Source organism: Argopecten irradians, chromosome 7 (genome assembly GCF_041381155.1).
Source record: "Argopecten irradians isolate NY chromosome 7, Ai_NY, whole genome shotgun sequence".
Taxonomy (NCBI): Eukaryota; Metazoa; Mollusca; class Bivalvia; order Pectinida; family Pectinidae; genus Argopecten; species Argopecten irradians.
In genome coordinates, this window is record NC_091140.1 from 38,206,636 (window position 1) to 38,350,814 (window position 144,179).

Below are 144,179 nucleotides of genomic sequence, written 5' to 3' on the forward strand. Positions count from 1 at the left end.
CAAAGGACTTATATTATTACCATGGCAACCAATAATTTTTGAAGTGTTACCATGATATTCAGCATACATCATAACGTTTTTGTACCAATTTTCACTTCAATATGACATTAAAATTTCAGCAAATTAGAGGCCTCTATTTTGTTACCATGACAACCAATAGTTTTTCGTAAGTATAATCATTATGTAAAGCATCTAAATATTGCTACAAAAGACACTGGATATTAATAAATGATAATTAGACTACAATTGTGGACGTTGTTATTGAAATATATTTACATTCTGAGAGTTTCGTCGCTATATGAATCAACAAACTGACGAACACAAATATTTGCTTATGGAAACCAAGGACGTATATGAGACTTACAAATCCTTGTGAAAACACTATGAGTACACCATGAATACAACTATTTTCGTGCATCGATCAGCAGAATTCAAACATCACGCCAGTTTCATATCAATTGAAAAATATTCCCCAACAATATCTGAATGTAAACTGTTTAATGTGTTGTTTTTTTACTAAGGTTTACTGTAATACGTCAATCAAATATTATTTTAACATTATTTCTTGTTTATCGTTTGTCATTTGCAAAACAAGGTCAACCGGAAGGCGGAAGCTGGGAAACGCGACGTTGCGGAACGACTTTGCCATCCAGTTGTTCCATTAATCTCGTTTCTCGTCGTACATGGATGTCATAATTTCAAATATTTAATATATAAACCTTTCGATAGATATTCTTTTTATTTTCAAAAATTATTGTTGTGGAAATATATGGATTGATATTTTTTCTAATTTTCATAGCGGCTATGAATAGCAGAAGCTATCCACATAACTTCCGAGGAGCGCTAACGTCCTACACGGGATATGTAGATATAGCTTCTGCTACTCTTAGCCGCTATGAAAATTAAAAAATACGTTCATTCCCTATATGTATTTTGTGACTTTCTTTTCCATGCAAATAAAATTTTTCTTTTTCATACAAATAAAACCTTTCATATTCATGTAATGTTAGTGATATTATCATTAAAACAAATCTGCATTTGATGCGGTGTACTCATACTACTAGTATATTCACTCTAGCAAATAACAGAAAGATTTGATGCACGAATTAGAACGTTAATGACAACTTATCAACCCCAAACAAGGTAGATTAAATAATCATATCAGGCTTCATATCTTTAATCAAGTATTTATATTAAATTACAATATAAAAGTTACAATGCCTTTGTGTTAAGTTGTTTCTATTGAAGCCCGCCTTTGGGATACCTTATCTCCTCGTTAAGTTTCTTCTCCAGCATATTGTTAAGCTTGTGGACACTACGACGGAATCTATCCCCAAGTGTGTTACGTTAATCATCTATCTTGATCCTCGGAGAACTATCAGCCATCGATGTGACAACCCGGCAGATAAGAATGACAACTAGTACCGCTCTCATCGTGTTTCTGTAAAAAAGAAGAAGTATTTTTCTTGCGTTAAAATGTTACTTACTTAACACCGTTACCATAAATTGAAAAGTGTTAGCTTCTAATAATCTAAGATAAATTAAAAAAAAATATTTAATAGAGTCGCGAAAAAATGCCATGGCACTATGTCCTATATGGAATGAAATACTGATTGCGCATGCACCAAAAGCATAATGATTTTTTTTTTTTGCATTATTTTTGTGTTAATTAGACATATGTATATACACGATTAAACACCAATTATTGTTCAAATGATGAGTATCGTTTATGCTCTATCTGTCGTGGAGCATCTTTAAGCAATCTGTTAGAAATACAATGTCATGTATGCTAGGCTATCTAAACTGAACAAGGTATGATATAAAATTAATATTCATAAAAACTTGAATCAAATACTCAATATCAATAATAACATGAATACAATATAAATATTAACAATATTACCATAAATAAATATGATATTAATTAACTTTGTCTTGACAGATAATAATTTTGAGCCATGCAGCATCGTAAAGTGATGTTGAAAACAAGGCATTTTAAAGTATCAACATGGCTACAACATACGAGTCCTAACTCTAACAACTTACATATAAATTGCATATGCTACGTTTGTGTATGGAGTGAATCAGAAGCGCTAAAATAGCGGCTTCATCTGGCCGCTCTAATGGGAAACAATGACGAGGTTTCGCCCAACCAAATAAATATTTTTGGTAAACTCCGATAAACGGAAGAAAAGGTGAAAAAACATATAAAAAATACCTCAATGTAATTTCTTAATGCGTATGAGATTGAACAAATGTGTCTTGAATACAAAATTGAAGGAAATCCTTGAATTATTACGATCGTCAGTCTGACAGGATTGTATGCAAATGAAGCTGCGATGGATAGTGTTGCATGCGCATTGTTACGTACATGTACTTAAATTAAAAACAAAATGGCTGAACAAAAGCGTGTGAGAAAAAAAACATGTATCAGAATCGGCATCAAAGATTAGGAAATTAGAATGGAATCGGTAGCATCCTAGGATATCTCTAGGGAATGGAACTCAGAGATGGCATGTAGCAATAGAAGAAACAGAAGCCACATCTCAAGCGGATCTAGCCCGGATTCTGTTGGGTCGTGTTGCACGTGGTGAGTAAAATTTCAACACATATATATGCCAGCGCACATACAGCGGCAGACTATATATATCATTACCTACATATATGTTTGATGTACTAAGCTAGCGAGCGTATGTCAGTAACTTGAAGTGTTATAGATTATATGACATGTAGGGTATAAACAATCCATCGTACTTCGATTTTTTTAACTAAACATGCCGTGGCTAGACTGTCACTTCTATCTGACATTTTGTTGCTACCATTTGTTGATGCGGCCTCGTTTTGGAAAAATACGTCATGTTCTATGTAAAGCTTAACTTCGCTCTATTTTTAGAGGAGTATTTTCCTGGTCAAGCTAGGCAACTGACCACCTATATTGTTCGCTGTATGCATCGAAAATGTTCTGAAGATTATATATTGTATGCATCGAAAATGTTCTGAAGATTATATATATGTACAGAATAAATTTCAATTTCGTAAACTTTATATTTCATTGGGCGAAACCTACATTTGTACCTTTAAGATACAAGTAGGTATTATGCGATCAAAAACTGGACGATAGATGAATAAAGTCGGTATTTTTTATCAAGCAATTAATCGCCAAAAATCGCAGATTTACCACAGGAGTCTAACTATTCTTCTAGCATGTGCTTGTTACACGGATAACTTTACATCGACGGTATACACCTTCTTGTTATATTACATGATGGCGTCAACGTAAATGTTGAAAGCTAAACGAAGAATATCTGGACTACTACAGAATAAACAGCATCAAAAATTTATTGTATATTTTATAAAAGTTTGTCTTACCTTATTCGGTCTTTGTCGATAGATGTTGATAAATAAATATAGATAAAGTTGGGGTAATAGGCGGCAGACTCGTTGCATCTTTAAAACTTGACTATTAACCGCAGATAAACATGAACAACCCACAGATCGATGTTATGTCATATCTAATCAGTCATACAGGGTAGGCCGCTCAGTACATAACTGACAACCTAGGAAGCGCAATTCAGTTTATTTTTGAAATATGTTTGCGTTATCATGTATTGCATACTGCATTATTTTATGAAGATATAAAAGTTACAGAGATTTAAAAAACGCAATTGACATTTGAAATGTTCCCTTATAATAATGGAAAGAAAGCAATGGTTCCTTGTGAAGATAGATGTAAATGAAAAACAGATATCAGACTTTGCCGCAAGCTAGCCGTTGCTTTTCATATACACACACATATATATACATATAGTTTCGATTTGAAGAGAAGACGCGCTATCGCCATATCAATCATTTAGAGATTTTTTTAAAAGCGTCTTCCTTTTCCGTTTCTAAAAATACTTCTCTGTTATGTGTGTGGCTTCGTCCACCCACAGGGGTTTGTAATGATAAGCTTAGTTTTAGATCCTATTTTAACTGGTGATATTTTGTATGCCTATATATCACTTCTTAGGTATACTTGACCATTACTAAGTTGATATAAAAGAACATCAGGCCTAACTTTGGGTATTACTGTTGACCCGCAGATTATTACGTTGTTTGTAAATTTTGGCAAATATGCAAAAAATTGTACATTTACGTCCACCGGGTTCGGTATATATTTTTGTCACATAATAACTATTTCAGTACGAGTATGTTTACTAGCGCTTATTTGGCCGGATTCGACTGTACAAAAGCATGCATGCATATCGAGTCCTTTTAGCCTTGTCTTGCTAATGGCGGTTGTAGTCTTTGCTCCCTGACTCACATCGCCGCAAATTTTGAATTCCTGATTTCCTCATTCGTCTTTGTACTGTGTCATAATGCATTGGTATTTTCAGACTAAAATATAATCTGACAGCATGTCTTGGTAATAATATATGATAAGAGAATAATACCAAAACATACATCATGATTTCTTTCTTAAAAAACCAAAATGCGTGCATGTGTTCCATAATTCACCCTCTTCCTCTTGACGTTTTTCGTATCAAATGACTTTATCCAGCTGCATGCATGCTTGCTGTACCAACGACGTCTTTCTATTTAAGGTGGAACACATTTTCTCCCATACCTGACAGGGTTGTCCGGCGGTTGCTAGTGAAAAGATAACTCTGTCTTTTGCCGAGTAGGGAAAAGACAGCTGACACGCTCTTGACAATGACAATATCGATACATGTGGAGACTACTGTCGAGGACATCATTTTGTTCTCATGCTTTTTTCTTTACACTATGGGAGAAAAAATAATCAAACATAGGTCTGACAAGTGGACAGGGATATATCGGCAAACCTAGGAGTGACCAGTCAAAATCTTTCACTCAGGTCCACTTAACAGACCCATGTAAGATTCTATCAGTCTCTATAACACTGCTAGCACCGCTTCCTCTCTGTTCGTATTTCACTATCATTATTTACCCTATCCTCGCCGACGTTACATCCTAAACCAGTAATGGCGATTTGGGTTGAAGATCATCTATTAAAACCAACCTTTCTCTGGAACTTTGAAGAGGTCATGCTCACTGTGGACATATACCAGCATGATTTGCTCTTATTAGCCAGAAGGAAAACGTAAACAAACACATGTGCGCTTACTCTAGTTACCTGGCTCACCACGTGCAGGTCGTGTCGAACGTCAGTCATATGATACGATTCGGAATCCGACAAAACCCGAAGTCACTGAACATGGCGGTGTTTAAAGGCGCTTTATTCAAAACCAGGAATATATTATCCCTAGATTTCGGCTCTCTTATAGGCCGACATATGCTTTTTTGGAGCTAAATCATCAAGTTACATGTCAATGTTAAAATAGCAAATGTTTAAGTGACATATCGTTACAGTGAAATAAATAATTTTAAATACCAGCAATTATGATGGAAAGATTGACACGAACAATACACGTTGCAAATATTACTACCCACCAAAAAGCATTTAGAGAAAATGGCATTTTTTTTTAAATGGAAAACAGATAAGAAAGCATTTCTGAGAGGAAAACAAGACTAACTCCTCCCTTTTCTACATATTAATTAAACATGCTTGCTGGAAATGTGATGATATTGATATGCTTGTTCTTCAGTAAAACAATTATATTGTTTTGTAAAACACAACGCAACAAGTTGTTTACCTATTTTAAGAAATATTTTCTACGTTGAACTGTGCATTATAAGTGATATTTGTGCTGGAACGTTAATGAAACGGCAATCGAAAGGCAATGTAAAAGATTACGACATAACAGCTAACCACTATCAGTGATGATTGGACCATGGACATAGCCCACCAGATCTTACACCACATGATATCTCAAAGAGGTTTACAAAAGACACTGGATATTAATAAATGATAATTAGACTACAATTGTGGACGATGTTATTCAAATGTATTTACATTCTGAGAGTTTCGTCGCTATATGAATCAACAAACTGACGAAAACAAACATTTGCTTATGAAAACCAAGGACGTATATGAGAAGGATAAGTCACACTTGGTTTTGAGGAAGTACAAGGCAGGAGCTTTTGTGTTTGTGCACTGACCGTGACGTTGGGCGACGACTGATTTTCCTTTGATATCTTCCGGTGCAGCCTTTGATGTAGCTTGCGGGTGCGAGGGTTACCGTCTTACTTTCTGAAGCGGGCCGTCATTTCATGAGCTGTCGTATTTTTTTAACGAAAATTTAAGACATATCCTCTAAATATTCCGTTCTTAAAGCAAGTAATAAACGTTGTGAAATTTAATAAACTTTACGTTGGTGTTTCGTTTGACTCGATAAGATAAGTATTTGATGAGAAAGACTGGTCTTTGTTCCCGGTTCATAGGCGTCTGGTGTGGAGACAGTGATGAATCCTTCTCACTTATAAATCCTTGTGAAAACACTATGAGTACACCTTGAATACAACGATTTTCGTGCATCGATCAGCTGATTTCAAACATCACGCCAGTTTCATATAAATAAAAAATAGTCCCCCACAATATCTGAATGTAAAATGTTTAATGTGTTGTTTTTGACTAAGGTTTACTGTAATACGTCAGCCAAATCTTATTTTAACAATGTTTCTTGTTTATCGTTTGTCATTTGCAAAACAGGGTCGACCGGAAGGCGGAAGCTGGGAAACGCGACGTTGCGGAATGACTTTGCCATCCAGCTGTTCCATTAATCTCGTTTCTCGTCGTACATGAATGTCATAATTTCAAATATTTTATATATAAACCTTTCGATAATTTTTTTTATTTTCAAAAAATATTGTTGTGGAAATATATGGATTGATATTTTTTCTAATTTTCATAGCGGCTATGAATAGCAGAAGCTATCCACATAACTTCCGAGGAGCGCTAACGCCTTACACAGGATATATAGATACGAGTAGCTTCTGCTATTCGTAGCCGCTATGAAAATTAGAAAAATACGTTCATTCCCTATATGTATTTTGTGACTTTCTTTTCCATGCAAATAAAATCTTTCTTTTCATACAAATAAAACCTTTCATATTCATGTAATGGTTAGTGATATTATTATTGAAAAAATCTGCATCTGATGCGGTGTACTCATACTTCTAGTATTCACTCTAGCAAATAACAGAAAAAATTGACGCACGAATTAGACCGTTAATGACAACTTATCATCAACCCCAAACAAGATAGATTAAAAAGAATCGTATCAGGCTTCATATCTTTAATCAAGTATTTAAATGAAATTACCATATAAATGATACAATGCCTTTGTGTTAAGTTGTTTCTATTGAAGCCTGCCTACAGGGGGGGCCATAATACCTGGTGGACTCATTATCTCCTCATTAAGTTTCTTCTCCAGCATATTGTTAAGCTTGTGGACACTACGACGGAATCTATCCCCAAGTGTGTTACGTTTATCATCTCTCTTGATCCTCGGAGAACTATCAGCCATCGATGTGACGAAGAGGCAGAGAAGAATGACAACTAGTGCCGCTCTCATCGTGTTTCTGTAAAAAAAAATACGCTTTTCTCTCTGTATCTGTCATAGTCATTATACTTGTCTGTTAATAAAGGTCAATATATAATGTGAAATATATTTGACAGACGAGAATAATAACTATGATATATATAAAATTCTTATAGCTCTAAAGATGCATCATCGCTGCACAATTAGATTTTTTTCGCAATGACAAACCCAGAATCAGACGAATTAGTATTTTTATTCAATTATAAAGTTACTTATTTAACACCGTTACCACGATTGAAAACTTTTAGCTTCTGATTTTACTTTTATTTTTAAGTTAAAAAAAATCCTATGGCACTATGTCCTATATGGAATGCAGTCTGATCGCGCATGCACCAAAAGCAAAATGAATAATATTTATATTATTTTTGAGTAAATTAGACACATTTGTATGTTCACGATTAAACACCAATTATTGTTCAAATGGTGATAACCGTTTATGCTCTATCTGTCGTGCAGCATCCTTAAGCAATTTGTTAGAAATACAATTATGTAATATATAAGTATTCTATCTAAACTGAACAAGGTATGATACATAATTAATATTCATAAAAACCGAAATCAAACACTTGTGTTCAATATCAATAATAACAATAATATAATATTAATATCAACAATATTACTCTAAATAAATCAATGTTCAAAATAAGACATTTTAAAGTATCAACTTGGCTTCAACATGCTACCTCTAACAACTTACATATAAATTACATATGCTACTTTTGTGTATGGAGTGAATCAGAATCGCTAAAATAGTGGCTTCATCTATCCGCTCTAAACGGAGACAACGACGAGACAGATACTTAAGATACAAGTAAATATTATGCGATCAAAAACTGGACGATAGAGGAATAAAGTCAGTGTTTTTTTATCAACTAACCGGCAGAAATCACACATTTACCACAGGAGTCGAAATTAAACAACATCTAAACAGCCAGAATAAATCTTATTCCTTCATTTCTAGCATGTGTTTGGTACATGCATAACTTACATACAAATGTACTGTACACCGGTATACACCTTCTTGATGGCGTCAACGTCAATGTTAAAAGCTAAAACAAATTATCTCTACTACTTCAGAAGAGAAAATATCAAAAATCAATTGTATATTTTATAAATAAAGTTTGTCTTACCTTATTCGATATTTGTCGAAAGATGGAGATAAATAAATGTAGATTAAGTTGTGGGTAAGAGACGACAGAATCGTTGCATGTTTTATACTTGATTTTTAACCGCAGTTTATCATGATTTAACCGCAGATAGATGTCATATCTGTTCAATCATAGAGGGTGGGCCGTTCAGTACATAACTGACAACCAAGGACGCGTTTTTTTTATTTTGAAATATGTTTGCGTTTATCATGTATTACATACTGCATTATTTTATGAAGATATAAAAGTTACAAAGATTAAAAAAAAAACGCAATTGACATTGAAATGTTCCCTTATAATAATGGAAAGAATGCAATGGTTCCTCGTGAAGATAGATGTAATTGAAAAACAAATATCAGACTTTACCGCAAGGCATATATATAAATATATAGTTGGGATTTGAAGAGAAGACACTCTATGGCCATATCAATCATTTAAAGATTTTTATAACGCGTCTTCCTCTTCCGTTTCTAAAAATACTGCTCTCTTATTTGTGTGGTTTCGTCCACCCACAGAGGTTTTTAATGATAAACTTAAGGTTTAACACCCTGTTTAAACTAGTGATGCTTTATATGCCTATATATGAAAGAAATTTTATTTACAAATTGTGTGAATCGCGGATTCTCACAAAAGTTTGCAAACAAAATTTATTTCATAACCCGATGAAGTTATAAAAAAACAGTTACATCAATGCTTATAATTAATTTTTCAGACTACTTGATAGCACATGATACGCTTAAACGTACGATTCTATTGATTTTTCATAGGATTGAATTTTCTAAATTTAATAATTTTTTTACACAACGTCGACGTCAGGTTTTCGCGCCATATTATGAAGAAAAAATATCTGCCAATCAAAAAGTCGGATTCAGTATGAAAACAAGTAAAAATTGATTATAGTAGTATGAAAAAAAATTATCTGCCAATCAGGAAGTCGGAATAAGTATGAAAACAAATGAAAAGTAATTTATATTAATTAAGACATAAGATATATTATGATATCTTTCAAAACGCGTGCATGTGTTTCATAATTTACCGTTTTTCTTGACGTTTCTCGTATCAAATGACTTCATTCAGCCGTAAGCATGCTGTTTGTACCCATGACGTCTGTGTGTTTTAGGTGGATCTCTTTTGTCTATAACCTCACTGCTAGCACCGCTTAAAGTTATATGTGCTGTAACTGGGAAAATTTTAACATGTTACATGTTATTTTTTCTTCATTAATCTATTAAAAACCATAAAGTATGATGAATTAAGCTGTGGAAATCATTCAAATTGCTTCAGATGCCTGAGAAATGTTAGTTGCAAAACAGAAATTATATACTGTAATTTGTTTTGTTTTTATGCCTTATGTATGTTTATATGGAAATATACCTGCAGAAATCACTTTATAATTACTAAAAACACTCTAAAAATGGCAAAATGAATTGTATACCAAAATTTGTTCTCATTTCACTTGACTATATAGAATTAAATATAATTATTTTTGGCAGTAGTGCGCCAAAAATCACTTTTCGTCTCTTATTTGTACTTTTTAAAAAATAAAGCCTATGCATTGAAAATACTGTAATTCTCAAAATAGTAGTAACGTTTGGTAATAAATAACCTATTAAAAGCTCATCTCGATTCGTGAATATGAAAAATGCGACACATATAACTTTAAGCTTTTTCTTTGTTCTTAATTCATCACCATTAGTTATGACTCAACATCCTAAATCGAGGGATCATCTATTAAAATCAACTATTTTGAAACTATGAAGGGGTATTGTTCACATTCAAAGGAACTTGAGAAATTGATACACTCACTGCATAGCTACATATGTATGTTCATAATCGAAGATCTTGACTACGCCCGGAGTCTCTATGATCGATAGCGTTAGAGTTCGTACTGACTGGCATGGAACCATTCCACACTCTGATCTCTGATCTCTAGGTTTCAGGTCTAGGTCTCTCTTTATTGACAGACTTTCAAGAACGCGTATTGTGATAAATTTGTGGTTAAGCGTCTCTTGGGTGGAAGTTGAATCTTCCTTTTCACTACAAGCATGATTTCATATGTCCCCATTTGGTAGTCATTCTTTAAAATTCTTCCCTCTGCTCTCTGCTATTTATTTGGTGCATGTGTCTAACCTTTTCTCCAGATTTGACTTTGATGACTGCGGAGTCAATATGCTTTCTACTTTGGACACATTGTGGAGACTTTATATAAGGGTACACCAATAGATCTTAGGACAGTGCTGATGCGGTACAAGTCTATAAATAGCCACTTCCTTTAGAGCTGGCTTCTTTCCTATTCCGTGAGAATGACGTTTCCATATCAGAACAAACGAATCTGTATGTGATTCTCTCCAAATGATTTATGATACAAACATGTTTGCCTATTTATCATCAATAACATCATCTGTCTGTACCCATAGTCCATAAAAGTCTCCGCCATATCATTTGTTTTTAACTTTAAAGGATTACACAACGTTTGTTTGTATTTATTTTACTTTTACTATCCTAAAGAAGCTATCGTTAAAAATAATTTTAGAATTATAAATACCTTTTTGGTGGCAAAGAGAAGGTTTGTGGATTTTCATGGTTTTCAATTGAAAGATGTTGCACATTTATGGTAGAATGGAACATAGATTGTTAAAGTGTTTACGCTGGCGGACATACTGGATTTCGGAAAGGCCACCACTTTGGAATTCAATTAGAAAATTGATCTTTTTATCCAACACTACAAAATATTAATATTTACAGTAATAACTATATTAACAGATGCCAAAAGTTAGCTTTGTCTATTTAAGGAAGCGAAGCGGACTATGATGAGAGTACACTCAGATTTTTGTGTTATATCTCCATAACATCCTTACAATTCAATTTACTAAAGATAATCTCTTCAATATTCAAAATTCATTTTGGGACTCTTTTGTGTATGAAATCATTACGCCGTCATCTCAGCCAATCAGAAGCAACGTTACAAACGGCGACGACATTTTTTTCCTTTATGGGCTGATAAAGTAAATTTTCAAGCCAATGGAAATGCTCGTAACAATTAAATTATTACAAATGGTCGTTAATGTTGACGGTCATCTTAGAATACAAACAAGAGGCCCAGAGGGCCTGTATCGCTCACCTGGTTTGTAATGCCTAGTAAGGTTCATTGTTTCTTTTCTGAAGGAATTTGAATATTTACCTCTAATTCCCCTATTGGGCCCCACTCTTTCTGCTCAAGGGGGTGAAAGCCAAAAATTATAGGAATTCTGTTAACCCCAAGGATGTTTCTGGGCCAAATTTGGTTAAAATCCAAGCAGAACTCTAAGACTAGTAGCGATTTATAGGATTTACCTAAATTTCCCTATTGGGCCCCGCCCCTCCTGCCCCCAGGGGGTCAGATCCAAAATTTATACAAGTTCTATTCCCCTTCCCCCAAGGATGTTTCTGGCCAAATTTGGTTTCAATCCATGCAGAACTCTAGGACAAGTAGCGATTTATAGGATTTACCTCTATTTCCCCTATTGGGCCCGCCCCTCCTGCCCCCGGGGGGTCAGAGCCAAAATTTATATAAGTTCTGTTCCTATTCCCCTAAGAATGTTTCTGGCTAAATTTGGTTACAATCCATGCAGAATTCTAGGACAAGTAGCGATTTATAGGATTTACCTCTATTTCCCCTATTGGGCCCCACCCCTCCTGTCCCCAGGGGGTCAGAGCCTAACTTTATACAAGTTCTGTTCCCCTTCCCCCTAGGATGTTCCTGGCCAAATTTGGTTACAATCCATGCAGAACTCTAGAACAAGTAGCGATTTATAGGATTTACCTAAATTTCCACTATTGGGCCCCACCCCTCCTGTCCCCGGGGGGTCAGAGCCAAAATTTATACAAGTTCTGTTCCCCTTCCCCCAAGGATGTTTCTGGCCAAATTTGGTTACAATCCATGCAGAACTCTAGGACAAGTAGCGATTTATAGGATTTACCTCAATTTCCCCTATTGGGCCCCGCCCCTCCTGTCCCCGGGGGGGTCAGAGCCAAAATTTATACAAGTTCTGTTCCCCTTCCCCCAAGGATGTTTCTGGCCAAATTTGGTTACAATCCATGCAGAACTCTAGGACAAGTAGAGATTTATAGGATTTACCTCAATTTCCCCTATTGGGCCCCGCCCCTCCTGTCCCTGGGGGGTCAGAGCCAAAATTTATACAAGTTCTATTCCCCTTCCCCCAAGGATGTTTCTGGCCAAATTTGGTTTCAATCCATGCAGAACTCTAGGACAAGTAGCGATTTATAGGATTTACCTCAATTTCCCCTATTGGGCCCCGCCCCTCTTGTCCCCGGGGGGTCAGAGCCAAAATTTATACAAGTTCTGTTCCCCTCCCCCCAAGGATGTTTCTGGCCAAATTTGGTTAAAATCCATGCAGAACTCTATGACTAGTAGCGATTTAAAGGAAATGTTGACGGACAGACGGACGACGGACGGACGGACGGACGACGGACGCCGCGCCATGACATAAGCTCACCGGCCCTTCGGGCCAGGTGAGCTAAAAAGCAACCCTATTTTTTTTTTAATTTTGACACTATGTTATTCTATAATAGAAAGTGAAATATGGCTAAAAGGGTGAGTTTTGGTGATCAATATGGCGACCACCAGGGATTTTTGTTAATCCGTTTTTTCTGAAACCTTGTCATAAATTAAAGGTTTCAAAGTTTCGGCGCAACGTCTGTCCGTACAACTAATCTCTTAAATCGATACTAGTCATGAGTTGTGAATGGATTGTTACTAAATTTGGCCAGAAACATTCTTAGGGGATGGGACGTATGTATAAATTTTAGATCTGACCCCCTGGGTAGGAAGGCGGGGCACAAAAGGGGGAAATAAAGGTAAATTAATCCTTTAAATCTCTACTAGGCAAAGAGTAATGTAAAGGTTGGAACCACATTTTGCCAGAAACATCATCTGGGGAAGTTTACAGAACTACATGCTCTGACAACACCGACTTCCCCCTTCCCTGGGGACAGCAAAAATGGGGCCTGCTAGAGGGAAATTAGAGGAAAATTCTTTAAAATCATTGATGAAATAAAAATAACATTTAGCCTCTATAATTAAAACATTGGTTTGGGTTAACATACCAGGTGAGCGATACATGTCCTCTGAACCTCTTGTTATACTTATTAACTGCTCCACATGTGCATATACGTATAATATTGGAGTCCCCAGCTTCCATGGTAACTACAGAAAATATAAAGATCACAGGAACTGGCCGGCTCCGTCTATACACCTTATCATAGATATGTGTATATCTTTTAATAAATAAAGTTTGTTGACAGTCGATGATTTTGTTGCAATAGGATTTTCCACATTTTGCAATATCTTCTTTCATTTCATAAAGGGAACTCTTTGGTAGAAGGACAAAGTGCCAGTATCTAGCTTAAGACTTCAAAACAATTTCTACTGAATTAGCTTGGATGTCAGGAATTTGTGACTCAGATTACAAGGTAACCATTGGAATATTTTTGAAGTGTGTATTTAATTTACATTGTAGTGAATGGTGAATATAACTTGTACTTTTTGACATGAATTTATTTTATACGAGTACATTTCATATTTATTGCCATAAGCTTAGGTTTCTTTATCCAAACAAGACGTCAAAACGACCTATATAGCCCACGTGGTTAATTTAGTAAATTTGCAAAAAAAACCTCAGCCTGATAATTTGTAGAATTTTGAGTCCCCACTCTATAAGGATGCTACCAGTCTGTTGTTAAATTCAGACAAGTAGTTATGAAGTCTTATGTTGATGGACAAACAGATGCCCGACACCACAGCTTGACATACAGTAAGCTCACAAGTCCTTCAGACTAGGTAATAGCATTTATATAAATTCAATTTTAAATATAGAATTATGTATTTTACTGTCAACAATGGGAGGTTACTGTAGATGCTGCCAATCAGCTTAGAGGCCAGAGAAATAGAGCTTCTTTCTTTATCCTCTGTCACAAGGATACACAACAGAAGAAACATATTTAAGAAAATATTTTTATTTAAACATTAAAACAACACATAATGACTTTAAGCCATTTTAAACATCTTGTCAGAACAACAGTTTCTCAAATGAATAGTAACATGGTGATGAACAAATGAACGCATGAATACTTTGTCAGATTAACCCCCACCCCTGTGAGATGTTGATGAATAATTCATGAACATTCATGAATAATTGATAATTCATGAATAATTCATGAATTAGTCATGAATAAAATTCACAAGAAGACATAACAAGACTGCATACGAAATATATCATTACATTATCTTAATTAACATTACTGTATATTGCAGACTGATGCCATATCAGCTCTATTAAAAGAAATAATTTTGAATAACAAAAATTGTTTCTTTACCAGTGTAGTCAAAACAAATATAATTCAGAGTTCGACACCAATATATATCACTTACTAATCTTTAAAATCAAACAAAAGTTGAATTTTTTATTATCAATTTAAAAACAAAATCCATAAGAATATTGACAATAAAATCAGTTTCTTTTTTCCAAAATGTTTTGATGCCAAAACAAAATAAATTTACCTAGGGCAATAACCTATTGTGATTCTGGCAAGAACCTGCAAGATTATACAGTATATGTAATTGGTATTTTTATTGATTTCGAATTATGCATGTGTACTGTTTTCTGTCTGTATTCTATGAATAGCCTGGCGTTTTAAATGCACATACATTCAAGATCAAGCAAGTAACAAATGATGAAAACCTAGGACAAGCCATCAGAAGCCCTAGCTAGTGAAGATGAGGTCATCAAAGGTAAACAGGGTCAAATAAGGTCAACCAGGGTCAAATAAGCAAAATCCTGGTACAAATTATAAGATCATTCATTCTTGGTCTACATGAATAATTTTGAGAGAACCCGAATCAATTTATAGATCATGGTTAAGCAACATTGGTCAATCTCAGGTTAACTAAAGCAAAGTTTTATTTAGATAGGACTTCAGCTCACATACAAGTATATTCAGAGAAAAGATATCAACAGAATGAATAAATCATATATTGCCCGTATTATATAACACCTGTGTTCACTTCATATAGAATTAGAAACATGATAACCAACTATTGCTTCTTGGATTTAAACAAAATCTAATATAGCCAGTATTAGTTTAATTTTTTTTTATGTCCTTTTAGCAAACTGGAGAAAAATTAACTCATTCAGACGCAAGTCATGAACACAAAAAAGTCAAATTCTAAGAATGGAGCTTTCAATTACCTTAAGGATTAAATTTGGTCAATGTCTAAAGGAAATGCCAAATTTTGTTGATTGAGAAAGGCAGAGTTCCAAAGTAAAACCATCAACCTGGTGTGTGAAACTACTGTAAACCAGCAAGTTGTACTTGGTAACTGCCTCTACTCATGCCGACACTTTAGACATTTTTTGAATGAAGTACATTGTATGAAATGTTCGTTGTATTGTAGATAAACATTGGTTGTTTTGCATCTGTTAAAAATCTTTAAACTATTATTATTTAGTTTTACAGTAAAAAATGTTTATAACGAACAAATTCACAACAAAGTCATGGTTATAGCATCGTAATTTCCATTACCTTCAAATTTTCTAAAAGATTCTGTAATAAATGTATAGTAAACTATGTATGCTTACAACGAAATGATTTTGCTGGTCCTTCGACTCTAGGGATTCTAGGCTAGAGGTTTGTTACAACCATGATTTACTGTATAATGTTGATGTAACTTTTACATTTATATATGTAAACTAATTTCCTTCCACAAAAATCTTCATTTCAAAATTTCACATCAAACATTTCAAATTGGCTGACTGAAATTTCAGTCTACTTCCAATATATAATTTTTTTTACATATCAATACTTCCAATATATAATATTTTTACATATCAATCTGTACAGGTCTTTGGGGTCAGATCATATTGAAAAAGAAGAAAAGAAAAAGGTTTATACCACTACCGATATTTTTCTTTCTATACATGTATATATGTGTTATATTTTGTCAAGTTCTATAACACAACCAGCCATATAAGAAGTACCTGTAATTTCAAAAAAAGTTGTTTTTTTCTATAGGTAGTGCAATATGGCCGGTCTAGTTATATATATAGACCTTAACAAAGTATTCCTCATATACATAGAGAAAAATATGAATCTATTTGGTCAAAAGCCCGCATGTGGTTTGATCAGACTTCAAATTTTGATGAAAATGCAGTTTTGCAAGTGATTGGGTTATTTTTTTCTTCATAAATGCATTTATCATAATACAAATATACCCGACTACTATTATACTTCAACTCTTCATACACAACATTCACTAGCACAATGTCATTTACATTTTACAACACATGTACACATCTAGTTATCGACGCACCTCGGTCATACTCGGCCGCTGCACTCCTCACACTACCCACATATTCACTTCACTTCTTCACCACCACAGCACTTTTTAACTTCCTTTTACCAGCCATTTTTTTACGTAAAGTCTCTCGTTGAAATTCCTCCTCTTTCTGTTCTTTATCTTTAAAGTTTTTAAGAATTTTGTTTCGGAGTTCATGTTCTTGTCTTTCTAAACGGTCTTTCTTTCTCTTTCGTGCCTCTAACTTCCTCTTCAATTCCTGTTCCTTTTTAATCTGTTCTTCTTCGATTTCTTTCTTCCTCAGTTCTTCTGCCTCTCTCTCATGCTTTTCTAGATCTTCTTTCACCTTAATTTTCTAAAAGAAATGAATAAACATGTTAACATTTTTATGCAATATTTTTTAAAATACATGACAAGAAAGATGTATTTAAAAAGTATTTGAATTGATCAGTTTTAAATTCATTTTAATAGCATAAAGTGAATTAAAGTTGACATCCTGCCATTTGCCTAGATTGAGGCAATTTACTCAGTTTGACAATTACAGTCTCAGATTTTACTAGGTCAGCCTGTAATTAATTATAGATTTGATATATGTAACACTGAAAGGGACAATTCAGTGAGGCGAACACAAGACATCTGACCACAATGTGTAATGGCAGAGCACGAGCAAGTTAGAACATTTCACACACATTTCACCACAGTGGACATTTCTAGCATATTACAGTAAAACTAATGTGACTGCCATTAGAACTGGTTAGTTTCCAATGTATGAGCAAACTTTAATGTATACTCTTAGACTGAATTGTCCCTTTAACAGTATAGCATAGGAATATGCTATGATTTAACATTATTGAAATTTGGGGTATCAAAATGACAGATGTTTCCCAGATCAAGTGTCAGCTTGCAACTGTCCAATACATATAGGGATTACTTTTATGCAGCTACAATAGAAAATAATACAAAGGCAACTCTTTTGACAATACAATAAAGAGAAATTCTTACCTTGACAGCATTGAACAGCTCAGACATTAGACGTATTGACTCAAGTTTTCTTTGAGCCATCAGAAATTTTCTTTCCTCCAAAGCAATCTTTTGTTGTAATTTCCTCTCTTCTTCTCTTTTCCTCTTCTGTAAGGTTTTGAGTTTGCGTTTTTCTTCTCTACTTCTCCTCCTTTCTTCCTTTTTCTGTAGTTTTTCAAGACGTTTTTGTTCCTTTTCTTCCTCTTCTTCCTCCTTTTTTTTCCTGTATGGTAATATTACATAAAGACTTTGATAAATCATAGAAGTCATCGTACAGCTGAGTCCAGACATTTTAAAAAAGACCTACATGATTTTATATATAAGCAATTGCCAGGCTCAGGACCATTCCTTAACTTTACCATGTTCCTTAACTTTAGATTTCCCATAGGTTAACATTAAAGAAGCTATGAAATGATCCTTAAAACTTAGGATTTTTCCTTAACTTCTGTAATATTTTTCTATGGGGTATTTTAGGTTAAGGAATTCCCAATCTTACTATAATTAGACTTATAATTTCGTTACACGATGATGCTCTTCGATACACTCCAATACACACTTGTATTGGAGCATATAATGGAACATCATGGAGGAGCAGAATAACAAGTCTGATTTTAATTAAACAGAAGAATACCTTAAAGTTACAGAATGTTCATAAAACTGGCCCCAGTTCCTCTATTATCGATTTAAGTTGCATTTTGTGAACCACACAGTGCAGGGTTGATTTTAAACCAGGTGTTTCATTATCTTTCATAAGAGGCGGTACAATTGCAATTATAGGGGGTACTTATCGATACTATCTGTATACGGTATTTAATGTAATTTAGCTCAAATCAGGTGGTACCACAACCAGGTTTAACCGGCAAAAAGTACCGGGTATCGCCCGATAATGAAACCCCTCATGTTCTTAACTGAAAATATAATGAAAATATATGGAATTAGTTTTATTACATGTGCTTTCAGTCATTAAGATTAAAGGATCTGGATGTGATGTTGGAAATAAGAAAGACGTGAAATATTGTATACGCAAAAATAAAATGGAGTAAGGTAATCAGTTACTCATTCCAGCCGTGATATAAATTACCTTTCTTCTTCCTGTTTCCTTTCCTCCTCCTCTCTTTCTTTTCTAACTTTTTCCTCCCTCTGTTTTTCCAACTGCTCCAACTTCCACCTCTCTATACGTCGTTTTTTGATGGCTTTGTCAGAGAGATGCTTTGTTTTGTCAAAGTCGACCTGAAACATTATTTTCACTTTTAAACTGATAGTTTTTTATATAAACTGTAGGACAGTCCACACCAAACAGAAAATATTTCAAAGATGGCCTTATACTATAGGTCCGTAATTCATAATGCCAATCAATACTTTTGAGAATACCGGGTATGTACATAAATCACCGTATTCGACCCAATAAGCGCCCCCATTCCTATAAGCACCCCTCCCCCTTTTTAAGGCTTTGAAATTTCTTTGAAATAAATGCAAACTGAAAACATGACATCTGTGTTACTTTCCTTACCGATTTCTTTTGCAAATTGACTGATGGCTTACTTTGTTTCTATTAAGCGCCACCTTATTTACTTAAATGTTTGAAGTGTCCTGGGCGTTTATAGGGTTGAATATGGTTTATATAATGAAGGTTCAATTTACTACTTATCAAAATCATCTGTTTTTTGGTTTTATTATTTCATTGTTCTATCAACAGACAGAGCACCAGACTAGGGGTCAATACTTGGCAACTGATGACCCATATGGGATTGGAACTCGCAACCCAGAGGTGGGGGAGGGGAGGGGGGCTTGTGGTTATATGTCGGGACATGTTAACCACTCCGCCACCTCAATCACCAATAATATACTGGACATGTAGCATATACCAACATGTACACCATACCTTGATATTGGCAGTGTAAGCCTTCTCTTCCTCTCCGATAAAGAGTAACTTCATTCCACGGAGACTGTCCATGGCCTTTACAAAACCAATATACTCCTTGAACTGCACAAACGCCTCGAAGGTCAAATCCTGTCCATATGTGAACGTCTGTATTGCACCAGATTTTGTTGAAGTCGCCATTTCTTTCCGATAGGGATCCAACATTGGAATGTCCACGCACCGTACCTCTCCAAAACCTTCCCAGATTCGCTTTAACAATTGTTCACTGGGCTTGTCATTTTCTCTACTTCTATGAGAGGAGAACCATCTGGTAGGCAGATCTTTGAAATGAATAGTGTCTGGTCTCTCTCCAGGTTTCATTTCATTCATGTTTTTCGCGTCTCTGAAATAAGAATCCCAGTCATGGCGCAAAGGAAAGCTGACCTTTGCCTCAGCTGCCTTGACCTTCAAAATGTCAGGAAAACCACTTAATTTTATAGTTTTAGCATCAAGCCTCTGTATCAGTGTCTTGACTAATGCCTTTGTTTCAGTTTCTCCTTCCAGTCTGATAAACTCCAGGGTACTTTTGATTATTTTCAATGTCAGGAAAGAGTGTGGCCTTGCCATATTTTTTACACGTTCCATAACCTCCCAGTTAGAAATAGATTTGCCAGGTTGTTTCAACTGGGGAAGTTGAACACATACATTCAATTTGGCAAGGGGCTTTAGATACAAACCCTGGGGTAGAAAAAGTTCTATTTTCTCCGACGTATCATTACATATTTGAGTGTTGCAAGCCATTTTGCAAAGATGATTAAATTATCACTGATTGCAGAAGGATTGAAATTATTTGACGATTTCAGAAAGAACTTTAAATTATTTGCCAATGAAATAGTTCCATGACTTGTGATAAATGAGAATTTGCTTCTGAATTTTGTAAATCTTTTCACCATTCATCATTGTGTGCAGATAAACGTTGTGTTAAAGCTTGGTGTTCTCTGAAGGGTGCAAATAAAAAGGAAAGTGATGGCTATATTCCTAATAAAATTTGTGTAATATATTTTGTAAATGTATTTATTAAAATTGAATATGCACATTCTAGTTAAAAAATGACAAAAATTGTGCTGTTGAAGATGTCCGAATGGCTAGATCTTTTTCATTTATTAATGCATTATTTAAGTTACAAGGGCTACAATGTTTTATCTGGAGAACAACAACATACTATACAAAATACAACACAGCTTTAGATCATGTGAGACACAACAAGCTATTGCTTATTTATACACATCCTGGTAAACAACAACAGCAACGAAAGGCCCATGGGCCTTAACAGTCATCTGACTGTTAGCAAAGATATAATTAGTTGAACCGAAATACACAGTAAGTTGTATGTTTGAATTATGATCAATGTTATTAATTCGAACAAACTTGGTAGCCCTTCATTCAAGCATACAACAGGCTCACTATCAGTACCCTGTCTCCAAGTTATTCACAAGAAGTTGTTTATTAATTTGAGCCTATTTGATCCCTGTGATTTTGATAGAAAGTTGAGGTCATTCATACGAAAAGACTTAGTAGCCCATCATTCAAGCCCACTACTGGCTCAATAACAGTACTGTGGGCCTTTTAGTTATTCACAAAAAGTCATTTAAAGATTTTAATCTTTTTGACCCCTGTGTAAGTTAAATGAAGGGCAAAGTCATGCGTTTGAACAAACTTGGTAGCCCTTCGTCCCAGCATATCACAGGCCCAATATCTGGCTTCAAGGCCTCTTACAAAATATACATGTATAGGCCTATTCACAAGAAGTTGTTTAAAGATTTTTGACCCCTGTGACCTTAAATGAAGAACAATGTTAGGATTATAGTAGAAGTACATGTATGTGACGTCTTCTATAATCATCTGGTAATAAGTCTTAAACATAAATATGAATAAATTGTATATGTACATGCTCTACATGGTTTTTGTGAAGAAGTTATGTATGCATGGTTACAATGTCAATAATCTGGTTACATTTGTGCACAGAATAATAATTGCCATTTTATTATTTATCACTTTTGTAGGCATTTGTGGTTATATACTTACAAGCTTAGGCCTACAGTCATCAGCTGCAGCAAGTATTGAAGAGAGTTGTCACCGATGCCTGCTTTCAGTTTCAGTTGTAGTACATAGTAGATTTTTGATTCGTACTCACAACGTTCAACATTCGAACGGGTCACATATTGTTACGTCATGCAAAGTCAATGTGAAAAATCAAAATATTCATCCATAAATCAAAATATTCATCCATAAAATAACCTTCTAGTTTATAGCCGAGATGAAAAATCAATACTTTGTATGCAAACTAGAGGCTGTAGGTGGTACTGTAACTAAATTTTGGCACATAAAAATAACAACCGGAAGCAGGCCGGTAATTATAACTAGTCGATAATTGGAAGTTTAGATTTATTTTATTCACATTCCCATATTTACTCAATATATCATTTTCATAGCTGTAGAAATACTAAATATAAACTATTATGATGTAATTTATTATTCATTTATCACTTCGCCTTCGAAATAAATTGAATATTGTAATTATTTATCGCTTATTTTAGCCTTATAGATATAAACCGGAAGCCATACACACAACGTGGTTTTAACCGAAAGTAGAAACGTCTCGTTGTGTTATTGGTGTTCTATTGCATCACTATGTCTGAAATAGCACTACTCACGGCCCGAGCAGAACAATCGGTATGTATAGCAATACAAGTTTTGTAATTTCTCCTATGATAATATGTTTCAGTGAAATTTCACTTCAACCGGTCAGGAACAACACACGTGTACTGATCGAATGACATGACAGACAGCTGGCGAGCGGTGTATGACAGGAGCTACGTAATGTTAATACATAATCAGTACAGAATGTGATACATTAATAATACCACAAATGTCTTTCAGACGTGATTAAATGTCAATTTCAACAGTAAATCAAGTTTTTGATACATTGTCAATTTGAATAAATCAAGAATGGACTCATCATTTTATTGATGTGCAATTCATTATATTTGCACGAGAATAAAATGACAGAAACAGCAACAAAAGTCAAAAGGTGCGCAGACTTATCACTACATGTATGAACAATTAAAATCTGATATGTGACCATGGGTGACAGGTAATTTCAACCTAAATCCCCAAGTTGTTTTGCAATAAATCTGACCAAACATGATTAGTGTTTACTTCAATTGTATGTGACTTCAACACTTAAACTCTGAAGTTAAATCCACATTTCTCTGAGATACATTTATAAAATTACAAGCATCTTGATCTAGATAGTATGCAGAGGTCCTGGGTTCGTACATGTTTTTGTTATCCTGAGTAGTCATATTCAACCAATATATGTACTTGTACAATACCATTTTTTCAAGCTATGGGAGTTTAATTGCGTGAGAATCTTATCAAAAAAGTTACAGACTTGTTTGAATATAGAAAGCTTATTCTCCTATAATTTACAGGGTTATCCCACGGCTGCTAGGGAAAAGATAACCATTATATCAAAATATGCTTTATGATATGGACATTGAGGCTCTCTGCCTACATCCATAGTCTTTCAATTAAATTCAATTAAATAAAAATACACGCACACACACACACACACACACACAAAATGCAGGAAGTAATTGTGAAAACTTCAAAAATCTGATATAATTCTCACCCAGATAACCAGGTGGTCCCTCTGCTATTGTCAACCTTTTGCTTTGATTTATGTCAGGGCAGACCTGTAGTAGTATGGTACAGTGGTTATACATTTAAATCATTAAACAATGGTTGACAATGTAATAGGCATGTTTGATGATGCAGGGGCTAGGCTCTTGCTGTGCTTTTTTTGGGGCCGATTTTTGGACCCATTTCCAATCAAAAATACACATGTTTTTTTTTACAATTCCTTAAGCTGAATTTCACAATCGCCTTTGTGTCCAAAAAATTAAAAGGAAAGGCCAAAAGAAAGAAAACTAAAAATATTTTACGAGATCATCAAACTACATGTAGTAAAACACCATCCTCGATATTCCAGGGGTTCTGATCACATACGATCTCTACACCCCTGGACTATCTCATAGCGAAATTGAAGGCAGCTCAGCAGAAAACATTTGACCAATCACAGACTAGTAAAGATTTTTTTGAAGACTACAGAGAGAGCGACGCCTAACATCAAAGCCACACAGTCAATCACAGTGTACCGTTATACGGCTCTTTTGATGTACATCAAATGACTAAATTACCTTTTCTATTCTTTTGCCTCCAGTTTTACTGTGAGATAGTCGAGGGGTGTAGAGATCGTATGTGACCGGAACCCCTGGATTATCGAGGATGGTAAAAAACTAATCCAAATGTAAACTTGAAATAAATTGCTTTAAATAAATGAAGCTTTCAGCTGTTTTAGTTTTTTTGACATATTCTAATTTTCACAATTTGGTCAATACCGGGATGATTTTTACAATTCTGAAGGTCCTTGATCTTTTCACACAAAAGTGAGATAGAGCTCTGTGATGAATATGTACCTATTTGTTGCAGGAATCAGAAATAAAGCATTTAGAGGAGGAAATTAAACGCCTTCAGGATCCTCAGCGCATGTTAGCTGATGGCATCATATCCCCAGAACTGGAAAAATTGAGGACAGAGAACTCCAAACTCAACTATCAAATCAACCACTTGAAAAGGGTAAAACTGCAGTTAATGAAAATGTTAATCCTCAAGATTATAAAGTTTAGTGTAGTTTCTAATTAAAGATGATCTTAATAACGATAACTCTCTATGACTCTTTAAAGAGTACCCAAGTGACAGAGGAAAAGTCTTTGATTGAATGATTGATGGGGTTTAGTGTCCTAGTTCCAGTTATAACCGATCCTAGTCACGGACAAATTGTCTTCATAGTGAGGTGGTCTTTATACCCAGGTTGAATTGTGTTTAAATTGGTTACTTGGGACCCTAGAAAAGTGGTCTTATTAAGCAGGTGGTCTTTATACACAGGTTGATTGTGTTGAAATTGGTCACTTGGTACCCTAGAAATGCAGCTTATGTTCTTTATACAGAGGTTGTTGATAAGACAGGTTTTACAGCACTACATTAAAACGGTTATTTTCTGCAACCTTTTAATTGGTATTCCTGCAAAATCACTGTCTAGGAACCATGTGCATTCTATCCAAATATGGAATCATATATATATATATTTTTATCATCAAAATGATGTCTTTCATGTTTCAATTGAAATATACTGTTTTCCTTATTGTTTTCTATAGAGCCTTACTGCAGAGAAGAAGAAAACACCAAAAAACATGCTGAGCATCGGGATAATTGTAGAAGAGCTGTTTGGACGGGCTATTCGTGGCGCCTACCCTGACCTGGATGATATTCCTGTGATGATACAGGGCAGCTCAAAGTTTGCTGACTATCAATGTAACTCTGCTATGGTGATAGCTGCAGTAAGCATCTTCATTACCTTGTTAATGAAGTTGATTGGTTATGATTAAGAATTTAATTATTTTACTAGTAAAAATAACTTGCTATTGTGGTATCAGAAATTTTTGAAAGTATCAGTATAAATAAGGCAATGAAACTCACCTAGCCAGGTTCTACTTACATCAAAATATATACAACTGCGGACCACAGGAGATGCTTTGCAGCACATTGTTACTCAAAATGTTAATTTCAGTCTACTGTATACAATAAGTTGTAATCATTCAATGCTTGATCCATTTGTATCCATCTGACATGAATTACCTGTAATTGTGTTACAATGGAAGCCATGCCCATCAATGACCGTCCCGTCAAGTTCTTTCACAATTTCATATGGAGGCGGGATGATTTTTCCTTTCAGACATGAATTTCTAGTTTTTCAGATGTATGTGATTGGAGTGGAAATTAGAATTCTTTATTTTATTTTTGGTTTAATAGAAGAAGATAATCAAATTAATTTGAAATGGAATGTAATGCATTCTAAATTTTAAAAGTTATATGTTTTAGTGTCAGTATAAATTGATGCTATATAATTTCATCATTCTTTTAAAACAATTGCCTGATTCATCATTTTCATTCAGAGATTGAAGTCGCAAGGTGTTAAGCTTCCACCAAAGGAAATTGCACAGAAAATTGTTGCCTGTTTGCCGGAGTCTGAATACTTTTCAAAGGTAAGTTAATTTTGGAAATATGAAAAAAGTATCTTGAAATGTTCAAGTAAAAGTTATCTTGATTGGAAGGAAAATTTTTCTTTGAAATATATATTCGAAGCTTTTAAAGCCTAAATCACAAAAGACACAGAATTTTTTTTTAAATGCATGAAATTACATGTATTCAAAAGAAGGGAATAGAAAACATATGTATGTTGATATATTTCAAATTCCCACTACCTTAAAATTTAAAAATAAAAAATGAAAGCTCATTTATAAAGATCATAGCACCAAAACATCTTGATTGAAGGTCTAAGATAAAGTTACAAAACCAAACAAATACATTGTTCCCTGAGCTCAAATAGATGTTAAAATGAGGGTCTTTTTGCTGTTTTGCTATGTTGTGCATTGATAGTCAACTACTGTGTGGTAATTAGCATGACGATTAAAAAATACAAGACAACTTATGTTATGGGAATTGATACATATATTATTATCTTAATTGTTCAGGAAGCAATGATAAGTGTAGTATTAAAGTGAAAAGTCGGGCAAGGATGGCTAAAGTCGGTAAAAATGGTGTGAATGTATCCAGTATAATTTCTTATGAAATGGAAAAATAAAATCTCTCGTCAAAATCTGTCTGCGTACAAAGTAATTGATTTAAAGTTTGGGAATTCTAAAACGTCCTCCCGGCTCACTATATCCGTGGTTACATTTCCACGCAGCCTCGCTTTCAATGCTTTCAACTTTTCTTTACTTTAATGGTCAGAACTGGGAAACTAAGCAGAACTTGACCGTCGTATTAATATGTGAGAACTTTTGGAAGGCCAATGAACGCATTTAGACTGGTTTTCTTTGCCCGACTATTCACTTTAAATTTATGTCCAACTTAATTGTAAGCTATTAACATATATGACTATTATCTCGTTTTACATTTGAATTTTGAAAATTTAAAGCCATTTCATTAAGGTATGTTCAACTCCTGACCTACATTTCTTCTCTTTCATCGAAAAAGTAAGAGATGCAACTCCTGAGCCGGGTACTAAATGGTATATTTAGCTCACCTGGCCCGAAGGGCCGATGAACTTATATCATGGCGCGGCGTCCGGCGTCTGTCCGGGCGTCCGTCCGGCGTCCGTCCGTCAACATTTCCTTTAAATCGCTACTTGTCATAGAGTTCTGCATGGATTGTAACCAAATTTGGCCACAAACATCCTTAGGGGAAGGGGAACAGAACTTGTATAAATTTTGGTTCTGACCCCCCAGGGGCAGGAGGGGCGGGGCCCAATAGGGGAAATAGAGGTAAATCCTATAAATCGCTACTTGTCCTAGAGTTCTGCATGGATTGTAACCAAATTTGGCCAGAAACATCCTTGGGGGAAGGGGAACAGAACTTGTATAAATTTTGGTTCTGACCCCCCGGGGGCAGGAGGGGTGGGGCCCAATAGGGGACATAGAGGTAAATCCTATAAATCGCTACTTGTCCTAGAGTTCTGCATGGATTGTAACCAAATTTGGCCAGAAACATCCTTGGGGGAAGGGGAACAGAACTTGTATAAATTTTGGCTCTGACCCCGGGGGGCAGGAGGGGCGGGGCCCAATAGAGGAAATAGAGGTAAATCCTATAAATCGCTACTTGTCCTAGAGTTCTGCATGGATTGTAACCAAATTTGGCAGAAACTCCTTGGGGGAAGGGGAACAGAACTTGTATAAATTTTGGCTCTGACCCCCTGGGGGCAGGAGGGGGGGGCCAATAGAGGAAATAGAGGTAAATCCTATAAATCGCTACTTGTCCTAGAGTTCTGCATGGATTGTAACCAAATTTAGCAACAAACATCCTTGGGGGAAGGGGAACAGAACTTGTATAAATTTTGGCTCTGACTCCCCTGGGGGCAGGAGGGGTGGGGCCCAATATGGGAAATAGAGGTAAATCTGATAAATCGCTACTTGTCCTAGAGTTCTGCATGGATTGAAACCAAATTTGACCACAAACATCCATGGGGGAAGGGGAATAGAGTTTGTTTAAATTTTGGCTCTGACACCTGGGGGCATGAGGGGCAAGGCCCGGTAAATCCTATAAATCGCTACTAGTCATATAGTTCTGCTTGGATTTTAACCAAATTTGGCCCAGAAACATCCTTGGGGTTAACAAAGTTTGTATAAATTTTGGCTTTGACCCCCTGGAGCAGAAAGAGTGGGGCCCAATAGGGGAATTAGATGTAAATATTCAAATTCCTTCAGAAAAGAAACAATGAAGCTGTATTCAGAACATTACTAGGCATTACAAACCAGGTGAGCGATACAGGCCCTCTGGGCCTCTTGTCTAGCTTCATCTGGTGCTGCTGGACGTTGGTTCGTAAGAATTTCTCCTTCTGGAGGTTTTCTTTTTGTTCACCTAAAATTTCTTCTCTTGGTTTAGGTGGAACCTGCACCAAATGGATTCATCAACATCGACCTCAACAAGACGTTTGTTGCTGAACAAATCAATAGTTTACTCCAGAAGGGGCCAACGCCTCCAAATGTTGGCCTCAAAAAACGTATCGTTGTTGACTTCTCCTCGCCAAACATTGCCAAGGAAATGCATGTCGGACATTTAAGGTATTTCCATGTGCTACATATTGAATTTCATATTAAGCATAACTCATTCACCCCTGAAGACACATTTAGACTCTCCTAATTCGAAGACTAGACCAGTCCATTATGAAAGTTCAGGGGTGAATGAGTTAATTACATGTATATTCAAAGATTGTTTCGTTATGTTTAATGTCCTGTAAAGAGACAAGCTTAAGGTCATTTAAAGATGTGCCAGGTTTAGGAGGTGAAGGAAAGCTGCAGTACCCAGAGAAAAATCATCAACCAGCAGTCAAAACCTGGTAACTCCACTGCATGTAATTTAAGTGGAGGGCTGGTGGTTTAATATGTTGGGACATCTTAATCAGGCACTCAGCAAACGCAGCACCATCATTTAAGGACGGTCTCTTTTATATACAATATGTTGTATATGGTGCATACATTATTGTGTATTGTGGGAGACTGGTATGTTCCTGTTGTATCTCCTGGTCCTAGTAGAACTCCTGGGATATGCTGCAAATAGAACTAGCAAATTACCAATTTTAAATTGAAAGTGCATGCAATTATATTGAGATCCTGTAATATGATATAAATTGATGAAAATTATATTTTTGTGGTATGATTTTCATCTTTTTTTAATTTCAGACAAAGCATTAATTCATTCAGGTATGATTAATTGCATACTTGAATTAATTCTTTCATTGAAAAATTACGAACATAGGTAATCAATACTGTACACATTTCTGCAGGTCAACCATTATTGGAGAGAGCATCTGTCGTCTGCTTGAATGGGTTGGCCATGATGTTTTGCGTCTGAACCACCTGGGAGATTGGGGCACACAATTTGGGATGCTTATAGCCCACCTCAAAGACAAGTTCCCCAACTACCTTTCAGTGTGCTCCTCCGGAAGTTCTGATCCAGGACTTACAGGCATTCTACAAGGTACAGTTATGTTGTATAGGGCATATTGACATATTGTTTTTGCATAACATAAATGGTGGTGGTATTTATTAGAACTTTCTGATGCGTTGATTGATTCACATAATTCTTAGTGGTAATAATATTTTTCTCTCACTTCACGCTACCTAGGTGACCGAATAATGCTAAAATATGATTGTGCTTATGAAATTATCTACAAGTCTTTGAAACAGCTATTAATTGTGAAGTGGGCAAATTTCATGATTCAAGCTGACCATGTAACAAAGTCGACTATTTGCAACCTCACCATTTAATTGCACTTAACATGGACTTTTGTTTTATGCTATACAACAATGACATATGTGGTTTGGTGATTGCAAAATACTTCAGATTTTATAAGAAAAGTAAAAGAAAATAAATCAAAAGAATTACACCCTTCACATATATAGGCCAGGTTTTACAGAATTCACTGTCGATATGTTAAGTAATATTAAAATTCAAAATGATTTGAAACTATACAATTGGAGAAATCTACAAAATGGGAGCATTATGTCACGATAACGTAGCTCATATTGCTTGGTTGAGGTTTACATTTTTTCTTTATAAAAAAAAAGTTAGAAAATATTTATACCATTTTTGTATTCCAATACATAATTATATAATGTAGGAATCAAAGATTCGTTTTGGTCGAGGAAAGCGTTTAAGAAACGAGCATATGAGGCTGTTTGTGAAACTCCAGAATGGTGATGAGGCTCACCGGAAAGGATGGAATCTCATTTGTGATGTTTCACGCAAAGGTCAGTAATGAAACACATCCGTGATATGTCAGTTGAGTATATGACAAAAAGTCCCTTGGGACAGAAAACCCTTTTATGTAAAATAATAATGTTTTATGCATTTATGGCCCCAGATGCAGTGTGGTTCTATAAAGCTAAAAACTGAAAGTGAAATATTTCCTGAGGTTTCTGCTAACATCGTATGATTTCTAGATTTTAGATCAAATTGCGAAAATTTTGGCCTGCATATATAACAATTTTATATTAGATGGACAACTTCATTAATCTTAGTTGCAGATCTAAAATTTCTTTTCATTTACAATATAATCTAGCTAGGTTTTTACTTGTGTCATGTTTGTTCTAGAATTCCAAAAAGTTTATGAGCGGCTCGGTATCTCCATCGTGGAACGAGGAGAATCTTTTTACCAACCACTGATGGGAGCCATAGTCAAAGAGTTGGAAGAAAACGGTAAGTGGAAAGTATATTTAAGTTGTGTCAAAGACAAATGAAATGATAACATTTTCACCCCTGAAATTCCCTAATGGATTTTCCCATCCTTTGATGTAGAAGAATCTAAATGTGTCTTCAGGGATAAATGGGTCAACAGTTATATAAAGGATAGTTTCTATATACTTGTTACTAATAAAAAAATTCAATCTTTTTTCTGTATTAATATGGCTTTTTTTCATGGTTTTATTACTGTGTTTTCCCCAAATGTAATGAACAGATCATTTCAATACTTGATTATAACTTTCAGACCACCTTGTGTTAGAAGATGGTAGGAAAGTTATGTATATACCTGGAGCAGCGGCACCCCTTACAGTCGTGAAGTCCGACGGTGGATTTACTTACGCCACATCTGACCTGACGGCCATTAAACATCGACTCCACACGGAGAAGGGTGACTGGCTGCTCTATGTTGTGGACGCTGGACAGGTACACTAACAACTGTTGTAATGCAAGTTAATAACATGTATATATTTTATAAGAAATATCCTATACTTGGGTGATTTACTGTAATTTTTCATTTACATTTCAAATAATTGTTGTGACCATCTAATTTCAATATTTAAAGGGACAATTCAGTGAGGCTAATTCTATTACATAACCACAAAGCAAAGTATGATATAAATGTGTTGTTCTATACATTCCTTATGAAACTTGTAACAAGAAATATTGACATATTACACGACATTGTTAAGTATTTCGATTGATACTGTTGAAGTTCCAAATCGTTGATCAATGCGATTAAGCAGGTACAAAGTGTATGCTGTACCCATACCTGAACCAAAGTCAGGCACATTAAACAAATGCAATACATAACCACTGAGGAGTTGGTGAAATTATTTTTAGACAAGAAAATTTATTTAATAAGGTTAGCACACTACTGTAAGAGCGATTTGAGCAGTTCTAGACAAACATTTCTTTACTACACTTGCCAGAACCAAGGTTCTGCATATTAGACACCCTACCACTATGTGTAATGGTGGACAGTAAGAGAGTTTGAACATGTCACATACAGTTCCCTACAGTGGGCTTTTCTGGCATATCACAGTAAAACAAGCTAATTTTATTTATATAAGTTTGTTTTAAATATATGTGCAAATTTTAATGTACTCTTGGACTAAATTGTCCCTTTAATTGATATCACACATGAATTTGAAACATTCTCTGTATGATTGTAAATTGTACATTTTGTCATCATCTTCAAAGTATCAGACTGGAGTTAGTTTTAAGATTTGGTGTATAGTATGGGTGTAATTGATTTTAATTCATTGTTAATTGGACTTTGATAGGTTAATCAAAGTTCTTAATAGTTTACTTTTTAACCAACCTTTTTCATGACTTCTAAATCTTGTGATTTTCATTTTAAGTGATAGGTTTAGTGAAAATTGACTTTCCTGGATAAGTTTTCAAAGACAGAATATAAATACCTTCTATATCTGATCAAGGTGACATCTGATTGGTGGAGACAAACTTTATGAATTTGACTTGATCATGAAATTCTAGAAAATAACTTGCACACAAAAGAAAATTGGTTTATAAATATACTAATAGGTAAATAATACTTCTAAAGTTTTATATAGATTAATAGATTGTGATACAGTCAAATCTGCACTAATGACCATCTCTATTAAGCGACCCTCTGTTCTAAACGACTACTTCAATTTTTACTCTATGAAGCCATCATCTCTCTAACGCGACCAGCGACCACATAATTTCCTTCCTCTGATCACAAAAAATATCTTTACCACGACCATAAACATGCATAAAGCTTTATCCAGTGAATGACAACCCATATTTTACATCATCAAACTAGTTACCCCCTTTACCTGAGCTACTCTATTAAGAGACCACCTTTCCATTTCCCTTGAGTAGTAGTCGCTAAAGACAGATTTGACTCTAGATTGTTACATTTTAGTGCAACGATATGGTAAATTGTTCATTTAAAAGTAGTAAAAAAATTGTTTAATGTTTTGTTTTAGATTTTATTATACTTCAATTTTTGGCAGTCAATACTGTAGACCTTGCTTGAATGTTTGTTGTAGAATCTGCATCTACAGTCGATCTTTGACGCTGGTGTCATGGCGGGTTGGTACGACCCTAAACAAGTCCGTGTAGAACATGTGATGTTCGGAGTTGTACTCGGAGAAGACAAGTAAGTGGAATACATTTTCTATGTTCATTTCTTTCCTGTCTTAATTTTGATCCACACATATATATATATATATATGTGGCACATATATATATATATATGTGGCGAGAAAGCGTTTCCTTGAGTTTTGTTTTTCAGAGAACCACTAGAATTCCCAAATTTAAAGTTTGTGGTCCCACTATGAAATCAAACAATTGTACCTGATTTAACAACATTATACCGGTTCTTAATATGTTATTGTACTGTTATTGGCAAATATAGATTGGAACATGATAATGTCGCCACAAACAGAGACTTATAGCATGAGGTGTACATAGTGTCCCATTCCGTCTGTTACTGTCCTCTCCTGTCCCAACTCGTCCTATCCTGTCCTACTTGTATATTGAGGCAAGAGGAATTAAGTTCTTGCAGATGTTTCTAGTTCTGGTAGATTTCTTCATGTGTGCTTTAAACTCTATCTACTGTATCTTATTCTAGTTCTTGAATTTGGTGATTTACTGTTTGAAAATTATTTGTGACGGTTTATTTTCACAAATCACTCTGTATGTAGCCTTTGAAAGTATCATTTTTGTGACAGCATGTGTTATGTAAATCCATGATTTAAACATGAAAAATTCCACATGTTATTAGATTTTGTTGTATTTGTTCGAATCCGTAAATTTAGTCAAAATAAAACCCTTCCGAATATAAGCAACTATATATCCATATATATATATATATATATATAATAATATCTAAAGTATATATCCATTGCATTGTTCTCTTACTTTAAATTAATCTAGCTACACTGCTATTTTGTGAAAACCACAAGAAGTTTCCAACAGATTTTCATACATATATATGCCTAGTGTAAATGCTTTACAAGCTCACACATTTTACAATTCTAGTTGATGTTACATTATATACAGTGGACCCTCGATAATCCAGACACCTTCGTTTCCAGCCTAAACGGTTGTTTTCCGGACTGCCGAATTCCGTGTTCTTAGGCAATTAAATTGTCACGTACGAGTTACTCCCCTTTACCTTGTAATCGTTTAAAGGCTTTTATGTAATATACATGTATTATAATAAATACTTCGTATGTTATATTTTATAGGTGTTTTTAAAATATAATTACGTTAAAAATATTAAATACAAGAATTTCTTTTTCAAAATACGAAACAGGACGCCATCTTTAATTGTGTACTATGTATGCATATAGCTATGTGTATCCCACTCTTGATTTGTTGTGTGGCAAATTATGTTTCAAGATGCCTAACCAAAGATCATTATCATCTAAGTTCTTGGCATTAAAAACTATGATAACAAATAGTTGTGAACATTTTTTGAACTGATATAATTGTTATTTTGTATATTGTGTGTTTCATTGACCATTTCCACAAGTCTTTGCTTTCTGACACACAGACGTGTAAATGGCATGTGGTGTACCACAAGTCTTTGCTTTCTGACACACAGACGTGTAAATGGCATGTGGTGTACGTAGCCTTTATATCTTATACCATAGACAATGAATTCGAATAGATTCACATACATTTAAAATACTTTTAAATTTTGTGAGTATAATCTCACTTTATCTCACTAGGGACCTTGATGTGCAAATTGCATTTTGGAACTGATTGGTCAACAAGATGGCTGCCAGATTTTGATAGTTAAAGTTTGTTACCACCATTTCTTAGAAAGTACAGAAGGGATCTTTCTCAAATTTCATGTGTAGGTTCCCCTAGGGACCTAGTTGTGCATAATGTGTTTTGATAACGATCTGTCAACGGATTTTGGTAGTGGAAGTTTGTTACCACTATTTCTCAGAAAGTATTATTGATAGTTAAAGTTTGTTATTGCTATTTCTAAAAAAAGTACTGAAGGGGTCTTTCAAATTTTATGTGCAAGTCCCCCGCTAGCACTCTAGGTGTGCATATTGCATTTTGTAACTGATAGGTCAACAAGATGGCTGCACAGCCGCCATCTTGGATTTCATTGTTGAAGTTTGTTACCACTATTTCTTAGAAAGTACTATAGCGATCTGTCTCAAATTTTATATGTCGTGTGTTTGAAAAAGTTTGAAAAGCAGGGAAAAGATCCCTCTTTTCATTGTCCGACAGAGATCATTCTTTGGTGGGCGCCAAGATCCCTCTGGGATCTCTTGTTTTAAATGGCCTGAGCGCTAATTACGGCGAATATTGAAGACCAAGGTGACCAATGTCTGTAAATTATCATGTCCAACACCTCCTACCAACAAAACCCATCAGTAATACTAGAGTCATGGTCTTACAGCTGTACAAGTTAAAGCAAGAGTTATTTCCCTTTGCACATTCTCAAATTCAACACATCACGATCTCTACAGTTGCTATGGTTACCAGCTGCAGATTATATGTGCATCATTTTATTGCAGAAAATTCCCTCAGGTAAAATTTTGTAATTATATCAGTTTGGCTGCCTATGTATAGAACTGTACTTAACTCCCTGAATTGTTGCCTGTTGAATTGTTCACTGGCTTTTATGGCAGCTATTATATGATGTAATTTAGACAGACGTTTTCCTGCGAGCAGTGGAACAAGTTTTTGTGAAGTAAATTGTCACATTCTCTTTGATTAGGTTTTTAATTTTCCTTTAGAACATCACAATAGCATTGATTATTTTAAAGTGTACCGGTTAATCTCCTGTAAGGGTCCTAAACAGATTCCTCTGTATTCTGATTTTAATGTGTCTTCTGTATAAAAAATAAATTTTGCTGTGTAATGAGTCTCTTTAAAGGCCTATTATATTTCGAAAAATAATTAAAAAAAAAAAAAAAAGATGTTTATCAACAGCGATTATTACGTCAGAACACCTCTATTGATGGCCTAAGATCAAGTTACAACACCAAACAAACACAAGATTTCCTGTGTAAGTCTGAGTTAACATTGAAGGTTCATTTCGCTGTTTTGCCGTGCAGTGAAGTGAAAGTGAACCTGTATGATTGTGTGTCATCCATCGCCGTCATTCCATCTTCCATATTCAGTGTGTTGTGCACTGTCCATAAGTTTTCATTCAAACAACTTCTTTTCAAAACCCCAAAGACCCAGGGTACTAAATAAGCTTAAATCTTTAAATGAAGTCTTGTCAGTAACTAAGAGGCCTGCAGACCTGATTTTGGATCTGTAGCATGCTGGGTGAAGGGTTACCAAGTTTTTTTTTTTTCAAATGAATATCCTTGACCTTCATTCAAGGTCGCAGAGGTCAAATAGACTAAAATCTTGTAATGAATTCTTGTCAATATTTAAGAGGCCTAGAGACCTGATATTTAAGGCCTTTAGCATGCTGGATAAAGAGTTATCAAGTTTGTTCAAATGAATGACATTGATCATCGTTTAAGGTCAGAGGAGTTAAACAGGCTGAAGTCTTAAAACGACTTCTTGTCAATAACTAAGAGGCCTAGAGACCAGATATTGATCATTGTTTAAGGTCAAAGGAGTGAAACAGGCTGAAGTCTTAAAACGACTTCTTGTCAATAACTAAGAGGCCTAGAGACCAGATATTGGGCAGGTAGCATGCTGGATGACAGGCTACAAGTTAGTTGAAATTAACTGTTGATTTTATCACTGGGATAAAATAGGCTAGAATCATTAAATGACTTCTTATTCATAACTACAAGGCCTGATATTTGACCGTTAAGGTCAGTTGACCTCTTATGTTGCCAAAGAACAAATTAATTTTTTCGGTTATTAAGATAAATAGTGATATTTGTTTATCTGTAATAATATATCAAACTTGAAAATCAAACTTGGATGATTTTATTAATTATACATAAATACATACCTGATAATAGTCGATTTAAGATTAGATGTACATGTTATTCAGTAAAGTTTTTTTTTTCTTCAAATTCAACAATATTGTTTTGACACTCGTTATAACGCCAAAATAGCCCTGGTCAAAAGATGGCAGTATAATGAGGATGGACTGTATTTTATGTTTCTATTTTGAAGACTCTGTTTTCATTCTCTGTCTTGACGTTTCTGTCTCACCTGTCAGAAAAGAGATATTACCTGATGAACTATTTACCTGTATAGATTGATGTTGTTGTGGTTCCACCTTCGTACACCATGGAATCCGTAATTATCCCCGGCAAATCCTCTTATCTCATAGAACACATGCAAACATCAGAGAGACGCTTATTAGGTGTTTTCATTGACTTTCATTACAACACACACTCGTGTCCAAGTAACCACTTAGACTTGCTGTGGACAAGGTATAGATTCATTCCTATGTCGTCAAGCTGGTACAAACTTTCCAAATGTCTCTTAATGCTTTAATTGATAGTGTTTTTAGGTAGGATAATTTTCCTCTGGTTTTAATCCCCATACAGTCTATCTAATTTTGCATGTTTATTGTGTTGATATTGTTGGACATTATAATACAGTCACAAAAAGATGATTTTTGAAATAGGCAGAAATAGGAAATTTTATATATTCCGTATTTGCATTTTACAGAGTTACCTACCCTCAAGGGCAGATAACTCCGTCTTTGCATATTACAGAGTTACCTACCCTCAAGGGCAGATAACTCTGTCTTTGCATATTACAGAGTTACCTACCCTCAAGGGAAGATAACTTTGTAATATGCAAATATGGAATAATTACATGTAAGCTCGATATAACAAGCACATTTAATTAAGTAAAGAAAAAATAAGATTCTCTTGAACAGTTTTAGTGGAAAATGTTAAATTTAATACAGTTAACACGCTTACATGTACATAACAATAAAAACATGCTTAGAACGAATTCATGGTTATAACGTAGCATATAATTGCCATTGTCCATCAATGGTCAATTGAAAATTTAATGAAAAAAATATTTGAAATTTAGTTTCTTAAAAACATTGCTTTGTTAGAAATGTGATGAAACCATGACAGAAATTGATTCAAAAAATGTTAAATAGAGCTTCAACACAAACTAAATGACCATGTCTGATTCTCCTGAAGAGTTGGTGGTGGTTTTAAGAGGTTTCAGTTTCCTTGCCCTAGAGTCCGTATTATTGATAGGGTCTTGACAAGGCTTTGAGGTCGCTCGGAAGGAAACAACATGTTATTGAGTATTCATTGAAAGTGTAAGATGTGAGACATGGAACTGCGCCTAACATCCTTCAATTACATTCGGGTGTCGCCAATCGTATGTGACAGGTTCGGCTTAGGGTGAAGAGGTAATTATGGTGCAAAAGTCCAGGATTAGATTCACATTGTTGGAGAGGTCATGTACAAATTAGTAGGTGTTGCCGATGCAGTGATGCGTAACATATACCATTTTTTTTCAACCGTCGTAGTTTATATACTTACCTAGGTTATTTGTATGCCCAGCTCTCCAACATTCTCCCCCTATGAAAAGGGTAGCATATTATATATGATGTTTGTTGAACATTGTAATACAAATAAAGATATGCTAATATTATGTAATACTTCTAAATATAAAAATCATATGCATTTTTGTAATGTTGCAGGATAAAAAGAATGCATGGTCAGTGTGTTAAAATATAAGCATATCAACATTTAATTTTTGAATGACACTAGATTTTGTCAGAAGTAATCCATATGACTAAAAGAAGTTTGCTGTGGCAACTTAGTATTGACCTCTTCAGAGAATTTGAGGGCGCCGGGTAAATGCAGGTAAATGGCTGGGGGGGGGGGGGGGGGGGGGGGGGGGGGCGTTATTTGAGACCATTTTTAGTTGGTTTTTTTTTCTGAAACAGACTATAGTCATCTTGCTTTTAGTTTCGTATTTTTCTGAAACTTACTATAACCAACTTTCGTTTTGAAGTCAAGTAAGTATTGAAATAACATAATAATGATGAAATGTATGCAACGGAAGTATGAAACATTGGTTAAATATGTCTGTTTCACGGAATTTTTGCATTTCATGCTAGCCCCTGTTTGTTTACCATGGGTACACAAAATGGTGGACGGTGCTTCCGATCGCTACTTTCATTTTGTGGCAGATGGGAAATACCAACAAGAGCACACAATAAAATGCTTAGAAATGATAATATTCCTGTTATTTAGGAACCTTTATCATAGGTATACAGTAAATACCGGTATTCATAAAACATGTATAGACATCACCAAAATGTTGTTGCCTTTAGTCATCATCCATACACGTATGTGGGGCATTCAAGTGACACGTTTTATTTTGAACATGTCGTTCTCGCTGTTTCTATGTGTAAGTACTTGGCAAAGATGTCCTAAGTTGTCCAATGCAATAAATTTTAGTGTTTATACAAGCTGATTGGATATCTGTTATTATAAGCATTGGATTGATGTGAAAGTGTATTTCATTAGCGTCTGCAAAGATAAATCGTAACAATCTGGCACAAAAATTGTATGAAATTAGCTTTTTTTTAGCAAAAAACGTTGGGGCGCCCTTATTAGAGAAGGCACTCTTAATAGGGAAGATACGGTATGTGGGTCCTCGAAAGACAATTTTTTTCTCTCTATGTTTTTTTTGTGTTACATGTGATTTTAATTATTATGGTGTAAACTTAAATTTGATTAATTCATGTTCTTGGCTTTCTTTCTATTGGAACTATATATTACATATAAAAGTATGTGAAATATTCTTTATCACAATGGAGGAATTTTGTATAGCAATATTTTTGTATCATCCGTTGATAGAATTTTCTAACAAAACAAAACAAAAAACAGAATTTTTGCCTCAAAATGACTGGTTGATCAAATTGATACATAATTAGATTTTTGTGAAAAGGAACACAACTAGATGGCGCTTGGGTGGGAATAATAAGAGCCCAGAAAGCAGATGTAAGTAACGAGAGATGAGCTGAGGAGATAGCAATCTTGTTCAGCTCTCCTGATTGTTGACATTTGTAAGGTTTCCTGACTGTCTATCTGATATTGCTGATGTTGATGGACAAACGCTATTGATTGGGCTTGTTTTGTTAAAGCTTGTTTTTTATTCACTCTGGAGAGAATTACGCCTTTGCATGTCGACCTGCTCTGGATTGTCAGCAAAGAGGACGAAGCCATGATTCATTAAATCTAAAAATGTATCACATTACAAACCATTAGAAGATTTCAAAGGATTGAGGCTGATGGAGGTCTTGTGTAAACCATATTTTTTTTTTTTTTTTTAAGGAAAGACAGTATAATCCTGAAGATTTTTGTCAGTCAAAATTAAACAAGTCTCAGCAGAAACATACAAAACACAGATTTGAACAATGAGATAAAAACCAGAGGCTTATAGAGGGTAAGCACATGTATTGAACCTACAGTCAAACCTGTCTATAATGACCACTGAAGGGGAGACACAAAAAACGGTCACTATAGACAGGTTGCCTTTATAAACAGGTTGGGGCTTTCGTGCCAATCAGCAAGCCAGTAAATTAAACTGAATTATATTAATGGAAAACAGACCTGCTATTGGATATTTATTGTCATGCATTATTCAAGAAATAATTGTGTCAATATATTTCCGTGATTTGTATTCGCTTTAATTTTTTAATGTTTGGATCGGGTTTTCAAATGTAATCGGAAATTTTGATCATAACAAAATCAGCTTGTTTTGATATATAGAAGATTTGTTCAGCTATGAACAAAATCATTACCTAATTACTGACTTCACACGGCCTGGAATTATCTGTGCAAGATTATTTTCAGACAATGTATGCATGTAATATTTTTACAACACATTCTCGCTGGCATGGCGTATGTAATGTTGCCGTATAACCAGTTTTGACGTTTTAATCTTGGAACATGAAAGATTGATTTGGAGACATTTTCTCACTATATGTGGCTTCAAAACTTTTAAAATCACAATGCAGGTACACATATTAACTTTCAGTAGCATTACTACCAATAAATGGGACCGTATTTTATGGATAAACATATCGAGAATACCCGGCTTACATAGGGCGATAATCCGACTGACTCTAATCGTAAAGAAATCGAAGGTAAATTTATAGGACTAATTTGAAATTGGTTAAGTACAGGCCATTTCTTAGTTATAAAATAATGCTAAATATTGACAATGAAAAACGGAACACATTAAATAGATCGGCATGTTTTTTTATGCCTACCGTATCATCCGAGTTGTGGCTTCAAAATCACGCTTCACAAGTATAAATAAATCTTATTTTCATGTCTATATATACTGGGTCATCCTCTAGACTGCACGTAAATTAATGCATTGTTAACGTTACTTACCTAGGATATGTTTATTGTATCAAACCAAAGAAAAACAAAGATTCCTCTATATATAGGTGTGGTTGTGGGTTTCAGGTGTGTTTTACCTGTAAATCTATAAAACATATTTACTGTTCCCTATCTATAAATGTGAATACCTTATCTTACACACTTTGTTCTGAGGCCTTGAAATGTTGACTGTTTTTTTCTGAAATATTCTTATTGATCCATTTTTGCTGAATTAATGCCAAAGTTCATGTTCAGATTGTTTTTTAACTTTCATTTCCTTGTACAATTTAGGAAATACGTGTTAAGTTGATATATTTTGATGTGATTTTCAATTCGGCAATATAAACAGCTGGATTTCTTTTTTACCTGTATTTTGAAACAGTTTCGCGGAGATTTATTTTCGCAATTTCTTTTATTGCCTACGTAATCCACGAAATCACATGCGAATATTAATTGATTTTAGTAGCACTATATCACTGTCTTTTCTCCCATTCTGATAACATGCCATTACACCAATTACTGTATTGCCCCAATAAGCACTCAGGGTGTTTTAAAATTAAAAAAAAAATAAATTAAAAGGTGCGCAATAAGACAAAATTATTTTTTAATAAAAGTTTTGGTCTTTTTGTATGCCCAGACAATTGAAATTGCCCGTGGTCTCAAAAGGGTGAGGGGTTCTTTGGGACATGGGCACTTATTGGGTCGAATATGGTAAGTTAGTACTGTATAATTGTTTATTGTTGTTGAAATCAAATTTCACAATTTCCTCTTTGGTATTTGCAGAGAGAAATTTTCAGGCACATATTAATTAAGCTAAATATGGTATTTTACTTGAGACACTTTCCATTCTATTCGTGAATATTTTAATAAAGTTTGTGGAAATGAACTTGACCACAAACATTATATCGAAATATAATCTGCGAATCAGTATGTTATAACAATATATATATCATAACTTGTAAGGTATATCTGACATCATCTCTTGATGATTTCTCGTTCATGTATCAGAATATGTCTTTATGTTGTGTTTTTTCGAGTTTACATTGGGTTTTTTTTCTACTTTCTGTTTTGTCTTGTCGATTCTGAATTCAAATTATGGTTTCTGCTTACATGATCGTATTCTCAAGTTGTCGTTGTACTTGTTATCAAAGGTAATTTTACACAACATCTGTTCGCAAGTGTCAATGGTCATTGAAACTTGAGAAATAAAAACCTTCAATTAGTATTATGGGATAGAGACAGCTAGAATATGCTGTTGATATTGGAGCGGTTTTAATAGACGACAGCATGCAAATATCAATAGCCATGACAAACAAGTCGACAATTATCATGCAGAGATTAGTTATAGGGTTCACAGGTGTAAATTACCTGTACAACGAAAAAAAAAATCCTATCTGTAATATCATTGGTAGTTGTGGCATCATGCACCTCTGTTCTGTTCTGCTGGTTTTGATGACATGCAGCTGTTATTTTAGCACCAGGGTAATTAAGTTATCTTTCCGACTAATTAGAATCCTTGTTAATAAGTTCTTTTAGAGGAATCATTTGTGTTCCATGTTTATTGGATGAGGTGCGACACCAAGGTGACATCTGTGAATGATTCCAACGCTAGATTTTTCTGTCACATAGAGAATCATTGTTGGGGTTGTGTGTTAATCTTCTCCATCTCTCTTCCAAATAAAGACTTCCGTAGTCAGGTGAACTTGGCATGCTCCTAATACAGGAATTGATACTCCCAAGGGAACTAGCATACAGGATGAACTTCCATAGGATAATGCAGGCTTATTGAAGGAATCCTTAATTTTCATTTGTATTAGATGTATAATAAAAAAGACACTGATGCATACTTATAAGCACTGATAATCACAGGTAGCTGAGTGGTTAAGATGTCCAGACATATTACCATAAGCCCAGAGTCCACGTGTACCTCTGTATTACAAGTTTGAATCACATCGTATGCAGTTTCCATGTACTGACCCCTGGTCGGTAGTTTTTCTCTGGGTACTCCAGCTTTTCTCCACTAACAAGCCCGATATATCCTAAATGACTATTGCTGATAATTAAGGACATTACACTAAGAAAACCAAAGCATTGTTTTGGCATAGATTCTCCAAAATTTATAACAGAACTAACAAGGACTAGTAAAGTTACGATTTAGAAATCAGAAATACTACTTTGTCAGGTAGTAGTCTGGCTTTTTTTTTTTAACATCATTTGGTAAAGCTTCAGTGTCATATCGTCATGAGTGAAAGAGAAAGAAAAATCATTGGAAATATTATCCCCTAGAATAACTATCAAACTGGATTTGTGTGTGCACATGTCTGATTTATAAGCTTTATTTGATGACTATAATGTCATGATGCTGTTATTTTCTGTCATAGCTTCAGTCAGATCACAACTATTTTGTGTTCAATGCAACAGATGTCCTTGACACATTTTACAAAACAAAACGAATTAATGTCAAGTTGAGATTTCAAGGCGGTGATGGTGTTATTACCAGTATTAATGCCCCTGACAGCTGAACTGGGGTGTTTTGGCAGTAAACAAGTATATATGTTCAAATCTGTTTCTATTATTAAAAGAGCTTGATCCACTGCTGAATCTGTTTGATTTGGCAACAAGGTTTAATATGACTAAGTTCAATCTGTAGTATAGCAGTGAATCATCCTCTTATTAAAAATTTATGTACTGAAAGTGAAACTAAATTACTTCAGGAGTATGGTATAGATGTATTCCTTGTATCAATATTGATTTTCATTAACTGATTTTAAATGCACAATCACATTGATGTTTCTATACGGTTCAACTTAAATGTGGTGAAGATATATGTCCCATGTATTTGTGCTTGATTCGATTGTTCATTCTACACAGATATACATGTACTGTATTTGACAAAATAAGCACCCCTTCCGCTTTTTTAAGCTTCAATTTCACTTACTTCAAACTATATTTATGCAGACTGAAAATATTCAAAATTATTGGATTTCTTTTTCCAATTGATTTATGGCTTAATTACTCTGTTGAATAATTTTATGAAAGGCTAGTCCAAATTATCTATTAAACACCCACTTATTTTTCCCTATTATAGGTCACTTACAAACTGTGTAACAAATTTACCTATGGAAGGCCCTTTCAATTCAATAACTGCAAAATGCACTATGTATGGAAACTAAAATGACTCCGAACTTAAGTATTCTCACTTCAATGAATGACTCTGCCCATTTTTGTAAAATAATCCTGAAGAGTCTTGTCAATTTTGTTTTGCTTTTGAAAGTGGTCATCAGCGTTATTATTCACATGTTATGTTTCCATCTCTTGAGTGCTATCATTGTGAAAGGTTTTTGACCGCCATCTTGTTGCTTATGTTGTTAGGGGCAAAGAACGTTAACTTTATCGTCCAAACCTAATACAATTTCTACTAACCTAATACGCCTATACTTTGGATATTACGTGACGTCATTTTTATCAATAGGGATACAAAATTATTGTCTGAAATGGGATAAATGTATTTATTATGGGTTTGAAATAATTTTGAGAAAGAACTATTGTTTAATGACATAAATGCTGATTTACTTGATTAGTATGGTACAAATGAGAAGCTTTTGTTTTGTTATGTGTTTTGAGCTTCTTATTTAAAAGTCAGAGTCATTTAAGGATGTGCTAGGTTTGATAGTGAAGGAAATCCAGAGTACCTGGAGGAAAACCACCAACCTATTTATATAGCATGGCAGCTGGCCAATGTGGGATTTGAACTCACAATCCTGAAGCTCAGGGCATGTGTAAATATGACAGGGCATCTTAATCACAAAGCTAAGTGCTGCTGCAAAGGTGGCCATTATATACAGTGATTAATACAGGAAAAATAGAAAATGAAAAATGTATCGCACAGAAAGAAAACTGAGCACAAATACTGTACAAGGGAAGCCATCATTAAGGCTGGAGACCTGACCAGATTACATGTACTGTTAGTAAATATTATCCGCTGATATCCGGTGACTTAGTCTTCGTAATAAGCGTTTACAATCTGAGGATGAAATCATTATCGTACATGTCTGTATTACAGCTAAAAAACTCATGTGGTGAGACTCATTTTTATTTATGTCACTTGTGGAATATGACCTGGTGATATGAAGCTCATTAGCAGGCAGGAAATCATTGGTAACATTATTACTTACAATAATGAGATGTTAGCAAACAATGATGCTGTGTCATAATGATTTTAGGATAATGTGGCTGACTTGGCTCAAGTTTCCGTTGAAATCCTTCAAAATACAGGTTGATAATTAGTAATGTGATAATAAGATATATATTAAAAAAAAATTAATTGTTTTTCATAGTTGATTATATGAAATTCAATGAGTTTTAATTGCTTTGCTCCCCAAATAAGTCTTATTGCAACAATCAAATTTCTAAGACTAATCATTTAAAGGAGGATGATGTTATTATTTTTTTTCACCACAGAACTATCATGTTAATTTTACTATTGTGTTCTTGTCATACAATTCAGAAAATGGTTTAGTGTCAAGTTTATGCAAATTAATTTTAAGATATATATTCTCAGAATTTTTGGAAGAAGTGAAAAATGACAACTCATACTCTTTCAATATTATCCTAAAAAGCTTTATAGACAGATTACTTCAACATTTATTTAAGTTATTATTTGTTTACAACATTCAATGGGATTGTTCACTGTACAAAATTCTCTTGATTTTCACAATCATTTAAAATTTCTTGCAAAATTTTCTCCGAGTCGGAAAACACAATAAACATCATTTGTTTAATTTGATAACAGTGCGTAAATATAGAAATTAATTACAGTTGTATTATATCTCAACAATGACAATTAATATTCAATTTGATTTTACTATAAACTGCATTTTGATGCACAGTATTTTCTCAAATATATCTAAAATATATTTAAACACCTTTTAACATATATTATAAACATTGAATAATTCATTATCTTAATTAACATGACAATATTAGTTTCTATAATTATACAAAATAATTACTCTTACAAAAACTTTGATAGATTATCAGAAACTTTCTACAACCTGCTGAGAAGGACACACCTATTTCAATCTGCTCACTTTTGATCATCATTCATATTATGACCTATATATCATACATGTAACCTTTCAATTTGGCTGATCACCTCTGCAAATATTGCAATATACTAATTTACTAAAATGATCACTGATAAATAGCTATCTCATACCTGTCGAAATCATACCTGTCTACAGACAACTGTCCTAATCGTATTTGTATCACAACAGTTTGAATATTCCTGTCTCAATCAGATATGTCTTACTCTTCTCCGTCTTTGAGTACCTATCTCATTCACACTTGTCTTTATCCACCTGTCACAATCACACCTGTCTTTATCTACCTGTCACAATCACACCTGTCTTTATCTACCTGTCTCATTCACACCTGTCTTTATCTACCTGTCTCAATCACACCTGTCTTTATCTACCTGTCACAATTACACCTGTCTTTATCTACCTGTCACAATTACACCTGTCTTTATCTATCTGTCACAATCACACCTGTCTTTATCTACCTGTCACAATTACACCTGTCTTTATCTATCTGTCACAATCACACCTGTCTTTATCTACCTGTCACAATCACACCTGTCTTTATCTACCTGTCACAATCACACCTGTCTTTATCTACCTGTCACAATCACACCTGTCTTTATCTGTCTGTCACAATCACACCTGTCTTTATCTGTCTGTCACAATTACACCTGTCTTTATCTATCTGTCACAATCACACCTGTCTTTACCTGTCCAATCACACCTGTCTTTATCTGTCTGTCACAATTACACCTGTCTTTATCTATCTGTCACAATCACACCTGTCTTTATCTACCTGTCACAATCACACCTGTCTTTATCTATCTGTCACAATCACACCTGTCTTTATCTATCTGTCACAATCACACCTGTCTTTATCTACCTGTCACAATCACACCTGTCTTTATCTGTCTGTCACAATCACACCTGTCTTTATCTACCTGTCACAATCACACCTGTCTTTATCTACCTGTCACAATCACACCTGTCTTTATCTGTCTGTCACAATCACACCTGTCTTTATCTATCTGTCACAATCACACCTGTCTTTATCTACCTGTCACAATCACACCTGTCTTTATCTACCTGTCACAATCACACCTGTGTTTATCTGTCTGTCACAATCACACCTGTCTTTATCTACCTGTCACAATCACACCTGTCTTTATCTGTCTGTCACAATCACACCTGTCTTTATCTACCTGTCACAATCACACCTGTCTTTATCTACCTGTCACAATCACACCTGTCTTTATCTATCTGTCACAATCACACCTGTCTTTATCTACCTTTCACAATCAAACCTGTCTTTATCTGTCTGTCACAATCACACCTGTCTTTATCTGTCTGTCACAATTACACCTGTCTTTATCTACCTGTCACAATCACACCTGTCTTTATCTGTCTGTCACAATCACACCTGTCTTTATCTGTCTGTCACAATCACACCTGTCTTTATCTACCTGTCACAATCACACCTGTCTTTATCTGTCTGTCACAATCACACCTGTCTTTATCTACCTGTCACAATCACACCTGTCTTTATCTGTCTGTCACAATCACACCTGTCTTTATCTACCTGTCACAATCACACCTGTGTTATCTCTTTCACAATCACACCTGTGTTTATCTACCTGTCACAATCACACCTGTCTTTATCTACCTGTCACAATCACACCTGTGTTATCTGTCTGTCACAATCACCTGTTATCTACTTCACAATCACACCTGTCTTTATCTACCTGTCACAATCACACCTGTCTTTATCTATCTGTCACAATCACACCTGTCTTTATCTGTCTGTCACAATCACACCTGTCTTTATCTACCTGTCACAATCACACCTGTCTTTATCTATCTGTCACAATCACACCTGTCTTTATCTACCTGTCACAATCACACCTGTCTTTATCTACCTGTCACAATCACACCTGTCTTTATCTATCTGTCACAATCACACCTGTCTTTATCTGTCTGTCACAATCACACCTGTCTTTATCTACCTGTCACAATCACACCTGTCTTTGTCTACCTGTCACAATCACACCTGTGTTTATCTGTCTGTCACAATCACACCTGTCTTTATCTACCTGTCACAATCACACCTGTCTTTATCTACCTGTCACAATCACACCTGTGTTTGTCTGTCACAATCACACCTGTCTTTATCTGTCTGTCTCAATTACATCTGTCTTTATCTGTCTGTCACAATCACACCTGTCTTTATCTGTCTGTCACAATCACACCTGTCTTTATCTATCTGTCACAATCACACCTGTCTTTATCTATCTGTCACAATCACACCTGTCTTTATCTACCTGTCACAATCACACCTGTCTTTATCTGTCTGTCACAATCACACCTGTCTTTATCTATCTGTCACAATCACACCTGTCTTTATCTGTCTGTCACAATCACACCTGTCTTTATCTGTCTGTCACAATCACACCTGTCTTTATCTATCTGTCACAATCACACCTGTCTTTATCTACCTGTCACAATCACACCTGTCTTTATCTGTCTGTCACATCACAATCACACCTGTCTTTATCTACTCTGTCACAATCACACCTGTCTTTATCTACCTGTCACAATCACACCTGTCTTTATCTACTGTCACAATCACACCTGTCTTTATCTATCTGTCACAATCACACCTGTCTTTATCTACCTGTCACAATCACACCTGTCTTTATCTGTCTGTCACAATCACACCTGTCTTTATCTGTCTGTCACAATTACACCTGTCTTTATCTACCTGTCACAATCACACCTGTCTTTATCTACCTGTCACAATCACACCTGTCTTTATCTGTCTGTCACAATCACATCTGTCTTTATCTGTCTGTCACAATTACATCTGTCTTCATCTGTCTGTCACAATCACACCTCTCTTTATCTGTCTGTCACAATCACACCTGTCTTTATCTACCTGTGACAATAAACCTGTCTTTATCTGTCTGTCACAATCACACCTGTCTTTATCTGTCTGTCACAATTACACCTGTCTGTATCTACCTTTCACAATCACACCTGTCTTTATCTACCTGTCACAACAACCTGTCTTTATCTATCTGTCACACAATCACAATACACCTGTCTTTATCTATCTGTCACAATCACACCTGTCTTTATCTATCTGTCACAATCACACCTGTCTTTATCTATCTGTCACAATCACACCTGTCTTTATCTGTCTGTCACAAATCACATCTGTTTTATCTACCTGTCACAATCACACCTGTCTTTATCTACCTGTCACAATCACACCTGTCTTTATCTGTCTGTCACAATCACACCTGTCTTTATCTATCTGTCTCAATCACACCTGTCTTTATCTGTCTGTCACAATCACACCTGTCTTTATCTGTCTGTCACAATCACACCTGTCTTTATCTGTCTGTCACAATCACACCTGTCTTTATCTATCTGTCACAATCACACCTGTCTTTATCTATCTGTCACAATCACACCTGTCTTTATCTATCTGTCACAATCACACCTGTCTTTATCTATCTGTCACAATCACACCTGTCTTTATCTATCTGTCACAATCACACCTGTCTTTATCTATCTGTCTCAATCACACCTGTCTTTATCTATCTGTCACAATCACACCTGTCTTTATCTATCTGTCACAATTACACCTGTCTTTATCTATCTGTCACAATTACACCTGTCTTTATCTATCTGTCTCAATCACACCTGTCTTTATCTATCTGTCACAATCACACCTGTATTCCTTCATCTGTCTCCACTGTACCTGTCTGCAGACACCTATCCTAATTTAGATATAAATATCTATAATTATTACCAAAATTGTCTGAAATTGATCTAAACAGTACCAATTTTTATTACCCTCATAAAACACACCTATCTGGACCTAACCATCTTACTATATGAACACCAGCTCATATCACCTTTATTTTGATCAGTCCATTCTAACACATTTCATGATCATGTGTAGATCACATAACTCTAAAGAATTCCTGGATACATTTCTTGATCATACATGTCAGAAACTCAATTGCTCTGATCATGCATTTCAAATAGCATTTGTCTTGATCACACCTGTATTGATCACACCTGTATTGATCACATCTGTATTGATCACACCTGTATTGATCACATCTGTATTGATCACACCTGTATTGATCTCACCTGATCACACCTGTAATGATCACACCTGATCACACCTGTAATGATCACACCTGTATTGATCTCACCTGATTACACCTGTATTGATCACACCTGATCACACCTGTATTGATCACATCTGATCACACTTGCATTGATCACACCTGCATTGATCTCACCTGATCACACCTGTATTGCTCACACCTGATCACACCTGTGTAACAGATATATCTACCTGCTCTGACGTTGGTACCTGGTGATGTCCATAACACACCTGCATTACCTGTGCGTGCACCTTTCCAAAGAAAGTGTGCACAGCAATGTGTGTGAAGTTATCCATACAGAAGAGAATATGAGGGAATATGATAGTTTGTACTACAGATAGGGACATTGTGCATGTTAGGATATTCACATAGGCTCGCTGTGACAACAGGTCTCGCACAGCCTCTGTAACAAACATGGGTAGTAAACAACATACAAAGGTCACCAATAGTAAACAGGTCAGCCGGTAGTGACCCATACCCTTGTTAAACCTATTGTGGGCCAGCGGCTCGTTCAGTTCATCCCCAGTTGTCTCAGAGAGTGTTATAATAGGGGGACTTAGTGTCTCATGACTCGAGTTTTGTAATTTCTCACAAACATGATTTGCGTTTTCCATGGTGTAGTCTCCATTGTTACTCCCATTTTCATCTTTATTGTCATTATCCTCATCTGAATTCTCTTCGTTTTTTTCCTCTAGCTGTGTTTTATGAAGACCGGATAGTCTCATATCTAAAAGAGGGGTGTGAGGTCTCTGGGGCAAATTCATTTTATTCTCATTTTGCGTCGACTTTTGCAGTTCAGTGTCTGAACGAAAAGATATTGCACCACCATACACTTTAGGATTTTCAAGCTGTGCTTGTAGAGCCTCAATATCAACTGAAAATTTCCTCACATAGTTGTACTGTTTAGTTTTCTCTCCCACATCTAGCCCTGTGGGACCAATCTGTCCTATGGTGTGGCGTCTGCGACCTAGAATTGCCGCCATGTTAACCCCCAGGTGATTGCTCGAGATCTTTGACTTTGAGGGTGACGGAAGTTCACCAACAGTGGACATATTGTCCTCCTTGGCTGATGTGGCGCCCTGCATACTTAGGAATCTTTGAGAGTTTGAAACTGACTTTTTATCCTCTTCTTTTTCATTGTCACTTCCATCCTCCTCGGATCCTTTGATAAGAAGTGTTGGAATGTTGAGTCTTTCGGGTGTGGGGGGTTCTGAGTACTCAGACGCAATATCCTCATTGAGATCTTTAACGGTTTTACGTCGACATATTACAAGAGTTATAAGCATAGCGAGTGATATTGCTATCCATAGAGAGAAACTGTACACAATGATCCGGTAGTTGTAGGATTCATCGTTGAGAATCTGATACTCTGCAGACCTAGAATCACCTTCCTTGACCGACGACAACACCCCGTAACCCACCGCCACACAAAGCACCAGAATGAGGCTAATGGCCAATGTCAAGCCCAGCACAAAATGCCGTGAAATCCAACTGGATGATAACTTACACAAACTCTGAACACTTACGATTGAAAGTATGCACAGAATTGTAGTGACAAGGAAAATATAGAGACTTTGTCCCGCGAAGGTGAAGGTCGCGTCCACGACTGTGTTGTCATGGTGATGCTGGATCAGATGATAGATCTCCATGGGACACCACACAATATCCAGAACGAGGCAAGTGACAAGGAACATGGCAATGAGGATATAGTGATGTTTCCTCAGCAGACGGTAAGAACACAAGGACAGGAGGATAGTGATGTTACCACCCGTACCGAATACCATCGCCAGACACAGCATGGTGGTGGACAACACGATCGAGTAGAGCTCCAATTTAGTCTCACTCTGGTTCAGATGGATGGACACACTATCATTCCCTATGGGATACATCATGGCAGGAATCTTTAATTAGTCTTGATTATAGCTCGTATTCTCCTATATAGTAATAAGGTCAGCACTCAACTGTTCATCAGCACTCAACTGTTCATGTAGAACTGTTCTTTGGCCATGTGCACCAATAATCACCATTCCATATATTTATCATTTTTCTAGTCTTGATTATAGCTCGTATTCTCTTATATAGTAATAAGGTCAGCACTCAACTGTTCATGTAGAACTGTTCTTTGGCCATGTGCACCAATAATCACCATTCCATATATTTATCATTTTTCTAAATCCACCATTTCCTTGCAAAGAATAATTCAACGTCAAGTCTCCAGAATGCTGTTTTATATTTGAAATCCATAAAATGCTATAACATTTAATCTGTTTCCTTCCAAAGGATAATTGAATTTGAGTTGACAGAATCCGAGTGAGTGGATCTGCGATGTTTTATCTCATGATGTCTGTATATGGATTATTGCGAGGCTGATGAGAGGCATCCTATCGTCGGGGACGACATGATTTTGCTATTACTGTAAAATGTTGAGGGTGTTGGTTAAGAGTTCGTGTTATACGATAGATGATGACACTTGATCAGATGGCTCCAATTTGTAGGTGACGAGTCATTACAGAAACCCTTGCTATCATTTCTGTCTACGATTTTGATGTCACCGCAATCGTATGTTGAGCTACAGGCGATCACACCAATTCCGTAGCCAGCTTATTTACTTACTATGATATTGCCCATTACAGCTCAAAGATGGCCTCTGCCCACGTCTAAGTGTTTATCCAGAAAAAACATTGCAGATAGCGCAGAGAGAGAGCGAAGAGAGAGCGAAATCCTAATTGATTTCCTACAATGTTGTCTGGTATATTCACAGATGTGCCGCGGAATTCCAAGATAACTCCCTTTGTCATTAACTTGATATTCTATTGAAGTTTATTAACCGGAAGTTAGAATGTTCAAACATTCCTTAATCTGTGTATATTTATGTAACTCATACAACTGTTGTTCTATTTACACGATGTTGCTTTTTTGTGTTGATGTTTTAAGATCTGTATTTGCATTTGTAAGGTTATATTCCCACTGAATCCAGAGCTGGTAACTTTGAGGTTTTATTGATTTACAGATTGTTTCTCCTCCTCCCCCCTGTATACAGTCACCTTCTAACAACTGATAGCACTTCCTGTATATTTCTGCCTCTTTGTCCACAAGTAGATAGACTTCCTGTGTGTTCAATACGATCCTCGTAATCGGTCTGATCAATGCTGAATGCTTTCCATCTACAATCAGAGAGAAAAACAATTAAATTCCTGAAGTATTGAATTATTTGTGCTTCATTAATTAGCCGAGTGTCGGTCTTACCCAAACATCCGAGTCACTGTGACGGTATTAGTATATATGAGGTATACAATGGATTCAGATTATGTAAATGATGATAAGTGGCCACTGACTGATGCCCAAATCATTTAATCAATTATTGCTACAACAGCTTGTATTTATATATCCTGATACATTAAAGGGAGAAACTGGCCTCAAGCAGCAAAATCCAAGTTTTTGTTGTTTTTTCATTTAACTTTGACTTTACACTAGGAACCATTATATTGTTTTATACATTTATATAGGTACAGGGACTTACCATATTTGACCCTATATGTGCCCCTTCCCCTTTTGAGGCCTCAATTTTAATTGCCTGGTGATAAATGAAGATTACTGAGAAATGTAGATTTACAATAATTTTGTCTTATTAAGCACCTATTTTTCAATTTTCTAAATGCCCTGGGCACTTACATTGGTTCGATTCATACAGTATTTAATTTTTAATTTTACTGCCTTCAAGGTGTTTATATACACTTTCATCAAATCAATTTCTTGGGGAGGGGAGGGGGTGCCTCGGGGATAGAGTGTTTCTAACTGGCATCAAAAATTGTTCAAAAAAAAGTATTTGTTCTCTTCCTGATATGTTTTCTTTCTGATTTTTATATCTATTCTATCCAGGCTTTTCTGTGTAGTCCAAATTAAAAAAGATAGCTGTATCTATGTTGCTATCCTATTATAGTACATTAAGGTCTCATTCCCTGAACACTGATGGATTCTGTGATATAGATTACAAATATATATATAGGCACCCATTTACTTTGTTGAACAGATATCACATTTGATGATGTTGAACCTTTTGAATTTTGTTAGCAATTTTCTTCAATACTAAATACATCAGACCGATCTGCTTTTTCAGAAAATTTGTCTTGTTGTGTAGGGGAAAACTTCGGCAGTTAGGAAGGAAAAACTGAGTTCATAGCTGTGTGATTGTCACTTTGGATAAACAACTGTTACTGAACAGTCCCCAAGGGAATCTTAACACCAGACTATGTTATCAGGGAACATTGGGAAGACATTCCCCTGCACATTAGGATACTTCCTTTCCATTTGTTTACTTGATGAGGTATTTTATGTGGCTTAAATATAATGATGCTTAATTTACAGAGAGTTCATTATCTTTCAGGACAGGGGATACAATTGCAATTTTAGGACTGGTATATACCCGGTATTTTTCTATACGGTCAGATATAATACTTTGAAATGTAATCTAATCATATATATATTAACATTTACTTGCCTCTAAGCTTCTACTATACAAACAAACCAAAGCAAAATGAAGTCTATGGTGGCATATTACTGACACCCATAAAATGACAATTATGAAGTCACATTGACATGGTAACATCAACAGATCACCATCAAAATGGTTGTTCTATCTTGTGGATTAAATTTTCGTTGATAAACAGTTTTCCTGGTCTAGCTTAAACAATATTAATGCAGAGACCCCAAAATAATTTAATAATGTAGTTAGCTATCTTCCTATTGAATCTATGGTCTATATAGATGCCAGTGCTTTGCAGACAATCATCTCATAATGCATGCATTATGAAGATTGTCTGCAAAGCTCTGGCATCTATATAGACCATAGATTTATTCCATAGGAAGATAGTTTAATGCTTAAATGATCAGTAAAAGCTATACTTTTTAGCTGCACATATTGAAATCTATAGCTTAAATTATATAGGCATAATCTAAGTTATTTGATTAGCAGAGTGATAAGCACACAAGCATGGACTCCTGGTGCAATAATGAATTTTAATATGTACTATTATTTCTACTGAAAATAAAGACGTAAATGATATTATAACAGATTTAGACAAATGAAAAAGATATCATGGGATATGATTATGGCTAAAATGCAGTGATAATTTTTAGATTCCATGCTCAGAGGTGTCAATCTATCAGAGCCACGATCAAACTAATATAATTGTCACCTAGAGTTACTGCACTTTAATTTGTTTTTCAAATGTTGAAAAAATAATTTTGTTCAATTTAAAGATCGGACAAGGACACTTTTCCTTTCATCTGTTACTATCATCAGTGAGTGCAGAATTTGCTTCTCTTTTTTCCCTAACTACCAACTGTAACCTCCATTTTGGTGATTTTAGTAGAGGGACTTATAAAGGTCAAACCCAATAAAGGTCAAACTCATAACGCACGATAAATACGTTATCAAACATAAACCTACCTGTACCAAAATAAGTTTGACAAATAACAAATGCTATATGACGAAATTTACCATACTTTAGCATAAAAATGCCAAAACATATCTGATTATTAGAAATGAATTATTGACGATTCGTCACATGTAACAAACCACATGTTTTACCTTTAGTTGACATCAGAACATCATCTCAATGGAAATTTGTGATGAAAAATGTAAGAAGCACAATAATCCATCGCCATGACAACGAGACAGCAAAAAAAATTCAAAAATATAGAAGTACATTCATTGTTAACTAAAGCAGTCAGAGACAGCCTCCTGTCAAATAAACCCAAGTCCAAAATGGCCATAACAAACGGTCTAAATTAAACATGGTCAATAACTACAATAAATGTTTCACATCCAACATGGTCGATCACTACACAAGAATTCACCCTCAACTCAGCTATATGAAGCATGCGGTAATTTTGTAGTATAAATTCTCAGTGTTAACAAAAGATTTCCTACTCGATTAAGCCTGGTATATATAAATGGAGAGTTTTCTGTTATGAACACAGGATCATTTTTCACACTACAATTATTGTTCGCTATAGCTCAAACAAAGTAAATAGGGTAAATACCTGTGTTGTGTTTTTCCGTCTGTCTGGCTGTGATACACATGTAATGAGCGAGAGCAGGGGACAGTGCACATATGTACACTGCGTGGGAAGGGGTGACAATGTAAGGTCAGGTGCACTTCCTAAATTATGTACACAGAAATAACACTCGCTGATAGTTAAATTAGTATTCAGTTGAATGCCTCTAAATACATATTTACGATTTTTAAAAATTATGCGTGACTTGTTGTTTTTTGTTGTTGTTTTTTTTCAGAGAAATTAAAACTGAAATGTTTGGCTAGGTCCTAGCTACTCCCACACAGTATTTTCATACTGAGTCGTTGATGGTAGTGACATCATGTTAAATTAGACATATGCTTCCTGTGTTATTAGAATATGAATAATAGACGTTTCATAGTTTATGACTTGAAACTGTTTCTTGAAATTGACCATCCCATATGTACACCACTAATTCATTATGAAGTTAGTTGTTTTTATATGGCCTTAAATGGGGACTTTAAAATTCAGTCTCGTCATCGTCTTTGTCAACGTTGTCACTTTGTATATATAATGTAAACCAAATTTTTTTTGTGGATGAATAAATTTTGCAGATTTCATGAGCTAAATCTCTAAAGTTTATCATAGCAAGAAAGATTCAAGCTGATGCTGTAGAAGTTAATATGTTGTAAATTGTGAACAAGATGTTAGGCAGAGAAATTAATGCTGAATTAAGTTTATTGATTTATTGGACTTCGCCTAGACGAGTCCTGGTCTCATGATTTTCCTGTGGGACTCACCAAAATTCTGCAAACTCTCTATATTTCTTTGTAAGGAACTTATCAAGATTTGAAAATAAGTATTCAGGACTCATTATAAAAAATCCTGCATAGATTGCTGAAGTTATTGCTAAAACATGAATTTTTAGACTAAAAAAGTAACATTATTCCCTATTTGCATATTACAGAGCCATCTGTCCTTGCAGGTAGGTATTGATTGTGACGTCATGTGTTGCGAGTGTAACATCATACTTTTCAGAGAAAACGGCGTAAATTGCGCCCATAAAATAATGACGTAACATAATCGTCCCTCAAGGGAGCTTACTCTTTAATATGCAAAGACGGAATATGTATTTCAGAGTGATCCTGTAGATTTTTCTATTATATATATATAGCATTCATCATTTATTTGTCGTTTACTGACAACCAACATATTACTTTTACTGTACATAAGCTAACATCACACCATAAAATCATAAATCTTACAGGAACCTTATAGCAGCCCGCAGAACTATCACCTTAACTCATGTACCCATGACCCCTTAAAGTTCTTAATGGACCAGTCTTGTCTTTGGTTTAGAAGAGTCTAAATGTGTCTGCAGGGGTGAATGACTTAAAACTGCTTCTCTTTACATACTGCATATCTTCTTACTTTGTCATTTGAGTTAACTAAGTAACATTGTAAGCCTATAGTTTAATCATGTTTTTCTACACTAAAGATTACTAGGTGAGTCACTCCCTAAATGCGTCTTCACCCCTACCCTGAAGACACGCTTAAACTCATCAAAATCAAAGACTAGACCAGTCCATTATGGTCTTTAAGGGATGAATAGGTTATGGTGATAGCTTAAGTTTGTTTACTGACACTCTGGGATGTGCTTCTATCCGGTGATTTCACCATAGGTGTTTGCCAGTTAAACTGCAAACAACATTTGAAGCTAAACCCTGCGTACCACTATCTCCTGCTGCAGTTTTCATAACAAGTATTTTATTGATGAGATCAAACCCAATTTGTATCGTGTCGCATTTTAAATCCGTTCTGAGCCTGTTATACTCGACAGAAGTAGACAGTAAGGTTGAGGATTAAAATGTTCGATGAGATTGAAGTACACGGTGACATAGTAATGCTACACATATTGTTATATATCAATGAATAATACACCGCCGACTAGTTATACGTGATAAAAATCAATGGAGATTTGAAAAGGTTTTCTGCTTGGGCTGCATATTCGTTTTAATGTCGGAAGTTATTCTGGTACCTTTCAAGAAAACACAAAAGAGAATATCACTTTACAATATGATTTAACAGAGAGAAGCTTTTCATCACATGGTCTTCTCTTAAACAGAGAGATTTTAATTTTATTTTAAGAAATATTTACTTGTTTAATTAGGCTGTTTAAGTTTGACCAAGGCAGCTTTAGAGATTCTGTGAGAATTTGATATAACAATTAGAAAATGTCGGGGTTTGTCAGTTCATAAGCTTGATAAGAAAAGCTGCATATTTCTTAGAGCATATGGGCAGAAAAATATGATTTTAATTGAGACAGAAATATAGTGTCGGTGACTTGTATATATGGTATAGATCAGTATATATATATATATTCATATGTCTACAGCTTTGACCATTTCTGGCCATAATTCTGACTGACCAATCTGTCAGATATATATGTCAGATATCTGAACTGTCAACTTAACGAATGGACACCAGTTTTTACCAGGAAAGTGACAAGACATAATACATATGTACTGAATATGAATGATAGAAGGGGTCATGTCTTAGAAGGAGAAAGAAGAGATTAGGCAAGTGTCTGGGAATGGTGATTATATACACTAGGATTGATATGGGCATTTCTGTCTGAGAGATGAGAGAATATAGACAAATTAATTCAGACATTTCTCTCAAAGCATTGTGAGAATATAGATGGATTAATTCTGACATTTTTCTCTTAGGAATGTGAGAATATAGATGGATTAATTCAGACATTTCTCTCAAAGCATTGTGAGAATATAGATGGATTAATTCTGACATTTTTCTCTTAGGAATGTGAGAATATAGATGGATTAATTCAGACATTTCTCTCTAAGGAATGTGAGAATATAGATTAGAAGCTGTACTATAAAGCACTTTATTTGGGAACACACAGGAAGATGAATGTATGAATGGGAACACATCAGATGTGGAATATATAAATGGGAACACAAGATTTGCAATGTATGAATGGAAACACACCAGATGTTGAATATATAAATGGGAACACACAAGATGGGGAATTTATGAATGGAAACATTTAAGATTGGGAATGTATGAATGGGAACACACAAGATGGGGAATGTATGAATGGGAACACACAAGATGGGGAATTTATGAATGGAAACATATAAGATTGGGAATGTATGAATGGGAACACACAAGATGGGGAATTTATGAATGGAAACATATAAGATTGGGAATGTATGAAAGGGAACACAAAAGATGGGGAATGTATGAATGGGAAGTCCAAACACACAAGATGGGGATAAATGGGAACACACAAGATGGGGAATTTATGAATGGGAACACATAAGATGGGGGAATGTATGAATGGGAACACACAAGATATGGGGAATGTATGAATGGGAACATATACAAGATTGCAACTGTATGACTGGGAACATGCGAGATGGGAATGTATGAATGGAAACACACAAGATATGAGGAATGTCATAATAAACATATGATTGGGAACAGATATGTGACATATGGTGTCTGTGGGAACAGAAGAGATCCAGAGATTTGTCTCAGAGCTGACAGATAAAGGAGGTTTAGGTGCTGTAGCTGGGGACACATTGCCATGACGACAATATCACCCTCAGGTCTGGATGAGGACTTGAAAGCTTTGAGATTCATCCTCTCAGGGGCTGATTGTGTAAATAACTTATGTTGATGTCGACTTTGAAATGATGGATGTGTATAGCCCATGGCTGATACATAGGCTGTGATTCTCTATCAGAGAATAACACTGCTGGCCAAATCTGATTTCATGAGATTCCATTGATTTATCAAGATCTGTAGAAAGCAATAGTGTTATTGCACTAATTTAACAGTCAGCTGGAAAGAAGTATAAAAAAATGAAGGCTGCACTGAACCATTATACTCCTTAATCAAGTAATTGTTTAAGTAACTGTGAGAGATGCCGAGTTTTAACCTAGCTGGTCATAAAAATTGTGTAAAGCCTCAGGTTTTCAAAATTACTGATATAAAAACTATCCATAGATATATATAATGAACCAGTTTGATTCATCTTTCACAGAGGCTGTGCCCTTTTTGTATAGAAAATAGCTATGTTTATTGTGACCCTGTTCAATCAGACCCCTTCATATTTGGACTACCTGTTTAAAGTAACCATGCCAAATATACAGAGAAACCTGTCTGTAATGGACACCAAAGGGATGTAGCAAATTTGTCCTTTATAGACAGGTGTCCTTTATACAGAGGTCATTTATGTAATACATTATACCAAATAGGGTTAAAAAGTCTGTCCTTTATAGACAGATATTCCTTATATGGCTCAAGGTATCATTTATAGCCGGTTTGCCTCTACCTGTGTCTTATAGTGATCCAATATCAATACCTTATTTGAACGACTTCCTGTTTATAGTGACCCAGTTTAACCCCTTAAGTGTGATCTCCTTTATACAAGGACTACCTCTGTATAACGACCATGTAGTGTATCTCAAAAAGCAGTATGATGAAAGAGAAATGTAAGTAAATGCTGTCATATTAGTTCAGGAGATTGTTTAATTAATTTAATACAGTAAAACTTGCTCTTAAAACTCCTAAGGAACATAAAAAAAATGTCCTTTATAGACAGGTGTCCTTTATACTAAGTTAAATTATGTAGTAAATTTTAAAAATTCTGGCTGATGTGTCTTTTATAGACAGGTGTCCTTTATAGACAGGTGTCCTTTATAGACATGTGTCCTTTATAGACAGGTGTCCTTTATAGACATGTTTCCTTTATAGACAGGTGTCGTTTTTTGCAGGTTTGCCTCTAGTTAATAGAACCTGAGGTATGAGAAAGTGTGATCATTTCATTTTTTTCTGATTTTGTTAAAAGTAATGGTAGAATATTCAACAGGAGAGAGTTAACATCAATCAATTTACATAGTAATTCAGTTTGAAATAGTGACAGGAACTTGACATCGAAATTGTACTGATAAAAAATAAAATAAATGCAAATAAAATTAATCAAGTCAAGGTGATTAAGGAACTTTAACTAAACAGCTAAAGGTATGAATTGTTTAATTAATCTAATTAATTGAGACTGGTAGCAGATTAACACAGTAGTAAGTAACAGCTGAAGAGATGTTGTAAGATGTCCAGATGTTTATATATAAACCTACCTTTGCGTTTACATCATTTAATCCTATAGCGTTTCCTGCAGTACGATAGTGGATGTACAGTTATAGTCGTTGTTGACACCAGTCAGGTTTACTGTTGTGGACAGTGACTTATCCTAAGACAGTTGACACTGATTTGAGTGCGGAAGCAACAGGCCGCTGCACAGACGCGGCTCGGAACATATGCTGCCCTAGCTTGTAGTCTACAGCCCATGTATAGGTCACAGTAGCCAATTCAGAGTGCCTATCTCGGCCTCATAGGGCCATTCCATCCCTCGTTAGTATGCTGTGACAATGCCTGATGACAGCCGCGGAAAGCTAACATGCATTGCCTTTTACGCTGCAAAACAAATTACTGGAAATATCCCTGTCGTTAAAGTGCAGGAGAAAATATCTGCACACAGAATAAAGAATGATTTAATGAATATATTAAAATATCATATGCACACCTTTTACACCGCAGCTCCTGTTAGCCCGTGCCATATATCCAAAGCCAATTGATATTAATACACTCCCAAGTACCAGTGAGATTGATCAAATTACTTGGTATATGTCAGTGTTAAAGGCATAACTCATGGTTTCTCCCATTGCTTCCAGTCCAACTGGCCAGACTTGTGCTCTGCCACACATGTATGAGGGATCAGGACTGGATCACCGACTGGCTATAATACTGTGTGTCGTACAATACTGGCCATACAGTGCGATACTGTACTTTATATCTCTGTTGATCTGTTTTTCGCTCACCTGATGCCTGTGTCATATAGTGGTACACTACAACCTGCCTTAGTGACCACCTCTTTATAAAGACCACCTGGCTAAAATGACCATTTTACCTTGTCCCCTGGGTGGTCTCTATAGACAGGTTGTGATTTTATGTATTGTTATTGTCAGTTGACATGTTCATTCCTGTATGATACCTTACTTAGTGACCACCTCTATATAAAGACCACCTGACTATTATGACCATTTTACCTTGTCCCCTGGGTGGTCTCTATAGACAGGTTGTGATTTTATGTATTGTTATTGTCAGTTGACATGTTCATTCCTGTATGATACCTTACTTAGTGACCACCTCTATATAAAGACCACCTGGCTATAATGACCATTTTACCTTGTCCCCTGGGTGGTCTCTATAGACAGGTTGTGATTTTATGTATTGTTATTGTCAGTTGACATGTTCATTCCTGTATGATACCTTACTTAGTGACCACCTCTTTATAAAGACCACCTGGCTATAATGACCATGTTACCTTGTCCCCTGGGTGGTCTCTATAGACAGGTTGTGATTTTATGTATTGTTATTGTCAGTTGACATGTTCATTCCTGTATGATTACCTTACTTAGTGACCACCTCTTTATAAAGACCACCTGGCTATAATGACCATTTTACCTTGTCCCCTGGGTGGTCTCTATAGACAGGTTGTGATTTTATGTATTGTTATTGTCAGTTGACATGTTCATTCCTGTATGATACCTTACTTAGTGACCACCTCTATATAAAGACCACCTGACTATTATGACCATTTTACCTTGTCCCCTGGGTGGTCTCTATAGACAGGTTGTGATTTTATGTATTGTTATTGTCAGTTGACATGTTCATTCCTGTATGATACCTTACTTAGTGACCACCTCTATATAAAGACCACCTGACTATTATGACCATTTTACCTTGTCCCCTGGGTGGTCTCTATAGACAGGTTGTGATTTTATGTATTGTTATTGTCAGTTGACATGTTCATTCCTGTATGATACCTTACTTAGTGACCACCTCTATATAAAGACCACCTGACTATTATGACCATTTTACCTTGTCCCCTGGGTGGTCTCTATAGACAGGTTGTGATTTTATGTATTGTTATTGTCAGTTGACATGTTCATTCCTGTATGATACCTTACTTAGTGACCACCTCTATATAAAGACCACCTGACTATTATGACCATTTTACCTTTCCCTTGGGTGGTCTTTGTAGACAGGTTATGATTCTATGTATTGTTTTTGTATTTTAGACATGTTCATCCCTGTATGAAACCTGTCTTGGTGACCACCTCTGTATAAGGACCACCTGTCTAATAAGACCATTTTACCTTTTCCTAATGGGTGGTCTTTGGTATTGTTATGTTCACCTCTGTATGATACGTACCTGCCCTAGTGACCACCTCTGTATAAGGACCACCTGTTCAGTAGGACCACTTTTAGTCCCAATTAGCCAATTTGACACAATTTTTGTATGAAAATCACTTGGATATGAAGCTTATTGGTTTGTAACTTGAGTGGTCGTTTTAGATAGGTTTACTACCTTTGTTGCCCCGTGTTAGGCGCCAAGCTTGTAACAGTTAGGAGGGGAGAAAATATAGCGACTAAACCGGGGCTCAAACTCGGAACCTCCGAACATTAGCTGGTTGATATACCGATTTAGCTACCTGGTCACTGATGTTTGACACAGTCCTAACCCGCTACCAAAATTCTAGTCTTATCATAGATAGAAGGTCTATAATGTCAGTAGATCTGCTATTTATCAGTTTAAACTTAAATTAAATGTTACATATTGATCGTCAAACAAGTTGAACTGCAATGTCAACCAATCACATTTGATGGCTCAGATGTAACTGTACAAGCAGTCTTAGAGTGGGGGGAATTTCAAGTGCCAGTTGACCTCTGACCTATTCACTGTTGACCTCTGACCTTTTCACATCTGTTCCTGGAATCAACTCTGGCCAGCATTAGGTTTATATACACAATGTCTGACTTCGAAGTAGATCCATTCCTAACACCTGTAGGTTTATAATTATATTTTGATATATATACAATAATTTGTTTAATTAAAGGTATAAAGCAGTGGTGCCGATGTTTTCCTCTGCTGATAGGCTGATCCCTTTAACACATTTTTTTCTCTGTGGTTAAATATAAATATAAACTTTATTTATTTTACATCGATTGAGAAACAAGTTATACAACTTATGTAATTCACTCTCGATGGCCCAGATGTAAGCACGAAAGCGGTCTTAGTGTGGGAGGAAAGCAGATTGCCCAGGAAAAAACCCATGTGATTGGGCAGGTGACCCCCTAACCTTTTCACATCCGTGCCGGGGATCGAACCCCAGCCGGCTAGGTGAAAGGCGAGCAGTATATCCTTTACACCACCCGACCACCATTTCTCTATGGTGATATACCGGAATACAATTAACTAAAGGTAATTCCAATGTTACTGGACTATCGCATGGGTTTGTAATTACCACAGGTTATTGGTATACTGACTGTTTGGAGTTAAAGGTGATAACAATACACCTTGTGTTGGTGTCATTCTTTCCCATTAGAAAGTGTCTATAGCATTAGGTATTATGTCTAGATACTATAAATGTACTCCACAGTCCCCAGTCAGACATCACTATTCACCCGGAAATTGCTTATATCATCCAAGGGACATTGTCCATCAAATAAAATCGCTTTCTAAATATATACCCTAAACAAACTCCCCAAAGTGCTGTAAATTGTCATGGTAAATTATCTACAGAAGACTCCTTGAAGACATCATAGAAAATGGTGACCAATTTATGTATTTTTATGTTCACCTGTGATGCTAGAATTACACTATAGTAATAAGTCTGTTCTAATAGAATTACTCTGTAGTAAGATTTGTTCTAACAGAATATCTCTCTAGTAAAGTCTGTTCTAATAGAATTACTCTGTAGTAAAATTTGTTCTAACAGAATATCTCTCTAGTAAAGTCTGTTCTAATAGCATTACTTAAGCAATAAACTGTTACCAGATTGGACATACAGTTGATATGAAGCCCATCCGGAAGGAAGATAAATAGAATGGCGCCCGTTAGGGCGCCATGAATATTTATCTTTCGGACGGATGGGCTTCATATCAACTGTATGTCCAATCTGGTAACAGTTTATTACTTGTATTTCCATTACGATCATTCAAATTCAAAACTATACATGTATATCTTTTGAATTTCCCGCTTGCGCTAGTGTTGACGTCACCAAGTTCAATAAACGGAACAGCCATAGCATCAGCTTCTGAATATAGTTCAACACAAAACGGTTTGAAACAAGCGAACAAATGAAATTTAAGCGATAGTATTCTTTAATACATGCTATTTTGTCAACACGATAATACCGTTAGATTTCATAGACCGCACAACTGTAAAACCACTTTTAAAAATATTTGACCGTTATGTATAGGCGTAAGTATACAGTGTATACATTGTCAGTGACGCGGCGGAAACGTCAAATATTCATACGCTTGACCAGATTGGAGTTCATAGCCAGATATTGCCCATCTGGTTTAACATAGATTAAACGGGAAACTGAATGTTGAATGGAAATATTCTTTAATAAAGTCTGTTCTAATATAAATACTCTGTAGTAAAATTTGTTCTAATTGAATTACTCTGTAGTAAAGTCTGTTCTTATTGTTTGTTCTTATTGAATTACTCTGAAGTAAAGTTTGTTCTTATTGAATTACTCTGTAGTAAAGTCTGTTCTTATTGAATTACTCTGAAGTAAAGTTTGTTCTTATTGAATGACTCTATAGTAAAGTTTGTTCTAATAGAAGTAATTACAGGCCCAACAGACCACTTGTCTGAATTCTGAGTAATTACAGGCCCAACAGACCACTTGTCTGAATTCTAAGTTATTACAGGCCCAACAGACCACTTGTCTGAATTCTAAGTAATTACAGACCCAAAGGACACCACTTGTCTGAATTCTGAGTAATCATACACCCAGATAGAGCACTAAAATATCAGAATTATGGGAAGTTAAAAAGCCCAATATGGTTTGCCAGAATTTAGAGAAATTAAAACACCCAATATCACTTGTTAGAATTCATGAATTCAGAATAAAACAGATTATCTACATATTTTTATAATTCCTTTCTCTAACTTTGTGGAGCCATTCAAATGCTTTATCAAAATTAAAAGATAGTTTTACACACCAGGAATCAATTAGAGTTTTGTAATGTGCATGTAGAGTGGGGAAACATTACCACAAAATCATGACGGTGGTTTGAAATTGTATCTGACAAGGTATTGACTCGCAGAGGTTTGGATTTCTGCGGGGATTAATTGTCGTAACCTTTTAGTTAGATATGATATATGGCTGATGACATTTGGTTTCCCTGTTGTACACCATTACTAAAGTGAAGAAATAGTAGAAATAAAGGTGATGATGGAAATTTTACACTCCATGGGATACCATAACTGCGATGTTAATAGCTTTAAAACAACAACGAACAAATTAGCGCTTCATGACGTACCACATCTTATGACATTAAAGCGTGTGTTATCTGGTTTTATCCTGCTCAATTCATTCAACCATCTGTTTTCTGTAATATGATGAGAGATCTACCAGAAGATTAGCCTATAGGCTATACAATGTATATCTGTTTGTCACATAATCTGCCTGATATCCAGTGATTTCGCCCATGTAATATTTTTGCATATGTCACTAGTGTTATATGACCTGGAGCGATTTTCATTGGCTGAAAATTCATTGTGACATCAGACAGAAACAATAAATTGACGTCAGGAAAAATGTCGTTCTCTGCTGGATTTTCGAAATACATTCTGATGTTAAATTCTTTGTTATGTAGGTAAAGTATCTTAAATTTTTGTTCATTTTATAGGAGATTATATGAAACTTGTATCGAAGTTTTAATTTTTGCTCGCCAAGGCTCACAAAAATAAAAACCTCTTAGACTGGTTTCATAAAATCACCTATGAAATGAACACTCATGTAAGATCCTATATATGATATATACCAGTGAAGTTTTTTTATACATTCTAGTGAAGCACTGAATTTTTAACTTCTATGATTAAATGACCTTGACCTATGAATAACCTTGACATTCATGGAGTGATAATGATCTTTTCGCCAAGATGTGAATTGCCATGCAATGACAATAGATGTTGATAATGTGTTATATAGGCAATGTAAAACTGAGCTAAAAAAGAAGAATGTTATTTTGTCTCAAAATTTTAAGTGGATTCTGATGATTATAAAATTTATGGAAGCTATAAGCATCACCATGATTCCAAATTATAATTGGCTAAGTTTTGTATTTACATCATTAAAGAAGCTATGATGGTGAAGTGGTTCAGCCACTTGCCTTTCACCTAACCTGCTTAACAGTTTTGATCCCGACACTCACATGAAAAGGTCAAGAGATTACCTGTGGGTTTTTTCCTTGCACTCTGGTTTTCTCCCACTTTAACACCTATTGTGCCCTTTCATCAAACCATCAAAGGTGATTTGAAGAAGTTATAGAACTTGTTTTTCAATCAATGTTAAAAATAAATCAAATTGATTATAAAGAAGGTATGATTTCATCACATTGTTCCAAGAATGTATTCTGAAAATAACATCATACTCTCTGTGTGTCACTCATAAAATATTGAAGTAGAAAGAAATTTAAATGTGTTTCTTAATTGTTAGAGTCATGAACTGCATTCGGTTTATTATACAAATACAGCATACATATTGATAACTGATTACATCGTCAGGAATGGTCTGAGGCTTTGTATTGATGCTGTATCGTACTACCCGTGATTTTGGGTAGAGAGACAGTTCGAAAGAAGCCTTTATAAAATATTTGAATAATTTGTATCTTTTTGTTTAAGATTTATTAGCTATGAAATATACATTCTGGCACATTACCTTAACTGCATGATAACTTCCAACCTCCAATAGTGTTGACCTCCGTGCATTGGTCAGACTGACCATTGATCTGGACAGCGTCCACTGGTCTGGCCTGTATACTATTGACAATGGAAGTAAATTTTCTATGGTAAATGAAGGGTATTGTATTCTCATTACATGTTTCGGCTCTTTCTCCTTACAATGTCACTTCCAGTAGACAATCTATCAGATCTAACATCTTAAAGAGATATTGATATAAACATTAAGACCGATTGATGGTCAATACAAAGTGGACAATGGTCAGTTTTATAGATTTAAAATGTGAGGGTATGGAGAGTTATGGAATTCTTCTCACAGCATATACCATATAAAGTAATCTGAATACTTGATAGCCATTTTGTTTGAGGGATTGATATTTTGTGATTTTACTGGTCTTTGCTATGATCCTGAAATTTTTTATCTGAAATGTTTGAATCATGTATAATTACTCTTAAAGCTAGAGCTCAAAAAAATTAAAGTACTAAAATTTGATTTTCTTATTTTTAGATCAAATCTTTAAAATCCTTGACCTGTGAAAATAAAGGCTGAAATGTATTTAGTTGTAAACTGGTCAACATTGTTTTAAGTCAAACCTGTCTATAAAGGCCAGACCATGTAACAGGGTCAAAAATCATAACATATGGGCAAGTGATTTTTATACAAGCCCAGGGCATTTAAAAAATTGAAAAAAAAAATGAAAAGGTGCTAATAAGTGTGGACAATTGAAATTGAGGCCTCAAAAAGGGGGAGGGCGCTTATCGGGACATGGGCGCTTATTGGGTCGAATACAGTAGTTCAAATGGTGGTGAAATTCACCATTTTTAATCCTGAGAAAACTGTCTTAATTTAGGCAGATGTCTTGAAACAGAGGTGGTCACAAACACAGGTTTGATGGAAATTAAAGTCTTATTTGCACTTACCCGATATGTGTTTTATGCATGTGCAATACGTCAGTGTTTTTTATTTAATATGGAAGGGTGCTAAAGGAACTTTCTGCAGAACGCACAGTCTTTTTTGTAGACGTAAAAAAGGATAAGAAGCTTCAACTTCAACAAGTGTGAAATTGTATCTTTTATTGAACACCAATAAAAATAAGGCCTATTTTTGTTTTTAAAAGACATGAAACATTCAGGAAAAAAAAGTCACGACATATACTTAAAAAAAAAAGGATACTGTTTGTTCATAGTGTACATGTAAACTGACAACATGCTTTTCAGTTGATTACATTGAACGAGATATAAGTATGAACATCAATATCTTAACAGCTCAGAACATTGAGGATATTCAACTGTGACAAAATAAGCTGATCAGGCCGTCATGTCACCAAGCTGATACAGCGAGGGACATATACATCGCTGTTTCTACGATACAAATAAATTGAATTAGAGTGCCAATCAATGCTTCAGGAGTATCCGTCAAGAAAATGCAATTTTGGACGGAATCGTGAAAGTGCATAGAAAATAGGATTAATTATAAGCCTTATAGATTTTGTTGGGTGAGCGAGGTGAGACACACACAGCCAAATGAGTGGAAAAAATCACAGAGCTGATGCATTAATGCAATATCGGAGAAAACGTACATAATATATTGTACTACTTGATACATTTTAAGTTAGTTTGTGTGATGTTAGTTTTATCAGCCTGAAATGGGGAATTTTTTTATATGATGTACGCTGATGGATGTTAGGTGGGGGGATGGGGGGGGGTTCACTTAGGTGTGGTACAGTTAATATTTGGAATGTAAATTTTAGTACAATAGTGTAAATATCTGTTGATATGTTTGACTATTGATAACAAGGTCAAATATATCACATATTTAACATGCCTTGGCCTGAGAATGTCACAGAGAACATTTTGTTTATAAAACTCTAAATTTGGTATATAAACAATTAACTGATGATGAATTACTGGTAGACAGATATAATGATATACTCCACTGTGTCACTGTGTGTAGCTATATATATAATTTATAATGCTGGAGTTAGTTCCTGCATGTCTCTAATACTAGTATTTACAGCTCCTCCTGGGGGAATAACCATTTTTCCATAAGAAGCCACATGATTGTATCTTTTATCTATTTATAGGTTATTGACGTAGATTGTGTCTATTTTTGGAAGCATTGTTATTTCAACATCCATGATTATCTGTTTTGAGTATAGTTAGATGATGATACAAACTGACTTGTGTCCTATATCTGTTTACTATAAAAGGTTGAAATATTCACATCCCACACCCCCACTTCTCTTCTACCAACCTACCTCTACGTTCACTTAAATGATGTTTTATTACTCCTGAACCTGTTGACAACCTATAGATGTACTTATTTGGTGGTTTGGCATTTTGGAGCTACAAAGCACATAATGTTTTTAAAACACATTGGAAACAGCTACTAATTTACTTAAAGCTGATAATGCAAGTTGAAAAGTATACATTAGGGATAAAAAAAAATCAATATTTTTTTCAATATTCATTTCTGAGACAACCCCTTGTTGCGTTTCTAAGGACGGGCAGTCGCCATTTTGTTTTAACTCTGCTTGGATACAATCCTGGGTACCGACCCCTATGTAAAGCGCATGGACCACACACACGTGCAATCAGTCGAACGTTCGCTGTTCAAGGTGTAACCTTACGTGTAACCTGAGGCCGTGCCCTAAGAATAAAATGGTTAGTAAAGTCGATGTTTTCTCAAATAAAGTTTTTTAGAACCATCTAATCTATACAGTTGAATAAAAATGTAATGAATTAATCCATACCTTCTTTCCACGTGCGAGATCCATTTTGATTATAACGTAAACAAACTCGGAAGTTCTAATAGCAAATAACATTGTCAAACTAAAAATAATAAACACTGCATTTACCTGACAAGGCTTCATTGAAATAATATTGTCAGCTAGATCCCTAAATATGTCAAATACGAGCTAACAAAACACTTCAATCTACATTAGATATTACACGCACATGTACACATGTGTGCCTTCCATAGTTTTAAGCCCATCATCATCAGATGGTGGGCTATTCAAATCGCCTTTCGTCTGTGGTCTGTCGTCCGTCCGTCCTTTCGTCCGTCCGTTAAAAATTCTCTGGCAGCCGTCTTGGATTTTAATAGTTAAAGTTTGTTACTGCTATTTCTCAGAAAGTACTGAAGGGATCTTTCTCAAATTTCATATGTAGGTTCCCCTAGGACCCTAGTTGTTCATATTGCATTTTGGGACCAATTGGTGAACTAGATGGCGGACCTGCGGCCATGGCCGACTGGCGGCCATCTTGGATTTTGATAGTAAAGATTGTCACTTGAATTGAAGGCAACTATATTGTCTCACTACTGACTACTGAAAACGTCTGCCATGTTTTGGCATCAACTAATAATAACACCTACTGTAGGCTACGATATGACCGACCACATTCCTTACATAATATAAGCCTACCAATAATTAAGAATAGATTTATTGAAAAAATAAACATATTTGGATCGCGATGGAGCGACATGACCAAATTTTCGTTAATGAACTTTTTTATTTCCATGATCAAAAAAATGAAATAAATCAACATAACTCTTATCTTCAATTACAATATGACCAAAAACATTCTTTTTTATATAAACACATGCAATAGTAAAATTAAAATGTTAAAGACTACTGCTCTTCCACTCCCGATCGTCCCGGTGGCGATTAGGCCTCCCTGACGTAACAACATGGAGCCGATCGCTAGTGAAATTTGTGAACAGTGTGTTGCAAGCTTTTTCATGACATCCACTTTAATTTCTCATTGATTACTGACTTTAACTTCCTAACTTCCACAGAGACGTAGTTTAACAAGTATTTCTCGCATCATATATGCTTTGTTGAGTTCAAAACATGTACATAAAGAGATGAAACTACAGTCGGAATGGCTTCCTCAGAAATCCATGATCTGTCAACGTGTTTATTCAGCTTACAATGCACTTGCTATGCATGTTACAATTAATGATTAATAAAATCTTTAATCAATTATTAGCGATTATTTTCATTAATCTAATCGCCTCCAATTATTCGAATAATCGTTTCAGCCCTAGGATATATACTAATCAAAGATAAAAATGTCAGCTAGATTTGAGCCACAATAAAAGAACCAATTCACTGAGTACAATTTTGTATCTACATATATAATTACCAGGATAACCTTTGGCTTGAGTATAGTTTTACCTGGTTGACCTTTGACCTAATTTCATGTACCTGCATAGGTGACATTTGACTAAAATTCATTGCACCTGATTGACATGAATTTCTTGCACCTGGTTGACCTTGGACCCGAATTTCCTATTCCAGGCTGACCTTTGACCTCTGATATTTTTGTTGCCTGTTTGACCTTGCATGAGTAACTTTGAACTTTTTGACCTTTAACTATGAAATTTGTGCCTTTTTTCCATGCAAACCTATGATAAAGCATAACATTGAGAACATTTTATCTGCGTGAACATGACAGTGATGGGGTTACGAACTAACAAAGAAGGAGACACTGAGTGGGGACAGCAATACAATTTATTAGAGGAGTTTGTCCTAGAATTTCGATGTCTGAGAAATGTCAGATGTAGACAGTCATTCTGGGAATATACACAGAAATTGCCGATGTATCTCTTCGTTTTGATATAGTTAGTTAGCTTCTACAAACTAATTGCAATTAATTCAACGAATATTTAGTGGCAGAAGATTTTAGTAGGACCCAAGGAAAATAACAAATCTAGCTGGTTTCTACGTGATTGGTGTAATGCTATTTGCATTTTAGTAGACCACTATTTGTACTGGTATATGACAAAACTTAATTGTTTCCAAGGGAAGATTCCATTCTAGTGTAATATGTTTTGGGTATAGATAAGAGAACATTTCATTTGATTGTAATAAAGAAAATTAATTGCCGTAGAAAAATTTTCTAGGCTATATTTAATAACAAGACATCTGATTGGTTCATTAAGGATTTAGCTGGTGCAGCAACAGCCGATTTGATTGGTGAGTTTTTGAAGTAAAATTTCATTGACTTGTAAATATTTGTACAGATGTTGCAAATATTATATGTATAAATACTTCACTCATCGAAATTGCATGTGTTTTGAAAATCAGCTGACCTGTCTATTTTTGAAAGCGTAAAGGTTGTAATTGGGGGAAAAAATCAAGCCTCATGATTCAGTGCTACAAATTATATAAGTGGTACACTACCCAAGGATTTATAAGTGAGAAGGATTCATGACTGTCTCTTTACATTACTAAACACTATGCGAGATACCTTTGAACCGGGTATAAAAACCATTTTTCTAAACAAATACCAGTACTTGTCTTTTAGAGTCAAACGAAACACCAATGTAAAGTTTATAAAATTTCACAATGTTTATATTACTTGCTTTAAGGACGGAATATTTAGAAGATATGTCTTAAATTTTCGTTAAACAAATACGACAGCCTGCTTCAAGAAGTAAGAACAGTAACCTTCGCATCCGCAAGATTAAATCAAAGGCTGCGCCGGACAGATATCAAAGGAAAATCAGTCGTCGCCCAGTCACGGTCAGTGCACAAACACAAAAGCTCCTGCCTTGTACTATCTTCGTTCTCCAAAACCCAGTTGTGACTTTATCCTTCTCATATACGTCCTTGCACTACCCAAGACATTAACTTCAGGTGAATTTCTTTTCTGACTACAATCTTTGATGATGTAGTATGCTATTTACTCATTCACCCCAAAAATTTCAAAAGTGAACTATTCAGCCTTTTGAAATTAAAGGTTCTAAATGCGTCTTTAGGGGTGTGTGAATATGTGGGGACTGACTACAGCAGTATCTAGAATATAAAAAAAGATATACAGAGCTCTTAAAATGATTTTTGTTTCACAAACCTGTCAAACTTCTGCTTAATAAGGGGAGATAATTAGAATCCAACAAGGGAACTCTGGTAGTCCATTCTAGACTTTATGTGTTATATGACATAAGATATGAATTTTTGCTCGTCAAACATTTCCGGATTTGAAAGGAGAAGTTTTATGTAATATTAAAAGTTAGTGAATCCACATTTTATATATGCAGACAATTTTTTTTATTAATTACCTAATAAGTTAAAGAAGACCTCCACTTCCGACAGAGCGTAAACAATTCACACTCAATGTTGAAACAATAACTGATGTTAAAATCGTGCTACAGTAAAACCCCATTATATCACCCACCTTGTGTTTTCCTTGAAAGGCCGCGGTGGACGAGTGGTTAAAATGTAATTTTTTGCGGGTTCGGAAATCCATGAGGGGGCAGTTGCCGGTAAATGACCACTGGCCGGTGGTTTTGGTCCGGCGGTACTCCGGCTTTCATCCACAACAAACTCATTATGAGTCTTACTAGATACGGCGGGAACTTCTGTACGTTATATTTCTATCGCTCTTGTCTATATATTTTTTTTTTTTTTTATTGGTCCAATATGTGTGTGTTCCATTTTTGTCATTTCAAATTAACTAATCAACAGCACAAAAATTCACCGCAATACATAAAAATATCATTTTGCGGTCGTGTTTGGTGTAGTATTCTGCACAATCAGTACGAAAAACATCAAGAAATTTGGCGATATTCCATATAGTTTTTAATCACATAGCGGTAAAATTAAAACGGGTTGTATTTCGTATGCAGGAAATACTGTTTTTTCGGGCCACATCACGGGGTTTTGTTACTTATAGTATATGTGTGTCTAATCAGCACAAAAATATATTACATAATGGTAAATGCACATTCAAGTCCATATGAGAGTAAATAAGTAACTTTTGTAACTGAAGAAAAATACTAATACCTTTGCTCCTGTTTTTGTTAGAGAAAAACTTAACCTTTTGTCAAAGGTGGAGCATGTTAAAGACAATGCCTTGGAAAACAAGGAAGAAAATAGCCGAAAACACCATCAGTGTTTTGTAATGATTCTATTGTTTATTGAACACTAGGTATGTTATTTAAGAAATAACAATACCATAAACTGAAGACTTTGCGTTTATCTATTAAATATTACCCATAGCTAAACATCTTAAGATCCAAATACATTTACAGTTTGTGAAATGTGTTTCAGTTTTCCTGGTGGCATATATAAAAATAACTTTGGTTAAATGTGCCAATTCTCATTAAGAGTAACGATAAAAGCTTTCAAACCGTTTAAATTGTTTTGCTGATTCTGAAAAAATGCATTGAATCTGTAAATGACTGTTCACTTGAATTCATCATTTATAAGCGATCACTTTGGAAACGACATTACGTACAAATTGACAAAAGATTTTCCTTAGGATTTTCTGTATAATGCTTTTCCCACATTTTGTTGTCCTTGGCCAGAAGGAGTTGCCAGTTGATTTTTGCCAGTATCTTCAGTCGGTAATTGTGCCAAATTTGTAAAGTCTAGGGACAGGAATTTCCATGATAATGAGGAATGATGAATGTGTATTTCTATTGCTCCTGACAGCACTCTGTAGCCATTAGACTGCGTCAGTGGTACTGTATATCATCACCTTTAACTGTTGGGTAGGGACTGGTCAATCAACCTCTCTGGTTCTGTTACATCATGTGAAGAAAAGAAATGACTGTCTCTCTTTTGTACAATTCTGTACAATTGTAAAAAACAGCTGGCCGCTATTGTCTCCTTTATCATACAAAACATTAAAAAGGATGATATCTTATGATATCAATTAAGATTCTGCTTATTGATTTATAATCAAATTATCGTCTTTGGTGCTACAGTGTTTTTTATATTTTATATAGTCCTTGATATAGAGCCTCAATGTTTGAAATTTTATTGAGTCCCTGGTACCTAAATAAGCCTCAATGTACAATATTTTATATAGACCCTGATGTAGAGCCTCAATGTTTGTTATTTTAGTCCTTGGTGTTGATAAGCCTCAATGTTTGATATTTTGTATAGTCCCTGGTGTAGAGCCTCAATTTTGTATTTATATAGTCCCTGATATAGAGCCTCAATGTGTGATATTTTATATAGTCCCTGGTACAGAGCCCCAATGTTTGATATTTTATATAGTCCCTGGTGTAGAGCCTCAATGTGTGATATTAATTTATATAGTTTCTGGTACAGAGCCCTAATGTTAGATATTTTATATAGTCCCTGGTACAGAGCCTCAATGTTAGATATTTATATAGTCCCTGGTGTTGAACCTCAATGTTTGATATTTTATATAGTCCCTAGTATAGAGCCTCAATGTGTGATATCAATTTATATAGTTTCTGGTACAGAGCCCCAATGTTTGATATTTTACATAGTCCCTGGTACAACAGAGCCTCAATGTTTGTATATAGTTCCTGGTACAGAGCCCCAATGTTTCATATTTTATATAGTCCCTGGTACAGAGCCCCAATATTAGATATTTTTATTTAGTCCCTGGTACAGAGCCTCAATGTGTGATATTTATATAGTCCCTGGTACAGAGCCCCAATGTTTGATATTTTATATAGTCCCTGGTACAGAGCCTCAATGTGTGATATTTTATAAAGTCCCTGGTACAGAGACCCAATGTTTGATATTTTATATAGTCCCTGGTGTAGAGCCTCAATGTGTGATATTTATATAGTCCCTGGTACAGAGCCCCAATGTTTGATATTTTACATAATCCCTGATATAGAGCCTCAATGTGTGATATTTATATAGTCCCTGGTACAGAGCCCCAATGTTTGATCTTTTATATAGTCCCTGGTACAGAGCCCCAATGTTTGATATTTTATATAGTCCCTGATGTGAAATCATACATGATATGATCCCAATGGCCTGGTTATTGGTATCCTCATTACAAGTCTGCTAAGTTAATTGCAATCCACCATGGACTGTGGAGCCTAAAGCATAACCAATTATATAAATTGACATCTTGTGATTTGACAGGTCCCCTATGGGTGCTTCAGGTACTACAGTCTGCTGTGATTTTCTGTCATATTTCACCTTAACTGAGATTTATAAACTGGATTGTCCTATCTCACAGGCAGTACGTTGTACATAAGTGATGGAATCACAGACTCTTCTATATACAACTTTCTTAAATTCCCTTAAGTCAGAAAACAAAGACACTTTGCATTCATATGATAAGAAAATTATTGTAATTACTTATTTCTAGCATTACTTGCATTCTTGAGAAATTCATAATTGGCTGTTGACATCTCCTTGACTCCTGTTTTCATATGGCCCTGACTGTTGACATCTCCTCAGCACCTGAGTTCTTATATGACCCTGACTGTTGACATCTCCTCGGCACCTGAGTTCTTATATGACCCTGACTGTTGACAACTCTCCCCGGCATCATCCTTATATGGCCCTTACTATAGACATCTCCTTGGCTCCTGTTTTCATATGGCTCTGACTGTTGACATCTTTCGGCATATAGGGCCCTGACTGTTGACATCTCCTCACTGTTGATATCTCCTCGGCACCAGTCCTTATAGGGCGCTGACTGTTGACATCTCCCCGGCACCAGTCCTTATATGGTCCTGACTGTTGACATCTCCCCGGCACCAGTCCTTATAGGGCACTGACTGTTGACGTCTCCTTGGCACCAGTCCTTATAGGTCCCTGACTGTTGACATCTCCTCGGCACCATTCCTTATAGGGCCCTGACTGTTGACATCTCCTTGACACCAGTCCTGAGATGGCCCTGACTGTTGGCATTTCCTTTGCTGGCATCTCCTTGGCTCCTGCCCTCATATAACCCTGATTGTTGGCATCTCCTAGACACTGGACCATAAAGCTCCTTTTATTTTCTTTAAAGAAACATGATGTAAACGTGATGTGCATGCTTAGACAGAGTTTTACCTTAAGCTTCAAGCCAGTGTACTTCTATAATGACAATGTTTGAATGAAGTTGTCAATGTTTTGTAAAGACTTTCATCTATATACAATTTTAAACTATCTATAATGAGTCTGTGAAGACATGCTATTGTTGAAATATTCAATAAATGTGAATATATGACATCTGATAGTTCCTAAAATGTTTATTTCTATGAACAAGTCATGTTTAATGTAAATTGGACCATATCATAAAATGTTTAAACATTACTTAGGTACATCAATGATATAGAAAGCAAAGGTTTGGATAAAGGATTGCCAATATAGCTCAAGGTTAAATTAAGTGAGGCAGTCACCAGACTCTATGATTTCTGCATCATTATAACTGTCAGAAAATCAATTGTAGCCGCTCTGTTTATTTTCGAACTTAGTTTTGTGAGGGAGAGTATGACTGTTCTGCATTTATCTATACCCCTGTTGAAGATTTTGTTTATTTTATTCCCAGCAGAGAGTGAATTATAGGGTCTATTTTGGGCCTGACAGTTGTTGTTTTAATCAGAAAAGCAGCTGTGGCCTGTAGATCAGTATTGGGATACACACATCAGTCTAGTTTACTGGCTGTATCACACGTTCAAGTGGTCAAAAACTGATGGTGCAGCCATATTGTTCTTGTCATGTTCTAGCTTCATATTGCTGAGATCAGAGGCTGGTAGTCCAAGGGATAATAAGCTTAATCACATGATTCAGTGATTTTCTCAATTACTGCAAAATTTGTGTTTATATCTGCACTAAAATCAGAAAAGAAATTAGTTCTAAAGAATCTAATAAATTTTTGTAAAATTTTTGTTGCCAGAAATTATTTTATCTTAATTTGAAAATTGCTGTTAAACTTTGATTAACCTATTCACCTTATGAACAACTGGGTCCATAGACCTATTGGTTAATTTTGGGGTTTCATTTTTTTCTTTAAATACTGTGGAAAATTTTTTGTAAAAGTAACACGATGTTATTTACTCTGTGTAATATCAAAATACTGCTCAACTTTATACCTGAATTTTGATAAGGTTTCAAACCAGGGGGAGATAATCTATGATGAAAATTTTATGTCAGCAATTCTGTATTGATTAGAATTTCATGATGAATTAGTCAAAATAGGAGCTTTATTTTTTATCAATTTTATTTTTGTCAGACTAAATGCATGTTTCAGAAAAGATTTCAAAATGTGAGAAACATTAAGAATGAAATCTAACTCCGCCACGTCACGTGTCTCAAACGCAGTGTACATGCAATGATGAAACAAATGTCGTAGCATACACAAAGCAAAAAAAAAAAAACCATCATGTGTGCTTTACCTTGACAGTTTGATGGCCAGCTGGTGATCCACCAATGGCACATTTGGAGAATATTTTGAAAGGCATTTTACAATTATTATTAAACAAATTTATTAAAATTCTTGTGATATACGAGATAATATTTGTAGGAAATATTATAATGTGTTTGTTTCTCCATATATTGAATTGTCTATGTTATGTTAATTTGCATTCCTCTGTCTGAAGCTTTAGGTGTGTTTGTTTGACAGGAAGTCTGTTGGATGACCAGCTGTGATAGTCCTGGACTGTCAGGCTGAATTGTACAGCTAGAGATTACAGCTCTGGTCTATAATTTGCTTACATTTACTGCTACATTAAACAATGGAGAGTTTATGTGTTTGTGATACCCCCAATAAATGTTATCTGTCACCACACTATAGCCAGATAGTAATGGACAGCTATATTTGTAAGGGAGATGTTCCCAACTCTCCCTCAACACAACACAACACCCCCCCCCCCCCTCTTGTTCTAGCTAGTAGCCTGAAACCTCTGTCATTACCTCCATCTCATGAATAACATTACTGCTAAGAGCCACAAAAACAAGCAGTTTCTCTGATATAATATAAATGTAAATGTGGAGAAGTAGAGCTGTATTATTTACTTCATATTTCTCTGTTCAAGTTCTCTAAAAGAACAAGCAATGTTGATACAGTGGCTATAGATATATAGATGCCGAATTTTTTATGTCAGATATTTGAATTCATTGGTCTGGTGATTTAAATCCAACATATAGTTTACAGGTGGCTGATCAATATATCCTTATCATTATATTTTGTATTCACTTTGTTTCGATCTGTTCTTAATGTTTCTTCAGATGTCAAGTCTAGCTGATATTCAAACTTATAATGGGTTTCTGCAACACATTTTATGCCTCTGAAAAGGATGCTTATAATTATGTTATAAGGCATGTTTGATTTTCAAAATTAACAAGAAAAGAAATTTTAAAATAACTTCTCGTTAGCAGGGAAATTTAAATTGCGCTGTTGAATCAGTCTGTTTGCATTGTAGAACTATCATTTAGGTAGTATAAAGCTTAAGTTAATACCATCACTAGGTAAACCAACTTAGTTTCGCGTGCGATTTATTTTTACGTAATTCGGGTTCAAAGTAAATCTCCACGAATTAAAATCTTCCACAATTCTTTGAACAATTAAATTTGAATAAATTTTTATTTAATTTCAAATCCGCCAACCTTTATCTCCTCAAAAATGTTTTGAAACACACTACCGTATAAGCAATTTGAGTAGTTCTACACAAAAATGTCTTTACTACACTGGCAACGGCCAGGGTTTGGCATACAAGACGTCTGACCACAATGTGTAATGGCGGACAGCAAGCAAATTTGAACATTTCACTACAATGAGCTTTTCTGGCATATCACAGTTAAACCACCTAATCTAATTTCCATTAGAACTTGTTTGTTTCTGGATACATATGCAAACTTTAATGTACACATAGACTGAATTATCCCTTTAAAGATGCTCCATCGTCAACAAAGCATAATTGGCATTCATCATTAGAACAATAATTGGTGTTTAATCTTGTATATATATGTCTAATTAACACAAAAAATAATATAAGATAATTTATTTTGCTTTTGGTGCATGCGCAATAAGTACTATATTCCATATATGATATAGTGCCATGGATTTTTTTTTTGGGATGCAATTAATTATTTTTTGTATTTTCAACTTAAAGTAAAATTAGAAGCTCAAACTTTTCAATGGTGGTAATGGTGTAAAGTAAGTAACTTTTGCAACTGGAGAAAAATACTAAATCATCAACTCCTGTTTTTGATTGTGAAAAAATACCAATTGTCAGCGATGGAGCATCTTTAAAGTACTTGTATACATATACTACTTCAAATTAAAGCAGCTTCAAAAGAAAAACCTCGATTTACAGCACCAAATCTAATGTTTTGCAAAAACACAAGTTTTGTCATTTTTGTTTTCAGACCCACAAAAGTGTACCAGGTAGTCCTGCAAAATTAAATTTCAAACCATTATTCTGAAGAAAAAGTCATTTCATACCCTTTTACAGAAATCATTTGTGAATTAAAAAAAAAAGCGAAAGGTTGGAAGGCTCTAGTATGTAAGTGAAGATTGGAACAGATTTGAAGTCTAGCAGCTGTTCCTCAGAGAAATGGGCCGGCATGCAGACTCATAGCTTAAGATCTAAAGCACAGTCAATTCTTATTTGGAATGAGAAATACATGTTCTAATGGATTGCCTATTTGGAAGCAGAAATCCCCCCCAGAACATTCCATTTGAAGCAACCAATTCTGCTTGTAAACACCCAATAGTACAATGGTGTGTGTTTCTGTTAGGCCTAAGTACAAATAGATAGAGGATATATCAAGGAAACTAAATATAGATTAAGGTTTAAATAAGGGTTTGAGACATCAAAAAGGAGTAGATATGATAGGACCAGTATTTGGCCTTAATTTTTCAGGCCGAAAAACATTAACTCTGATCCACATTAATTTCACATCAATAAATACTCTCATACTTGCCATTCATCAAAACATAACTTTTTATAACCATGTACACGATGTGCTCCACCTATGACGTCATAAAATTGATGATTTTCCTCTTCTCGCCAAATTTTGCTAGAAATTCATCATCTTTAGGTTAGAAAAGGCTTGAAATGGATTTAGCCGCCACCTTGGAGCAACTTTATTTTTTGCATGGATATGCGTGAATACACGATACATAACGTGTGAAAATCTCTTTCTGCTCCACGAAGGCGGCCACATTCATTTTTAGAGAAAACCACTCAAAAAGTTTGATTTTTCAAGGATTTTTGTGAAAAATGGCGGGAAACTGCATGTTGATGACGTCATAGTGAACATAATTGGCACATATTTTCGGGATGTAATGTATTCGCAAATGTATTCAACTGTTTTATGGCAAAATATGTTGTTCTTTACTGGAGAATTATTTTTGGGGCCGTATTTAAGTCTTAACGTACCTTCTCCTTTATGCTCAAAATTTTATAAAGGAATATAGTATTGAATAAAGCTATCTGATTAGACAGGTTAGTGGATATTTTTGGTGAAAATTGGCCACGCATTTCTCTATCAATGATAAGGGATATTGTCCAGCAGGTTTTCAAAGCTCACCTGCCTAGCATGTCTCGATTGCAGCATCTGTCATCCACTAGTTCTCTTTCCAGCTTGTCAACTTTTCACTTAAAACAACTTCTCAACAATCAAGTGAAGCCCCGAGACATTGCACATGTACCATATTCAAATGACAGACTTCAAACTTTGTTCAAATAAATCACCTTTATCATCATTCTAGGTCACAGAGATAAAGAAGGCAAAAGTCTTGTAAACAACATCTTGTGTCAAATAGTTTAAAGATGTAGTTTTGAGCTTTTGGCAATGCTTGACCTTCATTCAAGGTCAAAGAAGTCAAAGGCTAAAATCTCCAAACAACTTCTTGTCATTAACTAATTCAAGATCTATATTTGCAAAGTAAGGACCAAGCACTCATCTTTAGCTATCATGAGTAAATACTATCAGAAAACAAGGTTGAAGCATTCAAATTATGAAAATGCAGGTCAGGAAAACATGAGTTCTCTTATAAAACAGAGGGGTTAGAAATTAAACTTTTTGAAAACATGGCCAAGGTTTAGATTTTATTGTTGTGTACATCCTAACAGTAAGTGTTGGATGTGCCAGTTTTCAGTGGTGAATGGAAACTGGAGTACCCAGAGGAAAAACACTGCCCAACCTCTAACTCAAGGGGTAATACATTTGATTGTATGTCAAGATTGTTTGACATCTTTCCCACCTCTGCTGCAATAGTATTATAAGGTTAGAGATATATGGGCACATTGCAGATGATAATTTGGTATGGCTTTATTTGTTTAACGTGCTATCAACAGTCAAAGATCAATTAAGGATGTGCCAAGTTAAGTTGATGGATGAAAGCCGGAGTACTCCAAGAAAAATCTTTAACCAGCAGTCAGTACCTACAGCTACTCAACATAGGATTTGAAATTGCAAGAGGTGAAGGCCATGTGGTAATATACCTTATCTTTAGTATCAATAAAATTAGCCTTTTAAATCTAAATACTAAAACCCTCCTTCACCATTCTACATGATTCTGGGTTATCATGCCACAGTTACTGAGAAAAATCTGTCATGTCTAATTATCAAGAAACACGTCTGCAACCTATTTCTTAGCTGTTCTTCTCAATAACTATTGAATTATTAAAAGCATTAAACCTAATTAGTGTTTCGGAAGAGAGGTATTAGACAAGTTCTATATTTGTGAATATAATAGTGTCTTATGAATAGCCTGTTTGAAATTAGGAATGCGTATTACTGTGTATTGAATGGGGGAATTTAATAAAGCATATCAAATAGTTCCTGGTGGAAAGCATGCAAGTGTTTTAATGAGGTATTCATGTGCAGCATTGTAACATCCGAAGGCGTCCTCCGGCTCCTCTTTACACTAGATAAAGACTTTCATAGCAACATGTCACAGACATCGCCATCATCTCAAGGAATTAGAAAGGTTTCTCTATTCCTAGTAATACTCAATCAATATTGGGAATGATCTTAAAAAGAATCCTTGTGTCCCAATATCAGTTGGGACTAAAGTATCCTTGAATGGTTGAGTTCCTTTCCTATTAGTAAATATTTGAAGTGTCAGTATGTTGGTCAGGTGTAGCGGTCACAGTGGTGGAGTGGTTAAGTTCACTAAACATATAACCACAAACGCTCCACCTCTGCGTCATGAGTTTGATTCCCATTTGGGCAGTTGCCAGGTACTGACCGCTAGTTGGTAGTTTTTCTGTGTGTGCTCGCTGCTTTCTTAAATATTTGAAAATTTGTATATTGGTCACGTGTAGCGGCTACGGTTGCCGAGTGGCTAAGTTGTCTCAACATATTACCACAAGCCCTCCACCTCTGGGTCCTGAGTTTGATTCCCATGTGGGCAGTTGCCAGGTACTGACCGCTGCTTAGTAGTTTTTCTCTCGGTACTCTGGCTTTCCTCCACTAACAAACCTTGCATGTCCTCACATTACCCTGCATGGGCATTGGGACATCATACTAATAAAACCAGATGTAAGTGGTATAGTGTCTTTTTGTGCACATGGAATTTTCATTATCTTAGATGTAATTTTCTTATTGTTTTAAATCTAATGATCGGGTTTTAAATATACACAGGATAATAAGTTTAAATCAAAACTAATAAATGTTGTTAAAGAAAGCAGTGGATCTATAGGCTATTATTTACACTAATTGAATTTTCCTATTTTATTGAAATGATTTCCGTCTGTATTGAAGATGCAGTTTTCCCTAGAAGACTTCACTCAACAAGGTATATTACTTGTTAAGCAAAGACACTATCTAATCCTGTGATTTGGATTCTCCTAATGTGTAAATACGTCTGGCAGAACTGTTTTAAATTCTACAAAGTGCAAAAACCTTTCAGATAAATTCTGTAAGTCATTGCCAGTATATATCAACACAATTTATGCGCTCCTTCAGCATCCTGGTTTGGGGATATTTGTTTTACAATAAACATGTCATGGCGAACATTATCACTTTGTTTTTGTCATGTCGTTACCACACTTACTCACTCATGGTAGTGTTATCCCTATAATGGACTGTCAGACTTGTCTGTTGCAAGTGTAAATAGAGAAAAGTTCCAAAAGGTTATACACAAAAAGGTCTAACTAAAATTAAGATATTTGCTCCACTTTGAAAAAGTCTGATAATAAGAGTTCTGTAAAGCCACTTTTTTTGAGGGGTCAAAATTTTCGCTATTGGAACAATAGAAACGAGATAATTGTATTTTAGCACTATTCAATTTTCGCGAATTGGCTTTGAAAATATATGTTTTTCAACCATTTCTCAATATTTCATGAATAAAATTTTTCCGATCATAGAATTAAACTGCAAAATTGCGAAAATAACATCCCCGCGGAAATAAATATATTATAATAGCACAAATTATTGTGATAACTCCATCATGGTGTATTTCGAAAGTTAAGGACAACTGTATTTTTATCAATTTTAACCATGATTTACTAGCCCAATGTATAATGTGAGCCGAAGAGTAATTTCTGAGTTGAAGTGCTTCATAGAATCTCGCTTTGCATCTGGGACATTTTACAAGCACATTAAGAAGTAGTTGGGGAATATGACCTGCCATTTTGTATTAAGCCCACCGTGAGGGATCATTATATATGGCAGCCAAATGGACTCCAGTCCTCGGAACACTTTGAAATGGTGTTTTCCAAATGAATTATCACATTCATTTCCCCTTGTCACAAACATGCATATTACCGACTACTTCTCTTCTTGATTGGAATCCATGTTCGTGGAGATTTTGCAAAGTGTGAGGCAGTCATGTGGCCGCTGATTGACCTTTTGACCCCCTTGTATGACATTTTGACCCATCGGTATTGTCATTAAGATGATATAGAAGAAATTTGGCGCCTGGCTTGTATAATTCTGTTTTGTCCTGTCCCCTGGACTTGATTAGCTCTAGGAGACTATAAGTATGTCTATTACAGCTTTAAGGAAATTAGTGCAGAGAATTCTACGGACAAACTTGTGATAGTTGTACTTTTTTCTGCGTGGGCTGTGATAAGACAATTTGATCGTAGTTATTCTTGCTTTTATGCCCGAAAATACTTATCACTGGACATTCAACCCAAATTGTGACCAAAATTAACTTTGAAACAATCTTAACCTAATTAATTCAGTTCATTAAGACATTGTAATTAGGACAGACTAGGGTATACATGCTTGACCATATATAATGACGTAACTTAATTTTACAATAATACAATTATTTGTTGATTAAAGATGCTCCATCGCTGACAAATGGTATTTTTCACTATCAAAAACAGAAGCAGACAAATTAGTATTTTTCATCAGTTACAAAAGTTAAAAAATATAAACAATAATTAATTGCATCTCGAAAATATTCCGTAGTGCAATATCCTATATGGCATGAAGTACTGATTTTGCATGCACCAAAGGCAAAATAAATGATTTTATATCATTTTTTGAGATAATTAGACATATATATATATATATTTCCATTCAACATTCAATTTCCCGTTTAATCTATGTTAAACCAGATGGGCAATATCTGGCTATGAACTCCAATCTGGTCAAGCGTATGAATATTTGACGTTTCCGCCGCGTCACTGACAATGTATACACTGTATACTTACGCCTATACATAACGGTCAAATATTTTTAAAAGTGGTTTTACAGTTGTGCGGTCTATGAAATCTAACGGTATTATCGTGTTGACAAAATAGCATGTATTAAAGAATACTATCGCTTAAATTTCATTTGTTCGCTTGTTTCAAACCGTTTTGTGTTGAACTATATTCAGAAGCTGATGCTATGGCTGTTCCGTTTATTGAACTTGGTGACGTCAACACTAGCGCAAGCGGGAAATTCAAAAGATATACATGTATAGTTTTGAATTTGAATGATCGTAATGGAAATATAAGTAATAAACTGTTACCAGATTGGACATACAGTTGATATGAAGCCCATCCGTCCGAAAGGAAATAAATCATGGCGCCCTAACGGGCGCCATTCTATTTATCTTCCTTCCGGATGGGCTTCATATCAACTGTGTCAATCTGGTAACAGTTTATTGCTTAAATATACACAATTTAACACCAAATTATTGTTTGTTGAATGATGAATATCATTTATGCTCTGTCGGCGGTGGAGCATCTTTAAGGTTTACAAGTGCTTTGTGAGTGTTTGCATGGAAATGTCCCTGTTCTATATAGTATAGTCTTCGAAACTTTCTTGACCAAAAATTGCTTTAAATATGGTGCTTCATCGGCACCTCATTTCACAAGACATTATTTTGCATACTTGATTTAGTTTCATATTAGGGATAATAACTTGTTTGAATAAATTTATGTTCACTTTCATCAATATACATTTGTGGGATTCCAGTGGTCAAGTGATTATCAGTTCTTAGCAGTTGGGATGTACTGTCTGTAGGTCTGTGGCTTTTTTGGGGGCATTCCAGCTTTCCTTCTTCTCCTAAAATAATTTTTGGACTATAATGATATTCATTTGATACAGAATGTCTCATCCAAAACTTAAAAGAAAGAAAGTCTGAAAATGAATAAAGAACAGAAAAGAAGGAAAGAAAGAGGAAAAATGTGTAGTAATGTAAGATATATAGATTTATTAGAATTAATCTTTTTTTATTAAAGATGCTCCACCCCCAACAGAGCATAAATGATATTAAACATTTGAACAATTAAAATGTTGTTTAATCATGTATATATATGTCTAATCAACACAAAAATAAGTATAAGATTATGTATTTTGTCTATGGGGTATGCGCAATCAGTACTTCATTTCATATAGGATATAGCAGCACAGAATATTTTCGGGATGCAATTAATTATTTTTCATATTTCTAACGTGAAATAAAATTAGAAGCTCAAACTTTTCAATGGTGGTAATGGTGTAAAGCAAGTAAGTTTTGTAATGTAAGAAAATACTAAATTGTCTGGTCGTGTTTTTGATAGTGAAAAAATACCATTTGTCAGCGGTTGAGCATTTTTTACAGGATATTGCTCGCTGTTTTGTTTTACTTCTGAATCAACAACAATACAAAATCCCCAGGATGCAGCAGTCAACGCTGACCTTCCTGTCATTGGATAGATTCATTGGATTACCGGCGTTATGATGGAAATTCAATTTATGGCTGTTTCTGCCTGAATTAGGCCGTTTTATTTCCTCGTAATGATGTTATCACCAAATGTTCTTTGGGCTAATTATAATGAAATATAGTCGCAAATTGACAATTTCATGCCGCTTGTTTTCTTTTTTGGCGGAGGAAAGATACGATAATGATGCCGCGTACATGGCATTTCCAAGATGTCAGTTACAGTTACGAAGCTTAGAAACACTTCAGCAGTTAGGTACGATAGGGACAAAAGCAAGTAATTTGATTTTTGCACACACCATATTAATATTTGGAGTTATTGGACTTAACCTGTGGATGATAGAGGTGAACTGAGGGAACTTGCAGACAATGAGAAATGAAATTGACAAATAACTGAGTGAAGTGAAGGATACAACTAGCATGGCAGTTTGCCATTTGCCTTGAAGGAAGAATATTCATCAAGACATTTATTGCTAGAGGCTATGATACTCATCATCTTTTAGTGTGTGAGAAGTTTAGATATTAAATTTCTTAGACATGGACACTGAAATCTGTCAAGGTTGTGCAGACAAAGAGTCCAAGGTCACAATTTTCAGGGGTCCAGAATAAAATAAGAAGCCAAAACTTTTCAATGACGGTAATGGTGTAAATTAAGTAACTTTTGTAACTGAAGAAAAAATCTAATTCCTTTCCTCTGCTCCATTCGTCAGCGGTGTAGCATCTTTAAAGATAAAAATATTTTAAATATCGTCCACAAAAAGATTCCATGGCACTATGTCCTAGTGAGTGAGTATTTGGAATGAAGTACTGATTGTGCATGCACCAATTTAAAGCAAAAAAAGTTATTTTTCGCTAATTTTGTGTTAATTAGATATATATAAATATACATTGCATATAAATGATTTAACACAAACTATTGTTCAAATGATGAGTATGGTTTATGCTCTGTAGGCAGTAGAGTATCTTTAAAAAGTTTTAGCGACCAGTATAGTCCTTATGTTCTCCATCATGTGTGTAACAGTTGAGACCAACTACCAGTTTTTAGAATACTAAAATTGTCACTTACATTTTACTTCCTTATATTTATCTTTTACACATGTCTGATTCCTAAAGTTTCAAACTAGGGGGAGACAATCTAATAATAAAATTCAGCAGAGAAAATTTTATCAAGTCAACTAAGGGGCTAGTGGCTATATGATTAGGTCACTTCTTCAAAAGCAGACTTTTTATATAATGACTTTCCTTCAATGTCATACTGCATATAAAGTATCTCTATTTCAATGTCATTATTCTAGGTCACTCCTTCAAGGTCAAACTTTTCAAGGTCAGACTATTAGGACTCTCCTTCAAGGTCATCCCTCAATTAAAATATCTCTACTGCAAGGACATTTTACAACCGATAGGTCACTCTTTCTAGATACAAATGTATAATACTTCAGTAGGTCACACTTAAATAGTTTGGGGAAAAAAATTGAGGTTAGGCTTTACCACAGTTGAGATATGGAATAATTCAGCCTTGTATAGCTAATTCTGCCATAATGGTATGAGAGCGATCAGAAACCACACAACTCGAGGAGATTGGAAAATGAAATGAGCACTGTACATGTACCTAAATACATATACAAAATTGTCTGTATGTTTCCTAAAGACTAGTATTGATTTGATCTGACATCCAAACTAGCCTGTTTTAACCTTCTAACAAATATCCTAATAGCCAAATGATTTGAGGCAGTCAAGTTTTACTTGTCATTATTCTGAGAAATCTGTTGGGAAAACCTGTCATTTTCAGACTGCGTTGTCCAATTGTGTATGCAGCAAGTTACTAAATGGTGTTTTGTGTATTTAAGATTGGTCTTTCCTCGGAAGATTGAACTTGTATATCACTATTCAGCATTAGGGAACTTGTAATTGTTCAGTGACACAAGATATTATATCTTGGGAGGGGGGGGGGAGTCGGGATGACTAGGTTATATAGGTCTTAAAAATTACCTTTTGCAACTAGTCTTCTGAACGAGTTTAAGATTGGTGTGGGGTTAATTGTAAGGATTTTTTTTTAGGTCAGTGATTTCTCTCTGTGAGCTTTGGTTTTCTTCCACTTCAAAGAATGCATTACATATCATATTTCATGTAAAGAATATAAAAAGATGATCAAATTTTATCATCATTTGGTCACAGCTTTACTTGCTGACCAAAGCTATATCATTGAGTTTTCATGGATAGTTTTAGTTCACATAAATCATTTAAGAGCATTTTATTATGTACAATTTATTCTAAATATTTAAACGTAGAAAATTTATTGTGATAACTCTAAAATATGATCGTTTAATTTTTGTTGCTGTAATGTTGGGTATAAATATGATATTCATTGACAATTTATTCTGATGTTTTTATGGTAGGTGTGTGAACTTATACCACTTGAATGACATTTCTGAAGTTTTGTCTGTATTGTCCATGACCTTTCTTTGAAGATTAGCAGATTCATCAAAAATGGACTTTTCAGACATCATGAGCAAAGATGGTATCAAAGGCAGCAACATATACCAATTCAGTGATGAATTGAAGAGCTGAAATTCCTCAGAATGTTTGACTTTTACTATGCATATACAATAGGAAACGTTAGAGAAACATTTAATCATTTACCAACTGTCAGCAATATGTTTGGACCAGTAAATTAAAGTTTCTGGCGATATTAATAGTTGAGATTCTTTGCAATGCGGCTTTGCAGACGTTGTTATCGAGTATACCGTTATGGTAATTTTCTGTTTGTGAATATCAGAGTCTGGACCTTGCTCTACACTAAATCCCTTTCCCATGAAGTAATTTGGTTGCTTTGGTAAACGGCTGGGTTTTCTGAGATTTTAATACAGCAGTCATTCTAGACGTATATCGAACGGAAAATGAAACTGGGATGAGCCTCCCTCTAAATAATTGGAAGATTTCGATTTTTTTGTACATGGATGAAAAATCTTTATTTTATTGGAAATTTTAGCTCCTTTTTCCCCTAAGATCAACTTTTAATTGATATTCTCTTTTTTATAAGATTGCTTTTGGGCTAGTGTTCTTTTCTTACTATTCTCCAATTTATATAGTCAAAAAGAAAATTAGTTCGCAGAAAACATTTCTTTCTTGCATGTATTGCAGTGTAAAAGAACATGCAACATGAAAAGGAAAATGCAACGTAGTTAGGGGGTATACTTCATGGAATCAGCTTGTCTGTCTCTTAGTTTTTGGGACCCTGTTAAGATCATCAGAGCATGCAGGTTTCTTTTATCAAAATTTTGGTTGCTATGGGAACCAGGTCACTATAGATAGGTTTTGTAAAATTTCCAATACTGTAAAACATGAAATTTTGCTGATTTTTGTGGTTGATATGGAATTACGAATATAAAAATCAACAAATCATGTTTTATATATTATTGTTATGATGTTGTATTAACTATAACCATGAATATTTCGACTCGCGAAAATTGTTTGAAAGTTCTAAACCATGAAAGAAAGAACCCATGATTATTTCATGTTCTACAGTTCTTTGAGAAATCCCTCGTGATTTATAGATAGGAACAAAACAACCAAAAGTCGTCCAATTTGACAAGCTAATCTCTCAATATCCGTCTGCCTACCGGTCTTAGACAAGCCATCTATATACCTTTTCTCCCTGATGTGTTACTCAACATTTCGGATCATTAGACCAGATGATTGGTCATTGTGTCTGGTGTACAAAATGAAGGATTTCTTTCTTTATCCTTTTCACGACTGCATCATTCACTGTGACCAGCTGCTTTTCTTTCTTGTTCTCTCCATCTTATGTCTAAAATTGATCTTGCTCAGTAATCATTTTGATTCTATTAAAGTCTAATTATAACACAGATTTGTATAATCACTATGTTTCATAGAGGATTTAACAACATTCCATAAGGGGTCACATTCTGGTGACCTTTATACCACCTGTATTCAGATCAAATGTATTTTCTACACCTTGCTACATCAATTGAAAATGTCATTTTTTCCCAGTATACATATACAATTAGCTTTGTTGTGCTTATTGGGCGAAATGACTATTTAAACGAAAATAATTCTTACAGCTCTTTCAAATTCTTTTGTCTTCGGAAATTTACTTCCAAGATTCTGGAATCCTTAATTTGACTGGCCAATTCAAACTAAGGACACCATAATGTGACCTTTAATGGGATGACGCCAGATTCTCTATCAAAAGGAATGATGATAAAGATCTGTATTTAAATCAGATTGATTCCAATATGTCAATGTCAAATGAAGGTCAATTTTTTTTCAAGGGCAGACCAAGGTGTCATAAGAATCTGTGGTAAACAATAAGTATTATTTGCCAGTCACAGACATTGTTGTTTTAGGAAACATTACGGCGTTGTAGCTAGCTGTAGTGTATAAAATCTATAAGGTTTTATCATGGACAGACACTGTAATATGTATGTATTACACACGGATGGTTGTGTTCAAAAGCTGCAATAAAGTCCAGAGGGGATGGATTCTCAAAATACATCTGAGGCTCTTTTACTTCGCCACACAATATTGTGTTATCGTGGTATTTGTCACGGTTTGGGTATCGAGAGGAAATGATTTTTTATTAACCGACCATGAAAATGGTCTATAGCTTAGAGTGTCTGTCCTTATTCTTGTTTCTATGTAGGCAATCACTATGAATGGTTATTGTTTTCAAAGCTTTTGATATTTGGTCATTATAATCATGAATAATGATGATGCATAGATTTTTTTACATCTTAAAAGATTTAATTTTGACAAGCATAGCCTGTTACCTCAAACCAAAAATATTGATCTAAAAATAATTTGACACTGTTTATATAGTTTATAAAGTAAGGCTTTAATTAAAATTTTGTAAGAAGTTCATTTCTACATACCTAACCATTTGAAAACTCTGAAACGATTTATTTTTCAAAGGAAACATTTACAGAATCAAGTTTCAATGGCTTTTAATGTACCTTAGACCAAGATTTGGTTGACCTATTGCAATCACATTTTGTCCAGTATTATGCACCATGAACAATTTCCCTTTTTAAACTTCAACCATGAATTAAAATCGAAGTATTGCAGACTTGATACTGATTTGATTGCAAGTGAATGACAGAAAAATGTTTTCAACTGTTAATGTCACATTCCTCTTAAAATCATATTTTCGACTGACAAATGTAACATATGATATTAAGAGAAATTTACTGTAGTATGCTTGTATGTTGATGCAAGAAAGTGTTTTAAGTTGCTAATGACATTTTGTAATGAGTTTAAAGTAATTTCTTTTGCAGAATCATTCTCTAATTTCTTATCTTTCTTAATATTTTTCAGGAAGAAGTTTAAAACTCGCTCAGGGGAGGTAATTCGACTGGTGGATCTTTTAGATGAAGGTGTAAAACGAGCAGAAATGAAACTGAAGGAAAAAGGTCGAGATAAGGTAGGGTTTACAAGGTTGACTTTTTTGTTGCTTTAATTTTATTTATTTGTACAAATTGGTTTGGTTTATTCACAATCGGGGTAACTTAAGCATGTGCCAGGTATATAGAGGTGGAGGAAAGCCAAAGTATCCAGAGAAAAACCCCTGACCAACGGTCAGTACCTGCCATTGCCCCATGGGATTTAAACTTTCAACCCTGAAGTGAAGGGCTTGTGATAATATATATCTTTATAAGTTTTCCTCTTCTCCCATTCTTATATAGACTGTCATTGGACCTATGTTTATGCTAATTATACTCATTAAATTCAAAGTGATATTGTCTCTTTGTGTGAAAATGAATTTTCTAGATAATTGAGTTATAACAATAATGTTTAATTATGCATTAAAAAAAACACAATCAAAGATTTATAAACTACTTTCATGAATTTATTTCCATAATACAGCTGTTAACCAAGTTAAGTGGTAAATAATGATTAAAGCATTAAGTTTGTCAGAAATATTTGCTCTAAATGGCACCAGATGTGACTGATTGTATTGATTATGTTAAAAAAAATATTGTGTGAAAAATTCATTTTGTTTTCTAACAAAGCTGTTAACCGTACATTTACATGGTGGGGGCTGAAAAAAAACTTTTTTTATAAGATTATTTAATAACATCACAAAAACCTGAATATTCTGAGTGAGAGAAAAAATTAGCAAAGGCAATATTTAAGTTTTAACTATCTTCTTATGGAATCTATGGTCTGTGTAAATTCCTGAGCTTTGCAGACAATAATATGAAACGATTGTCTACAAAGCTCTGGTATGTATATAGACCATAGATTTAATGCTTATATTTACATTATTAACTCATTTTTGGGGTTTCTGCAATAATATTGTTAAGTTACAACAGGAAAACCGTTTGTATCCACAAAGATTTAATCCACAAAGATAGAACAGCCATTTTGAAGGTGATCAGTTAATGCTCCACCGCTGACAAATGGTATTTTTTCACTATCAAAAACGGGACGTAAGTGCGTTTCACAAAGGTGTTCGTAACTTTTTTGCGTAACTTACGAAAAGACGTAGGAATCCTCGTCCCTATGGCATGAATTTCTGGTGAATCTGAAATAAGATATGTTAAATTCTTTGCAAATGTAGGAATGATTTGTGCCATTTATTGAAAAAAAATAGTGTTTAAAATCAAATGTGAGAATTATGTTATCAAAAATATATAATCTTTCTTAATGTGCCTTTAAATTAAAATAAACTTGAACTGCATGTTTTCATCTTGTGGCATAATATATATATATGTATATTTTGTGATATCACCTCAGATTGACCGATACCTCTGTCCATAGATTGATAGAATGAGGGAATGATGCACAATGCATTTAATGTCATTTTTTTTTTTTTGTATTCTTAAGAAGGTTTGTAAACCTATTGTTACAGCAAATGGCTTTACAGAGTGTGTGCGCTCTTAGGTATATTACGAACAAGAACGTATTATCTCACTAATAAATACCACCATTGAAAAGTTTGTTGGCTTATTCTAATTTTTTTTTTTGATTTTTTAGGTTGAAACTAATCATAATTCATTAATTGTTCAACAGGGTATAAGATTTTTGCCCTCTTGTACTTACCCAGCAACAAATTACATTGCATAATGTATGCTGGACTTGGTCATACATATCATATTTAAGTTTTTAGTACATATTGATAATGTCACGCCTATATGCTAAAAATATAATAACGTACTAAGTCGAAAGGTGCATGCACTAGAATAATAGCAAAATGAAATTATTTTCATGCTGAAAAATTTTTCTATAAGTGTAAGTGTTCGCTTATTTTGATCAAAGTTAAAATTCCGTTGAAATTATTTTAGTTGATTTGTGGAATCAATTACAAAGGACAACATACGTAATGAATTATAAATGAATTATTAGTGTTTTCTTCGGCCTTTTATATGGCATATCATTGCTATTTTTTGGTTACTTATATTAGAATGTTGTTTAAGATGCAGTATACCTATTGCGTATTTATTCTATGAAAATCACTCTGTCGGCGACATACAAGCTGGTTATCTTTAGTGACACATGGAATTTTCTCCACCTAAAGAATCTTTAAACAGCCACATGATCAGATATAACTTCTTGTATCATTGTATAACTTTTGACAGCAATTTTTTAAAGGCTTTTTTGTGGCGTCACAATTTGCGGTGCTGATACAGTTGTAGATTGATGGAGTGTCCAGACGCTTGGGTTAAATCGACAAGTCTCAGGATCGGTGTGCTAAAGAGACAATGGCTGACGTCTCAGACATTTGTCTAATGGAAGATAGATAAAGGATTATTTTCCTTCCTGTTGAACGGGACAGGGAAACATTAAAAGAACACTGTATATATAACACTCGAGATGCTGGTGGACCAAGGCTTCACGGCAGCTGCATGTTTGTAGAGGTGGCTTTAACATAGGGAAATTTGTTCACCCACAATCATCTTACAAATGATTTGGACAAATGATCATGTTAAATTGCTTGCATGAGTGTAGTACAGTTGCATTACCTAAAACTAGTGTCCAATGGTTACTCTTAAGGTATGAGTTTCAACTTCATTTCAAGATTGGTAGTAAATTATTACAAATATGTGCATTTCAATACAGTATTTCAACAATCTATTTGTGCTAATCAATGTTTGAAGAATTTTTCAATGATATTTCATTTTGTGATTTGAAGTCATATGTCCCTACTGTAACTTTGATTGAAACAATTTTATGTTGATGAAATTTTGGGGATTTCAAATTGCTTTGAAATATGCAAAATTCAATCACAAGAAAATAAGTTAGTTTACATTTGAAATGTTCTTTTTCAGACCAAACTGCTAAAATTCCTTTAAAGAAACAATCAAAACTGTTATATATATTTGTATCATTCATAAACAATTTGGGAATTGACCCAAATATTACAGATAAATAAAAGTTTATTTCAAACATGTAATGGGGTATACCAAGGTGTTGTTTTATGATCTTTTAACTTTAAAAAGGCAATTCTCTAAAAAAATATATCACCAGCTTCTGATTCAATATTAATTTATAAATGGGGCTATTCATAATTTAGTGTCTTGAAGATCATCTGAGATACATTCTGTAAACTGTTAATTCCACGTTTTTAGACCTAACAACTTTTTCACGACGTTTTAATTTTGCACTTTACTGTATATTTAGAAGGTGTATTATTCTTGTAGTTGAAACATCTTTGTGGCGATTTATTTTTGTGAATTATTATCACCCACAAAATACGTGAAATGTAATCGCACATGAAAATAAGTTGGTTTGCAGTAATATAAACAATTAATTAGAAATTTAAATGGCTGAACATGATAATTTTGACTGTTTCAGGAGTTAACAGAGGAGGAGATGAAGAAGGCAATGGAAGCCGTAGCGTATGGATGTATTAAGTATAGTGATCTATCCCATAATCGTAACCATGAATATGTCTTCTCATTTGATAGGGTAAGTCGTATATACCAGGTATCGTATTTGACCCAATAAGTGCCCAGAGCAGGTGAAAAAATTAAAGAAATATGGGGGTGCTTATTAGAAACAATGTAGACTTTCTTTCATAAAATTACTGCCCAAAATAAGCTATAAATCAATTTGCAAAAGAAATAAAAAGAAAAGAAACAGTTTTCATATTAGTTTTCATATATTCAGCTTCTGAAGGTCTGTAATTTAATTCAAGGTAACTGATATTGAGGCCAAAAAGAGGGGCGCTTTTAAGGATGGGGGCACTTATTCGGTCAAATATGATAACAGTGTAAATTCTATTATGAGATTAAAATGTAATAAAATAATAATGTAAATAAAAAATTGATGATTAAAGTGTAAACATCTTTGAAGAAACAAAAAAGATTTATTACAGACATCAAAATCCTCTGTGATCTGAGAACAGGTATCTAAATATTACAATAGATTTGCTTACCACCCATCTGTACTTTATTACAACTGTATTTAAACTGATTTGATTTATTATGCCTCATCTACATATATAAAGACGGATCTGTATGTTTATACAATTTTTGCCTGCACGTTTGCTGTCAAGTAGTTGAAGATAACGTAATGAAACTTGAGTATACTTTAATCACCTTAAACTTTAATTATCTCAAGCAACTTGTATCATCTGAATTTTATGTACGGTGCACTGCTATCCTATCAACACGATTTTTATTTAAGAGCAAAGTTTCCAATTACTCTTATCCGGACAATAGTCTAAATAGCCGGATATATAGTGACAAGAATTTAAGTTTGACCCTGTTTTATGTAGACAATTGGATGTGTAAGGGAAAGTATGGTTAGATTTGTATAGCCAACTGTTTATGATAGGTCAGAAATGACATTATAAACAGTCCAAGGTGTGCACCAAGGTGATGTTATTGGTCTCTCATTTTTAATATAATTTTATTTTATTAGGTTATCTGACCCGAAGGGTCAGGATGACCTATAGTCGTCATGTTTCGTCTGCCGTCAACCGTTCACCATGCGCCGTCCGCCGTGCGTTACCTTTTCACAGTTTAAACTTCTTCTCAAGTTCTACCTGTGCGATTTGGCTGAAACTTGCATAAAATGATCCTGATATGGTCCCAACAAAGTGTTGTTATATCTCTTGGTGATCATAAATCGAAGATGGCTACCATGACACTATATCTAATTAATTTCCTATGTGATTATTGCCAAGGTAGTCAGATGACTGTTAAGGCCCTTTGGCCTCTTGTTTTCTAAATTTTCATGTTTTGCCATAACCATATATCTATTCTGTTATCTCCCTTGTGGGAAGGTTTACATTGTGACATTTTTAATTTTGTGGGCCAAAACTTATGTTATTTTTGATGAAAACTCTGATGCAATCAATACGTACCCACAAGGGCAGATAACTCTTTAATATGTAAATAAGGAATAATTAGGTGTTGACTAATTTATAACTTACTTGTTTAGATGTTAGACGACCGAGGGAACACAGCTGCCTATCTGCTATATGCCTACACTCGTATCAGGTAAGAATAATTCCTCAAAATGTCATAGATAACGTACTCCATGGACATGTAGTGGTTACAACACTAACCCTGATCTGTTTTACATGCGAGTTAAATGCATACTTAAGCACTGAACTGCATTCAGCCGCAAAGTCAAATTCAAAGTCAAATTCAACATGAAGCGATAGCATGTATTATTCAATTTGCTGTTGTCTAGTTGGCATTCATACTCCCATAAATGCCAATTGAATACACTTCATTGTTTATATTTACATTTTTTTTAAATCTTATAAAAGAATTTGAGATGTTTTGCATTTATAATGATTAATCAATTCAATATTGTCAAGAATAGACTATCCATTTCAACAGCCATCTTGCGTGAACACTGGAATGACAAATGTGACGTCATAATGATTTTGCTGATGTTAAAATTAATGGATGGCAGTTCATGCCCTGAACCAAGCCAACTGCATTTTTTAGGATTACATAAGTATGTGTGTATTTTAAGATAGCAAAAAAAATACCTCTATTTCTTACAATAGAACTTCTCACATTAAAATTTTGTATTTTTGGGGTTTGAAATATTTTAAGTTAGTCCATCCAAATCCAATTTCACTTGTATATGTACTAAACAAATGCTTTGTTTGAATCAATTCTACTGGTATTGCTGACTTAATTGTTCTAGCGTCTTTTCAAAGAGATTTAAAGATTAAATGTCATTTGACGAGTAACTTCCACAAACAGCTGAAAATTGTTTAACTTTTTGAATCAAAGATGGTGGCCATTCATCAAAGCGAATTTACAAACACGACAGAAATGCTGGCATTGCCAGAGTGATTTATGATCCTTGAATTTCTGTCTGATGTTGAGTGATAGACATCACAATCTCAGGATTAAATCAACTGAAGGAGAAGACATGATGTCTCTTTGATCTTGGATCTGTAATTATCTTAAAACTTTCAACAATATCACCATGTTTTGAAGCTGAAACCAGGAAGAAAGAAGTGGAGAGTCGACTGAACATATTATCTTGTGATTCGAATCATCAACTTTGTGATACAATATTTTTTTTCAACAAAGATCTTAATAATTAAAATGTTACCTTATGATTGTAATGACCTTGAATGCTAAAACATTGACATGGTATTAGACCTTATCATTAAGCTATTGTCAGCAATACCAGTAATTTTTATATCTAATTAACTTGTCAATGAATGGGTCACCAGAATCAGTTAAAATTAGGCCTATATATATATAGTTCATTTTTTTTTTTTTTTTTAATATGTGGTGTGAACACAGTATATTATAGTAAATATGAATTGATTAAATTTCTTCAATGGTATATGATTATATGCTATTTTGGTTGCTTTTAATGTTTTAGATATGCCAATATATATGGTCGCTTTAAAATTGAGTGTTGCTTTGTAGTCTCAAATCTAAACTAAATTTTCACAAAATTACTGCACAATGAAGGCCAAAAATCAATTTGGAAAAGAAATGAATCAAAGAAACATAACTATATTTTCGATCTTATTTAAATCAATACAAATGATTTTCAGGTGTCACTTATTGGGTTGAAATCAGTAACTCTTTCCTGTTAGTGTGAATGTATCATGTTTGATCTTCTGCTATTTTGAGGGCACATCTGATTCATAATTGTCCTCCAATGAATAAAAATATAACTTATAGACCAACTAGGCAAGTCCATTGGGATTATGACCAGTGAGAATTAGGGTTTTAGCGTTCGTTCTAACTAAGTCATTGTTAGAGAAAATCATTGAAGCCATAATTTACTTCATCAATTGTGAATTCTTGTAAAGGACAGCATTTCTGTATCAAATAAACGAATATTCAAATAACAAGAAAATATTGAAATTATTATGTGGAAGTATGGACCACAGGGGAAACATTAATAGATACATGTGCAGGAAAACAGGTACTAACAAAGCTAGAAGAACGTACCAAATCAGAAATAAAAGTGAAATTCAGAAAATATTTCATTAATAAAAAAAATTTGCTGTACTCGGAGTTGTAAAATCTTCAGATAACATTTTTCTTCATATCAAAGGTATTTGCTTATTGGTTAGGGTAATTTGTTATCTTTAATTCTGTTTCAATAATTTAAGATTTTAACGCCAAACTTAACAAGGGGACATAACTCTAATACATTATCATCAAAAGAAAGTATAGTTAGTAATTGGACTGGCTTATTCTCTGATGTAGTTTGCACAAGTACAAAAAATATCTTTTTAAAAGACCTGTGTACTCCGGCATGGCTTATAACACATGAAACATGATTTAATTACTAACGAGTAACGATGCCTTACTGATTAGTAGACTGTATTGTTTGCTTACACTAGGTCCATCGCCCGAACAGCACAAGTCTCTCCTCAACAATTAAAAGATGCTGCAACAAAGACGAAAGTCGTGCTTGACCACCCGAAGGAATGGAAGCTCGCTAAATGCCTGCTGCGATTCCCCGAGATCATACTAAAGTGTCTGGACGATCTCCTCATCCACACGCTGTGTGACTTCCTGTACGAGGTGGCCACTACCTTCTCCGAGTTCTACGACAACTGTTATTGTATAGAGAAAGACAAGTCTGGTAGGTACCCTCACCAATACACGATAAATTCTGTAGTGTGTGTTAACGTTCAGATATCTCTCTGAGAATCTAAGCTCTGATTTACTACTGTCCATTTGTAATTTTCCATCAAAGTTCTTCTCTAACTGCTCTGAAGTTCAAATGTTTTCGTTTTTAACAATGAAAACGACCGTTTTTACACCGATTTGTTTTTCATCAACTTTTAAACTTCAGACCCATAAATCATTGTAATTTTGTGTATGCATCTGTATATTTTTTGAAGAACTAAAATTTGTTGATGATAAAGTCCAAGGATTTATATTTTACCTTAGAAAAACTTTATTTTACCTTATTTTTTTTACGAACAAAAACATTTTTGGCTCCTAAATTAATATATACCAAATTTCTCTCAATTGATGTTAACCCTAGATATTGTTAACCCCATGCAGATATTGACCACTGGTGTCTATTTATGATGATTACTTCTATTGGTTATTGATTGCCAAATTGCATATCAGCATATTCTGTCTATATTAAGAAAGTTATTTGCCCTTTGCAGATATTGATTGTGATGTCATGTATTTACCAGTGTAATGATGAGAATTTGGTCACGTAATAATCACATCACAATTGATACCTTTCTGCAAGGGAGATAACTCTGTGATTTACAAAGATGGAATTACTAGATGAAAGCCCCTTTCCTATTACACATATTTTTTAATTAAGAGCTAAGTAGGAACGGGTTGTTACGGTGTACCAACTTACTACCACTGTACGGACAGTAGGTTGATGGTTTTTCTTCATGTACTCCAGCTTTGTGCCATACCCTAACCCTGGGTCAATCAGCCTTAAATGACAATAGCTGATAAGAATGATGTAGAACAGAAATAGGAAAATCATATTGAATGATTGAAATTTTGTTTGATTTAGTAGAAAATAATAACTATAAATTTTATGTGCAATGTCACAAGTGCATTAGTTCCCAGATTTTTTTTAAAAATTTGAATTTAAATAAAAGCACTCCTGGAAGTTAAAAAATTTCAATTTGAAAATGGTTTGAAATTGGAAACCTTTTGCATTTATTCTCTCAGATGGAAATGATGTGACACTATCAAAGAAGAAGGTTTAATTTCTGCAATCTAAATCTTTAACAGAGATAATTACAAAATGTTGCCAAACATTAGAAACAATTGACAAGGATTCAATTAGAATTGGACATTGGCACACCTCAGCTGACACTTAGCTAGATTTAGTAGCTGTTTAGAACTCCTACAATGTTATGCCTTGTCCCTATCTAAATTTCAGGTCTGTCTGAGTCAGGCCTGGTTTTAATATTTATACCTATTGAATTCCCCGAAGCTTTGAACTGTAGCCATGGTTATTGAATTCTCTGGAGCTTGCTTTGAATCCACCAGAGGAAAACACTATACCTAATACATTTGTTTGTCTGTCTGAAATTCAATTTATAGTCGTCGTTTGGAAAATAGATGGGTTTTATTTTTTTAAATGAATTTTTATGAATAAGTTGGCAATCGTAAGTTTTTATATATCCTAGAAATTGCACTTTGTGGCTGTCGTCATCCATTAGAAATATTTAGTATCTCTCTGTGATCAATCAATGTAATTGCCTTGTGTACTTGGCGTGTTTTGCTCAAGAATTTATTCCAGGCATTGACTGTTAAGAAAATTAAACCTCATCTCAAAATTCATTTCATGCAGCCATGCAAGAAAATTAAACCTCATCTCAAAATTCATTTCATGCAGCCATGCACGACAGATTTATTTGATACACTTTCTACAGATTGAAATCCTCAGAAAATTTGCCAGTAGATGAAAAATATTTATGTTGATGCAACAAATTTTGAGATACATTAGTTCATATGGATTACCCTTACCAGATTTGAGGTAAAACAAATATATTTTTATGGAATATGTCATCATCAGATTTCTAGAACATGCCCACAAGCTCTCAATAATACACTGCTGATGTTCATCTCCGGCATATTTGGCATACTGCAGAGTAAACAAAGGCTTATAGAAGTATTGATCTACATTCTTATCATGTTACATAAAATTGTAGCTTTATATCATCCAGTTTTGACACAGGGACTTGACGTTTCTCCCAATATAATTAACCAAATACAAAAAAAATCAGTTAGAGATCCACTTGAATTATTTTGAATGATAATTTTATCTGGAGTATTAGATCCATGGTTTTCTTTTATTTTCTTTCATTTCTTTGTTTCTTTTTTAGCCTGTGATGCTATTGGTTTAGTTTGTTCATTTTAATATCCTATCCTGGCCCCTTTATATTGCAACATCTGATAATGATTGACATATGATATGGTTGGTCTTGTTTTGTAATAATAATGTCTAATATTGCTGGTTAACGATATTAATCATGTAACTAGCCCATCAAGCCTTGTCATAGGGCCATATCATAAATATTATCAGACACATGTGTAATAACACTATTATGATATCACATGTAGTTTTGATGTCATAATCTATATATGACGTGGCATAATAGTCGCAGTTGGCGGAAACATCACATGTCAAATATATATACTGTGAAATCATAAATTTTCTTGGGGGTTTAATTTTCGTGTATTTCGTTTTTTGACCAAAATCAACGAATTTACATCCCCACGAAAATATATATACCTATACCAATATCATGTAAGTTTATGCGGTCATACATTGTAGGATGATTATTACCTCACTACATAAGGTCTATTTCGGGGACAAGCATGACAAGTTCAAAGTTGGAAAATATTGTTCAAAAAAGATAGTTTTCAGAATTTCATAGACTTCATCTACATGTACCAACAAATAATTGATAGAGCATATCATTACTCTATCAATGTGACACGGTTATTGTTTGTTGGACACATCCGTAAAAACACTGGCTGAGTACCGACTCTAGATTGTGATTGAAACTGTGTTGTGTGGTAGAGTTTAGTTCCGCTTGAGAGATCAAACAATACAGGTGACAGTGTCGACTGTGTATTTTAACGGTAATGTGTAAGGTCTTCTCCACGAATTTAAGTGCCAACGAAATTGTAAAATTTTAGATTCTACGAAAATTGAGCCCAACGAAAATAAATTATTTCACAGTATGATAAATAGAATCTTACACTTGTGACTATGTGATATGAAATTGATCAAACTCATAAACAATTTGATTAATATCAAATTATTGAATTCGTTTGATAAATTTCCTAACACATAGCCACACTTTACGTAAGCGGCTTATCAAAGTATTTAACGAGTTTGATCAATTTTATTTAGTTAGCGACTTACGTAAAGTCCAGTTCTAGTAACAATAAAAATTCATAATAAAATTCTCCCAGCCTATGAATTAGGAGAGTTCAAACGTGTCTACATAGCTGAATGTCATTATGCCAAAAGGACCAGCGTTCTGCTTCGATCAGTCATTGAAATATTGTCGAATAAATGTTCTTGCAATGGATTTATGGGGAATTTTTTTTAATATGACTTTAATGGTGTTTCAATGTTTTTTTGGACCATTTCAATTTGCTAAAGGGAGTACTGAAATATATATGTTTATTTCTTATTTTACTTTTAAACACGCCACTATGTCAAAAGGACCATCACGGGCTGCTGAAATTACATTGTAACCTTTACATGTAATGTTGTTTTTTCAAGTCATTTACCCCTGAAGATGCATTTGGGCTCTTCCAATTCAATTGATGGAATATTTCATTGTGAATTTTCAGGAGTGAATAAGTTAAGTCAGATTTCTTAATTTTCATTTTTGTTTTTCATAACCAGTTCACGGTCAGTGTTGGTGATACAGTTGATGAGAAGATACTTGATAATAATTGGTTAACTTAACAATGACATTTGATCTTTTCTTTGTCGCCATTTTGATCTGTACAGTAATCAGACACCATTGTATTATCACTGCCGTTTGAAGCCAGAGACAGACTACAAAGGCATGTCATAGCCATTCTAACTTCCCAGGTTCCATGAAATTAATCAGCTTGCCGTTAGCTCAGCATAAAGGATACACAGCAAGTTCATTATAATTTGTAAAGGAACGGACAGTATCTTTCGCCTCAGATATCGACTGCGGATTAGTTTTCCTTCTGAGTTAAATCTATCTTAATCTCCTCCACTGGCTTTGGGTGTAGACAAGACACTGTAACGTCTTTGGCCGTGGAGTTGATGGCGATCTACGCAGCTTTGCGGTCAAATCAATAGGCACCTGGTTGGTTGGATGTTTTCAATATTGCCACAATGAAACTGTCATTAGAACGGAACTTTTCTGTCAGATTTTCTTGTGACAGATTTCTTTACTTGACCGTTCTTCTTAAGGAACTTCTCATCAGCAACAATATTGAAAGGGCCCAATTGCCTTGCTAAGACACAATGACATTGGGGCACAAAGCTGCTTCAATTTCTGAAGACAAAACAAAGAAAAGCGGGACAGAGCCGTTTGACAGTTTGGTGCCGTACGGCAGCGATTTTGACATAGCACCATTGACAATATAAACCTGACAATTGGTCATATGTCAGTCATTCTGCCTTTAACATACAAACACATTGTCCAATCCATTTACTGACTCGGTACATACTCTGGTTCAACGCTTGCTTATTCATTGGACTTGATGGGAAGTTTTATCGTCCAAGAGGCCATTAAGGAGACTGTAGCTTGGTCGTTAATGGTGGAACGTAAACCCTGTCCACCCTACTGAATTACAATTTCATCCACAAACAGATTATAAAGCAGTAAGATCTCCATCATTGTAGACTAGGACGTTGTTATTCAGCTAACATTTCTTGTATGACTAGTCATGTAAGTCTTATTTGGCTAATAATCAAGTTCACCGAAATATCCATTTTAATAGAGATTTTTGTTCTCATTTTTAGTGTTGATAAGCACGAAAAATTTATTTTAGACTTGAATTAGTAAACCTAGGAAAAAGCCAAAGCAGTTTAATTTTTAAACCTGTGTTAACCAGGCCTCATTGGCCTCTTGTTTTGATTTACTGTTGTATAACATTTTTACTTTACCTGTTTTTCATTTTTACATTTTTATATAAAATTTCTTAACATTTGTCTGTCAAGGCACAGCAAACTAAACGACCTGACAACTACAAAACATCCCTGACAACAACAAGACATCCATGACAACAGCAAAGCATCCATGACAACAACAAAACATCCATGACAACAACAAAACATCCATTGACAACAACAAAACATCCATGACAACAACAAAACATTCCTGACAACAACAAAACACCCATGACAACAATAAAACATCCATGACAACAACAAAACATCCATTGATAACAACAAAACATCCATGACAACAACAAAACATTCCTGACAACAACAAAACATCCATGACAACAACAAAACATCCATGACAACAACAAAATATCACTGACAACAACAAAACATCCCTGAGAACCAAACATCCATGACAACAAAACATCCATGACAACAACAAAACATCCATAAAAACAACAAAACACCCATGACAACAATAAAACATCCATGACAACAACAAAACATCCATGACAACAACAAAACATTCCTGACAACAAAAAACATCCATGACAACAACAAAACATCCATGACAACAACAAAACATCCCTGACAACAACAAAATATCACTGACAACAACAAAATATCCCTGAGAACCAAACATCCATGACAACAAAACATCCATGACAACAACAAAACATCCATGACAACAGCAAAGCATCCCTGACAACAACAAAACATCCATGACAACTATAAGACATCCCTGACAACAACAAAACATCCATGACATTTTAGTTCTACATCTGGATTGCTTGGACTATAATTCAATCATTTTATATTTATCATATTTGTTCTCCTGGGTAATTAAATTATTAAAATAATAGAGCAACAACAGCTGTTGCTCAAATCAAATTTTCTCCAAAGGTTGAGGTGTTACAAGATCATAGCGCATATTAATGAATTACCGCTTGCCTTCATTTTCCTGTAGACCAAAGGAAGCCCATGTCCTGACACACAAACTGAAGCCTGAATCAGTTCTGTAAGTGAATTGATTGTATTAGGTTGATGTTTATTCCAAAGGAATTTTCTAAATCCTCATGAGTCCAAGAAAGAGGTCAAATAATGACCCGTCAGCTGGTTGCCTGAAGATTGACCATTGGTGGTATTGCAGGCACCTGAATCCAATCAGTTTCAAAGAGCTCATCCGTCATGGTTTTCATAGCAGAATCTGGAACTATATTAATTGAGAAACGTTTTTATAGTCTCCAAAGAAAAACTACTTCTCATAAAGAAAAATAACAAGCTTGACATTCAATTGTCCACGACCAAGTTTTGCGAAAATCGTTTGATATGAAGGGATTTTTGTAAAACTGGGCCTTTATGTTAAAATGGGACCAATTCTGGGTGGCAGCGAGGACATCTTAATGCAAGCTGAATTTCAGGGATGTGTGAGACTTCTAATTTCTGTACAAGGAATTTGCAAAAGACAATCTAAAAGCTAAATTCCCAAATTTGGGCTTAAGAAGTTTTGCTTATAATTACGCAATAGATCTTATTTCTTAACCATCAACATTGAAGAGACTTTCCTCCATCATGATCGTTTGAGGATGTCTGAATCAGAAATGGTTGTTAAAACAGCCAGTAGTTTATGGTTTGCTATGCCCAAGGTCCCAAGGTAACATGTCGTTACAGACACTAGCTCAACTGCTGGAGCCTCTGGGTCGCATCAATACTGATTATTTAAGACTCTAACTAACATCCCTGTGTCTCTCGTTTCATTGTCATGTCACAGAATTTACAACCACAGACTTGTAATTTGGGATAAAGTGCATGTGCAGTCTTGTCAGCTCGTGTAAAGAAATCATCCAGCTGTTAAAGAGATAACACAACCTCTATCTCCAGATTTATTTCTAGCCTAAAAATAGCCAAATTTACAATAAGAAAAGATATATGGTTGCAATCCCAAGGCGCCAGGGATGTGGCTCTTGAGGGTGACACAGAAAGGCTTGCAACTAAGGCCAATAAAATCATGTCTCAATTCATTAGAGCTATTACGACTGATCACGACATTAGCATCTCTCACTGAACTGATGGGCCACTTCATAGGGCCGCATTACCAGCCATCGCTGCTGATTGTGGCGTTGAAATTCTAAGCATGAACATTCTTCCTTATTGCTTCGAGGACCAGCGCCTCTTGTCATAGAAATAACATTGTAGGTAATTGGCCGTAGTGTGAATGCCATTGTGGCGGCGAACTATGGCTTGTCTCCAGAGATACACCCTATAGGTCTCAAACGAAGCCATTTAACCCAAATTACTCGGAGATTTTTTTTTATCTTTTCTATAAATTTGTATCTAAGCTGTCTACACAAATTGGTGCTATTCAAGCTTAATCCTTCTGCTGATCCAACGGATTACCATAGCATCTATTTGTGGTCATTTATGGACATTTATGGGCGGTCAGCGGTCATTTTAACAAATATATAAGGCCTATGTACATTCCATTTGATTGCCCGTGTATCTTGAATATCTGGTGACAAGCTACAGTCCTGAGATAGACCATTGTTTACTGTTGAGCAATTGAGAATTTTTTTGTTACTTTTTTTGCATAAAATTTTAGGATTTAACTGGTTCCTAATGAGTATAATTAGAAAAATAATAGAATGTTTGTTGTTACAATGATTTTTCAGCTGATTATGAAAATTTACACTCATTGACTAGTTTCATATCACCAAAGAAAGAAACTTACGTACACAAACCAATTTTGTTATATTTTACAATGAACTGGTTTTGACATTATGATATGTTAACTGTCAAAACAAGATCTTGATTTTATATCTGAGCTCATTATTCTGTATAGAAAGAGATGAAGCCACATGACATGCCATGTATACTGGTTGATTTAGGAAGATTGATAGATTCTTTTTTTGTACTCTTGACGTCACCCACGACATGCAGAGTTATAAACTCCCTCTGTGTGAACGACTTGCAATGTTGTCCAGGTTCATTTGTAACCTCCCACAGATCTGCGATTGTCTGTCCTGGTTATGACTCTGCAACATGCAAGATACACAACACATTAGCATGTCACACAGAAAATACTTTCACACAACAAGCAAACTTAGTTATTGATTTATTTGATTAAGGCTTCAAAATTTCATCTCGTCCCATAAATTCTGGCAGTTGATCATGTTGATGGTAGATCGGTTCTCACAGTAACATTATTGTGCACCGTCGCTGTTATTAACTACAGCTGAGTGATCATGATATTTACTACTGCTCCTTTTATACGACTTCAATTTTAGTTCCACTTTTACAGAGAATCGAAACTAAATTTGGCTGGAATACCTCTGGGCAAAACAAATTTAAAAATGTATTAATCAAGATAGTGACAAGTCGAGGACAGTGCCAATACAATTAACAGGAAATTGGATAAATTCACTCAAGTTTGTTACAAAGCTGCCAACAGATTCAATCTTCAGTTTAACTCTGCTCCCTGAGAACTCTAACTAATATCGGGATCAGATGGAGGACTATAATACTAATACATTGTTTTTACTAATGACCATATAGCCGGTTATTTTCATGATTCAACATTTCCGCGATTTGGACAAAAGAAGCGAAAATTAGATTTTAGCAATTTTTAAATTTTGCAATTCGACTTTAAAGGGCCACTACCTTTCCGAAACGGCTTTTAATTTTAAAATAGGAATGTAAAACGAGATCAATAATTATGTAGAGTCGCAGAAGTTATTAACTAAACGTTTACTAGCACACTTATCATTACCTTCAGAACTGTTTGATTAGAATCGTTTTATGTTTCCCACCGTCGTCCTAAATGCCGCGCGGTAGTTGACTATCACTGCGCCAGATGGCAAAACAGCGAAATGAATCTCCACTGTTATCGTACATTAGACAGGAAATCTTGCATATGTTTGGTGTTGTGACCTCATCTTAAGCCATCGATATATATTTTCTTTGTTATTAATGTTTTAAGAAACCTTTAAATTTTGCTCCGGAAAGGTAGTGGGCCTTTAAGACTATATAATATTTATTCATTTTCTCTTTTATTCTCATTCTTATATTGGTGACCATAGCGGTATTCTGCGAAACTGCAAAAACTCACCTGCTACATGGTATCCAGTGCAATATATAATATGTATAGTACTACACCATCATATCCCAATAAAATTAAAAAATAGTACCATCAATGCTTAATTATCATTAATTTTTCAGGCTACTTGATAACATAAAATTAGTTTGAACATACCAATACGTAGAGGATCTTACATGAGTAACTATGTAATATGAAATTTATTAAATGAGTTCAATAATTTGATATGCCACGAGCCTTTAGGCTTATCAAATTATTTTACAAGTTATTAGATTTCATATTACATAGTCAAAAAAGTAAGATTCTATTTATCACATAACTATAGTATTAATGAAAATATAGACAAAACTTTCAATCTCGTTTCTATTTAAGAGTGGCAAATTCAGACTCAGATTTGACTTTTCCGTCTACCGAGACAATCAAATGACGTCATATTTTGATCATGACGTCATCATTACCTGTGACGTCACAATAGTGTTATTACACATGTGTCTTACAAATTTATGACATGACCTTATGATATGGTCGAACAGGCAGTTATGTGATCAAATGCATATTTTATTCCATTAAAATATGTGCTCAAATGTACGATTCCATGGATTTTAATTTAAGGGATCATTTTTGCCAAATCAGTACTCAACGTTGGTTTTTGTGCCGTTCAAATATTTTTTCTTTATAGAGGTATGAAGAAAAAGAATCAACCTATCAGAAATTTGGATTTAGTATAAAAACAAACAAAAATTGATTATAAATCAATGACAAAATCAAGGTGTGTTTTTGGTGGAAATTTTATGCTCTTTCATGAAATATGGAAGGTAGAGGAAATATTGGCCTTTTTGTACTTCTCCTAATTTTTCCAAAATTCCTGATAAATAAAGTTTACATAATTCTGCACTTGCACCTCAGTGTTTTCTTTGTTAATAGCATGGCTCAATAAAAGACCTTAAAATATCTTTTAATAAGATCATATTTGATATTTCAGAGGTAAATATGTAGTCAGCCAGTTTTGTTCTTCTCGCCATTAGTTACATGTAATGCCACAACAGCAAGTGGTTAAACAAGAATCGCCAGGGTGTCCTGAAAGTTGTTGGGGCGTTCTAATGAAGGTCTTTCTTGTTGTACTGATAGCTCAGTCAATCTTCTTCATCACTCAATGTTTGTAATTGTGTTACCGGTCAATTGTGAGGTATTGTTTGTCGCTCTCCGACATTATAACATGATTTGTGTTACAATAATAACGGAATTGACTCTCAGGTCAATGTGCTGACCAGTATAGAAAGATTACAGCCGAAATAATATAATATTCCACAGTCCATCTCCATTGTAACAGTTATTACTATACATATTTATTGAAATCTTCCCAAGTCGTGACTGCTGTATTTGTAATCTTGACACTTCTGTCGCGTGGTAGTGCCTAGTAAATTCTCCTCTGTCCGCGATAAAATCCACTAATTGAGTTATGACAACTTCTTCTGTTAGATCTTTGGTAATTGTTTGACTTTCTTCCTTCGCATTCGATCACATCTAGTGATGACACTTGAGCTGAAGCTGCGGGATCCATGCAGACATTTTCCATCAGCCTCGACAGATTTATGATGACGGACTCGGTTTATCAGTTTGCTCGATATTCATCCATAATAAACCAGTAGGGTTTTATCTAAGGGTCTTTCAATTCTCGCCTGATTTTTATTCGCATTGTTATGTTTTCAGCTGGAAAAAGAACACTGCTTTCTCTTGGTATAAAATTTCACTGTAATTTCGTGACAAACATCAAAAACATGCAGGACATGTTGTTCTCGTAAATTTTCCGTTTTTAATTAAACATGAAAGTTGCCCAACTTTTAAATGAATTATACACCCTTGTGCCTTTGAATCTTTTCAAGCCCCTACCTATAAAGCTATAAAAAAAGCTATAAAAACAGAAGGAAGTATATGTAAAAAGCAAAACAATCAAAATTAACAAATATCTGTCTATGTAGGTATTCACTATTGCTGATATACGGCGCACATAATTGCCATTAAAAGGCAAACAAGCATTTTCTATATTTCTGTTGTTCTGCCAAATGTGTTGATCTTTATTACTGCCAATTATCAAAGACTTTGTGTCAATATTATATTTCCAGCTTGAATATATGTTATCATTCAGTATTTCTTCATGTATAGCTCTTAGCCCTTAGGCTTATCACTGGTTTTTAAGTTACATTTACACATTGTTGTTGCACATTGAGTTTGTGAAGTTTTACTTGTGTATATTGTGAGTGACACTGTTTTGTACTAGCTATCATGTAACTATTAATACCTTTTCACAAAGGCAGATAACTCTGTAATATCAAGGGCAGATAACTCTGTAATATCAAGGGCAGATAACTCTGTAATATCAAGGGCAGATAACTCTGTAATATCAAGGGCAGATAACTCTGTAATATGTAAATTCTGAATGTAAATGTAATGAACGTTTTGCACTTTTTGCATTGTGATTTTGTTGATTACAGGTAAAATTGTCAAGGTGGATATGAGTCGGATTCTCCTGTGTGAAGCCACGGCCAGTGTGATAGGGGCTGGGTTCCATATCCTCAGCATCACGCCCGTCGACAAAATGTGATTGGACAAACTTCAGCCAGAAAATGTACTGTACTGTCAAACCTACCTGAAATGTATCTGTGAATCTGAGTTGTACTATCCAACATCTGAACTCTCTATTAATGCGATGGTACATTTGATGAACTTTACATGCTGAACTGTTGTGTATCATAGAGGGTTCAAGTATCTGTGATTGATATAGCCAATAGCCACCAGAAATGTCCTCAACAAGAGATGGATCATTTATAAACTTAATTCTATTTTCATGTTGCGCAATTTGTGAGATCATTAAAAATATGAAAGATACATGTATGTTCATGTATACATTTGTTTGTAATAATTTAATTGTGAATATGGTTTTTGATTTATAAAATCCCCCATTCATGATCATTTTAATTTCTATCAGGGCGATACAACACCATATGGCCCTTGACAAAGATTAATAATCTTTATATTAGATATGAAATTTCTTTAACAAATGTCGAAAACATTCTCTGACTTGCATGTTAATTACAAGAAAAGCATTGGCCATAGGACACCACCCTGAAAAACTTCACATTTGCGCAATGAAGTTCACAAAGGCATTTTAGACACAGTGTTTTTAAAATGGAAAAACTAAGTTGATATGCTTTTTATCAAACTTCACATGACCATGTATTAGCCAATGAGAATAGTGGAAAATCAGATCATATCTAATATATATAGATTTTTTTTTTTTTAATTTATCCAAAGAACTTAATATTCAAGGAAATCACTATGATAGGCTTTGTTGCAGATTTATAAATATGAGCCACAAAACCAACCTTGTAGAATAACAAGAACAAATTCTCTAAACTTACTTATTTCAGTGAGTGATAAATTTTCACGTACCCTAGTTATTTTGCCGACAATTATAATTCACCAAAATGTATTGCTGTGAAAAAATTCAACTATAGATATACAGTGGAGATTTTTACCTGTACATCGCAAAATTTAATTGAAATTAAAAATATTATTGGACATGAAAAGACAAAATTAATTTGCCATGAAAAATAAATTGGTTTACAGTAAAAAAAAAAAAAAGGATCTCAAATAAAATGTAAAAAACCAAACTCAAGTTGAAGAATCACATTGATAGTCTTAAAAGTATCAAAAATGTACAATGACATCATGATTCAATGAGAACAAAGGTACCATAAATCAACTAACAGATACATCAAAGAATGAGCAGCTGTAGAAATACCCACTCTTATTAAAATACAGATCATTATTATCACTAGTCACTACATTGGATAAGAGGATCTGACAACATCCCATTAGGGGTCACTTTCTGGTGACCTTTGGAAATGGCCAGTCAAATTGCTGCTGCCAGAATCTTAACTGGACGAAAGGGTATTTTCAATTAATATAATAAGGTGTAGAAAATACATTTGATCTGAAGTACAGATGGTATAAAGGTCATTCAAACATGACCCCTTACGTGATGTTGTCAGATCCTATATTGAACTGAGTGATTATAAGGATCTGTATTTTAATCAGATTGTAGAAATACTGTGTACATTAAAATCAACCATCAAAAACAACAGAACAGAGACAGTCCTGTCAAAATGAATGTACACACAACTATACTACAAGGAAAACAGAAAAAGAACCAACATAAAATGTACATTAAAATTACTATCCAAAGGAAACATCATATGATCCAATAAGTGCACAGGGCAGTTATAAAATAAGAAATAAAGCAGCGCTAAATAAGACCAGATTTGGGCTATTTTTTTCACAAAACTATTGCGCAGAGTAAGCGATTAATCAATTTACAAATTTAAAGTAATCAAATAGAGCAATCTACTCATGATCAGTTTTGTGTGTAAGTCAATTAACATAAACGATTCAGAGGCCTCAAAAAGGAGGAGTTGGGTGCTTATAGGAACCGGGACGTTTACTGGGTCAAATACGGTAGTCTAATTATACAAAGCAATATCATTCTGTAAGACAAACATCCAAACAAACAATTTTGAGATTTAAATGACAGTCGAAAATGGATGAGATGGATTTGCGTGAGGAAACATTCCGCATTTGGAGTAAAACGATTCCTTGTTTTGAATTATATAGGATTCCTTTAACAAATTGATATGTTGCCTTATTGCCACAGAATCCTGGTATTTCTTGACAGTTGGACATTACATGGATGACACTGCAAAAATGTAATTTAATCCTTTAATTATGCCAAATGATGGATGATAGTAATTATCTGTGACGTGCTAGAGTCAACCACTCAAATATTGAATTAGGCAACATTAACTCTATAAAAACCTGTTGCTCAACTTTGGATTGCAAATGGAACACATTTTTTTCTGCTGATTAAAAAAAAATCAAATATTTGTATTGGTGTCATGACAATCAATTTGAAAAAAAAAATGATTATCATGTATAATTTCAAAATTTAGGGGAAAATATTTGTGTGGTTTTGCAGCATTTTTAGCCCATCATCATCAGATGGTGGGCATAGAGATCCCATGATGATAATTTCATAAAAATAAAAGATGATAGCAGTTGATTTCATGCTGTCAACCACTTATATTTGCACTTGCGCTAATTTCAACATGAATTTGCGATCATTAGTTAATAATACCTATAATATATAATATGTTTTTACAATTATTTGCGTAACATTTGAAAATCGCTTTTAAACTCTTTTGAAAATTATGCTAAAATTTGCATCTCACAAAAAATGGATCATAAACTTACTGCCAAAAACAACATAACAGATATTTCATGTTTACATTGCATCACTTATTTCACAATATTATGCAATATCTATGACATAAATGTCATATAAAATACACATGTAGCATAAAAGAAAAGATTTTACCTTACATATTTGTTTTAAGTACAAGGTAAGTGTATTCATGAAAGTCAAATTACACATTCAATTGAAATATTCTCAAATAGAGTAAGTTAAATGATCACTTATAATCAATTTCTTTTTTTAGCAACCTTGATCTGAAGTTTCGAAAGCCGAGTCAGACTCCCAGACACAATGCACTTTACTTATGTCTAGAAGAGACATTTGCTATTGATATTAAACATATAAGGCTTGAGGGCTCTTATGTTATGTATACGTATGACAAAATATTGATGAAGCAAAGAAAGGATGGAGGATGTTTAGATTAAAATATTGATAAAATCTCAATTGTAGACAATGTCATTTGAATATTACATAACGACATGTCAACAATTTGTGATTCATTGATAAATAATGTACTTTTGAAACACAATTCCGTCTTCAATATTATTTTTGTACAATAAAAAGCTAACTTTCCTTACAGACATCTTTATAACTTAGGGGTTTCACTTACATGTGTATCAATTAGATTGCATTTTGCAAACTTCGCTCAATTCTGTAGGATACTGGAATTGGTTGAGGTTTGCTGAATAAATTACATTCGGACTTCCAATTTTGCCATTCTTATATAAATATTAAAAAAGCAAATAGAAGAACATTATAACCAGGAACTGTGTTATTTCTGAAAACAAAACGAAACCAATCTGTATCAATATGCTTGATTGAGGGTTCAGAGGATTGTTTGTTTGTTTGATTAATTAACGTCCTATTAACAGCCAGGGTCATGTAAGGACGGCCTCCCATGACATATGCTGTGTGTTGCGTGTGTGAAGTGCGAGGTGCGTGTTTTGAGAGACTGCGGTATATTCATGTTGTGTCTTCTTGTATAGTGGAACTGTTGCCCTTTTTATAGTGCTATATCACTGAAGCATGCCGCCAAACACACCAAGCAACACACCCCACCTAGTCACATTATACTGACAACGGGCGAACCAGTCGTCCCACTCCTCGTGTGCATGCCGAGCGCTCTAATTACGAGCGCTCTGTTACAGTTTCTATACAACATTGGTACTGTTTCACTCCACGCAATAAGTCAAGGATTGCCAGTGTTCACCTTTAATTTCCATTTACAGTCAAACATACTATTATATTCTTAAACAATGTAATTTCATATGTTACACTCATTTCTATTGGTTAGATCTTTGAGGTTATTTTTCCATAGACCGAAAAATTGTACATCACGTTTATGACGTCATAAATACAAAATGTTTTCGCAGAAATTTTAAAGGCGGCACAGTCATTGGCCAAACTGAATAATTGGATAAGATATCAATGCGCCACAACTTAATTTGTTTAATTGTACAAAAAAAAAAAAAATTAAGTAAATTTATGTCTAATTAGTACCTGAGTTATCTGAATTGAATTATAAGCATAATTCTCAATATCTTTTGGGGTTATGAAGTCATAGACAAAAAACGGACAGACACTCTTTTTCATTGACGCTTTGAGTCTATGAAGAATGCCCTTCCGGTTTTTTTTTTGTCTATGACTTCATAATCCCAAATAGAGTTTGATTGTTAAGGATTTATAAGTCCTTGGTTTAATGTCCTATTAACAGCCAGGATCATGCCAGGTTTGTTAGTGGAGGAAAGCCAAAGTACTCAGAGAAAAATCACCAACCAGTGGTCAGTACCAGGCAACTGCCCGACATGCACCTGGGGTTCAAATTTGTAACTCAGAGCTGGAATGCATGTAGTGATATGTCAGGACTACTCAGCCACCTCGGACCCAAAATGAATAGAAAGTCTGATAATAAATGGTAAAAATGTAATGTGACAAAAAAAAATCCAGAATTCCAAGAGAACAGGAGGACAGTCAAATAAAATTCAAGATTGAGATATTTTCAATCCTTTACAGTTCTATTTTGCACTGAAAACATAATTCAGCTGGAAATAACTATTCAATTACAACATTTTCACAAGAAGGGTTATCTTAGAGAAAAAAAAATCATCATTCAATTCTCGTGAAGCAATTTTCCTTCAAATTGCAACATGCTGATATACTCTAGAAATTTAACAAGTAAATTGTACTACATTTAAACTATTTTATGCAATTTCAAAATTACAGATCAAATTTCAGAGCAATAGAAAACATCAAATATTTATCAATAAATCTTATAACACTAACTGGCATTAGTAATGCCTACACATTAAGGAGCATATCAGTTTTGCTGCACAATTTAATTGTTCTTACTTTTTACTGATAACAATTTAAAGCTTATCTTTTCAACAGGCATTGTATGCATGTAGAAACCCTTCGTTCTAGCCTAATTTTATAACTGATACTGGTATAAGAAAATGTGTGAAAACATCAGTCTTCAAACATTATTAAAATATCTATAAAACAAACATTAAAATCCTCTTACTTCTTAGTAAGCCTGATCAAATTTTATTGTATTTTTATTCATGTAGAAACAATGATAGACAATAACTTAATCATATTTGAAAATGCTTTTAAGCAATTATTGTAAAATCAGATTAAACTTAATTGTTATATGGACAACTGTTTGGCTTATCAAGGAATATCTGTAATATTGTATCTTAAAAGACTTTTAGCTATAAAATGGTGTAGTATATTTATCATTCTTATCAAGAAAAACATCTTCCAGTTTTGCAGGACTGATTGATGTGATTTCTTAGGCATGCTACAAAAGATATGGTTAATATACATATTTCAAAAGTTGTATATAATGCATTATCTGAACAATGTTTCAAATATTTAGTCAAGATTTTTAAGTCTTTTAGCCTTGGTGAATAAATTCTATGTTAAATAATGAAATAAAAAAAAACAGAACATTGACCAATGGGTTAAAAACATACTGATGAAAAGGGCTAAAAATTTGTTCAAATGATTGACCTTGAACTGTACTTCTTTCCAAGGTCACATGGTTAAAGTTGCAAATTTTTAAAATTTTCCCCTAATCAAGCCAATATATTGTTTCAGGCTGTTCAGATTTTTTTTTCAAATGACATACTTTTACCTAAAAACCAGTTCCAATGTTCAGAAGAAAGACTTGAAAAAAAAATCTTATATTGATGCCATAATGTATTCAAATGTATTTGAGAGACTGTGAGTAGTGTGCCTAAAAGACAAAATAGTCCACATGCAAGTCATGATGACATTGATCACAGTTTTACTCATTTGGAAGAATTAAAGCTCATTTATTGAAAATAATTTCTCTAAAGTTCGGTCTTCGATAATTGTAAATGGGTGAAATTTTTGACATGTTGTTTATCTTCAGTAATCTGTTTAAATAAACCATCACGTTTATTGAATTCAGCTGTAAAATCATTAAAATGATAGACAAACGTGTAGGATGCTTTAAAAACTTAAGTTGCAATACAGAATATATGCACATAAAAATTCTTGTTTAAATGTCTTAGGTATGTTTAGATGGTAACAATAAAAAAAAATGATATTGTAGACCACAACTTGGTTCTTGTCCTAAGGGTATCAGAGACACTAGATCCTTGAATGAAAGATTACAATATAATAATTTTCATTTCTGACAAAATAAATGCATTACATGTTTGTTCTTATATAGGTTGTTTTGTTGTGAGAGCCATATGTAAGATTAGTACTGTACTTAATATGTAACCCTCCTAAAATAAAGGTTTTTTTTTATCATGATCATCATTTCTGATGGAATGTACTAATAATGAACTTTGGAAATACTGCCAAAAATCGTTCCCAGCTCTGTAAGAAACTCTTTATGCAATTTGAATGCATTGAAAGTATTGTTAGTAATTTTTGGTGGTTAAAAAATATTAAAAGCTCTTTTGGCTATAATGAGCAAGAAACTTAGCAACACACATATAACCTTTAAAGTTATATGCACATGTTACATCATTTTCATACTCACGAATCAATTAGATCATTAATTATGTTATTTACAATCAAAAGTTAATAACATTTGGAGAACTACAGTACTTTCAATGCATAGATTTTAAATTTACAAAGTCATATAAGACCTCAAATCGAATTTTGCCAAATATCGTGATGTGATATTTACGTCCACATATGTACTGTACAATACAGAATGCACATGGTCAAACCACAGGGACTAGTAATTTGTGTATACTACATATATAAAGGTCCTGTTATATAGTATACACATGTATACATAGCAGACTTTCTCACGATCTTATTACAAGTCCCTGTGGTAACACTAACAAGCCAAATTTGGTCTACAATTTCACATTTTTACAGCATAAAGCATTAAAACCAGAACTATAGCAGTTAATAAATTCTGTAATTGCAAATGTCTGTGCATTTGAATAATTTTAACAGCTTATGGATTTGAAAAGATTACTAAATCAAATACATGTCAAAATTTCTGCAAAGAATCTTAGCCAACAATCCAATTGTATTGTAAAAATACATTTGTTGAAGAAAATTGGAATGAGCAATTGTGGCTTTAGAAATATCTCCATGCATGTTATTAGATTTTTTACTCAAAGGAGTCAGAAAATATAGAAAGATTCTATATCTCTGGAAGAGTTAAAAAAAAAAACAATGAAAGGTCTACTACCTTTCCGAAACAAAACCAAAAAAAAAGTTCCTTAAAAACAATGGCAACATAAGAATATTTACATCCATGGCTTAAGATGAGATTACAACACCAAACAAATGCAAGATTTCCTGCGTTATCTTTGTTTTGCGGTTTGGCGCAGCGATTATCAACTAATAATATTATAGGGACAACGACGGGGAAACATAAGACGACCCACGTTATGAAAATTAACATTTAATTTTGTTTTAATTAAATTGTTCGGGTGATTATAAGTGTATAGAGAGAACGTAAGCTGATAACTCTTATAACTCTATCAAATCATCATTCTTGTTTTACGTTCCCATTAAAAAATTAAAAGCCGTTTCAGAGAGATAGTAGGCCTAATCCCTCTAAATCTAGATCTACCAAGATCGGCTACTCCCGGCTCAATTCGTAGAATTCGTTTGTTCCTACGAATTTTGCCGGGAGTAGCCGATCTTGGTAGATCTAGATTTGGACGGTTACACCGATTTAATTCACCTATTCGCTTCAATCATGTGTAGATAAAAAGTGGAAATATAAGTTTTATGGCACATTTCAGCCCATTATTTATAGTAAAAGAGTACATATGCGCAAGTCAAAATTGCATGCTTGCAAATTTTATTGAGTCTGAATATTTTCAAACAAATCAGTTTGTCTGAGAAAATGGCAGGCAAATTATTCTTGTCGAATCGAGTGTTACGGCAATGTTATTTTCTGTATTATTTGATATTTCTCTATCCATGTAACATTTGTGAATTTAACGTCGTAGATGTGTTATATATAGAGACTTGGGAATGACCTGTTAGGAGAACTTTACAATTTACGTTAAATCTGTATGTTTTTTATCGGTTTTTTTTTAAACATGACTAGATCCCCATGAATATAAGTACAATGTGTATATGTCAAAATGTATTGAACTAATATACATGTAGCCTGGGCACTCTGATATTGCACCACCGGTGTCTATTTTGTATAATAGAATATGATATAATTAGGGTATGCATGCGAGCATTTTATTCAGATATTAAATGTAATGTAGATTCGCATTTTCGAAATTTCTTTGAGTCGAACTTCTAAAAATAAATTTCTTATATCATTAATAACACTTCACACCACATTTCTGACCACGATATAAGTAAAAGAAGCCTTTTACATTTGTTCTTATCTGTTCAGGAAAATCTTGCTTAAAATATACCGATGATTAATTAACTTTAGATGGATTGTATAAAAAGGAGCTGCTAAAGTAAAGAATCGTGTTCATTATTTGTCGATAGAAAAAGTTCCTTTTGTCTTCAGCAACCTACAGCTTTCGAACTCCCGAGGATCTCCCCTATCAGTGTCATATATATTTGTCACGAATCGCTGGAATAACAGGTCGATCTACAAATGTTAATACCTTCATTATCCAATCATCTATGCATGTTGTGTTGAACTTATTGGAGTTACATTTTTATCGTATCACTTTCCCCGACTATTTTTTTATTTATCGAATCGCCATTGCAATGACTAAGAATTACAATTTCGGAAGCCACTTACGAACTTTCCCCAAGGAGAGAACTACAGTACCAAATCTAGAGTTAAGTTACCTCCCTTCGTGTCGCTCCGTCGAAACAGAATCTTGGACCACGTACATTATATTGCAATCTACTCTAAACAATCTGTTTTACTTAAAAAAGGAGGCACTGACGGAGTGTATGAAACGGGTAATTACCGTTTAATGCTAGATGTAAATGCATAGATTAACTTACGTTCATAATGGTTAATACTGATAAAACTTAAGAAACTCTAATTAATTACACAACTCGATCAAACTGATTAAAAAGCATATGTCCATGACTTATTCATTACCTCCTTTACTTTAGTAAAATATTTTTTTAGAACAGATTGCAATACAATGTACATGGTCCAAGATTCTGTTTCAACCAGCACCAAGTCTCAGTTGACCTGTATTCCAATCCAATTTTCTTCGGCGCCATGTGTCTTCAGTCGTAAAATTTCAAAACCTTCTCATTTCTCAAATCAGTATCGATGTCCCTACATTTCTGGACACTTTTACAGATGTAGAACGGACGTTATTATTCCTGCGTTTCACTCGTTCACCATATATCTCGGTGGCATTCACCTGAAAATCTTCTGTCCCACCACAACGAGTTTCCATGGTGGTTCATTGTAGGTGCTATGTGTGACTTCCAATGTAACCACCACAGGCAATTGGCTGTATACACAGTTTTCTCTATATTCAACAATATACAGAAAGTATTGAGTAAAGCCTTTGCACTCACCTAGGAAGGACTAACGCAAACGTAGAGACAAGGGAATTATCAGTTCACTGCCAACGCTCTACAATTGCAGCAGTAAAATACAGTCAGGCCAATCAGGGTTTAGGGGGAGCTTTGATTACACGCTGGTACGATGAGCACCTGTGTTTGAACGAATAGTGATATCCATTGATTTTACCATCAAAATATATAACAAATAAAAATCAATCTTCCGAACTATTCATATTTTTATTAGATATCATTGCGCATTTTATTGAAGATTTATCTCTAATTGTTTAAACAGAAAACATTTGAATTACGTTTCAAATATTAATAAATTAATTTGTAATTATATAGTTACTTACAACGTGTTGGATTTGTTTCATTTCACTCTATTTCTTTAATTGTGAAAACAATTCCGATAACTCTGATTTCTTCCTTTGTACCCATAGGTATATCATGTGGGGAAGTTAGAGTTAATTCCCTTACCGCCACCGATAGCGAAAGTGAACTAAACATGTCTATGAAATAAAGATTGACTTGTTATTCTTTTATGTCTGATATTTCCTGAACATTTATATATACATAAAATGTCTCGGGCAGAAATTGTATGCGTTATGTATATGATAAGATACAAAATGATCGAGTTGAGTCTATAGACAATAAAATTTATTTAAACTTGTTTAGATCCACAGAGATGACTTATGGATTGAAAACATTTTTAAAAATAATACGCCGGAGAAACCAAATCTACCTACACAACAAGTTTGATAAATGTGGTTTGTAAAGGCGATTAAAATACCACAGGCGGACAGACGATATTATATCATATTTATAAAATAAATATTTTCACCTTGAAAAGTATTGATGCAGTGACTCCAATACACAGATGCATTAAGGAAACCAAAATACAAAAATGAAAGGAAAACTTGGCAACATATTAATGTTTGTTATATTATGTACATCTTAGAGATCACATCCAATGCGGTGGCTGAATTAGCGCCACACATTTTTTTTTAGTTTAGTAACCGTAGCTAAGGCCCTAACATGGCTTTTTTGTGACTCTAACATACAATTCTAGCTACATGTATCTTATACTAGCTAAATATATAACAATACAAACAAACAAAATCTTATGCGTACACAAATATTTCAATAATGAACTGTCACAAGATTTATGCCAACTTATGTGTGCCGAACTATCCGTCAAACCTTCTTATGTGTGCTTACTAACAAATAATGCTGTACGACAGCTTCTTAGTTTTTTAAGAAGATGTATAATTGTGATAATTATACAGTACATATGTACATGTACATCACATTGGTATGGTTCTGTGATAATTATATACAGTACATATGTACATGTACATCACATTGGTACGGTTCTGTGATAATTAGATACAGTACATATGTACATATACATCACATGGTGGTATAATTCTGTGTATAATGTACATCACATTGTACGGTTCTGTGATAATAATACAGTACATATGTACAAGTACATCACATTGGTACGGTTCTGTGATAATTAGATACAGTACATATGTACATGTACATCACATTGGTACGGTTCTGTCAATCGCAACTCTCGGATTTCCTGCAATCTTCGGAAATATCTCGAGATGACATATTTCCGAAGATTGCCGGAAATTATCGAGACGTTGCAATTGATGGTTCGTATGTAACTATAATAATGTAGAGTAGTTTGATCACGTTGGTGTGGTTCTGTGTGCTTTAGAGAATAATTCCATGATTTTGTAAAACAACAGTTATTTTAGCTCAAACGTCGTCCATCCTCGTACAATAGCGAGATTTTGCCAGGAAGCAGCTTTTTTTCTATCAGATGCGGGATAATCGACATTCTCTTGTGTGAATTACGTTCAAAGTCTAACAAGTACGTGTCATTATTGGAATTTTCCATAAAATGTTCAGCCTTCCTATTATCTAAATGATTACCTTCATGTGTTCTTTGTTCAGCTAAATGAGTGTAATTTTACTCCTCTTTGATTTTTAATTATAATAAAAATACCGCTATTCACATCGCATGATCATTTGCGATAAAATAAAAATTGACGAGTTAGAAAAAAATACACAGCGAAACCTATCGGTGTATTTATTTTTTTTATATTCTTTTAATCTGCTTTAATTACATCTTGAATTAAATCATCTGTTATGTCGAAAACTATAACACATGCAAAAGCGTACTCCGCAATTACATTAAAACCGTACAGATTTTTTTTTCAGTTTAACACTGAAAAGTCCTATTAAATTAACATCAAATTGCTTCAATGGCGAGATTTTTATTTAATGCGAAGAAAAGTTTCTTCGCATTATGGAGTGACTACGATTAATGATTTTTCATGTGAAGTACTTTCATGATATAAATTTGCGCGAGTTGGAGTTTTTACTGATATTCTAAATACGAAATTGTCCTAAATTATTTGAGAACAGCCGGGATCGTTAATTTGGAGGAATAAATAAATTAAGCGTTCACGAAGTGGATTATAAAAAGAACTTTGACACCTTTATTTGGAGAGCGCCTTCATTATTTTTTATAAAATAAAAACGAAGTGTCGGGATAATAAAAAAAATCTGTCATGACACTTTTCAAAAAGTGACATGAACATTTTTTGCTCAATTAAGAAAAATTTTTGAGTATCCTACAGCTGTGCTTTCTCGCGTCATCCTTTAATTTTTCACGCAAGGCCATTGTTTTATACAGCAACATTCAGTGTTTCGAAGGGAGCTATCCAGCAATTGTACATGTAAGTATCAACATCGTTGTTTTTAAATAGCACCAAGTCCAAATTAAGCAATAAAGTTTTCTATGACATTAAAAAAGTCGTTTTTATATTTTAAACTTTCGGCAACTGGAGATGTTGAAAGTACCCCAATATCAAATGTAATTTCAAAAATCCTAAGGTAAGCACACTCCCCCAGTTGAATGTTCCCACTATAAAGTTCGTCCAAACTCAGAACGCTGTTTTACAATCAAATGCATCTTTTGCAGTTGCATATTATATGTGATGATTATATCAACCTTACACTTGTAATTTACATGCCGTAGAACTTTAGCAGTAACCAGACAATAAAAGAACTAACGAAGCCAATCATGATAGTAATCAATTCGTTGAACAGGAGAGCCCTCTGGTGGAAAAGAATACTAATTTTCTTTTTTTTTTGAATTAATAGAATAAAATATGATTTAATTATAGGGAAAAAAACTTATGCTACGAATATATTATTTCAATAAAGTAACTAGCATTAAGTCATATAATAATTACAGATATTTTGGATACTGAGTAAACATTTCTCCAGGTATACATACAGAAGATAAAAACGATCACGTACAATGTAGCATGAAATATTACACCTACACACTATGAAAGTTCAAATACTGCTTTTTATTTTGTTAATCAGGATTGTATAAATATTCTCTCATACAGCATATTTATATATCGGGAATTATCAATTTTTCCTATTTCATATTGTGATAAATACTGTTGTATTTGCCACGTTTACCTCTTCGGTGCTGTATCGCATTGGACATTCCTCTCATTCCTCTACCTCATAGTAAAAAAATGTGTCATGACACTTTTTGACTAAAAAGTGTCATGACAGAATTTTTTTTATTAAAAAATTATTTGCCCGACACTTTTCGACTAAAAAGTGTCATGACATTTTTTATTTTATAAAAAATAATGGCAGGCCGCTCTCGGCCATCGTACTACGTGTGAACACGGTGTCCACTACAGGTAAAAACCAATACTGTTTCATCAGGCCTATGCAAGCCAAGGAAGACAACTCGAACTAATATTCTAACACATAATTTCACAGTAGGTTACTTCCCTTCTCGATTCCTGTCTCCGTGGTTTTGATTGGTCGGTTACATCCTTTTCGCGGAACTTTTAGAAAAGAAATATGGCCGTCGCCGTGTGTGTGCACATGCCAATGTAAACAAACAATCGACAGTTTGAAGATTTCATGGATCATTTGCTCGCATTTGGAGGAAAATTAATACAATTTTCTGTGAAAGAAATAGCTAAAACTAAAAAGACGTCAATCGAGGCCAGAATTTTATCACTGTCAGACGGCAAAGGTGAATGGGAAAACGAAAGTGATGTTATTTTAGAGTTGAATGAAAAACAGGCATCTACATCTGTGAAAATTTTACAAACAAGAACCTGTCTAGAAATAAAGACAGGTTTTCTGTTACCTATCATTGTTTTACAAGTCTCGTCTGCTTGCGATCTTGTGAATAATCAATTGTTTCTCATAGGACTGAACCTGACAGCAGGGACGTTGATCCCTTTACAAAATGTCGACCAGTCCGATATCAAAACTCTCTGTGATGACAAGTGTGTGTCATTGACAATTATAGATGGGCCAGTTATAAGTTGGATGAAGGATGACCAACATTTCATTTGTGTTGCAGATAACGACAGTCCCTGTCAATCAAGCCCTACAACTTTACCTCTTAACTTCAAACCTAATTCAATTTTAGGTTCACATTTTTCCTGTGGAAAATATATTTTTGTTGTAAGTCACAAAGGGAATCATCCCAAGGCGTATTCTGTGTCTTACCTGCCTCTAAGGTATACAGAACATCCCATCAGACATTTTTACCCAGAAGAATTCACCAACATCAGAAGAATACATTTTGTAGATGTAAAATTGTCTTCCAATTTAGCAGACGATGTTACAGAAATAGCAAATGACATTGCAGAAATCAATATAGGGACAACACTCTATGCCTTCACAGATGAGGGATACATCTTGCATTTTAAAGATGGCCAGCTGATGTTTGCTATTCCTATAGATGATGATGTTCAAATTTCTCGTGATGCTGAAACCCATATATTCTCTCCCTTTGGATTGACAAAGACCTTGGTTGCTGTCCATTCAAATGACAATGTTTTTCTAGTAGATACAAATGAGAAACAGGTAAATGCAATAATGTGTTGTAGCTACTGTTATCTTTACATATATATATATATAATAAATAAAAACAATAACGACTGACTAGTGAGCGCTTTCGCCCCATTCAAGGGAGCTCTTCAGACTATATATATATATATATATATACGAAAGCGCTCACTAGTCAGTCGTTATTGTTTTTATTTCTTATAGATTTCGTCCGTAAGGATTTTTCTTTAAATTTATCATATATATATATTATATATATATATATTTTATTTGGTATGGATTATTTTGGTTCCATTAGTATACCATAAAAACCCCTATGGTTAGGCTATATTAAAAAACACATTTACACCGGAAATAATCGAAAAAAATTGATTGGGGTCTGACTGGTCTGTCTATTCAGGCCACACAGAAAACAAAAAAAAGTTGTGTTTCCGGTAACCCAACCGACCCTATATAATCCGTGCCTTTTCAAACACCTTTTATCAGTTTTGCCTTGAAGCAAACAAATGACAACATTAATTGTTTTGGTTTTGCACAAAATAAGAATTTTGGAGTAAATTCTGCAATGTAAGACACCAAAAATCTCCTAGGAATCAAATCCATGGTTTATACAAGGTTGGAAAAGTATATTTCAGCTTTTCACTGCAAGAAACTGGGACAAAAAGAAAACAATTTATTTCAAAAAAGAAAGATACTATCACTACCTACCAATCACCATTCATTTTTAAAGGGACATGGAACCTTAAATAATGTGTTCTGTAATGATTTAGATATCGGTTTTCCAGGATGTTTATTAGTGAATATTTTATGTAAAGATGGATTCGGTTATCTAAAAGACGACAGTGGAAAACGTGGAGAATACCGTAAGCCTCATAAAAAAGATAAAAATAGACCGTCGTATTTATTTTTTCTGGAACACAAACGGAAAAACTGTTCTGTAAGCGAGGTTATAAATGGAACAAGCAAACTTGCTGACATGACAAGGGGAATATTAGTTCAACTTCCACATTTTAAGGATTTATTTTTCTAATTTACCGATGGTTGACAAATGAAGTTTAAGCCATTATATATTGTTATACAAAACAATTTTTTATTTAGCTGTAAGAATGACTAAGTCTAAAAGTCAAACGAGAGACTTTTCATTCGACAGGGCACCGCGAAGGGAGGTTCCTGACTTATTGCACATATGTACATCACGCAAGTATAAAGTGGGGAGTTGCTCCCGTCTCATGCATTTCAGTGATCCATTTATATTTACCTACTTTCCAATTTGCGCCCGTTACTCACTCTTGACTTACACTGTTTTTCTATCGGAATTCGTTTGTGTTCGCTTCTCTCACATTTTTGACCCACCATTTTGTTTACATATGCAGTGCATTGTGGGAGGTCACTAAAGTTCAACACTACTATACTATCGTTACAAAATTCGACCGGGCCAGTTCAAAATACAGAAAAGATGGAATTTCCATTATAATTATTTTATTTGACACATTTGCACAATAAGTGATATATATTACTTCGTAAGGTATCTGAAACCTCTTAAATATGTATTTTACTCAAATTCACATGGTTTATTTAGGTTCATGTACCTTTAAAGGGCGTTACAGGAAACAAGTATATTTTTGTATTTGGCCCCATCTGTGTGGAAGTCTGTTTGTCCCTCTGAAAAGCTTGGCCAGCTGGCTATAACTTATAATCAAATATATTCAAGTTATTAGCTCCTTGGATATGCCACAGAGGTTAATTAGTAATTACTTTGTAATGAATTAAGTACAAAGATCCAACATCTTCAGGATCAGATAAATCAAGTATTTTATCAATTTTCTTATGATTTAAATACAATGAAGATTGCAGATCCATATGATATTAAAATTAAATATAATGATTACAGTGTTAATAAAAAAGTAATTTATTCAAGCAGATATATAGACAGGTCACCAGTCTCTAGAATATTGAAAAAATCACATATTTTTGGCTTGATTATTTTTGTCTCTACTACATATCTGATTCTAGTGTCAAACTAAGGGGAGATAATTTAGTAAATAACTCTGCTGAGAAAGTCAACAACTTAGGATCTGGTGGCCAGACTAGCAGATAAACAGGGCTCGAATTTCAGACTGTTTTACTTCCTTTTTGCAAGTAGATATACAAGAATAGCAAGTGAAAAAAAACATGCACTTGCTTATTTTAGCAAGTGGTTTTTATCAGGGACAACTCTAAAAATGGCTTAATAATTATGAAAAAATTGTTTCAATGGGAAATATCATGGGGGCCCAGTTCTTACTATAATATTGTTGATATGGATTATGTATCTACAGTAAACACGTTTATAACATTTTATGAATCCATGGTTATAAACTAGTGATTTTCATTCCCTGTAAATGTTCTTATAAGATGTTTATAATGTGTGTAGAAGGAATTATGTTTTTAATGAATTATATGGGTGGTCAGGTGGTGTGATGGTTAAGCCGCCCGCCTTTCCCTAGCTGGCCGGGGTTCGATCCCCAGCATGGATGTGAAAAGGTCATGATCAGGGGTTACCTGCCCGATCACGTGGGTTTTTCTCCAGGTACTATTTTCCTCCCACATTTAGACCTCTTGCGCACCTACATCCAAGTCATCGACAGTTTCTCAATCGATGTAAAATAAATAAAGTTTATACAGTCTGCGACTTTAAGCACTAGTCCGATGACTAGCCCACGACCAGTAATTTTATGGCTGGACTAGTACCAGTTGTAATGAACTAGTCCAACTGGACTAGTGGCTCCCCACCCAATTAAAATCAATAGATATACTATCTTTACAAGAGCGATGGTCAATTTTATCTTTCAGCGCATTTTGAGTGCATTCTGTATGCGATTATTTCTGTCTAAATGCAATGATTTTGTGAGAATTTGCGTTCACTAACAGTCGGACTAGTAAAATTTTGGGGTTAACTAGTCCAAATGACTATAGCAACGAAAACAATTAATCATATGTCACAAACTGTTTATATCATATATAATGAATTATGTTTATACTGTATACACTTCACATCATCATGCAAAATTAAATAATTTGATATAATAGGTATATGCATATATAACAAAACTGTAATTTGAATAAGGATATGTAATTAAAGTAAGAATATATTTTAGAAAGTACAAATTTAGGGCACTTGCTGTTTTTAGCAATTGACAAAAAAAATGTAAAATTCGAGCCCTGGTAAACTGTAATATATATTATCATAAATTGTTGTATTTCCATGCAAAATTTGAATGTATTACAAAGTTATCTGCCCCTTGTGTGCATAGGTTTGCATTGTGACAAGTTAGTGTGTATAGCACCTTATTTTCAGAGATAACAATGTGAATGTATACGTTTACTTACAAAATTAAGTAATGACACATGTACGTCATAATTTATACCAAACTGCAAGGGCAGATAACTCTGTAATGTTGAAAGACAGCATAGTGGTACATGTATAACCAACTGCAAGGGCAGATAACTCTGTAATGTGGAATGACAGGATAGTGGTACATGTGTATGTTTATTTTGTAGGTTATTAACACCTGGAAGGAGGTACAGAGTTGTCATTGTGATGACTTTGTGGGACTTGGTCGTCCACAACTGTTAATGCTGAAGAAGGACTTTACTACAAGCAGTGGGTGGTTACTGACCGATACTTTCTCGGTCCATATTGATCGTTTACGAGGGGAAGAACCAGCCAACACACATGCAGTCGAGAAACACAGAGACAGTACATCAGCTGCTATACATGCCCTACGAACCAGGCTTACGGTAGGTAATGTAGAGAGAATTCTATTGCTGTTTGTTTATAATTCTTATTAAATTCTTGAGTTGTTTCCCCTTGATTGTGGAATATCCTAACATTCTATTTAGAATGCAGCTGCAGTTACTGTGTTGTGTTGTCTAATCTGATAGATACATTACAAAATATTGGTGTTCTATAACCCTATTTCAGGGGGTGCACTTAAGTTGTATACAGCTATCTCTGAAAAGTTGTGTAATGTATAGCACAATATCTCTAAGCGAATCTTTTCTTAAAAACTATGAAACAATTTGATACCTAATATAATGTGTGATTCAGAGATTTCTAAAATTACCCAGTGCCTTTTATTAGAATCTCAAAATGTACCGGTAATGTTGATTATAGTGAAAAAGGAATTTAGGACATGTACAGGTAAATCATTTATAAAAATTGATATTCATGTCATGTGTACTTCATTATTATTTTTTCTGTTATATTCCGCCATGTGCCATACGTGTGTAGCCTAGGATTTATAAGTAAAAAGGATTCGTCACTGTCTCTATACACTGTTTAACACCATGCGAGACGCCTATGAACTGGGAATAAAAACCGTTTTCTCTCAACAAATACTTGTAAGATGGTAACCCTCACATCAGCAAGCTACATCAAAGGCTGCGCCAGCGGATATTAAAGGAAAATAAGTTGTCGCCCAACATCACCGTCAGTGCACAAACACAAAAGCTCCTGCCTTGTATTTCCCCAAAACCCAGTGTGACTTATCCTTCTCATATATATGTCCTTGGCTGTAGCTATCCACAAAATTTTTTCTCAAGTTCCACAGGTGGCATTTAGTTGAAACTTGCCAGAAATGATCCTGACATGATCAATTAAATGCAAGTGTTGTTATTTTTTGGATCAATTCAAAGTCCAAGATGGCCGCCATCATAAAAACACATTTTGAACTTCAAGTTCTACCGGTAAAATTTAGCTAAAACTCGGCTGATGTGATCCTGATATGGGCAACCAAGTGTACTTATTTTTTGGTACATGATTACTGTGACAGCTGTATCATACATATCATATATATAATTAAGTCAGATAGTCGTTAAGACCCTATTGGCCTCTTGTTTTCAATTTAACATTTCAATTTCAAATTTCCTGCAGATGCAGAGTTTGACAATTCAGATTTCTGAAAACGGAAAGGCCAACTTTATGTACCAAATTACATCATAAGTATGTTAAACCTAAAAATTAATATTAGGTACAAAGTTATTAGTATACATCAAATTCCATAAATTGTATTATTGAAATTTGGTTACATTTATGTTGCTCTAGAGTAAATTTCCACCATATATTGGTTATAGTTTGTTCAACACAGCATGGATTTTATTACAGAATGATTTAGTAAATTTGGATGAGAAGAGAAGGGAGGTAACCTGTAAAGAAAGTTTCATTTCGTCTACATGGCAGACTCTCCAAGGAAATCTACAAGGGAGATCACTCTGTCATGCTAGTAATGATGTGAGTACATAATTTATGTATTGTTGTGACTGTTGTGTATTTAGATTTTTTTAAATTTTTTTTTTAAGTTCAAAATCCATTTAAAAAAAAAATATAGGCAGAATTTTGAAGTGTTGAAAGAAGGACAGGAAATGCTTTTATTTTGACCTAAAGTTTTTATTTTGACCTAAAAAAAGTTTCTATATTTACTCTGATGTTAATTTGCATACACAAACAGTCTTTCAAGTTGTCTTTGTTACTGTCAGTTTGATCTTTTTTATTTCAGCCTACCCTGATAACTATGCTGAACAAAAGAGAAGGACAGTCTCTCGCTGGAAGAGCTCCTAAAGTCGAAATCAGACATAACTCGGCCGTCGTTCACGAGATATGGCAGAGAGTTGTAGAAGGACATTGGGTTGTGGGTGTGGAGTGTTCGGCCAATAAAACAATGTCATTTCAAGTTGTACTTGTACCAGAAAATGGAGAGAAATCATACACTGGGTGCATTACCTGTTTCTCAAAACAATTCTGTGGTGAAACAATTAAACTTAGAACTAACCAAAAACCAGGAAATGCCAATGAAGAAGTGACCGTGGTCAATAACTCACATAAAAAGAGGCGGTTTTCAGAATCACGTCATGATGAAGAGTTATCTCCCCTTACAAAACACTTCCCAGCATGTGTTGCGACACTGCCAAAGTTTGGGAGATCTAGAATGATTGGTTGCCGTGTACTTTTACAATGGACAGATGATGATGATGATGGAGAGCCCACCACTGGCCGTCAGGATTGTGGGATCATATGTCTCGCTGTCGAGGACGTGCTTCATAACAGATATAGTCTGAAGGGGGAGACAACTGCTAAAGGTATTGATGTAGATTCTTGTGTATAATGCACACTTTTCCTCTATATTTTCAGAAATTGGGGTGTGCATGGGACTATACACAGATAGACAAGGATAAGATTCCTAGGGGTAGTTTTCAAGCTACATGTAACTAGGCTTACCACTATGAAACAACCTATCAATCTATTTATCAAACTCAGGTAGCCAGGTTTAAGATGCGTTACCGTTGACAGAATATAACAGTCTGCGACTTTAAGCACTAGTCCGATGCCCATGACTAGTAATTTTACAGCCAGACTAGTGCCAATTGAAATGAATTAGTCATTTCATATTGTAAAACAATGTTATAATTACAAAAGCTTAAAGATGCTCCACCGCTGACAAATGGTATTTATCACTATCAAAAACAGGAGTTGACGATTTAGTATTTTTCTTCAGTTACAAAAGTTACTTACTTTTCACCATTACTACCATTGAAAATTTTGAGCTTCTAATTTTACTTCAAGTTGAAAAATATGAAAAATAATTAATTGCATCCCAAAAAAAATTCTGTGGCACTATATCTTATATGGAATAAAGTAATGATTGTGCATGCACCAAAGGGGAAATCAATTATTTTATGTTATTTTTTGTGTTAATTAGACATATACATACACGATTAAACACCAAATAATGTTCAAATGATGAATATCATTTATGCTCTGTCGTCGGTTTAGCATCTTTTAATAAATTGTTTTCATGTTAAGTACCTTCAACTTCAACTTTTTATGTGATATTTCCTTTTAAGAATCCTTCAGAGATTTGTTAGCCTTGTCACTCACACAACTAGAAGTTTGTCTGAAGCTGGATGGGACACCTCCTGTTGGTCCAGAACGTCTGAAGGAATGGTTGGAGGAAAGAGCGAAATTCACATACAGACCGGTGTACAAGTGTCACATGTCTGATGTGACCTCCCTTGACCTCGTACGCATCACGATGTCTGACACTGCTGCAGGGGATGGTCAATCAGCCAGATTTACTCTCTCCGCAAGGTAAGTAATCTGCACCTACGCAATTTAAAATTATTGGAATAAGGAAAATGTAATGAAATTTCACTTATTCACACCAAACACAAACCTTACACTCTTCTTTTCCTCATACTTAAACAGTTCAGATGTGAATGGATTATTCATATTTCTTGACCGATTACTCCCAACTTGCTGTTTCTCAATCTCTCCCAGGGTGCATTGCGGTCCCCACATTTCACCTCTGTAAACGGGAGAGACTAACAGTTTCTAAAATAACTAGTATTTGGGAAGGAGCTTTAGCAGGTTGTTATTGGGGGAGGTATCTGGCTAATGTCAAAGGGAGGATGCTTACTGGAGGATGTCAGATGGGAAGGGTATATTTGGGAGGTTATGAGAGAAGGGGTCATTCTGGAGGAAGTTGGTGGAAGGGAGTTTTCTGAGAATGGCAGGGGAGTAAGAGGTCATTGTGGAGGAAGTTGGTAGAAGGGAGATTTTTGGGAATGTCACGGGACATTCTAAGGAATGTCAATTTTCTAAAATTGCTTCTTTGTACGACAATTTCTCTGAGATTGTGATAGCAATCTAAATGAATATCAGCCAAACAATGTGTACTTACTTAGCTAAATCTTTAGAAGTAGATTGTATTTAGTTTACTGATGCACTGGCAGGTATACAGGAGTTCTGATACTGAGGTATATATTATCTACATGTCTGTAGACCCGTCACTATAATCTGGCTGATACAGAAACAAACGTCAAGTGCTTTAGCATTATTTTAGTGATCATGAGATTGATATACACATATTTTACGTGCCCTAGTTTTTGCGAGTGTTGTAGACTTAACTACTTAGGAAACCATCATACATGTTCTTGATAATATCCATATTGTTAAGATACATTTGTATGTATAACAGCAGATCTGTGTTATCTGACATACAGGATGTGCATGACTTTTATACACTGTTATCAGATTTTGTCATTGTTATTTTTATTGCAGTCGTGTATCAAATTATGTGTAACTATTTACATTTCTAAGGGATAACATTTTTGTTATTAATTTCAAAAAGACAGACACGAAACTAAATTTGATTATTAAAAAATGACATTAATATTTTGTGAATTTATAACATCTTATTGAGGGATTTTTAATAAATTTCTAAATAGGATATAGAAAAGCAGATACAATCATTATTTTTTTTTATTATTATTATTTTATTTATAAACAGTATATATATGCTTGTTAATGTCATTTACCTGGTAGTCTTATTTTAGCAATACGACACAAATTAAAATGGCAAAAAGTACTGAGCACCAACTCATATTGAAACCCTTCTATATCAATGTCAGTGATAAATATATTCTGATAGTTTTATCATTGAAGATGCTCCACTGCTGACGAATGGTATTTTTTCTCTTATCAAAAATAGGACCAGACAAATTACATGAAATAATTTTCTTAATTGACCAAAGTTACTTACTTTACATAATTACCATCATTGGAAAGTTTGAACTTCTTATTTTCCTTTATAATATTAAAAATAATTAATTGCATCCCTAAAAAAATCCACGACACTATGCCCTATATGGAGTGAAGTACTGATTATTGTGCATTGCTCCACCACAAGCAAGATAAATTATTTTATATGTATTTTTGTGTTAATGATATACATGTTTATCATGATTATAAAAATAGGTTATTGTTCAAATGATGGATATCATTTATGCTCTGTCGGCGGTGGAGCATCTTTAAGACTTGTAACATGTATGCATATAAGCTTTAAATTTAGCTTTTTGAAAAGAAAATTGTAAAACTTTTCACCCATGAAAATAACTGCTTATATGTTGAGACCATCAGTGACAACATCATTTGGAATGCTGAATATATTGTGGGGGAAAAAAATCAAAAATCTGAAATGTTCATTTTCTGCGAGTTAAATGTGTTTTTTAGTGTGTGGTAGCGACCGTTATAAAATTTATGTTATCAATGAGAGTCAATCAGAAGCAAATTGACGGCGTTTTTAGGACAGATAAGGGCTATCGATCAATATTAACCTGATAGTTTCACCAGAGAATAGATAGCATTTCCATGTCAGATATTATCTGGCACACTTTAAAGAGACAAATATTTCACAAAGATGATGATTATATAATGGTACATGGGAACTGTATCGTAGCATCACGATAATGAAAATGGTAGACAATTTTAGTGATAAATAGCCGTTGATTTATACATGTACCGGTCGCTCCCTGTCGGTGTTAAGATGACTGAACAGTCCCCCACACAATAATTTAGCTACCTCCCAGTGTAATAATGTCTATCTAATTAGTCTGTCTCAGTGTATTCCCTCCTTCATTTTATTGCATGTCTAGAGCATCTGTGCACTTCTGTAGAACAGTCACTCATAAATTATCCGACTGGAGAGATTCTGCTGTATTACAAAAATTCTCCATGCATTAACCTTACCGCTGTTTTGACTTCCATAGATTTGTTCTATATAGCTACTATGTCAGTGTCATAGCGTTATCAGGCATGGCTTATATCTTGTAACTGTACCAAAGATAATGTGACATTATGCCGTTTTTACCAATATCTGATATGGGTGCAATATCTTAAAACTAAAGAAAAACATTTAATTCAATCTTTAATTAGAAATAAATGATATCTCTTAAGACCAAATTTGCATCCTCTAGCTTTATCTAACTCTTAAAAGATCTTAACTTGCCTTGTCTCGAATTTGACTTTCCTAAGTATGTAGAATCATCATATATGAACAAGACATCGTTAATCACTTCATGTCTAAATTTGCTCTTAGATATTCCATAGTCAGGCAGAAGGGATGAAAATAATCTGGAGGCTTTTTCCAGTTCTACAATTGATATGCAAATATCAGAACCAAGAACTTGTAAAAAAAAATTATTCTTACACCAAAAATTACTAATTATGTTTTTAGGTCATCTGACCCGAAGGGTCAGGATGACCTATATTACTTTTCTGTTATCACAAAGTGATAAAAGGACTTATGTAAATTCCTTTGCAAATGTTTTTAAAGATAACACTTATTTGTGATCTGTCAGAGTTATTTCCCTTTGTTTTACATAATTTGACAGTACCAATACTACACCAGGTATTAAACTACAGAAAATATAGTTTGATCAATGGCATTTCATTTATGGTGATAATTAAGTTCTATTTTTTCGACTCTACTTACATTAAACCTGTATTTGTCTTCCCTAGGGATGCTGAGCAGATGGCCTTGACCCTTCACCATCTGTATTCCAGTTTCCCTGACAACGTGTTGATTCTTCCAGACAATCAACAGGTCATGTCGAAGTCGCTGAAGCACGCAGTCAGCAACCTGGAGAAGGAGTTAAGGTTTCTAACTTCTTCGATGAAGGACTTTAACAAGGGAAATCATTCATCAATCCAGGAAATGCAGACAGAGCATGAAAAAAGGGCTGATGGACAAGTAGATGTTGAGAGAATTAGAGCAAACTTTGCCAAAAGAAAGCGAGACCTTTTACATTCTAGTGATTCAGAACTTGTCGTTGTGGACGATACAGAACAATTTAGGAAGCAACTGGAAGAATTGCAGTTAAACACAGATATATCAATGATAGACTTAGCTCGTCTATAATCCAAGAATAGAATGATTTACCTTTGTTTAAGTTCTTCACCCCTGAAATTCTATAATGAACTGCTCCAGCTTCAGTTTTAGAAGAGTCCAAATGTGTCTTCAGGGATGAATGAGTTAAGCCCCTTCCAACTATATACCTATGGGTAAATTTGATTTGCATGTATAAATAAAGTGTACATGTCTAGAAATTTATGTTAATGTCTTAATTATGCATGAATATCAGAATAAAGTAAAATTGAGTTTTAGTTTAATAGTTTCTATTTTATTGCAAATTCAGGTCGCATTCTAATTCAACAGTTCCACCTTGGCAGTTACTGGTCTTTGTGATATTTTTATTTTTTTCTCCACTAATAAGATGCAGTATAATGTATTTTATATCAAATTCCTGTGTGATGTGAATTTTGAACGTATTTTAATATGATGGGTCAATCAAGGATTTATAAGTGAGAAGGATTCGTGTCTGTCTCTTTACATTACTAAACACCACGCGAGACGCCTATAAACTGGGAATACAAACCGTTTTTCTCAACAAATACTTGTCTTATCGAGTCAAACGAAACACCAATGTAAAGTTTATTAAATTTCACAACGTTTATAACTTGTTTTAAGGACGGAAGATTTAGAGGCTATGTCTTAAACTTTCGTTAAAAAAATACGACAGCTCATGAAATGACGACCCGCTTCAGAAAGTAAAGACGTACCCTCGCACCCGCAAGCTACATCAAAGGCTGCGCTGGCGGATATCAAAGGAAAATCAGTCGTCGCCCAACGTCACGGTCAGTGCACAATACAAAAGCTCCTGCCTTGGACTTCCCCAAAACCCAGTGTGACGTATCCTTCTCATATACGTCCTTGGGTCAATATTTCAATAATTTTTGGAATATTTCATTGATACATTCTTACCCTAAGTGTGTACTTAAATAGAAATTAGTCTCAAGGTTTAATTAAGTGTGTATTTTAGTCTATTTAAAAATAATAATCTTTAATAATCTAAGAATAAATACATTACATTGAATTGGTTACCATATAAAAACCATCGGCTCTACTGCTCAGAATGTGATTTTGTCCTTTTCCAAGTTCCTATTGTCTATAGATAAACATATACACAAACAATAAATTGTATGTAGTCAAGCCAAAGAAAATTAGTCTGTATGCCAAATAGCAATACAGGGCAAATTGTGTTCAAATTGCTGGTGTGTGATCCAAGAAAAGTGGTCTTATTACGCAGGTGGTAGCTATGACAGGTTTTACTGTTAAGTCATTGCTGGTGTTGAAACGGTGTCCATACAGAATGTGCACACTTCACTATAAGCTGTGCATCTGTTTTAAAATCAATAAAGACAGTAACTAAACCAGATAGATCACCACAATTAGTTACTCGGCGTGATGGAGTACAAGTCAGGGGTACTTCCTAAAATAGAATTACAGTTCCGAGTTTGGTGTTGAGTAACCGTCCTCGCTGTTGCGCCTGGTGTTTGAGTGGTGCCGTCCACGATTGGGCCAGACACTGTGAAATCTTCTGTCATTGCCAACACCTAGTAACAACCACAGGGATCTGAGAACTAGTCACAGTTTATATAATTTTGGTCCCAACAAAGTGCCCAAAGCCCATTTTAGACGTTTAAGAGGTCTAGATAAAAATCGGTAAAATATAGTACTATGTAGAGTATGATTTTTACCGATTTTCGATCATGTCTAAAATTGATCTTCGGGCACTTTGATGGGTCCATAATTATATAATCTATAACTAATTCTCAGATCCCTGTGGCTAACAAGTTAAATCATTTGGGTAGTAACTTTCTCTCAATATGTACAAATCTTATGCATAACAGGAACTTGTACCATACAGATCCATTTGCCGGTTCCTATTCTAGTTCTTGCCCTAATTCAAACAATAATATCTTATTACTGTATAGTCGATGATTTTTGCTAATGTGGTATTTTCGCAAAGTCCTGAAACCTTGTGGTCGCGAATTGTTTTAGTCTTCGAAAGATTCTGATAAACATTTAATTCGTTGAATTTCGATGTTCTGTATTGGAGTTGAAACAACTAACACTACTAAACTTTCCTATTACAATCATTGCTATTGAATGACTGGCTGGTATCCATTGGTGAAAGTCCCCGGAAAAAACCACAGACCCGCGGTCTACTGACCTAAGTAAAACACCATGTTGGTTTCAAACTAGCGAATGAGAGTTTACCTGACTGCATAATATTAATATGTTAGAATATGTTACATACAAGTAACCCATTCGCCATATTCTTTTAAACTCCTGAAAATGTGTCAAGCATTATAAAGCTTTTAATTACAGGCGTCGCCAATACATTATCTTCATTATGACAAGAGCATTAAATTCAAAACCATGAATCATAGCTTTACATGCATTTTTGACCGCGAGCCATTAAAGGATGGAACAGCATAATAATCATATATAATTAATTGTTGGAAAGTTGTTAATAATAATTTACATTGATGTGCATCTTATGTATAGCACCATTGTTCTCTGTATTAACCATTTAGATTATTATAAGTTTCGTTTTGATATATTGGAAATGGAATGGTCTTACCGGTAATTTGTTCTTTTTCGACTTTTGTCATTTTTGTTCGCAATCATGGTTTCACAGCAACATTTTCGCCCTTGGGACCGCCTTGTTTTAGCATGCCTCCCTCTGAAATATGCTTTCTGAAATATGGACACAATTAACATTCTTCAGATGGCCGACATTGATATTCAAATTCACTGTACAAATACGACGATATCTGTATCATTATCGGGTAGTTCCAGCCATAAAATAAAGGCGTTATTGTATGTGTGTGTTGACACTCGCCACCCCGCTGTTGACAGAAGATACCCCTGGTGCGAAACGGACAACGGGCCGTTATTACTAAGGCTACCAGTCTGAAATTGCTGTTTAAATTATTCAATGATGCTGGGATTTGCTCTCCGATTTCACAGTTTGACGGCCAATAAATATCCTCTTTGTAGTGTAATTATGGTATTTCTTGAACTCTACTTCTCGCTGTTGTCGACGACTGTCGAAGGCCATGGGTATCTTCCAAAACTATATCGTAAACTTTGACATTTTCTCGTGGGGAGAGACTTTTCGAGATTTCGTGGGATATTGTCATTTGATCGAGAAAGTTTAATCAACAAAATGACTACACATGTGATTAATGAATTTATGAATTCACGAATTTATTATGTACTCATAAAGTGCGATCGTGCAATCTTAAATCTTTAAAAATTATCAAAATTGCAAATTTGCTAGCAAAAGTAACCGAATGTACGTTTATTTGTGGGTATCAGGATATCACGGAATCCTGTTTGGGTCACATGTCGTTATAACGATATAAAAACTTAGCTATGTCGTTATAACGATATAGGTAAGTCGTAATTACGACATAGCTATGTCGTAATAACGACATAGGTAAGTCGTTATTACGACATACTAAGCCGGTATTACGACATACGTAACTAAGTCGTTATAACGACATACTAAGTCAATATTACGAGATACTATGTCGTAATTACGAGATACTAAGTCCTTATTACGACATAACTAAGTCGTTATAACGAGATATTATGTCGTTATTACGACATCCTAAGTCGTTATTAGGACATAATATTTTTTTTTAATGTGACATTTACAGGATTCTGTAAGGATATTGAAGTAAGCGAAAGTTTGCATGTGTATGACAAAGTCCCGAAAGTTGAATTTGGACATAAGAGATATTGTGAGTATAGTATTTTGGAATTTAAAGTTTTTGGTAATGTTCTGAACTTGAGATTTATAAACTAGTTGGAGAATCGCAAATGTAAGTTGATTAACCATGAAACAGCAATCAACGACTTCAAGGTTTAACAGCAAACACAGGCAGTGTTTTAGTAAGCAACAACTCAAGCGTAAACGGTACTGTTGGCTGAACAACACCAGCAACTACATACACAATAACACAAATACATGTATAACACAAGACACCATAACAAACAGATTTACCAGAAACATCTGGCACCACGCAGTAAATCAACAAATTGTTCATGGGCTGCAAAAAGTGGGGATGAAAGTTTAGGTAATAAATGTTAGCAAAATAAAAATTATGTTTAATATCACAGGGACCTGGCACAATGAACACAGAACCTAAACGTGCAGTGTAGGCCTCCAGAAACATTCAAACTGTGATGCAAGACTGGAAAAGAAAACGATCTAATGGAGTCAAGACCATGTATGTCATGAAATTGTCTGCTTTTGGTTTTGGGAAACATAACCTAGACCTGACTAATATGACGGCCGTAACAGGTGCGGGCTGGGGAAAAAGCCAGAGTACCCGGAGAAAAACTTTATGATAGTACTGCTAATGTTGGATTAGAACTCGTGGCATGGGAATGTCTGAACACTTCATTGGTGTTGTCCACACAAATGATGCACAGCGTCGAGAGGCTGCATATGGGCGATCGCTGATACTTTTAGCAGTGTAGAAGTACTTTTAAAGATTTATTTGGGAGATATTTCTGTCAATACAAAAAAATAAATGTAACTTCATTTAGTTTTAAAATTAAGAGAAAATCCACGTCAAACAAATTGAATCACCTGCGTGCAGAAGAAGCCATAATGTCCAGACATAGGGTTAGAAGTTCGTCTGTGGAATGGAAAATGGTCTGAGGTTGAGTTTTAGGCCATATTTCTACGTCGACGACTTGCCGGTTTAATTTCATCAAATCCCCTTTAGTGACAAAATAATCTCTTAAACACTGTTTAAAAAGAGGCGTAATTGGCTATAAAAGTTAATTCTATCTGCACCAGGTTTTAAATGGTATTACGGCCTCAATCGCAAAGGAGAATCCATGTAAATTTCTCATTAAACAAAATTAAAGTTTTTTTAGTCCAAATCTGAGAATACTCCGTGGGCAATATAATAATTGGATTAAAATGAGATTAAACTTTTCATTAAGGCCCTAATGTCTTTATTGTGCCCATCAATTGCATTGTACGGCACGCGCACTTCGCTGTCGTGCGTGCGTTGACACGTCCAGTGAAAAGCGTGAGTCGTCTAGTTTGTGTAATGATTACAAATGGCCGGGGTTATTGGCAGTGCTTTGATTCGGCCATGCATCATGTTGTCGATTTAATCTGGAACGTGACCCCACTGGTCAGGTGTGACTAACTCATTCACCCCTGAAGACGCATTTAGACTCTTCTAAATCAAAGATTAGACCAGTCCATTAAGGATCTTCAGGGAAGACAGGACACACAATGGTGAAACGATTTCCTTGGACTGGATGCGAATGAATCTTTTCTACGTCAGTGTTATAGACATGAGAGATTTGGTCGTATATTGAGCACAAGATATCCGATGATGGAGGTTACTTTTTAGACCTACTCATGTCAATTTGAAAATATTTTGGTAGCTGTGAGAACACCCACAACACGTACTGAGTTCAACTGCATGCAGTTATGTAATTTGGCGAAACTTCGATACTCTTCTTTATATTTCTTATTACGTTTGAAATTGCACTTTGAACAAGTATGATACAGTTGTATAAACTTATTTGATTAATACAGCGAAAAATTACGTAAAAGTTATTAGGAACTATATATAAGCTAATTAAAACATGTTAGCTCTGAAATTGACATTGCAATCCCACAGAGCGGGTCGCTTGATTTTGTCGCAATACGCATACTCGTTCCCTAATCGTTGAATACATGGGAACGTTTACGAACGCTTGTGGAATTGTCTTTCCCCACTTAGTTTTATTACATTGCATGTGATTTAGTTATACGTCTCAACATTTCTCGTGGTGTACGAGTTCAAGCGAATATAATTTGCTTAATTAGATTTTAGGGCGTCAGAATTTTGATTGAAAAATGAATACCAGATATTGCTGTTTTGTATAACTCAAGTATTGACTTCTATACTTCGCATCGTGGACTGTAGACTTTTGGAGATACAAGAATGAAAGAGCAAACACATTTGAAACACCAGAAAGCATATAAAAAGAGCAAGAAAATACAGTAGATGTAGAGCAATATAGCGC

General features: G+C 34.6%; 4 protein-coding genes across 6 annotated transcripts; 2 read left to right on the plus strand and 2 right to left on the minus strand.

Annotated features, from left to right (window-relative positions):
• Positions 1-14,649: 14,649 nt before the first annotated feature.
• On the minus strand, positions 14,650-20,885 carry LOC138328357 (A-kinase anchor protein 17A-like). The gene is made up of 4 exons (XM_069275132.1): positions 19,906-20,885; positions 19,105-19,253; positions 18,006-18,246; positions 14,650-17,358 (listed from the first exon to the last, which is right to left on the minus strand). Exons 1-4 carry the CDS (start codon positions 20,683-20,685, stop codon positions 17,068-17,070), a joined length of 1,461 nt encoding a protein of 486 aa, XP_069131233.1. The 5' UTR covers positions 20,686-20,885; the 3' UTR covers positions 14,650-17,067.
• A 1,587-nt stretch (positions 20,886-22,472) lies between these two features.
• On the plus strand, positions 22,473-113,124 carry LOC138328360 (arginine--tRNA ligase, cytoplasmic-like). Its single transcript, XM_069275134.1, is given in 16 exon segments — positions 22,473-22,617; positions 24,439-24,585; positions 25,164-25,346; positions 25,962-26,051; positions 28,450-28,628; positions 29,351-29,498; positions 29,500-29,544; positions 30,188-30,317; positions 30,661-30,765; positions 31,055-31,233; positions 32,847-32,956; positions 93,395-93,500; positions 96,875-96,988; positions 98,468-98,526; positions 100,866-101,110; positions 112,715-113,124. Coding segments are annotated over 16 exon segments (1,992 nt in total). The 5' UTR covers positions 22,473-22,575; the 3' UTR covers positions 112,825-113,124.
• Positions 49,438-52,575, minus strand: LOC138328358 (uncharacterized). 2 transcript variants are annotated; one of them, XR_011209200.1, is made up of 3 exons: positions 52,475-52,575; positions 50,466-52,334; positions 49,438-50,290 (listed from the first exon to the last, which is right to left on the minus strand). XR_011209200.1 is itself a non-coding variant. In XM_069275133.1 (2 exons), exon 2 carries the CDS (start codon positions 52,275-52,277, stop codon positions 50,550-50,552), a length of 1,728 nt encoding a protein of 575 aa, XP_069131234.1. In that variant the 5' UTR covers positions 52,278-52,334; positions 52,475-52,575; the 3' UTR covers positions 49,438-50,549. The 2 variants fall into 2 exon arrangements, 1 of the variants encoding a protein (XP_069131234.1); XM_069275133.1 differs by having other exon boundaries at positions 49,438-52,334.
• Positions 113,125-126,394: 13,270 nt separating the features above from the next.
• On the plus strand, positions 126,395-138,388 carry LOC138328361 (Fanconi anemia group B protein-like). 2 transcript variants are annotated; one of them, XM_069275135.1, is made up of 6 exons: positions 126,395-127,425; positions 130,948-131,187; positions 132,554-132,679; positions 132,945-133,524; positions 134,290-134,533; positions 137,744-138,388. In XM_069275135.1, the coding sequence occupies exons 1-6, from the start codon at positions 126,466-126,468 to the stop codon at positions 138,141-138,143; spliced, it is 2,550 nt and encodes an 849-aa protein (XP_069131236.1). In that variant the 5' UTR covers positions 126,395-126,465; the 3' UTR covers positions 138,144-138,388. The 2 variants fall into 2 exon arrangements, with proteins under 2 accessions (XP_069131236.1, XP_069131237.1); XM_069275136.1 differs by having other exon boundaries at positions 126,469-126,580.
• The last annotated feature ends 5,791 nt before the right edge of the window (positions 138,389-144,179 follow it).

Bases quoted from the DNA above. Each gene is read 5' to 3' on its own strand.
- LOC138328357 (XM_069275132.1), bottom strand. From the start codon at position 20,685: ATGGCTTGCAACACTCAAATATGTAATGATACGTCGGAGAAAATAGAA. The intron at 19,254-19,905 runs GTATGGTGTACA...ATAATGTTTCAG, and splicing joins CTTACACTGCCAATATCAAG to GTCGACTTTGACAAAACAAA. The intron at 18,247-19,104 runs GTAATTTATATC...ATTACCATACAG, and splicing joins AGGAAACAGGAAGAAGAAAG to GAAAAAAAAGGAGGAAGAAG.
- LOC138328358 (XM_069275133.1), bottom strand. From the start codon at position 52,277: ATGATGTATCCCATAGGGAATGATAGTGTGTCCATCCATCTGAACCAG.
- LOC138328361 (XM_069275135.1), top strand. From the start codon at position 126,466: ATGGATCATTTGCTCGCATTTGGAGGAAAATTAATACAATTTTCTGTG. The intron at 131,188-132,553 runs GTAGGTAATGTA...ATTTTATTACAG, and splicing joins CCCTACGAACCAGGCTTACG to AATGATTTAGTAAATTTGGA. The intron at 132,680-132,944 runs GTGAGTACATAA...TTTTTATTTCAG, and splicing joins TCTGTCATGCTAGTAATGAT to CCTACCCTGATAACTATGCT.